The sequence below is a fragment of the Mus musculus genome, chromosome 13, assembly GCF_000001635.26.
Source record: "Mus musculus strain C57BL/6J chromosome 13, GRCm38.p6 C57BL/6J".
Taxonomy (NCBI): domain Eukaryota; kingdom Metazoa; phylum Chordata; class Mammalia; order Rodentia; family Muridae; genus Mus; species Mus musculus.
The window spans coordinates 65,849,324-65,993,502 of record NC_000079.6 but is presented as its reverse complement, the minus strand read 5'-3'; the positions used below and the strand labels follow the sequence as shown (position 1 = coordinate 65,993,502).

Below are 144,179 nucleotides of genomic sequence, written 5' to 3'. Positions count from 1 at the left end.
AAGAAAGATTTAGGCCCATATTATCATTTTATATTCACTGATTTAATTTATATTTGCCTTTTCATACTAATTTTTAAGTTCAATTTATTATGAGTAAAATAAATTTAGGTTACGCTAACTTTACTTGTAATGAATTTGCTATTACATACAAGGTATGAATGACAAACTATGATTGCATGTGTATATCTTATACATAATTGATAAAAGGCCAAATTTTCATAACCTATGAATTTGTGTTTATTGCTTGTCTGGGATTCCTTTTTTAGAATTTTCATTGTCAAGTGAGAACTTCACAGAGAGTTCTTTAGTAAGCATAGTTTTAGTTTTGGCAGAAAGTAAACCAGACAAGTCTAGAGTAGAAGAGTACTGAGGGCATTTTTTTTTCTCAGAGGAAAATTATCTAGAGAAATAACTGACAGTGAGACACAGCATAGGATGGCATAAATGTGCTTTGCTGGCAGCTGTCTCTCTGGCTCTTGGCAACTTATACTTTGATTATCTATTCGGTTCTGTGAATATCAAAGTCTTCCCTTCCTTTGTTAGTATGCTACTTTTGGAGGTATATAGGTGGAAAAACTTTTAGGTTCTTTTGGGAAGCCATTAAATATGTAAGCTAGAATCTATCAGAATAAGACCAAAACAAATCATTAAGATATAAAATGAACACCTTGTAGGCCTGATATTTCTTTTTAGTGTAATAGGGATACTATTGATTCAGTGGGTCCATCAAGAATAATGTTGGCCACCAGTTTATCTTGTACCATGTGGTTATAATAACAAAAGCTTTGGTGAAGACATATCATATTTATTTATGATATAATTACCAAAGAGGGGCACCAAGTCCCACGATTGCTTCCATCTTATGGGGATCCCCATGGTTAAACTTTAGAACAACCAAAGCAGTAGTGGTTTTCTGTTCTATGGGCCCCATGGTAAAATAAAAATATTTCCCATCAGGGAATTCCAGGTTCTTGGATAACCCACTTGCCACTTTCGTTGTGGCAGGAAAGAAGATGTTGATACTATGAAAAAGAGGACTAGGAAGGCAGATGAGAGAAAAGAGAGAAGCCAATTTTACATAGCACAGCAAATTCTTTGCCCTAACTCTGAGTCTAACCCTAACCCTGATATTTCTTCTTTATGTAATAGAGATACTAGAGATTCAATGGGATATAAGAATAATAGTGGCCACCTCAAGCCTACCCCTGAGCCTAACCCTGATTTATCCTAAACTGTTAACCCTATCTTAAACCTCACACCTTAATTTCCTAACCACCCTAACCCTAATCCTAACCACCCTTATCCTAATCCTAACCATAACCCTCTGATCGCCTAATCCTAACTCCAGTCCTGCTTACTGTGGGGGATATCTCTTAATATATAATATTTCTTAATTATACCTTTGAATTGAGAAACTCTTGCTTAATCTTGATCTTTTGAGATGTTCAGATCCACCTTTAATCTAGGCAATAGATTCTTTAGGCATCCTGCATATATGAAAGACATTGAACAGGGTAGTGCTTTCAGTTTTTTCTTACGTGCCATTCTTTTTCATAAAACAAAGGTGATTTGCTCGTGTGATTTTTATAACTGGCATTAAAAAGTACTTATTTCTTTAGAATTCTGGTACATCAGCTATAAAAACCCGCAGCAGGCAATCAACCAGTCCTTGATTTTTCTAATTTCGGTTGGCTGAGAGCCTTTATTGGGACATTCTATTAAATTTCCTTTCTATATACATACATTCATTGTATGATTTGAGATATGTTTATCTAGAGAACTTGTACTAATCCAACTGTGGTTTTTCTCTATTTCGCCACTGATGAAGATGTGCTGTCTAATAAGAGGGCACAACAGTGTTTCCCTTATGTTTCTGGCTTTTCTCCCAGGGTTGTTTGATTCCTATCATCTGGTGAAAGGGAGCTGTGGTTTCCCTGAGCCCAGCACGAAGCCACAAATCAAAACTCTTGTTTCCTAAAATACCTCTTTAATATTAATTGCCTAGGCACCCTTCCACTCAGTGGGTCAGATTGTTACCTACACTGCACAGGAGTAATGGGCTATGTGAGCTATTCACCTTGATTTCAGGAAGAGGAGGGCAAGTACTGTGAGGAAAGCTCAGGCAAGGTCTGAAGTCAGGCCCTGGTAAGTGCAGGATCATTGCTCACAGAGGGAGGAGCAGGCAGCTGAATAGCCTAAACTGGTCTGGTGAGTTTTCCCCCAGGTTAGGGTGGGTGAGTAATCCCTTGGAGGGCAAGGACAAATGCTAATGGAATGCAAAGCACTGCTCAAATCCGGAAAAGGTCAGGTCCTGGACCTGAAGCATACTTTAACCTTGAGGCAGGGTAAGATTCATTGGCCAATAAACGCCTCCAGGAAGACATGCCAGTTAGACAAGGAGGCGGGATCTTCCAGGTGCCTTTCTTCAAGTTCTCTATGGCTGTGCAGACTTGAATGGCTCTCTGTGTCCTGCTCTGAGCTCAGGTGTTGGGTGTTGTAAGGGGACCTCAGCGAAGCTCTGAAGTTGAGACACAGGGTCACTGCCCACAATTCAGAGGAGCAGGTAGCAATGGGAGCTGGGTGGTGGGTCCTCTCTGGGATGGCAAGTATAAGCCATATGTGAGGTCCCTTGTGTTGCTCCTCACTTGCTAGATCAGGCAGTGACCTCTGAATAGCTTCCCTATCATGGCTGATTCTGAATCTGCCCAAAACATTTGGACCATAGGCTTGTAGAAACAAGGCTGGTTTCTTTGAGTCTGCACCACATGTGTTCAAACCCTTTTGTCTTTTACAGTAGACATTGAGAAGACAGGTATAAACCTAATAGGTCTGCTCTCATGTGTTACTTGGTTTTGTTCTGTTTTGTTTTTATTAATTTTTTCTGTTGTAGTTTTTTTTATAATTCTTTATATATTTAGTGTTTTGATTAGTATGTGGCAAAGGTACTTTTTTATAATTCTCTTGCGCGCGCTCAACTGGCCAGGAAGAACCACGCTGCAACAGGATCCTTCTGCACACGTTTATTCAGTCCTATTTCTTCTTGTTTATATCTCCCTTGTTTATATCTCCCTTGTTTATATCTCCCAATAATAACAATCCTCTCTCGAATAATAATCCTCTCTCGAATAATAATCCTCTCTCGAATAATAATCCTCCCTCTAACCCGGGCCTCTCACTCTTATATACTCTCAGTTCCCATCCACACACAGCAGGCCACACCACTTCACCAGGCACGCAGCTTCAGCTAATCAGGGCAGCAGGGGCAAATCTCCACCAAATTGGATTCACCTGAATCCTGGTACACCTGCGCAGCACTCAAGATGTTTGTGTCTTATATGAGGAAGTCAGGTGCAAGTCATATGACTTAGCTACAGTCCCTGGCGCCTTTAGGACTGCCGCCACACCTGCTCCTAACAATTCCCCCTTTTTTCTTTTTTGGCAGAGAGAATGTCTGTAGATAGCCCCCCGCAGCCATGCCCCTTACCCGTCCTTGGGTGACAAACAGCATTGGTTTGATCCCTGTCTTAGGTTGGTGACATGCCCAGGGAGTCTTATCACTGACTACCTCTCTATCATGCCAAGCCACACCTGGGGAGATTGTGTTTTGCTTGCGGCAGGTGCATCAAAAGGCCAGGATGTTAATTAACTTATGGCCAGATCTTAATTGCTGCAAGCAAGCCTCATGGGTGAAGGTAGAGGTCTGATCCCCAGTGTGCAAGCATAGGGGCCCTACACAAAACCATCCCTTAGGCTCATCACCCAGAGAGGTCTTGGCCAGCTCCCGTGTCATTTTTCCTGGGGGAAGGGAACTAGGACACTGAACCTTCATGCAATCAGACATGCCTTCCACAGGATGCCAACAGCAAGCTATCCTCTGTGCAGTGCTTAGCCTCGCAACCCACGGCATAACACAGCATAATTTCTTTTAGAGCGGCAAACCGAATCTGAGGAGATTGTCCTGCCTCCACTGCAGCAAAAGCCTACGCTACCATGGCGAAAGTGCAGGACCCGCACACTCTGCACCTAACACATGTGCCAAACACACAACACACATACACTATAACAAGCATACATCCCAGGGCTCTCATCCCCACTCATCTTCTCTGAAGCAAGGGATAGATAGCCAGAGAGGCTATCTCTTTAAGGGGAATTCAGGGATCAAAAAGCGTGGAAAATTTTGAATGTCATGTCGAGCTGGTATCGGCTTCTGGAATACCGAAAGGATCTCCCATCTCGGCTCCATTGTTTGTGGTTGTGGGAATATCCACCACATCCACAGGGGCAACTGGATCAGGAGCCTCATTCTTGCAGCGTCTCACCAACCTCTCCAGCACCCAAAGAGGTTCCGTCTGGTCCTGTGGAAACACACAAACAGACCCTCTCGCCCACATCAACACCTGATCCGGTCGATCCCCAGTGGAGATGGACACAATACCTCGTGGTGATGAGACCATAACCTCAATCACCTGTGTGTTCATCTGGGAAGTCAATATGAAAGTCAAGTTTTCACTAGCTTCCCCTCTGTTGGGCAATGATTTCCGTGCCCTTATGGCAATCCGATTCACCTGCTTAAACACCTGCACTGGATATCCTGTCTGTTGTTGTGCAAATCGACCTTGATCAAGCAACATATCTCTATCCCATGCAAATTCAGCTTGATCAGTGAAAATAGGACATCCCAGCAAGGAGAATCTATCCTCTTTCCAGACCTCCGGACAGAAGGTCTGCCCATAGATGGCTGCCGAGGAGGCATAGGGAGGGGGAGCAGAAGCTAATTCACCTTCCTCCTCCGCCTCAGCTCTGTTGTCCTGTCCTTTCTGTCCACCTGATAACACTGTGTCTCCTTTCTTTTTCCTTTTTCTTTTTAAGCCCTTTTCCTCTTCCAACATACTTTCTTGTTGCTCTGTAAGGATTTTCTGACCTGTCTTGACTGCCTCTACACACAGTTTCAAACAGTAACAGAGTCCATATATCAGAACAAACAAGACCAAAACTATCAGACCTACCCACAAAGGGTCAATGGGAGAAAAAAGCATAACTACACAGCGAGGATCTATTGATCACTACACTGAGGTTATCATAGTTCCTTAACTTGTCCCCAAACCGGGAACCTTAACTTATCCCAAAACCTACTTCCTGGCAACTTTATATTCGCCTCTATTTTATCCGAGGTCCTTCCCAAACTCCTGGGTTACTTTGTGCCTACTTCCTGGCAACTTTATACTCACCTCTATTTTATCCGAGGTCCTTCCCAAACTCCTGGGGTCGCAAGTTTCACTCACCGTGAACTTACCCTGCTGGCAACCACTGACTGCTGAAAGTTCTGAACTCGGTGGGGGAGTCGGTTCCCCGTACGGGCCACCAATTGTCGCGTCCGCTCTCGACCAGCAAGAAAGACACTACCACCAGTCCTTCTAACAGCAGTTTACTCAGTCTTCCTCTTTCTTCTTTCTCTTCATCAGTACCGTTCCCCAGCTGAAGAGTTCTGAATCCACGCCGGATCCTTCTCAACAGTCTGTTTTACGGGAACTTTTATTAACCACTCCTTCCCCGTGATGCAGTTCTGAATCCTCCCTGTAGCAGGGGGTCTTCACTCGTGCCTGAAGATGTTTCTTGTCCCGGGTTTCGGCACCACTTCTCGCGCGCGCCCCCAACTCGTCAGCAAGAACGACGCTGCTACAGGATCCTTCTGCACACGTTTATTCAGTCCTATTTCTTCTTGTTTATATCTCCCTTGTTTATATCTCCCTTGTTTATATCTCCCAATAATAACAATCCTCTCTCGAATAATAATCCTCTCTCGAATAATAATCCTCTCTCGAATAATAATCCTCCCTCTAACCCGGGCCTCTCACTCTTATATACTCTCAGTTCCCATCCACACACAGCAGGCCACACCACTTCACCAGGCACGCAGCTTCAGCTAATCAGGGCAGCAGGGGCAAATCTCCACCAAATTGGATTCACCTGAATCCTGGTACACCTGCGCAGCACTCAAGATGTTTGTGTCTTATATGAGGAAGTCAGGTGCAAGTCATATGACTTAGCTACAGTCCCTGGCGCCTTTAGGACTGCCGCCACACCTGCTCCTAACAATAATTCTTTATATGTTTAGTGTTTTGATTATTATGTGGCAAAGGTACTTTTTTCCAATCTATTTGGTATTGTGGTTACTTCTTGTACCTTAATAGGTATCCCCTTCGTTACTTCAAAAATCTTTCCTTTATGATTTTTATTGAAGGAAGGACACTAGGGTACTCAACCTTCATTCAATCAGACATGCTTCTCAGAGACTGTCCAACAGCTTTCAGACTAATCTCTGTACAGTACTTAGTCTTTTTTTTTTCCATTTTTTATTAGGTATTTAGCTCATTTACATTTCCAATGCTATACCAAAAGTCCCCCATACCCACCCACCCCCACTCCCCATACTTAGTCTTACAACTCTCACGGGCGACGGCTTCAAGTTCCAACTTTTTGATGTGTCTAGCCTGGGATGACTGTTTAGTTTCCAATGTGGCGAGAATGTATATTACCATGTCGGAAGCACAGACTACGGCAATCTATAAATGATTTGTGGCATTAGACTGATGGCCGAATTTAGGGGGAGGGGAATGATCTTACTTAAGCATTTTATGGAAATTGAGTCTCTCTCCCCGAGAAGAGGGTGATGAATCAGCATCTGCGTCTGCCTCTTCTCCAGTAACCTGCTTGTTATCACTAACGTCCAGCCGATGGTAATGAACTGAAACAAATGCACTTGAAAGAGATGAATCAATTTGAGATTTAACAAATCGGGTCAATTTCTAAAATGCCCAAGGACCGAAGGAAATCAATAATAGGAGTCCCAATAGGGGCCCCAAAAGGGAGGGCAACAAGGTCGAAAGCCAGGGGGAGGTTGAAAACCAGTTTTGGTAGTTCACCTTTCCCCTAGGCCATTGTAAATTCTTGTGTATGGGTGTAACTCAGCTATCTACAGTTCTAAGTATCTACTCTGGTTCCTCTTTAGGTCTTAAACTTCCTTTTTCCTAGTTGATGGTAAATTCCTGTGTAAGGCAGTGAGTGACCTAGCTCTTATTCAAAGTGATAGTGTAATGCCAGAGGCAATTCTGAATGTCACTGAATAGGCAACTTTCTTCTTGAAATCTTTTTTTTTTTTTTTTTTTTTTTTTTTTTTTGGTGTTTTTGAGACAGGGTTTCTCTGTGTAGTCCTGGCTGTCCTGGAACTCACTTTGTAGACCAGGCTGGCCTCGAACTCAGAAATCCGCCTGCCTCTGCCTCCTGAGTGCTGGGATTAAAGGCGTGTGCCACCACGCCCGGCTTCTTCTTGAATTCTAAGTCCATGGTCAGCTCAAGGACTTTCTAGGATGCTATCTTTTGTCTCCATTATTTTTATCTATATAATATGTTGCTCTGACAAAGCTATGGAAATATTCCTATGCTTATCATTAATAAAATTCGCAGTATGTAGCTGCTGAACTAAGGCTGTGGTAGATACCTTTTTAAAGTTTGCATTCTCAGATTTTAAAACCAAGGATCATTTTCTAACTCTAATAGGCAGCAAAGCATAAGCAGGCCTCTTACAAAAACACAACAGTAGATTCCTTATCTAAATTAGGATCTACACAATTAGTTAACTGACAAGAATTACAATGAATATAACAAGACTTGCCAAGATTGGCGATCTTAACTTTTAAAATTATCTAACAATAAGCATATAAGGTAAGGTACACAAACTTTCATAGCTATAAGGAGCTGGGCTGAATGACCAAAAACAGTGTCTCTGACGAAAGCATCTTGTACATTCTCTGTACCAGTCTTTTTGCCTCACGAGTCGGCTTTTTTAGTTGTTTTTATTTTAAGTTGGCACCAGGTTGGTACTCCTTGCTGCAGCCCATAGTGGAGATAGGAAGATTTTTCATTTGTTTGTAAGTGGCTGCTCTCCGATTTCTCCTCTTTTGTGCACTTAACATAGCTTTCTGGTCACCACTGTCAGGGCACTCACAGGTCACAGGTCAGCCTGTCACATTGGAAGCTAGCATGCTCTTGTAGCATTCTGTGGAAAAAACAGAAACATTCCCCCTTTTCCCTATATTAAGTATCTGAACAGGATCATGGCAAGTGCCAATAAGTGGATCCTTTTTATCTGCCCTAGACACTATTATATCCAGTTTTTCCAAAAACAAAGATGTGATCCAAATAATGTGCACAGGGATATAATTTCTTCCCCTTCTTTGTTTTTTAAAGAAGGTATAGTTTTTAAAGTTTTACAATATCTTGTCTTTGAGAATTATAAAATATCTCAGTAAATATTACATGTGTAATATTAAATTCTTGACAAAACATCTTTTGGAGGTTTTGAAAATAAAAATTTTGGAGCAAATAAATTTTTTTTCTTAGATTTTCTGTAACTAAAATCCCAAATATTAAAAATATGTTGCCTCTGAATCTTATGGAGCAACAACTATTTCCTAGAACTTTAAACTTTCCTTTAGAGGCCTTAGCTAATAGAATACTTTTCACTTAGGAAACAATATATACTGAAAGATTTAAACTCTTTGTTTTTTGTATTGAAGCAGACAATAAAATTTTCTTACATATTGTAAAGCTATGTTAGCCATATCTACAGGCAAAATTATCTAGTGATCACCAGTTCATTAAAAGCAAAACTCTTTGAATTTAAGCATTATTTTAAACATCTGAATAGATTTGCAACAAAGCTAAAAAGAAATTTCCTTGAACACAGGGGAAACTTTGTCAGGCACTCTTTCTGAGATAAAAGAAGGTTACAAGCTTCTCTGGGGCTGCCTTGAGCCCTGCATTAACTCAAACGTAAAATATTTTTTAATCTGGGCATTTTGGCCCTCCTGTAATAAGGACCGATTTTAGAGAAACAATTTACCTGTCTATGTCTCTAATTTTTGATACTCTTTCTTAAAGATGATTACTCTTATAATTATCTTAATTACAATATACAGGTGAATTAAAGATCTTAAATTTGAAATCAAACTGCAAGCTGTAGTCAATGGAACACTGGCAATTTTAACCAATTTTAACCATTTTAAAGTTTCCGTTGTAATATTAGAATATATCTATAACTTTTGAAAAGTAAGACCCAATTTTAAACAATTTATTTTTCTTAAAATCAATATTAGAAACATCACTATCACATTACAAAGTTTGGCTGTCAATTTATGAATGCATGACAGTGTAAATTTTAATGTTTTATTAAAGAGACACTGTTTTAAAATCTTATCTCTATAAGTCTACTTTTTAGGATAAGAATTACATAAAATATTATCTCAATTTAGAAGTATCTTTAGGGGACTAGTTTTCTGGGCTGGTTTATGCCAGGTGCTTTTGTTTGAAAATGACTCTAGCCCTGAGTTACTACTTAAGCTAACTTTGTAACCATTGTTATACCATTTTAATCATACCCAAATAACTTAGAAGCCAATTCTCTATGACCAAGATATGTAGATCATATTTATACATTTAAAACCAATCAAAAACCAAATGAAGTGGCTACACGAATCTTATAAATTTAGATCAAAGAATTTTACTTTTTATAGCTATACTTATAAGATAAAAACACACTTTGTCATTTGCTAAACACAATCACAAAATTGCAGAGAATTTTTTAGAAAAAAAAACTATCAACTTATTTGCCTTAGAACTAAGAGGTTGTAGATTCCTTTTTTTATAAAAACAAGTTTTTCAGCAGGACCTCTCTTGCTGTGCTTGATTTTTGGCTAAAGGGTGGGGCCTCTGAGCCTCAGTTGTGCAAACTGAGAGTGATTCAGCAGGTAAAGGTTTAACCATTTTTTTTCTTTTCTTTTCAACATGAAACATAAAACAGCCAGTCATTCAAACAACGAAACAATCATTCAGACAACGAGACAAAAAACATACATGAATTGACCAAACATAGACAATAGAAAGAGGGTAGAGAGCTTCTCCTGTAGGGGCCAGAGAGAATAAAACAGGGCGTCTCCCGATTTCTCTCTGTCCCTGGGAGAGTTCTAAAATCCATTTTCCTTTATTCCTTCCTTTCCTTTCCTGCTTGTAAGAGGTAGCTTGTCAAACCAAGATTAAAATCTAAAATTTTCTAACAGCTTCTGGCAAGTATACAAAACTTCTAATTTATTTAATCTGAGGGCAAATTTTTGAGAAAACACACAATCTCTATACACTAAATGTCTCAAATAGCCTAAAAGTTTACCATGCTAAAGCTTTTTTGAAGCCATTATCAGTTCACACTTAGTCAAATTCTGAGGCATTATTTCTTTGTGTCTTATCCAACAAGGCTAAAGCAGAAGCATTTAATATAGACCACAATAAATCAGTGGAAGAGCCCCCCCCCACCCTCACCTTAGTCTAGGCCCACCAAGGCCTTGGTTCATCTAGGTCTGCGTGCTCGGCCACGGGTGGGCCTGCGATGGCAGAGTGTTCTTGCTCAGACCCGCCACCTTAGGCCACAGAAGCCCCGAAAGCCCAGCCTTGGCCTTCACGCCTAGCCGGTGGCTGCCTCAAGGGCGAGGGCTCTTGGCGTCCGCAGGGTAGGGACCGAGGCTGCTCCCAGGCCCCTCGGGCTCACCTGGCGCGGGCCGAGGCCATGAGGGGCTTGGGGCAAAGAAGGCCACACTCCGGAGCTCGCTGTGTTCTCTGCTGGAACCCTGCACAATCTCCCGTGGGGGCTAGAGGGTTGTCTGTAGTTATTAGGGGAGACGGGCCTCGCAGGGGGGCCCTCTGGCCATTTCCCTGGACCGCAGTTACTAGGGTGCTCTGTCTTTGTGTAGAGCATTCTCTAGCAAAATGTCCAGGTTGGTTGCATCTATAGCAAGTTTTTTCTCCTATATTTAGTTGTAGAGCAGCCCCAATGGCCAGGTTAATAGACTTAGAAACTTGTTGAGAAAACACATCTACCTTATTACAAAGCTTGATCATACCATTTATATCTAAACTCTTGGTTTTACCTTTCAGGGCAGCCCTAAACTCTGACTTCTAAGTTAAATATTGGCCTCTAGTGAGACTGACTGAACAACTTTATTCCATTCATTGGTTATCAAGTAGCCTTCTCCTGCTAAACCTTCTAATAGAGATACTGTGTGCCGGCAGCTTAGTTTCGCTTTTGTGAGAGTTTTCTAAAAAATCTTCAGTGAGGGCTAAGGGGCGAGCTCCTTCTCTGCCCGTTTTTGCCTAATTAAGGAGGTCTCTGGTGATTCCCCAATAGCTAAAAAGGACTTAGGGACATCTTCTCCTTGTTTTATTAAACTATTGATTTCTTTACCTACTTTATTCTAAGTTTCAGAACCATTTAATACCAGCCGTGGACATCTCTTGTCGACAAAACAAAAATATTTTATTAAATTCCCCTTTTTTAAAACTCTTATACCTCTCTCCTTAAGAGAACCCTTTATCTCTTGACTAAATTCCCCATGGTTAATGGGACAACAACTGAATGCCTAGGCTTAACACCCGACGTCCGTACTCGACACTGAGTGAAGTGTCGGTGGACTGTCCCACTGTTTCTCTGTCTGCGCAGTAACTCTTTAATCCGTTGTCCGAAGGACAGTTGTACCTCGTGCCCCACATTGGGTGCCACTTGACCCGTCCAGCAGGTCTAGTTATTCGAGGGTCTCGAGGATACCTCCTCCTAAGAACCAAATGGGGGGTAGAGAGGGACAACGGTCTTGTAGGAGTAACGACATGGAAACCATTCTTAAGTTGTATCAAGACCCCAATGTATTGAGAAAGGTCCAAGGCTTAAATGCACAAGCAAAAGGGGAAGTACAGACACTTATCAGCGGGAGGGGTGGGGCAATACAAGCAAAAGGAGAATTATTTATCAGTGGGAGGGGGGCAATAGAATTGCACGTTCTTAGGCAATTACATTGGGAAGCAGGAACTTGGCAGTATCAGGGTATCTTGAGGTCAGGACTGACTTAGGGCTGGAACAATCTGTGGTTGTTCTCGGAGCAGTGTGTCAGCGGCCTGCTTTTGACCCTCTTTTCTGCTCTGGGGGAGAGGCCCAATTCAGAGATCAGGACAATAGTGTTATCTTTATAGCTCCCAACAAGGGGGGGGGATTTATTCCTCAGTTACTGTTTGATATCTGGATTTGTAGAGAGTGTTGGCTGAGTGTTGCCTCTTTTACTAACCTGTTTGGAGGGTATGTTCAAGAGGGAATGCTTGCTAATGTTGAAAGCTGGGAGAAGAGGCAGGCAGGAAAAGATGATCTTAGCAATCCACAAGGAGACATAGTCAGGATAGAGGTTAAGCTGTCTCTGGTGTTTAGTACAGTGCTAGGGGCAACTGTGAAAATTGCATCTGGTTTTACAAATAGTGTGGTAGATCTATGGAAAGCCTACCTTGTCTCTTGTCAGGCATGGAATGAGATTGAACAGGTGGTGTCTGCCCAAGTGGGGGGTCCAGACACAGGGATGAAGCAGGAAAGGAAGGGCAGATACAGACTGTCTATGGCATCTATCTATAGATGGCATGTACAGGGGGGAGGAAACATCCACTGGTATTCTGTTCCAGTGGTAAGGGCAACTGATATTAGGATCTGCAGTAACAGATAGTGGGGTAGGTCCTTGGACAGAGTACTTAATCTACTGTCGGGCATGGCTTATGGTTGAACAGGAGTATTGTCTTCCCCCTTATCTCCTTTGTTTCTCCTTTCAGGGTGTGTGGACCACCTGGGGATCTCCATTCCCACACACAGCATCCTCTCCCACTGAGGCCAGACATGGCAGTCCATTAAGGGAACAGATTCCAAAGATAGGCAGCAGCTTTATGGCCAGTCAGTGCTACAGTTATTGGAGGACCCTCATGAAGACTGAGCTGCATATCTGCTACCTACATGTCAGGGGCCTTAGTCCAGCCTGTGTATCCTATTTGGTCAGTGGCTCAATTTCTGTGTGCCCAGAAGGGACACTCCTGTAACTTTGCCAGTGCATTTCTTTTAGACAGGACAAATTTTGTTCTGTGTGTCTACTGTGTCGTGGTGGAAACTGATCCTTCAGCATTCTTCTCATGTTCCCATACATTCACCATTTGGACTCTGTCACTAAATCACATAAGATACAGTAGCCACATTTGCTATTCAATCCTAAGCCATTTTGCATGCCTGCTGGTGTTATATTTTTAATTTTATTCAATTTTTGTTTTTTTTTTTGGTTTTTAAAACAAAATTTCTCTGTGAAGCTCTTCCTGTCCTGATAGTAGGTATAGAAACCACATAAGCCAGCTGACATAGTTTTGTGCAATAAGCATATAGTTTTGTGCAGCTTTTCATCCACATCTTTAATTTTGAAATTTGGCCAAATATATAGGTTACATTCTATTTCTAAGGATGGCATATGCTCATAACATCAATACTACCCAAGGCTTCAGAGTCATTGGATGGCATTGTGCCTAATTCTTTTGTTTGTTCTAAAATTTTTGAATAAATAGGAGTATTTGGCCAGTGTGCATGGAGATGATTATCATATGTTCCTCATCTTTAGTATTGTCAGAAGATGACCTCAGAACTCCTGATCTTCATGTAATGGGTAGTTGTTGATCCCAATCCATATGCTAGAAATTGACCACCATTATGAGGAAGACCAGCAAGAGTGTTCCACTGTTGAGCTATTTCTCCTGCCCTATGTTGCTTATTTATGATCAATATTTTTATTACTCATATTTTCACCTGTCCATTTGTAACTGTTTAAACAAGCATTCCCTTTTAGTAAAATGTTATTAATGTTGTAGTTTAAACTGGTATACTTCATGTTTCTGGAAGATGAATACAGGACTGCAGTGAATTTATAATTGTTTGTATTAGCTTCAGTAAAGAACTGTGAGTTCTATCACTTTGTTTCCTTGGTTGATATTTGCAGTGAAATGAGGATCTTAATATATAACTTTTCCTGTCCTGGAACTAGTTGCATAGACCACACTGGCATCCAGCTCAATGACATACACCTGTCTGTGACTCTAGGATTAAAGACATGATCAAATACACTCAGTTTGTCCATTAATTTTGTAGTTAGTAGTTGTTCATACAATTTCTTGTATGTGTGCTTGGTACTGTTGATCTGTTTCCCCCTGCATCTCCCTCTCATTTGGCTTTTTTTTTTTTTTTTTGCAACGCTATATCCTATTCAAAGGCTTCAGAAACAACACAGGTAAACCTTAAAATTTATCTTTCTTCTAAAATGACATGGTGATTGCAATATAACTTCTGTGTCAGGAAATGAGTGTAGGTAACACCTGAACTATGTGATTATGTTGCCTGGGAAGCATGCATCTACTTGACAGTGATGTCAGTATCATGTATGGGATATTGTAGGATGCAGTGACTTATGATGCTGTGCATGTGAACTTTACTGGGGAAGAGTAGAATTTGCTGGATCCTTCCTAGAAGAGTCTCTACAAAGATGTGATGCAGGAAACCTACTTGGACCTCACTGTTATAGGTATGACTGTGAATTTTCTTTTCCTTTTCAAAATAGTGGGAACAAATGTCTCTTGGCCAGGGATGATAATCTGATATTTCAATTGAGAAGAAGGAAGATTAAGCTGAATAAATCATGTCCAGTGCTATGAAAATTCACAGTACCTTGAATTTTGCCTAATTTCTAATACTGCATCATTCATTTTCTGGTACTGTCTTTTAGGCCACACTTGGGAAGACTATCATATTGAAGGACATTGTCAAAGTTCCAGAAGACATGAAAGGCAATCTTCATGTGCAAGCTGATACACATAGGCCTCTGAGGAAATTTTAATATGTTCTGGAAGCTCTAAAGAAAAGCAAGAGTGCCGGGCAGTGGTGGAGGACACCTTTAATCACAGCACTTGGGAGGAAGAAGCAGGCAGATTTCTGAGTTCAAGACCAGCCTGGTCTACAGAGTGAGTTCCAGGACAGCCAGTCTCAAAAAAAAAAAAAAAAAAAGAAAGAAAGAAAGAAAGAAAGAAAGAAAGAAAGAAAGAAAGAAAGAAAGAAAGAAAGAGAATATAAAATATCAGTCCTTTAAGTGTAACTATGATTGTAGTATTCTTACAAAATCTTGTACCTCAATGTCTCAATGTCAGTTATCTGATTTTCTATCAGAGCATTCCTCCTTTAAAAAGAAAAGACAACGAAACATTGCCTTAAGAGATAAACTTTATTTGATTTGTAGCTCCATTAGAGCTGTACTGTGGATCTACCAATGTGTATACACTCATAATACTTAGATATTGCACATTCAATAGTGATGAGTATATATCCAAAACCTTCTAATAAGCAAATAGTCCATGGTAAACTTGGTGATAACCATATTCTTGTAGTGATACCGATAAGTTTGTTTAGAGTGCAGTTTATGAGATTCAAGAGTGTTGTCATTGGAGAAACCTTAATTCATATACTACATGTCTGAGGAACTAAAAGTCAAACAGTGTGAATGCAATGTAGAAACTTTTCATTTCTTATTCTTCTTTTAATAGTTGTATCATGTGTCCCAATGGATAAAAGCCATGTGAACACAGGAATATTGAAAGAAGCAATGTACCTTTTTCCTATCACAGAATAATGAGATAATATGTAGTATTCAGCCTTTGGTAGACATTCTGAATATGATAGAAGTTTGCAATTAATTGATTTTCTAATTTTACTGGGAACATCCCCAAACTCACACTCTAGAAGATATTTATGGGTACTAGGGATTTGGATATTCTTCTGTTTGTCCTGGTTAACAGGCAACGGGCACATGTGATATAATTTACATTACAGGAAAAATGATGAATGTAATTAGTGTTATAAATCTCTGAGTTGTTCCATTTTTCTTCAAATTGGTAGAATACATCATATAAAAATCCCATATAAGAAAGGATGTTGAGCCGGGCAGTGGTGGCGCATGCCTGTAATCCCAGCACTTGGGAGGCAGAGGTAGGCAGATTTCTGAGTTCAAGGTCAGCCTGGTCTACAGAGTGAGTTCCAGGACAGCCAGGGCTCTACAGAGAAACCCTGTCTCAAAAAAAAAAGAAAGGAAAGAAAGGATGTTATGAATGTCAGTCATGTAATAACCATCACAGGTATCTTGAAAGATGCAAAACAACCCATTATGAGGGAGAAAACTATGACCCTATGAAGTGATACAACCCAATGATCTGATTCTTCTTTACCATTAGACCAAATTGTAAAGTTAATTCATACTGACAAAACGATTGAATAGAGTAATAAATGTAGTAAAGATTTCACATGTGCTGGCTATCATTGCAGACATGTAAGACATCGCAGAGGAGAGAAACCCTATGAATGTACTCAATGTGGTAAAGCCTTTTCATTTCCCAGTCATCTCCAATATCATAAAAGAAGACATTCTGGAGAGAAGCCTTATGAATGTAATCAATGTGCTAAAGCCTTTGCAGATCACACTGAGCTCCAAAGCCATCAAAGAACACATACTGGAGAGAAACCTTAAGAACACAATCAATGTGTAGAACCTATTCACAAGGGAGACGTCTCCAAAGACAAAAGAAGACATTCTGCAGAGAGACCTTATGAATATAACCAATGTGGTAAAAGCCTTTTCACAAAGTTCTTGTCTTTAAAAACATAAAAGAACCCATATAGGACAGAAACTTTATGAATGTAATCAATGTGCTAAAGCTTTTGCATATCTCAGTAGTCTTCAAAACATAAGCGATCCCATACTGGAAAGAAATGTCATGAATGTAATCAATGTGTAAAGACCTTTTACAACTTTGTAGTCTCCAGTAGTATAAAAAGAATTTTTAAAAAATCAGATACAGGAGAGAAACCGTGTGAATGTAATCACTGCTGTAAACCCCTTTCCTGTTGCAGTTATCTGCAACAACATAAGAGAATACATACAAGAGAGAAACCTCATGAATGTTATCAATGTGGTAACGTCATTTCATGTCATAGTTCTTTACACATATACAAGCACATACTGTAGAGAAACTGCATGAATATTATGAATGAGGTAAACCCTTTCCAGAACACAGTCATCTCTGAATACATAAAAGAAAATGTACAGGAGAGAAACCTTATGAAAAAAATAAATGTGATAAAGCCTTTGCCTATCACAGTCATCTCCAAATACATTAATAAGCACATAGTGGAAAGAAGCCCTATGATTGTAATAAATGTGTTAAAGTCTTTGCATGTCACTGTACTCACCACATACTTAAAGGGACACAAACTTTAGAGAAACCTTTAGTGTCCAAAGACAGAAAGGAGGCAGATCTGAGCATCTGTATCTCAGGGTCGGGATCTTTTACTGGGTGGGCAGCTTTGTCCCTGTGTCACCCAGAGCTGTCCACACCATCGGACATTGTTTTATTTTGCTCTTGAGGTGCATGGGGTGTGTGACAGTAAAACAGAAACTGTAGGAGTCCACCAAAAGACCCTCATTCACAAAGACCACAAACCACATTCGCTGCAAACCACAAGAGGTTTTTTTAATTGATCCAACACTTTGGGGAACACCCTTCAACACACAGGCAAGAGAAAAGGCCCCAAACAAACAAGGAACACACTTCTTATACCTTGGAAGGGGCAGGTTTAGGCAACAGGTCTAACTGGCTCATTCTAATTGCTATAGCAAGTAACCCTTTCAGGCTTTGGTTGGTTTGAATAGAGTGACTACCTTTGGCCTAGTCTCTCACTCCTCCTGCCCTTATTGTTTTTCTCAGCATTGTTTAGTCGTCCTGCTTCCTTATCTGGCTCTGCACTTAGCCTGCTAGTATCATTTGGAAAGTTCCTTCAGAGGGAAAAGGGCTAGGTGGCCTTGAATTTATTTTGGATTATACAAAACCAAACCCTCATCTCCACTGAAGTCCACAGGGAATCTAAAGAAACTACAGGTGGCATAAACCAGCTACATTTCCACCCCTCCAACTCCAGTGTACACTGGCTGACTCCTCTGTGCAGAGCCCATAGGTCCCAGATCAAACAGTGACTCTAGCAGGTCAGGGACGGGTGGTTCAATGATGACAGACTTGGGTGTCCTCTCTTTTGGAGAGCTTAGCTAAAGGCCAGACACCTGGGCTGTCCTCTACACGGCTCAGAGTAGTGTAACTAAACATGGCTTAGAGTAGCCTCACAGTCTGTGTAAAATAGCCAGAGCCTGTCTGAGCAGAGATGGATTCTCACTGGGGAGGGACAGAGATGAGGACGTGACTCAGACAGAGAGAGCTGAGAATTCTGAGACACGGAGAAGAGAGGTGACCTACAGGATGCTATGGGCACGGGTGTGTGTGTGGGGGGGCACGGTTGGGAGGGACAGCTCCCCAGAAAATGACCTGCTGGGGACAGCATGTCATGACAGAGACTGCCTGCAGAAGACCAGGATGGAAACATCTCAGGGGCCTGCAGAAGCTCCGTGTAAAAATCAGTTGTTCAGATGTCTCCCAACCTTAGCCCTGGACAGTGCCTGTATAGATTTCATTCGTGTGTGACTGTTTTTCAGTTGCCCCTGATGTGCATAATCATTTTATTATACCGACGTGAGTTCTGTGAAACTAGATGTTCCCTGATGTCACAATTCTTAAAAGATTAAAAACTGAGGCCTGGGGCCCAGTGCAGAGCAATTCTACTGGCCCAGGTGCTTGATTGCACTCTCATCTTGGAGACAATGCAATAACTGCACAATGGCAATTCCGGATTCATGCTTGATTTGCACAGAATGTTTGACAGAAATGATTAGAAAATGAACTACAGCCAACATCGAGACTCCAGGAAAGGAAATAACTCATGAAATGAGTTTTGTATAGCAGTTGAGAGTGTTTCCTGGATGAACAAGTATAGAATATTTAAAATCTTATACTCGCTGGGCATGGTGGCGCATGCCTTTAATCCCAGCACTTGGGAGGCAGAGGCAGGCAGATTTCTGAGTTCGAGGCCAGCCTGGTCTACAAAGTGAGTTCCAGGACAGCCAGGGACACACAGAGAAACCCTGTCTCGAAAAAAATTAATAAATAAATAAATAAATAAAAATCTTATACTCGTAAAACTAAGTCAGAGCACAGGGACTCTCAGGAAAGTCACTGTGTGCAGTGTGCTGAGGTGGAAAGCCAGTGGAACCACTGAGTTAAGGGTTGACTTGATTCCCTCTGGCTGATGCTTGGCAGATTTGCTGCGTCCTTTATCATTAGAGCTTAACAGGAAAATGCAAGCTGACCTCAGAGTTTTGAGCTCTTAAGTATAATAAGTTAAAATTTAAAGTTTCAACAATGATAACTTTGCAATTATTATTACTTTGCCCAGAAGCCTGGGAATTGGGAAGGTGGAAACTTTGGGGAACAATTGTAATTTTTGATTCTTTTTGGGATTCCCTTACTCTTTTGAATTTGATTTGCCAATGAATATACAGTGTCTTTTTCTATCTGCTTTTGGAGTGTCAATAAAAGACTGGGGTAAGAAAAAGGCGAGAGAGCTTGAGAAGAGCAGGTGGAGATTGAGTGAGTGAAAGAAGAATGCATGCAGAGTGTGTGTGTGTGTGGTGTGTATGAGGCATATGTTGAGGCATGTGTGAGGTGTGTGTTGAGGCATGTGTGAGGCGTGTGTTGAGGCATGTGGTGTGTGTGTGTGAGGCTAGTGTGAGGCCTGTGTGTGAGGCATGTGTGAGGCATGAGAGGTGTGTGTGTGTGTGTGTGTGTGTATGTGTGTGTGTGTGTGGCATGTGAGATATGTGTGAGGCGTGTGTGTGAGGCCTGTGAGGTATGTGTGTGAGGCGTGTGTGGTGTATGTGTGAACCTACTGTGAGACATTTGAGACATGTGTGAGAGGCATGTGGGAGGCGTGGGAGGTGTGTGTGTGTGTGTGAGGCTTGTGTGAGGCATGTGAGACATGCGTGAAGCATGTTTGTGAGGTATGTGTGTGGTGTTGTGAGGCTTGTGTGTGAAAAGCACACAGGAGAAAGCAGAGCTCGCAGCCTTGAGCTGTGAGCAAGCTAGCGTGGAGTGCAGAGTGAGAAAGAAACTCAATGCCTTGAAAAACCGCCTGTCACCTTGCACCCAAAAAAGCAGTCTGTGTCTGTTTATTACGTGCCTCCCAGATAGCCCCACTTCCAGGTGAGAACTCCAATCCTGAGCCGAGGCTAGACTCCTCCGCTGTTCAAGATCAAGAGTCTGGCTCCAGGTTAGAAATTCATTTCATGGCCTCTGAGAGGTCCTCGGTCTTTGTTTTCTCCCTGTGGCCACTGTAAGTCATTTACGAACCGAGGAAGAAACTTTATTTCCAGGTTTCAGCGAGACAGAGGTTGAACATTATTAATTATCAATAATAATAATCTTTTAAAAAGCTGTGACGCGGTTTCTGCTTCCTGCCCTCCACCACAGTTTGGCGCGAGGAACGGGGAGGAGTTCGGCGGGGGCCGCAGCGCACGCTCGTGGCTCCCCAGGAAAACGTGGGTTTTATTTCTCATCTCTTCTAAAGTTTAAGTAAAATCTTCATTTCTTCCAAAAAGAAAAATACTTGACACACGACTTAAACCCGCCTCCGGCGAGTGAGCATGCGCAGATTCCCTATCCTGTTCTTGTCCCCTCAGGGCACCATGATGCCCAAAGGTCAAATGTAAAAACTGAGAACAGGTAGCTTAGCGTCAAGGACACAAACTGTTCTCCCGAAGGTCATGAGTTGGAATTCCAGCAGGTGCTGTGATATTTTGTACCTTCTTTTGGTGGAGGGACAGATGTCTCCGTGTCATGGAATCTGGCTCCCTCTTGTGGCCTGCAGGTGTAAAAGCAGGCAGAACTCTGTATACTTAATAAATAAATATATTTTTAAAAAAGGAAGGAAAGGAAAGGAAAGGAAAGGAAAGGAAAGGAAAGGAAAGGAAAGGAAAGGAAAGGAAAGGAAAGGAAAGGAAAGGAAAGGAAAGGAAAGGAAAGGAAAGGAAAGGACAGGACAGGACAGGACAGGAGAGGACAGGACAGGACAGGGAAGGAAAGGGAAAAGGAAAGAGGAAAAAAAGAGGAAGGGAAGGGAAAGAGGAAGGAAGAGGAAAAAAGAGGAAAGAGGAAAGGAAAGAGGACAGGAAAGGAAAGGGAAAGGGAAAAAGGGGAAAAGGGAAAGGAGGGAAAAAGGGAAAGGAGGGAAAGGAGGGAAAGGGAAAGGAGGGAAAGGGAAAGGAGGGAAAGGGAAAGGAGGGAAAGGGAAAGGAGGGAAAGGGAAAGGAGGGAAAGGGAAAGGAGGGAAAGGGAAAGGAGGGAAAGGGAAAGGAGGGAAAGGGAAAGGAGCGAAAGGGAAAGGAGCGAAAGGGAAAGGGAAAGAATGGAAAGAATGGAAAGGGAAAGGAAAGGAAAGGGGGAAGGAGGGAGGGAGGGAGGGAGAGAGAGAGAGAGAGAGGGAGAGAGAGAGAGAGAGAGAGAGAGAGAGAGAGAGAGAGAGAGAGAGAGAGAGAGAGAGAGAGAGAGAGAGAGAAATTCCTTATGGAAGTTTCTTATAGATTTGGGAATAATGACTGGATGAGCGATACTTCTTCCATTTCTCCTTCCAGGCGTCTTCAAGAGCTGAGGATCTGCTATCAGGGCCACTCAGAAGGAGAGAGATGAAGCAAGGTCAGGCGCTGTAAAGGGACGAACTCATCACTAGTGGGCAACCTTCCCGGGATGGGAACTGGAAGTAGCAGCCTCACCCCAGCGCCGCCAGCGCCTGCCACAACTTAGGGTCCTGGGGGTCCGGGCGCAGGGACAGAGAGCTCCTGCACGTTAGCTCGTGTGGCAGGGCGGGAGTTCGTGGAACAGGCAGGGAGGCAGGGCGGGACGGCGAGGGCCGCGACCCCGAGCCCTCAGCATGATCCCAGCAGCAGGCAGTGCCATGTCAGAGACCTTAGGGGTCATGCATTGTCACACCCAAGGCTCTATCCTTCCTCTGGTCAGTGCTGCCAGTGCCCGGCCCCTCCTCTCAACCCCCTCCCACCTCTCTCTTCCCCCTCAGGCTTGGGTCAAGCTGCTGTCTCAGGGGCTGGACGAGGGGGCGGAGCTGGAGGGTGGCCAGAGTTCACCCAGGGTCTCCTGTAAGGCATAGTGATCCCAGTTCCTGGTGGCAGTGACCATCAACCACCTATGTGATCCCTGACCAATGACTTGGACCCTGACTTTACACCTGACTCCAACATCATATGTAAACCCAAACCTTGGACCCCATCATGACCTCTATATTGCCCTGTGACCAGGATGACACTGTTCTGTAACCCTGACATGACCCCTACACTGTTCACCTCACTCCAATTCAGCCTCTACACTGCCCACAAGCCACTCCAGGTTCTGACCCCTAGAAAACACCGCGTGCACCAGTGATTCTCTGGTGACATTAGGATTCCAGACCCCACCCTCCAATGTCACATGCCTCGGCCCAGGCATCCGGGGGGGGGAAGGGGGGCTGTCACTCATCACTCTGGGTCCCATCATCATCCAAAGGCCTCGTTCAGGTTGTGCGCTGGCTGGGGTGCCGAGGAGCAGAGCTTGGGCAGGGTCGGGGTGTCTTTGGGTCAGGAATCACACGGTGGGGTGTCAGTGTGTCACACGTGGCAGGGTCATGGGTGACGGGACCAGGGGTCAGGTGGTCAGAGGTCATTGGTGAAGGTTCAGCCTCAATTTTAATTGACAGCTCAGGAATGGAGAGGTCATGCAAAAGAGTTGAGGGTTGGCGTCATGAAGGGAGCCTATGAGAGGCTATTGGTGGGGCCTATTTGCAGCAAAGACCCCACTTTTTAGAGATGCCAGTACCATGGTATGATCTCCAAGAATAGCAGCATCAGTGAAGTGGATACACCTGAGCCTAGAGTGCTGCAGAGGGCAGAGCTGGAGACTTGATGCCAGCCTCTTGGAGGAGGCCAAAAGATACTGCCTTTGAACAACAGCCACTCCAAAATTTTAAAGCTCCTTGTATCAGAGACAAGGCTTGTAGTAAAACTCCTTCAGAGGGATCAGCTGATAAAATACCCATATAATAAACAATATACACTAAAAGATTCAATGTCCTGACTTCTTGTATCGAAGCTGCAACAATTTTTTTTTTACATAATGGAAAGCTATTAGCCATTCCTTGGGGCAAAAGTTTCAAATGAAGTTGCTTCATGGGTACCTAAAAGGGAGTGAGGAAGGGGACATAATAAAAGGGTGGGTAGGATCAGGTATGGGAAGAGACAAGAGAGAAGTACAGAGGATCAGGAAATATAAATACGTAGCACTAGAGGATGGGGAACTGGGGGTAGCCTCTCGAAAGTCCCAGACACCAGGGAAGTGAGAGGTTCCCAGGACACAAGGGGAATGACATTAGCCAAAATATCCAACAAAGGGGAGATAGAACCTGTAGACACCACTTCCAGTAGATAGGCACGGGCACCAGTTGAGGGATTGGGCCACCCATCCATATCAAAACTTTTAACCCAGAATCATTTCTGTCTAAACACAGGCAAGACCCCATCAGAAGAGTTAGGAAAGGACTCACAGAACTGAAGGGGATTGCAACCCCATAGGAAGAACAAATCAACCCACTGGACCACAAAGAGCATCCAGGGTCTAATTCACCTACCAAAGAGTATGCATGGAGAGATCCATGGCTCCAGCTCTATATGTAGCAGAGGATGGCTTCATCTGGCATCAGTGGGAGAGGAGGCCCTTGGTCCTGTGGAGGCTTGATGCCCCACTGTAGTCTGATACCAGAGCAGTGTGAATCTGGAGTGGGTGGAGGCAAAGAGGAGAGGGGGATGGGATGGTGAGTGTGTGGAGGGGAAAGAGGGAAGGGGATTATCATTTGAATAGTAAACAAATAAAATGATTAATAAAAAGAGGAAAAATGTGTCCATTATATCAAATTAATATCTTTCTGATGACTACAACAGAACAGGAAGGTCAGATAATGGTAATTGAGAGAAAATAGCAAAGAAAAAAAAAGGCAAAGGCAAGACAACTGTGGTAAGTGCAACAGTGGTGTATTGTAATTCCAACTAAAATGTTAAATAAGACCAAATAAGATGCATATAAAGAAAGCAGAAGATGGCATTTGACAGTAATCACTCCCTGTGATAGCATTTTAATAACACTGTGTTATGTGATGAGCTTTTAATCTCCTTAGTCACTGCTATTTTAATTTCAGACTGATTTCTAGCTACTTACAGGGAAGCTTCATGAATCTATTGGGGAGAAAAACCTCACACGTGTGTTTTGCTTGCTCGATTAAGCATGGCCACGTTCTCTGTGACAATTAGTTTTATTTTCAAAGGTGCTATTGGTAGTTCAATTATAAATGCAAATTTATAATCACAAAAGCCGTTCTTGTAAACCATACATGAAAGCAAGTCTGTTTAATGATGGATAATTTAGACATGAACATTAATGTCTGATTTCTTCATTCATCTGGTGGCCATTATGTTTTTAGAAAATGATTTCTACATATAGGTTGCCATCCTGGAGAACTTCATGAAGGTATGATCCTTAATGTCATAGAGCATTTTATTTGATTCATCTCAGGAATGGAGCTGTACAATGTACATTGATGGTCTTCTCTTTTTTCTATTATTAAACATAGGTTGCCTCTCTCTTTACCCATCTCCTTCCAGATTTTCCTGCCCTGTGCCACACATTCAAATCCATACCCTTTCTTTCTTTTTTTGTTATAGACTAAACCTCTGAATTCTTATTGTCGTTATCATCATCATTTTTTATTAATTATAAAAAACAAATAACTGGAATTTGACAAAATGAAAAATAAACAGATGAAAAGAAGATAAAGAAAAGTATAAGAAACCTATACACACAGACTCAATTAAAAAAAGAATTTACATATAAAATTTACATATAAAACACAATATACTTAAAAAGAATCTTTGAGATTAAAAACAAAAAAAAACACAACAAAACAAATGAACACAGAAACCAAACAAATCTAAAAGTTCTGGAAAAGCATTGTGAGAAAGAACCACCAACAATGTCTTTGAGTTTGTTTGGTGTTTCCCATCTGCTGCTGGGCATAAGGTTTGCCCTTAAGAGTAGTTTGAATACCCCGTGAATGTCCTAGTATTGAGTGCATCTCTTGAAAAAAGAGATTCTTGTAAATCATACCTGAAAGCAAGTCTGTTAGATCATTTTTAATGTAGACAGGAACTTTAATGTCTCCTGCTTCATTCATCTTGTGACCACTATGTTTCTATAAAATGATTTCTACATATAGGATGCCATCCTCAACAACTTCGTGGGATAGATGCCCATGTATAGTGTCATCCTTCATATCATAGAGCATTTTATATCATAAAAACAATTAATATTGGTTTTTTTTGTAAATGACTATCAACTGGATTGAAATGGCAATGTAGTTCCATTCCCCTCTCAGTATCGAGACCCCATTTTGAACAGAACCATGCAGGCCCTGTGCATGCTGCCACATTCTCTGTAACTTTATATGTGCATCTATCTTTCATGTTTTAGAAGTCCTGTTTTCCATGGTGGCTGTTCTCAATCCCCTCTGGCACTGATATACTTCTACCTATACTTCCACCATATTTCCTGAGTCCTGACCCAAGGGATTTTATGGAGACAGCCCATTTATGAATGTGTGTTCCAAAGTCTTTCACATTCTCAAAACTGATTGGTTAAGGGTATTTGTATTTCTTTGTATCTATTACAGAAGGAAAGATCTCTGATGGTGGCTGATCAAGACCCTGATATGTTTTTTTTTTTTTTTTTAGAATTAGAAAACTATCATTTATTGATAGATTTAAGGTGTGATACAGGTTTCCAAAAATGTGGCAGTGAGAATACCAGCATAATAAAGAGAAACTTGTGCTAAAAACAACCTGAATTCATCATTGGCAATATTACACATCAATCAAGGCTCTCACATACTCATGTCCACTTTGTCTATATTGCTGACTCCCATGGATCAAGACACAAAGTGATCAAATTTGGGAAGCAATTAGGTACTCCATTCATTTTAAGATATTAGGAAAAGTTTGGGAGATGTGCAAAATATAGCCTAATAATCCATGTGAACAATCTCATTTCTAGTCATTTCTGCAGTGATCATTAGTGAATAAAAAACAGATTTACACGATTATATAGCAGGGAATATGGTTTAACACAAAAACTGTTACAAATTTCAGGTAAATACATGTTTCATAAGTCACTGCTATCATTTAAAGATTTAAATAAAATTCCAAAACTTGGTAAGCAAAAATAGACAGGACAACTAAGAAGCATTTTCCACCATTTACTCTTGATATCAAAAATAATTCAACTCTCCTTGCAAAACAAAAACAAAATCGTACATGCTGAACACATACATCACATTTTTCTTCCTATGGCTTTAGCCCACCCTTGCCCCACTGAAAGAAATCAAAAAAAATTTTTGAAGACCCTGATTTTTATGTAAAGCAGAATGTCATTAAGAGTGATTTTACTGCTATGTGGCCTTTTCAAAACATAAATATATGCAATTTTACACAGTCTCTACAATTATGTTTCAAAATATAAGTTTATATGCAAATATGTGCACATTCAGTAGGAATTAATGAAATACGTGGCCATGTGCATTTTAGGAGTGCAGGGAGTGGGACAAAGGGCGTTTTGAAAACAGGAAATATTAAAAAAAAAGAGCAATTGAATGACAATGTCAAAAATAAACTACCAAATAATATTTAAAAAATAAAACAGCAAACAGTATTTTGAGAGAAAAATGACCCTGACCTTCAACACCTGACGTAAAGAACAATGTGTATGTGTTTTCTGTGCATGTTTGTGTGTGTAATACTAAACTGAAATAATCTTTAGTCTCATATTTTGATAAAATTTATGAAGAGACCCTTCGTCTAGAGTGATTTATATGTCCATAGAATTCACTGACCTCACTGTGGTGAAGGTCTTGTGGGAGACATTTCCATTAGTGATTTTTCTCACTTAATGAAACACAGTCATTTCATAAGGAAACTGTTTTTTCACATACAATTACAAAGCCTTATATTACAGGCACAATCTGAATCTCAATGTCCTTTTCATAGAATGTTCCCGTCTTTGTATGTTATCTGATATTCTTAGCATCTCCCTAGTACATTGGAAAGCTATCCCAAAGTTCAGCACTTCTGTGCTATCATATGCATTACTGTCATGGTGCTTCACACTCTGCTAACATTCATTCTTGTTTCTCTTTTCAAATCAGTGCCTTTTATTGCATCAGGAAGCTATGAGATTCCAAATCCCAACAGAGGCAATTTACCATTTAGGTGAGTTCTTAGATTCTGTTGCTGTAAAAACCACCATAGCCAAAGAAACATGTGAGAAAAGTGTTTATTTACTTATGTACCTTGGTCACAGTATATTGAGTGAAGCCAAGGCCTTTCTCTACACAAAGGATAAAGAGGATGAAAAAGAAATTAGGGAAACAGCACCCTTCACAATAGGCACAAATAATATGAAATGCCTTGGTGTGACTCTAACTAAGAAAGTGAAAGATCTGTATGGTAAGAACTTCAAGTCTCTGAAGAAAGAAATAAAGGAAGATCTCAGAAGATGGAAAGATCTCCCATGCTCATGGATTGGCAGGATCCATATAGTAAAAATGGCTATCTTACCAAAATCAATCTACAGATTCAATGCAATCTCCATCAAACTTCCAATTCAATTCTTCATCGAATTAGAAAGGGAAATCTGCAAATTCATCTGAAATAGCAAAAAACCTAGGATAGCAAAAGCTATTCTCAATGATAAAAGAACCTCTGATGGAATCACCATGCCTGACCTGAAGCTGTACTACAGAGCAATTGTGATAAAAACTGCATGGTACTGGTATAGTGACAGACAAGTAGATCAAATGGAATAGAATTGAAGACCCAGAGATGAACTCACACACCTATGGTCACTTGATCACTGACAAGGGAGCTAAAACCATCCAGTGGAAAAAAAGACAGCATTTTCAACAAATGGTGCAGGTACAACTGGCAGTTATCATGTAGAAGGAATGAAAATGATTCATTCTTGTCTCCTTGTACAAAGCTCAAGTCTACGTGGATCAAGGAATTCCACATAAAACCAGAGATACTGAAACTTATAGAGGAGAAAATAGGGAAAAGCCTCAACGATATGGGCACAGGGAAAAAATTGCTGAACAGAACAGAAATGGATTGGGCTGTACGATTGAGAATTGACAAATGGGACCTCATAAAATTGCAAAGTTTCTGTAAGGCAAACACTGTCAATAAGATAAAAAGGCCACCAACAAATTGGGAAAGGATCTTTACCAATCCTAAATCAGATAGGGGACTAATATCCAATATATACAAAGAACTCAAGAAGCTGGACTCCAGAAAATCAAATAAACCTACTTAAAAATGGTGTACAGAGCTCAACAAAGAATTCACAACTGAGGAATACCGAATGGCTGAGAAGCACCTAAAGAAATGTTCAACATCCTTAATCATTAGGGGAATGCAAATCAAAACAACCCTGAGATTCCACCTCACACCAGTCAGAATGGCTAAGATCAAAAACTCATGTGATAGCAGATGCTGGCGAGGATGTGGAGAAAGAGGAACACTCCTACATTGTTGGTGGGATTGCAAGCTTGTACAACCACTCTGGAAGTCAGTTTGGCAGTTCCTCAGAAAATTAAACATAGTATTACCGAATGATCCAGCAATAATTCTCCTGGGCATATACCCAGAAGATGTTCCAACTTGTAATAAGGACACCTGCTCCACTATGCTCATAGCAGCCTTACTTATAATAGCCAGAAGTGGAAAGAACCCAGATGTCCCTCAATAGAGGAATGGATACAGAAAATGTATACCAAAAAGTGCAAAACCTTAACCTATTGACTGTGTTTATGGGTTTTCTCTGCATTATGACTTTTTCTCATGGTTTCTCAGCTTACTGCTATGTCCAAAGGCTTGAACACATTGCTTATCCATAGGCTTTCTCTCCACGATGTGTTCTTTTATGTTCATAGATAACTGTGCTGTGAACAGCTTTTAATCACATTGATTACATTTAAAATTTTTCTCCAATATGTATTCTGTTATGTATTTGAAGAGAACTATGATATCTGTCAGGAACAAGCAAAAGAAACTTATCCTAAGGACTGCCTTTTTCTTATCACTCTCCATTTAACCTGAGGTTGAAACTAAGTTCAAGTCCCAAGTCCTAGTGACCTGTGTACTTAACAATATCCGGCCAGGTTTCATTATTCACGTTTTGTTCCCACCTAAATGATGACTGTTCCTAAGTATAAATTCTGTTACTTGTGTTTTATTCCTCAAAACATAGTGTCCGTTCCTAACCACAAAAGAACAAATGGCTATGATAAGCTAGACCATAAAACCTACATCTTTTATCATTTGAAATAAAGTAACAACATAGAAAAATCATGATTGGGGTAGGGCGGGAGGAATGTAGTTGTAAATTGGCACAGGATGTTGTGGTTTCAAACCTGAAGGTTCTGACTCAAGGTGGGGCTGGGGTATTGCAGCTAAGCTTCTGAATATATTTTTGGCCTTTTTGATGAGTAGTGACTTGATTATAATAAATTATTATCATTTGCATTGTCCTGTATTTGAGTTGTGTTGGACCTCAGTCACCCCATACCATAAAGGCTTTATCACATTGCAGGTACTCATAAAATTTCTCACCAATATTAATAGTTTCATAATGATGAAAATTATAGAGGTGTGCAAAAGTTTCATCATACTAATGCATTCAGAGTTTCTTGCCAGTACAAATTCTTATATGATGAAGAAGACTACAGAATTGTGCAATGGCTTCACTATATTAACTACACTCACAGGGTTTCTGTCTTAGAACTTCCATTGCTAGGAATAGATTTCATGACCAAGGCAACTCTTGTAAAAGCAAACATTTAACTGGGTCTGGCTTACAGTTTTAGAGGTTTAGTCCATTTTCATCATAGCAGGAAGCATGGGAGGCATGCAGGTAAACATAATGCTGAAGAAGGAGCTGAGAGTTCTGCACCTTGATCCACAGGCAGCCAGGAAGAGACTGTCTTCTAGGGATCACACAGGAGGGTCTCTTCAGCACTGGGTGGAACTTCAAAACCAACAGTGATGCACTTCCTACAACAAGGCCACACCTTCTGACAATGCTACTCCCTGAGTCAACCGTATTCAAGATACCACATTCCACTTGCTGGTCCACATATGATTGTTCAAACACATGGGTGTATTGGGACCACACTTAAACATAGTATAATACAAAATACATGAGATTCAACTTCAAAAGGACTCATCATCTATAGCAGTCTCACTAATAAAGTCCAAAGTTCATCATCTGAGATTCATCCAATCACCTAACTGTAATCCCCTATATTTTCAAAAACAAATAGCACATTATATCATTGTATACCTCAAAATTCACAGGATGTACATTGCCATTCTTTCTTTTTTTATTTTTTTATTTTGGTTTTCCAGACAGGGTTTCTCTGTGTAACCTTGGCTATCCTGGAACTAACTCTGTAAACCAGGCTGATCTGGAACTCAGAAATCCACCTGTCTTTGCCTCCCAAGTTCTGGGATTAAAGGCGTGTACCACCAATACCCGGCTAGTTTGTTATTCCTAAATAGCATTGTGAAGAAATACTGGACCAAAAGAAGGCCAATCTCCAAAATCTGCATATCCATGTCTGATTTCAACTGATGTTCAGTTCTTCAACACCTTTCTGCTTAGTTCACTCCAGCACAATTCTTTCTCTTTGGCTGGACTTATTTCAGGAAAGCAGTTTTCCTGAGCAGGTATCCCATAGCTCTATCATCTCAAAATCTTGGGGTCTCCAAGGTAACTACAATATTACATCTTCATGTTCCACTGGCTGGGATCTACACATGATCTTTTGCACTCCTCAAAAGAAAGTGGGTCACATCTCCAGCTCTTTTCTCTATAGCACCCTAGGTTCTGGCTGATTCCACTCTACTGCTGTTGCTGTTCTTTCTGCTCATCCCATGGGATTTAAACCTTCAATATGCTGGGTTTTCCTGCTGGAACAGGGGTGCACTGCTTTCCTCTCAAATACTCTCTTCATTGTGCCATGTCTTAGCTGCTCTACATGACACCTTCATGCCTTCGAAACTAACACCACCTGGGTACTTCTCACACATGACCAAGTCCAGAAGCATCACAAGGTACACAGCATCTTTGTCCATCCAGAAAACACTTACCAGAAGGTTCCACCTCAGTGATGCTGGTTTCTTCTTCATCACCCCTAATTTTTTATCTACAGCTATCCAACATCAATTGTCTAAGTAGTCCCTTCTACGCTTGCCTGTAAAGCCAGAGCCACAGAGACAAAGCTACTTGCTGGGGCTGGACCATGGCCTTTCTATTACATGATCACCAGCTTTCAAATTTTCAACAACTTCACTGCCTAAGCTTGGCTGTCCTGGAAATTGCTCAGTAGATTTACCTTGAATTCAGAGATCTGTGTATCCCTGTTTATTGAATGCTTGGATAAAAAGCATGGAAAACCATGCCTGGATCTAAGCTTTTCTTCACCTAAAATTCTGCACCAGGATGACTTGATCCAGATATCTATTTGACTCTCATCTCCTGGGATTAACAGCATGTACCACCATGCCTGGACCAAAGAATTTCCATCTAGATGTTAAATTGAAAACTCAGAACAGTAATCACACTTCATCCCTTGTTAATTTGAAAAATATTTATATCTCCTTATGCCCACATGAAAAGAATAACCAGGTAATAATCACTCCTAATGTGATACAGTTCTCCTTCCTAAAACTGAACATCCATGAGTTTAGCTGGATGGAATCTTGCCTTAACATCACCTTTCCCTTAATGCCATATAATATCTTTTATCACAAGATTTAGATTCATTCAACATCCTGGTGAGTCTTTCTTTCACTCTCTCTTTCTTTCCTTCCTTTCTTTCTTTCCTTATTTCTTTTTTGAGGCAGGGTTTATCTGTATAGCCCTGGCTGTCCTGGAACTCACTTTGTAGACCAGGCTGGCCTTGAACTAAGAAATCCCCCTGCCTCTACCTCCCAAGTGCTGGGATTAAAGGCGTGCACCACCATGCCCAGCGAGCCTTTTCTTATTGAACCTTACATTTTATATTTTTCCACTCTAAGATTATGCTTGATCAAAACAATCAGCATGAGAGTAAACAAAGGACAAAGGCTATGCGGGCTTTCCTGATAATTCTTTTGTCAATGCAACACTCTTCAGACAAGGTAAAAAAGCAACAACATTCTTAAGCAAAACATCATAAAAAACATATACAGGGCTGGTGAGATGGCTCAGTGGGTAAGAGCACCCGACTGCTCTTCCAAAGGTCCAGAGTTCAAATCCCAGCAACCACATGGTGGCTCACAACCATCCGTAACGAGATCTGACTCCCTCTTCTGGAGTGTCTGAAGACAGCTACAGTGTACTTACATATAATAAATAAATAAATCTTTAAAAAAAAAAAAACATATACAGAGTTCAAATCGCTCTCCAGTGCCTATGTGTTCCACATTCCTCCTAGGATGTCACATTAAATTCCACTTAATAAATGTACAAATCCAAAGTCTAAAATTCCACATTGCTCCAAACAAAAACATGGCCAGGCGTATCATAGCAATACTTAAGTCTGAGGTACTAACTTCTGTCTTAGAAAGAATTTCCATTGCTCAGAAGACAAACTGTGACCAAGGCAACTGTTTTGAAGGTAAATATTTAATTGGGTATGGCTTACAGTTTCAAATACTTAGTTTATTACCATTATAACAAAAAGCATGGCAGCATGAAGGCAGCCATGATGCTAAAGAAGGAGCTTAGAATTCTGCATCTTCAGGAGAAGGCAGGCAGGAGGAGACTATCTTCAGCCAAACAGTAGGTGGGGCTGTTTTATACTGGCCAAAGCTCCAAACAACACCACCCCAGTAATTCACTTCCTTCAAAAAAGTAACATCTATTCCTACAAGACACACCTACTAATAGTGCCACTGCTTAAGGCCAAGCATATTCAAATAAACACATTAATATATCTACTATACTTTCATACATTTAAATATGATTAGGACATGCACGGCTTTACCACATTGGTTATATTGATAACCAATGTGTTCTAGTATGTGTTCCTTTATGTATTCAGAGACTACTGTGGCATTTAAAGGATTTTCCAACTTGACTACATTCACAAGTGTTGGGAGCAGACCTGAGGCTCACAAGAAATGAGGTACACCTGGGAGGCAGACTGGAGCTGAAAGAGAGAGAACTAGATGGTCAAGAGAAATAATGGAGCTAAGTCAAGGTTCCTGATCCAAGCTCAAATGTTTAATAGCAAATGTGCTTATAAGGGGGGGTGGGGGTGAGGCCCATTCCCACCAAACCATTCTTGGTGCCTGGAACCAGCTGCAGGTGATGACCTGCAGGACAGGGTGTATTCTCAGGAATATCTCAGGGGCCTCTCAGCAGGTAGCAAAGTCTTGAAGGAGAACAGTGTCAGTGGCTGAACAATAGAGTGATCTAAGGAGGAAGGCTCCACCCCAGGTGGTCTAATTCTCAGTGGCAGCAGGGTCAAAGTCTGGATCAGCCTGCTTCAGGCTGGGAGAGCCTACACACAAGATTTCCGTCCATTATGTGTTCTTTTATGTCTTTGGGAACTATAGTAATATTCATAGTCTTTTCCACATTCATTGCATTTATAAGGTTTCTCTAAAATGTGTGTTCCTTTAAGTGTTTAGAGTGTACAACGACATGCGAAGGCTTTAACACATTCATTACAATCACAGGGCTTCTCTCAACTATGTGCTCATTAATGTACTTGGAGATGACTGTGATATGCAAAGGTTTTATCATATCACTTACATTCATAAGGTTTCTCTCCTGCACATTTTTTTCATGTGTTTGGAGATGACTGTGGCCTCGAAAGGGTTTACTTGTTCATTATATTAATGCAGGTTTTCTACTATATGTGTTCTTTTATGTATGGGGTGATGACTGTGACACACAAGGGATTAGTACTCTGGAAAAATGGAAAGAGTTACTTTTTTGAATGTGTTCTTTTAAGTAGTTGCAGATGACAATAAATTGCCAAGGTTTTTGCCACAGTGATTACAATAATGAGGGTTCTCCCCAATGTGCTTTATTTTGTGTACGTGGGGAGAATTATGACATGCAAAGGCTTTACTGCATTGATAATCTTCATGAGGTTTCTCTCTTGTATGTGATCTTTTATGTCATTGCAGATGACTGTGACTTGAAATGCTTTACAACGCTGATTACATTCATAAGGTTTCTCACCTGTATGTGTACTTTTAGAATAATGGAGATTACAAAGTTGTGAAGTCTTTACCAAATAGATTATATTCATGATGTTTCTTTCCAGTATAGGATCTTTCATTTTTTGGAGACTAGTGGAACATGCAAAGACTTCATTACCACATCGCTTACATTCATAAGGTTACTCTCCAAAATGGGTTGGTTCTTATATCTTTTTGAGATAATTACTTTGTGAAAAGGCTTTTACCACATGGATTACATTAAGATTTCTCTCCACTATGTGTTTTTTTAAATGTCCTTGGTGACTTCTCCCTTGTGAATAGTCTTTCCACATTGATAATTATCCTAAGATTACTCTCCAGTATGGGTTCTTTTATGACAATGGAGATAAGCAGGTCTTGCAAAGGCTTTACCACATTGATTACATTCATAAGGTTTCTCTCCAGTATGGGTTCTTTTATGATATCTGAGACCACTGTGACAGAAAAAGGCTTTACCACATTGATTACATTCATAAGGTTTCTCTCCAGTATGGGTTCTTTTATGATATCTGAGACTATTTTGATGGGAAAAGGCTTTCCTACATTGATTACATTCATAAGGTTTCTCTCCAGTATGGGTTCTTTTATGATACCTGAGTCTATTGTGACAGGAAAAGGCTTGACCACATTGATTACATTCATAAGGTTTCTCTCCAGTATGGGTTCTTTTATGATATCTGAGACTATTGTGACAGGAAAAGGCTTTCCCACATTGATTACATTCATAAGGTTTCTCTCCAGTATGGGTTCTTTTATGACGTTGGAGATTATCAGATCTTCCAAAGGCTTTACCACATTGATTACATTTATAAGGTTTCTCTCCAGTATGGGTTCTTTTATGTCTTTGAAGAGTAGTGGTTGCCACAAAGGCTTTACCACATTGATTACATTCATAAGGTTTCTCTCCAGTATGGCTTCTTTTATGACATTGGAGATCAGCGAGTCTTGCAAAGGCTTTACCACATTGATTACATTCATAAGGTTTCTCTCCAGTATGGGTTCTTTTATGACATTGGAGATGAGCGGGTCCTGCAAACACTTTCCCACATTGACTACATTCATGAGGTTTCTCTCCAGTATGGGTTCTTTTAAGTCTTTGGAGATGAGCAGGTCTTGCAAAGGCTTTACCACAATGATTACATTCATAAGGTTTCTCTCCAGTATGGGTTCTTTTATGATATCTGAGACTACTGTGAGAGGAAAAGGCTTTACCACATTGATTACATTCATAGAGTTTCTTCCAACTATGACTTCTTACATGCCTGGAATGATAATTGGCACATGTGAAAGCTTTAGCACACTCATTACCTTTATCGATCATTTTATCTATATTAATTAATTTTACAGGTTGGTCTAATAATAAAGAATTATCAGGGTTAGGGATGCTCACAGTCAGCTAATGAATGAATCACAGGGATCCCAATGGAGGAGCTAGAGAAAGTACCCAAGGAGCTACAGGGATGTGCAACCCTATAGGTGGAACAACATTATGAACTAAGCAGTACCCCGGAGCTCTTGACTCTAGCTGCATATGTATCAAAAGATGGCCTAGTCGGCCATCACTGGAAAAGGAGGCCCATTGGACACGCAAACTTTATATGCCCCAGTACAGGGGAATGCCAGGGCCCAAAAGGGGGAGTGGGTGGGTAGGGGAGTGGGGGTGGGTGGCTATGGGGGACTTTTGGTATAGCATTGGAAATATAAATGAGCTAAATACCTAATAAAAAATGGAAAAGAAAAAAAAAAGGAATTATCAGATCTTAAGTTTTTATCACTTTGCATGTTTATGGTGTTCGCCCTCTCTATGGGTTGTTTTGCCTCTTTAAAAACAGCTGTGATGGTAAGAGCAGTTATAACATGGCATATATATATATATATATATATATATATATATAACAAACTTTTTCTTTTTTTTTCTATATGAGATTTCTATATGACACATTTCCGGGACCTCAAGAACAATGAAACAATGCAGAGCTCTTTACAACTGATAGCATTCATAATTTCCCTGTAGTGTGAATCACAGCACATTAGCACTGTGAAGCAGGACAAATAGATGAATTTCCACATTTTTTCCTCGGTGTGACTTTGAAGATATTCCCAGTATAGTAAGAAAACCAATTAATCAAAAACTCCTATCACATTCAAAGAGTCTAACAAAGTCAGAAAACTACATATCTTCTCATTGTTCTGGAAAGAGGTGTGTTGCTATTTTCAATGTTCATAGACTCTCATGGTTTTGTCCATTTGACACTTGATATACCCATTAAAAGAAGAACAATTGAAAGTTTTCCACATTGCATTCACAACAGTTGACATTTTGTTCCTTGTAGACATGCTATATATGGATTAAGGTTTCTCCACTCAAGATTCTTGACTCTTATAAACTGACCTCTATAAAGTTAGGAATGAGTCTGCAAGAATATAAGTATCACCAACTTTACCTTGGAATATTTGCTTCCTAGAAGGTAATATGTGTATACACACACACACACACACACACACACACACACATCACTATTCAATGTGCAACATTTAAATATTATGAGACTATACAGAGTGTAGTTCCATAGCATAGGTTTAATGGAGCTACAAATCAAATAAAGGGATCTCTTAAGGCATTGTTTCCTTGTTTCCATTCTTAGAGGAATGCCTTAAAAACACAAATCACATAATAGAATCTGAGGTACACGCACTTTCGAGAATATCATAATCATAGCTACAGGTAATGGACTGATATTTGACACTCTTGCTTTCCTTTAGAACTCCAGAACTTATTACAATTTCCTCACAGACATATTGCTATCAGCTTGCACATGAAAATTACCTTGTATGTCTTCGAGAACTTTGACATGATTCTTCAATGTGATGGTCTTCCCATTTGTAGCCTAAAATACAGCAACAGAAAATGAATGATATGTTATTAGACATTAGGAATAATTGAAGTTACTGTAAATTTTCAGCTGTGAACCTGAATTTTTCACCTCAATCTTACTTGTTCTAAATTTAAATAACAGAAGATCATCAATAACCAAAAAACATTTGTTCGCTTAATTTGAAAAGAAAATTCACAGTCTTACCTATAGAAGTAAGGTTCCAGTAGGTCTCCAACATAACATCTTTGTAGAGATTCATCTGGGAAGGATCCAGCAAATTCCATTCTTCTTTAGTGAAGTTCACATGCACATCGTCAAAAGTCACTGCATCCTAAAATATCCCAGAAATGTGTACAACACGAAGCATGATACTAACATCAATACTTATTTCCTGACACAGATATTGTATTCTAATCACCATGTCTTTTTAGAAGGAAATTGAATTATAATGTTCACCTCTGTTGCTGTTGAACCTTTTGCCTAGGAGATAGCCTTGCAAGGGAAATGCCAATTGAGAGGGAGATTGCAAGGGGATACAGATCAACAGTACCAAGCCCACATCTGAGAAGCTGTACGAACAATTACTAACTACAAAAATATTGGACAAGATGGAGGTATTTGCTCATGACTTTAATCAGAGGCACAGGAAGGTGTATTTCCTCAAGCTGGAGGCCTGCATCATCTATGCAACCCATTCCAGGACAGCAAAAGTTACACATTAAGACTCTCACTCCCCCTGCAAATAGCACCCAAGGAAACAGAAATGATAGAAAGAACCCATAGTTCTGCACTGAAGTTCCTACAAAGAATTATACATTAACTGCAGTTCTGTATTCATCTTGCAGAAACATGAGGTACACCGGTTTAAACTGTAACATTAATAAAATTTTGCTAAAAATTTGAATTATGAAAATTATGAATCAGTTTAAACCACAACGCTGTAGACACAAAGAACAGCATTTGTCCTGTCAAAGAGAAATGCAGAGGCAAAGCTGGATCAGAGACTGAGGGAATGGCCAATGAAAACTTCCCCAAGTAGAGACATATCCCATTTTATTTGTAACAACTAGAAACTGCAAACAATCCAGATGTCCCTCACCCGAAAAACATATACAGAAAATGTGGTTTATTTACAAAATGGAATACTAATAAGCTATTAAAAACAAGGACATCATGAATTTTCCAGGCCAATGGATACAGGTAGAAACTATCATCCTGAGTGAGGTAACCCAGAAACAAAATGACATGAATGTATGTAGTCACTTACAAGTGAACATTAATCATAAAGTACAGGATATCCACACTATGTTCCATAGAACCAAAGAAGCTAAACAAGAAGAAAAGCCCTAATGAGCATTGTTTAATCTCATTCAAAAGGGGAATAAAACAGTCAGAGGAGGCAGATGGTAGAAAGAGAGAGAAATGAATGGGAGAGTGGATAAGTAAGGGGAAGGGCGAGTGGCCAGGAACAGGTGTTGTGAGAGACAAGAGATGGTCAGAGGGTCAGGAATATGAATGGAATTCTGCAGCTTGAGGGGGATGGGTATGGAAGGGTGGGGAATCTTTAGGTTGTGCCAGAGACCAGGAATGAGAGGTCACCAAGGATAATATGGGGGTGATCTTAGTTGAGATGCATGGCAGAGAGTTATGGAAGCTCAAGAGGCCCTATCTTGCTACCAGGAAGGACCTCTAGTGGAGAATTAAGCACAGTAAATGAACCAAATACATTTGCTCCGAAAACTGGTCCTGTCTACAAGAAATGCAGGCACAAAGATGGAGCAGAGACTGAGGGAATGAACAAATGATACACTGACCTACTTGAGACCCATCCCTAGGGCAAGCACCAATCCTGACATTAGTGAAGATCCTTTGTTATACTTGCAGACAGTAGCTTAGCATAACTGTCCTCTGAGAGTCTCCATCCAGCACCTGTCTAAAAGATGCAGAGACCCACAGCCTATCATTGGAGGGCTCAGGGAGTCTTTTGGAAGAGTTGGGGGAAAGGATTGAGTGCCTGTGAAGGAACAGGAAGTCTATTAGAAGATCCAGCGAGTCAACTAACCTGTACACTAGGAGATTCTCAGAGAGTGACTCACCAACCAAAGAGCAAACACAGGGTGGGCCAAGGCCCCACCATATATGTAGTAAATGTACTTTAGTCTTCACATGGGTCCTGGAACAAATAGAGTGGGGGGATGTCCCTTAAGGTGTTGTCTGTCTGTCCAACTTGTTCCTTAACTTGGCTGCCTGTTCTGACCTCAGTAGCAGAGACCTGACTTGTCATGTGTGGGGGATACTCAGGTGGTCCCCACTCTCCATGGGTAGATGAAAAGGAGTTAAGGATGAGGGACTGTATAATGTGGAAGGGGAGGGGGTTGCAGTAGGAATGTATATTGAATAAATATATCAATGGAAAAAGTGAAGAAATACATATAAATAGAATAAAAATATACAAATCAGGCAATTATTTTTAAACTTTTCCCCACTCAATATCTCATAGAAAAACCTGAGTAAGAAATATTTTTGGCCAAAATGTTACACAAATGACCTCTAGCTAAAGTTTTCACAGAGTCAATTTCCCACGTACATACTGTTACCTCCCCTTCCTCTGGTTGCATTACTGCCAACACTCGAATCTTTCAGGTTGTATGACTACAACCTTTAAGCTCCATCTACAGCTTTCTATGACTTTTGACATCTCAATTTTTTATATTTTCCACATTCCTCCAAAAGAGAACATAGATTCTGTCCAGCAGCAAAATCACCTTTATATACCAATTTTTGTTGTTGTTGTTCTAACTTGCTACTCTGCTGCTGAATAGACTCCTGCAAGCAAAAGCATCTCAGGCAGTAGATGGTTGTTGTACATGGTTCAGTCAGATCACTGTCCACCATTCTGGAAAGTTAGAATAGAAACTGGAGCTAGAATTTGAAGGAAAAATAATGAAGAACAAACACTATTTCTTGGCTTGTTCTCTTACTTGGTCACTGTCCTATGCTCAGCTAGCTCTCATACAGCCCAGGCCCACTTGCTTAAGAATATTGCCTTTCTCAGTAGAAAAGCCTTCCCAAAATACCATCAACACTATCTCTCACAGACATAGCAACCGGCCATTCTGATGAGGGCACACCTTCAATTGATGTCCCTTACTATGTAGCTCTGAAATGTTGAGAACCGATGACAATTATGACATGGCGACAATAATAACTGAGGAAATTGTAAAAGCCCAAAACCAATGTGCTAACCATATCAATTACAGGAGCCCCTGTCACCAAGAGAGAGGTGGAGTTGTGGCTGAGCCAGGAAAAAATGGGGAGGTCACCTGGCTTAAAGCAGGGCAAGATACAGTGGAATGAGGAGTTCAGAGGCTTTGCTGCTCTGGTGTGAGGTATCTTTAACCCCTCGTTCCCTGGCTAGTGCTACCAAAGAGGTGGCTAAAGCAGCTGGAAGGTGAACAGAGAAGCACATTGCACCACAAGCCTACAATTAATACTGCTGGTCTAATGAGATATGTTAACTTTGTTGCAGTGGAGGAAAAACAACTTTCCCTCTAATGACAGTTCCGAGTCCAAAACTACAGAGTCACATATGGACTGGGAACAGGGTTGATCAGGAGGGGAAAATGAGGTCTTTGTCCTTTCCACCCTGTAAAACAGGATAGGGAGAGCCTGATATTGCCCTGGATTGGGTCTCCAAGAGCTCTCTATAATGGGCAATCTAGTGGGTGTAGGTCCTCTTAGGAAGAAGGATTTGACCCCAGATGATGATTTAGTCACTAAATCAATAGGATGTTAAAAATCTTATTTCCTCTCTCTCAGTCACAGAATAATAAAGTACCACACATATGAGAGAAAGTCACAAGGTGTCAGTAAAGGCTACCCAGCAGATTCATACATGTGTACAGAGGAGAAGATGAAGACAGGATGGCAGCTGTGACTCATGAAGCAGGGTTTCAAGTCTGCTCTAACCCTCCAAGCACTTTAGACCAAGGGCGCACCATCCTCTATACCAGACTATGGAACATCTTCCAAGGCCCTGTGGCTACAACTCTCCAGTGCACCCTCTGTACCATGGTTCCAAGTTCACTTTAGTCATCTCCCTCCACGAATAATCAAGAAAAATAGGAAAACCAAGACACACCAACACAAATGTGACAGATAAGCCATTGATACATAGAACAACAATGACACATTCTAACAGCTGGCCTTTCAACACCTCTGTTCTGAGTCCTGGAGGTCTTGGAGTTTCAGTCAATGCACGAAGATATTATACCCAAGTCACAGGAACCTCAATGACAACCAAGGATCTTATTGCAATGCAAACACACAAGGTTTTTTATTATGGGCTCAGAATCAAGATCTGTCACCAGTCAACCTGGCATCAGGTCCAAAATGAGAGACCAAGTCTAGAGGTGCTGGATATATATTGTAGTTACAGCAAGGCTGGGGAATTTCCATACAGGTCAGCAACCTAATATTTTGAAAACTGTGTATCTGGCATAATCTACAGGAACCAAACATGAGGCAAAAACTATCTGACAACCATGATGGGTAAGCTAACATTTTTTTCCCTGCAAGGTGTATTAGTTATCTAGATGTAGCTTGACCCTGCTGCTGTACCTTCACTGGCTGCTCATAGGATGTTTGCTCAGGTGTTGTTTGTGCACTCTCAAAAACGCAATTGGTTGAGCTTTACAACTCACCCTTGTGCCTGAGCCCATTATTATTGGAAAATACTCCTGTTCAACCACAAGCCATGCCTGCCAGTAGACTAGGTAATATGTCCAAAGACCTACCTCACTATCTGTTACTGCAGACCCTAATATCAGTTGCCCTTACCACTGGACAAAATACCAGTACAAGTTTCCTCTCCCCCTGTGCATGCCTCCTGTAGCTACCACAGATAATCCCCACCTACCCTTCCTTTCCTGCCTCATCCTTCAGTCTCAGCCCCCACTTGGGCAGACACATACTGCTCAACCACATGCCATTCCTGAAAGGACACCAGGTAAGCTTCCGTAGATCTACCACACTATGTGCTATCCCAGATGTAATTTTCACAGTTGTCCCTAGCACTTTACCAAACAGCAAAGGCAGCTTAATCTCTCTCCTGACTATGTCTCCTTGTGGGTTGCTAAGATCATCTCTTTCTGCCTGTCTCTTTTTCCAGCTTCCAACATTAGTAAGCATTCCCTCCTGAACATACCCTCCAAATAGGTCCATCATAGAGGCAACCCTTAGTCAACACTGTGAAAATCCAGGTATCAGCTGGGCGTGGTGGCACACGCCTTTAATCCCAGCACTTGGGAGGCAAAGGCAGGAGGTATTCTGAGTTCAAGGCCTGGTCTAAAGAGTGAATTCCAGGACAGCCAGCGCTACACAGAGAAACCCTTTCTCAGAAAACGAAAAATAAATAAATAAATCCATATATCAACCAGTAACCCAGGTATAAAACTCCCACCCAAACAGCACAAACACAGAAACCAAATCACCTCAAACATAGAGTCCTAGACACCAGTAATAATGAAGTTATTTAGAGGTCACTGCCTGAGACCTCACAGGTGTTCCCATCTGGGTGATGCTTTCATGCAGCCCAGAAAGGACCCACCACCCCAGCTCTCACCGTTCAACCACCTGCCCCTAGCCATTGTGGGCAGTGATCCTGTGCTCACCATGTCTAAATCTCAGAGCTTCCTGAGGTCCCCTCAATGCACCCAACAGCAGATCTCAGAGCAGGACACAGAGAACCATTCAAGCCTGCACAGCCACAGCGAACTCCTAGAAAGGCATCCGGAAGATCCCGCCTCTTTGTCTGACTGGCATGTCTGCCTTGAGACCTTGATTGGCCAGTGAGTCTTACCCCTCCTCAATGTTAATGTGTGCTTCCTGTCGAAGGCTGGAGCTTTTCCAGATCTCCGGAGCCCTTTTCAGCTCATTAGCATTTGTGCTTGCCCTGGGGGAAGAATCCACCATTCCGGCTCAGGCAATCAGCTGCCAGCTCCTCCCCTCTGTGAGCAATGATCCTGCCTTCAGACCTTGCCTGAACATTCCTCATAGCACTTGCCTTCTTTTTCCTGAAATCAAGGTGAGTAGCTTCAATATCCCATTACTCTAGCTGCATTGTAGGTATCAATCTGACCCAGGAATGGAAGGGTGCCCAGGCTATTAACATTAAAAAGGAATTTTAGAAAACAGGAGGCTTTTTTAAATATATGTAGATTGCCAAGAGAAACTATAGCCTAGATTAAAGATGGATCTGAACATCTCAAAAGATCAAGAATAAGAAAGGGTTTCTCACCTCAAAAGGTATAATTAAGAAATAACCCCACAGTAAGCAGGGTTAGAATTAGGATTAGGCGATTACAGGGTTATGGTAAGGATTAGGATAAGGGTTGTTAGGATTAGGGTTAGGGTGGTTAGGAAATTAAGGGTTGAGGTTTAAGATAGGGTAAGAGACTGAGGGTAAGTCCCAGGGTTAGGCTCAGGGTTAGGGCTAAGGTGGCCACCATTATTCTTGATGGTTCTACTGAGTCAATAGTATCCCTGTTACACAAAGAAGAAATATCATGGTTAGGACTAGGCTCAGCGTTAAGGCAATGGATTTGCTGTGCTATGTGAAATCAGCTTCTATCTTTTCTCTCATCTGCCTCCCTAGTCCTCTTTTTCATAATATCATCATCTATTTTCCTGCCCCCAGGAAAGTGGAAAGTAGGTTATCCAAGATTCTGGAACTTCCTGATGGGAAATGTCTTTACTTTACCTGGGGCCCAATTCACATAGAACAGAAAACCACTACTGCATTGGTTGTTCTAAGTTTCACTTGGGGATCCTCCTAAGATGAAAGCAATCATGGAACTTGGTGCTCTTCTTTGATAATGATATCATAAATATAGCATAGGCCATGTGTTTAGTTAATATAACCATGTGGTTCAAGACAAAATGGTGGACAACATGATTCTTGATGGGACAACTGAAGCAGTAGTATCCCGATTATACAAAAAAGAAATAATAGGCCTACTATATCTTAATGTTTTGTTTTGTTCTTATTCTTATAGATTCTATCTTGCATACTTAATGGCTTCTCAAATGAACCTAAAAGTTTTTCCATCCATGTAATTCCAAAACTAGCATCCTAACATAGGAAGCAAAGACTTTGATATTCACAAAACCGAACAGATAATCAAAGAATAAGTTTTAAAAGCCATTCAGACTGATGCCAACATACAACATTTATGCTACCCTCTTCTGGGCCTCACTGTCAGTTATTTACACAGCTAATTTTCCTACGAAATAAAATGCCCTTCAGTATTCTTTTGCTCTAGACACGTCTGATTTACTTTCTACCCAAACAAAAAGTATGCTTACTAAAGATCTGTATGTGAAGTTTTCACATGACAATCAAAATTATGAAAAAGGAATCTCAGACAAGCAGTAAATGCAACTTTATGGTTTATTAATATTTGCTTTTTATAAATATACACATATACACATGGTTTAGAATATACACATGGTGTGTCATTCACATCATGTAATTAATACCAAAGAAATTTTAAGTAAAGTAAACTGGTTAAATAGGCCAAAGTTAATTTTATTCATAATAAACTAAACTTAAAAATTAATATAAAAAATATATTTAATCAATAAATCTCCAAAGGTAAAATAAATTTGAAATGATAATATTGGTCTAAATCTTTCTTTGAATAGTTAACGTGAGAATATATATTTAAATTTTAATGTCTACTTTTAAGGACATGATATATGTAAGCCTAGAGATCAGGTCAGGGAAATGCAACCTAAAGCCATCCCCAATGGATGTTCATAAGAAATGACACAGCTCTTTGGAGGCAGTGGGTTTTCTCTAAGTTGGTATATTTATCATGTGGACAGATCATACACTGTTCCATATCTGCTGGTGAACAACAATAAACCTGTATAAGATATCATAGTTATGCAGTTAATAATTGTGAATTTGTATTATTCAGAGGATATATCAATAAATATTTTGATGTTGAGCATCTATTCCATTCCTTATTGCTGTAGGAACCATGAACCTAAGATTGCTGTCAATTGAACTATGATTTATAGTGGAAGAAAAAAAACATCATAGAGAATGGACAAAAAATATTTAGTAAACAAAAAAGAAAATATTATGAAAATTAATATGCATACTCTCAGATTATTATCTCCTCAAACCATAAATTCACTATTCACAGAAAAGGGTAGTTTGCAGACATCATTGTTGGTGCCAGTTGTTGCAACGCATTGTGTACTTTGTTGCTTTGTGGATTGTGCCTATGTTTTTATTTACATGTAGGAGCTAGAACATTTAATTTCTCATGCAAATACAGTTTGCATAAAGGAATATTTTCATTCTTGAAACTGTATGCCTCATAGACATATGTATGTCCCTCTCATTGGGGTACAATCTCTTTCTTCCCAGCTATACATTCCAAGCTGTAGGTCACAAAGGCTATTGAAATTCACATTCATCCCTCTTTCCTTAGGTTGGCTGTGATTGATGATAAGCACTGTCCCATCTCTTGTTACATTCTGGAAATCTTCACTCTTGTTCTAAGTCTTTCACAGGAAATTCTTAATCCTTTAAACCATCTAAGCTCTTAAAATATATTTCATTAAACAACAACTGCTACCCTGAACATCTGGTCTTTGTCAGGTACTAAGCTGGGTACTGGAGAAAAAGATTATGGACTGATCATGTAGTCAAGTTGTTTTGTATAAAGGATCAAAGAAAAATAAATGTATGCATAGATTATACCTAAAATTTTTGTTTAAAAATTTGTTACATGTATATATCCCCCTAAACATTTTCTATGTAACATAAAATCAGTAACCATCATATTGTGAGAGAAATACATTGTTTGAAGAAGGTATTGCAGGCTATTTGCTGGGTCCAAAAGCAGTTGATATTATTTAACTGATTAAGTTCTGAAACATGAAGATTTTAGGTCTTCAATTTTCATCTAGACCATATATTTCTTGTTTGGAAAGAGAACACATTCAAATTTAGCAATTTTTCTTCTGCATGCAAGCATGTACCTGTTTCATTGGAAACCTCATTTTCTGGGCACTGAACACAATCAAAGCAGCAGTCTGCTGTTTCTTCCTGATGAATTTTCCTGAATCCAGCAGTACATGCCACACTACACATGGAGAAGGGAACCTGAGGAAATGCATAAATTGTATATGTTTGCGTGTGTGAATGTAGTTCATGTATACATCATATGCATAATGACCCTTAGATTGATATATGGGACATTAACAGATATGGCTATAAATATTCCTCTGATAATCAGTATTACTTAACAATTTCAGGCACATTATTATTTGTATTACCCTGCAGTGCACTGAATGTCACAATATTTAATACACCATGTAATATTAGATATGTAATATTTAGGTTGAAGCAATTTAAAATTTTTCCTTCCTAAACTGATTAATCCAAAGGAATGTTTATGTGGCATCAGTTCTCTAATGATTTACAAATAAAAAATAACAATACTGAGGTTTGTAGAGAAATAAGGTAGGATAGATCCAGAAAGATTTGTTTGATGAATATGAACAAAATATGCTATATAAGACTCTCATAAAATTAAGGAAGCTTTCCTAAGTTTAAAAGAAGACCTTGAACCCCCTATACCTTCCTCCGTTTCCCCTGGTTTTTATGAGGGAACTCCCCTATCTACTCACCCACTCATGCCTCACCACCCTAGCATTCCCCTATTCTGGGACATTGAGTCTCCACAGGATCATGGTCCTCCCCTCCCTCTGATGTCAGATAAGGCAATCCTCTAAAGAAGAGGGGAAACATGGAAGCAAGATAACATTTGAAATGTAAATAAATAAAGTAACCAATTAAAAAATACACAAATAAAGACAGGAAACCTTAAATCTGGAGATTTCTGTTAATGAATACATCCTATACTTAATTAGGCTATAAATATGTCACCCAGAATCAGAAAATTCCATGGTGTGTGTGTATACAAAATTTATATATATATAATATATGTAATAAACATATTCCTATAGTGTGGGATGAATAGGCATGTGGATACAATTGAACATGGAATCAAGAGACCTTTTTCCCTATGACCATTTTTACATAAAGTTGTGAGTTATGAAATGTTTGTGCTTGTAATTGAGGATAGTCTTTTGTAAGACTAGCAATTGGTCTCAACCACACAGCTATTACTTCACTGCCTCATATTTTAAAATTTAGGTATCATGAAAAATATATAATTGGAGAATACCCACTGATGTTCCTCCTGTGGCCCACTCCAGGTCTTCAGATATAAGAAGTTGTTGGGTCTGTGGGAAACAAGGAAAATGGCTTCCTATTTTCACTTTTAATCCAAGGCCTTGTCGAAAATTCCAAATGATACAAATGTCATACTCTACACAATGATATTCCTTATGATTCATGTTCACCAGTTCTCCATCAGGGTTAGTAAATACCTGGGCTTTCAGCAAGGAAACCGTCTAAAATAAATTCATGATTACATATGCATATTAATAAGGGGAAGACAAAATTGAGAATTTCCTCTAATTTTCTTAGTCTTTCAGAAAAGACAGCTCTATGAAGTAACCCTGTATAATAAAATACAATATACCTTTTTGATAATTGAAAATTTATATACTTCATATTAATGTTTGATGGTAAAATGTGCTAGAAAAAATGATTACCAGATAACAAGTAACATGGTGTGTGAGTGTGTGCACATGTTTGTCAAAAATACTTTTTAAAAAATGAAGCCATGTATGTGCAAATGAAGGAGAATTCTGAATGTGTGTGAAGATAAAGAAAGAATGGTTGTGGGTCTTTCATGAATAGACAGTAAACGTAAATGAGATAAACATAAACTTAATAAAATGTACAGTCTTAATCATTTATGGTTTTGTAAGTAATTGTTAAGTTCAACGAGTAACTATTTGTACTGCACATGTACTGAACCCTGAGAAACTTTTCTTTTTTGTTTTGTTTTTTGTTGTTGTTTGTTTGTTTTTTGTTTTTTTGAGACAGGGTTTCTCTGTGTAGCCCTCGCTGTCCTGGAACTCGCTTTGTAGACCAGGCTGGCCTCAATCTCAGAGATCCTCCTGCCTCTGCCTCCCAAGTGCTGTGATTAAAGGAATGTGCCACCACTATTTGGCTGAGAAATTATGCATTAAAAATATTCTAGTCTAGTCATCCTTTAAGGCTTTTATGATAAAACTCTTGGTTCCTATTTTAAATTTTGAACTTATTTATGGAAATCTTGAGACACGTTTTCACAAAACTCACTGCTATCATAAAAAATGTTTTGGCTCCTATTAAATGTTATTTTGTGCACGATATTCATTCATGTAAATGGTTAATTAGAGAGTTTTTCAGTGTAGAAATCTTTCCACTGACAGAATAACCTTTAACAAATGTACACTTGTTTCTCTGGGTCCATTTAAAAAGATCACACTGTTATATATATAAGCATAATGAAAAGTAAGAAACTTTACCTGCTGACAGTCAGTGAATAATCCTTTGGGTTCTGCTATTTTCTGAGACTCTACTTGTTGAAGCATGAGTTCATGGTAGGTGTGGACCACAACATACACAGCTTTATACAGACTGTAACCTTCTTCACTTAGGGCCATGTCACATTTGTGCAATGCTGTCCATTCCGATGTGCTGTTGAATGTAAAATGATCCATTTTATTGCTGTTCTTAGAGACTGAACAATTAAAATAATTCCACTCCAGTATAGACTCAGAAATGTTTACTGGTATTTGTTGGTTTTCATTGTTTGCAAAAAAATTCCTAAATTTAGCAATCTCACCTTTGTGGTGTGCAAAAGTGACAGTCCCATGAAGAAATCAAGGTTGAAATCTCTTTTAATTGTGATGACATCCCATTGTGAGGTTGTGATCCAAATTCTGTGTGCAAATAAATATTCCCATCTTCTAAAGCTGACTTCTAGAGTTGAGTTCATTTCACCATAAATGATAACAACTTTTGCTGATGATGTCATAATTTGCTTATCATATGTCTTAGCCCTTGTCACGTGTATGTGCATGTTTTCTGGGATCACATTCACAAAAGCTAAACAGATCCCATGTCTTTGCATTTCTTCTGTTGAGTCTGAGAGAAACTGAATACCCTGGTCATCATCTAAGATGACCAGTCCTATCCAAGTCCATCTAAAATGAAGCATCAAGGAGACCATGCCATGGGACAAACGTGTGTCCTTGGTGGCTACCTGATGGACATAGGGGGATAGGTCATGGTCACTTAGGTTAGGATTAAATGTTCCAAAGAAAACCTAAAGGATATAGAAGAGATGATAAAACATCTATTGAGGAATATGATTGTTAGGATGTTTGGACTTATATACAAGTAACATTACTCATCTTTCAGAACTCCTATCAAAGATAGTAAGATTATACTATAAATATTCCATTTTTTAAAATATTTTTTATTATGTATTTTCCTCAATTACATTTCCAATGCTATCCCAAAAGTCTCCCATACCCTCCCCCCCCCAACTCCCCTACCCACCCATTCCCACTTTTTGGCCCTGGCATTCCCCTGTACTGTGGCATATACAGTTTGCAAGTCCAATGGGCCTCTCTTTCCAGTGATGGCCGACTAGGCCATCTTTTGATACATATGCAGCTAGAGTCAAGAGCTCCGGGGTACTGGTTAGTTCATAATGTTATAAATATCATTCCTATTAGATTGTTGACTATCTCTGATACATCCCACTGTTCTCAAAAATAGTTTGCCTTGTACATCTATGATCTATTTACTTAATTCTTTATTTTATATTATATAAATAATATATATCTATTTAAAAATATGTGTGTGTGCACGTGAGAGTGTATGTATGTGTGTTTCTGAGTGTGTAGCAATATACTCATCACTCATAAATGCACGCTGTTCAAGTTTTCTTGTAGGCAAATATAAATGGAATTTAAATGTTGTTAACTCATCCAGTGTCACACATTCTTAAATATGGTGTCCTAGAATAAATTGACAGTTTTACAGCTGTTTTCCATGATGGTCCTGTAAGATATATGTTTCAATCATCCTCTAATTCACAGATATAATTAAAAACCAAATGATTTTTTTCTTCTAAATATATCTTACCCAGAATCCCAATTTATCCTCACACAGGCCATCCATGAAGGAGAATAGCAAAGACGTGTTGGGTAAATGATAAGAATTCTTGTTGATCTCATCAGTAGCAAAAAACATTACCAGAGAAAACTCGTATCTTCTCAATGATATTCTAAAACAAGGCATAATGATGATTAAGAACGATGTTTGAAACAAAATTCCAATTGCAGTAAAGTTTGTAATATGAGAAATGCTAAATTTCTGTCTAAATGTCTTGAAATAAACCTCATATGTTAGCAATCTTTAGATGTGAATACAATTTAAGAATTCATAGACATAGGGCACTATGATATGATAAATATTTTATTCATGAAAGTTAATAAGGATTGTTTTATCTCTGAATGCCATCCTTGAACTAGATTACAGTCCTATTGAGAAAGACTGCTATAAAATAACCTTGAATTTGTATTTCCACAGATACATAAAAAAGCATGACTTAAACCATATAAAATATATAACAGATTCTCCTTAAAATTTTTTATTATTTAAATGCATTTTATGTATCAAACATCTTAATAATACTGAATATTTTGAGAACCAAATAATACATCAAAATTTTGTTCAACTTTCATATTCCTGTCCTTTTATACTTTAAAAATAATCATTAATGCATATTTAATAATATCCATACCTGATGATCCTATGTCTACTTTTGAGTACTGCCTGCCTCTGCCTCCCGAGTGCTGGGATTAAAGGTGTGAGCCACCACGTCTGGCCTTAATGTCACTTTTTATTTTGAGATGATGATTATCTAAATTTTTCATTCCATGTTAAATTTGAGAAACTTTCAGATATTGTCCAATTGTTATGCTCATTTTTTTCATAATTTTTGTTGATGTAATTGAGATTTAAGCTGTACATTCAGATTATTTTATACTGGTATATTCCTTGTCCTTTCAGTGTATCATGGCTATCAATTATTTGTATTCATTTTTTTTCTAGCAGTTTGCTAAAGTTGCTGTCACTTGTAAGTATATATTTTTGGGGAAGATTGATTATTTTACAACGTTTAAATGCTGTAGATAACATACAATATGTAGTAGAGAAAGTAACAAATACAGCTCCTGGGCCCTCTGTGCCAACCAAAGCTGCCCTGAGCAGACTGCTATGTCATGTGGACCTCCACTCTCCCATCACCTCTCCTCAAACCTAGTCAGACTCCTGAACCATAAGGTACCGAAACATACAGCCTAATGATATCCATCAGAATCCTGTCACGCCAGGAAAATTGAAGTTCACCCTCTTCCCAATATCTGCTACAACAAGAACATCTAGGGATTAAAAGCATCCAGTTTGCTAAAGGCCCTCAAAAGAACAAAATCAACAAAAGCCTTGGCAATAAACAAATCTACCCCACTACAGCAAGCTCAGATAACCTAGCAAAACTGAAATACAAGAAAATTACCTTAACTACTATCTTACAATAATCATAGAGGCCTTATAATAGGAAATTATAAATTCCTTAAAGAAACACTGGAAATACAATCAAACAATAAAGGTCTTTAAAGAAGAAACAAATAATTACTTAAAGACATACAGGAAAATAGAATTAAACAGGTAAAGGAAACAAATAAAACTGGGCAAGACCTGGAAGTCAAAATAGAAGCAATAAAGAAGACACAAACTGAAGAAATTCTGGAGGCAGAAAACTAAGGGAAGACAACAAGATCAACAGATGCAACAAGCATGTACAGAATAATGGAGATGGAAGAGAGACAGTCAGGCATAAATATACAATACAAGTAATTAATACATCAGTCAAAAATGTTAAATATAAAAAACTCCTAGCATAAAACATCCAGGAAATCTGGGATTCCACCAAAGGCCATCAAAGAGCAACAGAAATAAAAGAATGTTAAGACTCTGTAATAGTTTGTATAGGCTGGGCCCAGGGTGTGGCAGTATTAGAAGGTGTCTCCCAGTTGGAGTAGGTGTGTCCCTGTGGGTGTGGGCTTTATGACCCTTATTCTGACTGTCTAGAAGCCAGTATTCTGCTAGCAGCCTTCAGAGGAAGATGTAAATCTCTCAGCTCCTTCTGCACCATGCCTGCCTGGATGCTGTCATGTTCCTTCCTTGAAAATACTGAACTGAACCTCTGAAACTAAGAATTGCCTTGGTCATGGTGTTTGATCACAGCAATGAACCCTAACTAAGACAAGACTCCAAGCTCCAAGGACCAGAACATATTCCCAAAATAATCATAGAAGAAAAGTACCCAACCTAAAGAAAGAGATTCCTAGAAATGTGTGAGAAGCCTCTAGAATACCAATTAGACTGGAACAGAAAAGAAACCCATCCTAATACATAATTATCAAAATACAAAACCTAAAAATCAAAGAAAGAATATTAAAAGTAGCATGGGTAAAATGCCAAGTAACATACATAGGCAGATATATCAGAATTACATCTGACTTGTCAGCATAGACTGTCAAAGTTAGAAGGGCCTGAGCAGATAGCCTGCAACCTCTAAAAAACATAGGTGCCTACATACACTACTATGCCCAGAAAAACTCACAATCAACTTACATGGCAGAAAGAAGACATTTCAATAAAAATCCAAAATCAAACAATATCTGTTCATAAATTCTACTCTACAGAAAATAGGAGAAGGAAAGCTCCAAACAAAGAAACATAACTACATCCAAGAAAACACAGGAAATAAGCAATCCCATACCAGCAAAAGCAAAGAAAGCACTGACAAATACATAAACACACACACACACACTAAACCACCAATGACAAAATAATGGAAAATTACAATCACTGGTCATTAATATCTCTCAACAACAGTGGACTCAATTCCCAATTAAAAAGACATAGGCTAAGAGAATGGATGGAAAAAGAGGATGCATTATCCTTTTGTATACAAGAAACATTCCTCAGGAAGACAATAGACATTTCCTCAGAGTAAAGTGCTAGAAAAAAAGTTATCTGAGCAAATGAATGCAATAAGAAAGGTGGGGGTAGTCATTCTTATACCAAACAAACAAAAAACAAAAATAAACACTTTCAAGCAAAATTAATCAAAAGAGACAGGGAAGGACACTTCATACTCATCAAAGGAAAAATCTACCAAGATGATATCTGAATTATGAACATCTGTACCCCGAAGACAAGGGCACTCAACAACTATAAAAGAAAGACTGCTAGAATGTAAACAGCACATCAAATCCCACACATTAATTGTAGGGTATTTCAAGACCTGACTAGCATCAAAAGACAGCACATCCAGACAAAACCATAATCACAGAAATAATGAAACTAAAAGGCTCTGTGAATCAAAAATACCTAATAGACATGTACAGAAAATTCACCAAAACCCAAGAGGATATACTTTCTTTTCAGCACCTGAGGGATGCTTCTCCAAACTGATCATATAATCAGTCACAAAGCAAATCTTGAAGGTACAAGAAAATTGAAATAATGCCTTGTATCTAATCAGACCACCATGGATTTAAGTTGGACGTCAACAACAGGAACACTGTAAAGCCTACACACTCATGGAAATTGAACAAGTCTCCATTCAGTGATCTCTGGGGCATGGAAGGGGGGGCAGAGAGAGAGAGAGAGAGAGAGAGAGAGAGAGAGAGAGAGAGAGAGGGAGAGAGGGAGAAAGGGAGGGAGGGAGGGAAGGAGGGAGGGAGGGAGGAAGGAAGGAAGGAAGGAAGGAAGGAAGGAAGGAAGGAAGGAAGGAAGGAAGGAAGGAAGGAAGGAAGGAAAAACACTTTATGGAATCCAATGAAAATGAAGGTACAATATATCCAGTTTTATGAGACACAATGAAAACAGTGCAAAGAGGAATGTTCATAGCACTAAATGCCCCCATAAAGAAATTTTAAATGCTGAAACCAGCAATTGAAAAGTACACCTGAAATCTCTAGAAAAAAAAGGTGCAAGAATATCAACAAGGAGTAGGAGGAAGAAAATAATGAAAATCAAGGCTGAAATAAATCAGCTCATAACAAAGAAAACAATATAACAAATCAAGAAAGCTAAGAGCTGATTCTTTGAGAAAACCAACAAGATAGACAAACCCTAGCCAAAATAAGCAAAGGACAGAGAAACAGAATCTAAATAAACAAAGTCAGTAATGATGAGAAAGACAAAACAAGTCACATTGAGGAAGTTCAAAGAATCATTAGGTCTTACTCCAAAAGCCTATACTCCACAAAATTGTAAAATCCTAATGAAATGGGTGATTTTCTATCCAAATACCAATTGGAAAGTTAAATCAGGGACAGGTAAACTATTTAAACATCTCTATAGCCCCTAAAGAAATAGAAGCATGTATTGAATGTCTCCTAACCAATAAATCCCAATAGAGAGATTGTTTTAATGGAGAATTCTACCAGACTTTCAAAGAAGAGCTAAAGCCAATACTCTTCAAACTATTCCATGAAATAGAAACAAAAGGAGCACTGCCAAACTCATGCTATGAGGCCACAGCCACTCTGATACCTAAACCACAGAAAGACTCAACAGAAAGAAAACTTTAGATTGATTTCCCTTATTAACATTGATTCAAAATACTCAATAAAACACCTGCAAACCGAATCCAGGAATACATCAAAGATGTCATCGCTCAAGATCAATTCGGCTTCCTCAAAGAGATGCTTAGAAATTTCATATATTGAAATCCACCAATGTAATCTACCATATAAACAAACTTAAAGAAAAAACTCACATGATTTTTCTCATTAGTTGCTGAAAAGGCCTGGGATTAAATCCATCGCCTCTTCATTTTAAAGGTACTAGAGAATTCATGGATACAGGGTACATACATAAACATAATCACAGTAACATACAGTAAGCCAATAGATAAAAATCAAACTAAATGGAGAATTTCAAACATTTCCTCTCCATTTAGGTATAAGGAACAAGACTAACCTTCCCACTCTATCCCTATCTATCTTTTGAAAATATCACTTAAAATTCTAGCCAGAAAAATAAGACAAGTAAAGAAGATCAAAGAACCAGCTCTTGGTTTGATTGATTCTTTGTTCAGTTCTTTTAGTTTCTACTTGATTGATTTCAGCCCTGAGTTTGATTATTTCCTGCTGTCTACTCTTTTTGAGTGAATTTGCTTCCTTTTGTTCTAGAGCTTTCAGGTGTGCTGGCAAGCTGCTAGTGTATGCTCTCTCCCCTTTCTTTTTGGAGGCACTCAGAGCTATGAGTTTTCCTTTTAGGACTGCGTTTATTGTGTCCCATAAATTTGGGTGTACCCATTTTCATTAAACTCTAAAAAGTGATTAATTCATTTCATTATTTCAGTCATAATGGTGTACAAAGTTCATGCCAGCGTTTGAAAAGCAGAGGCAGGCTCTTACAGGATTGAGGCCTACAAAGTGTCTTCAAGACAGCCAGGGCTGTTTACACTAAGTAACCATGTATGAAAAGAATAAAAATAAATTTAAGAAAGAAAAATACTATTATGAATTAGGTTCAGGAATGGGAATAAATTCATAAATTTTTATGTTGTAAGAAAGCATTTGGTAGGTATTTTACTTAGACAGTCAGTACCCCTTAAATATTTAATACTATTTTAAGTTGTTTACCTTCTGTTTCATAGAACTCTGAACAGTAGAATTGTGATTGTTGTTTGCCTTACATGTCCAATGCCCTGAGTTTGATACCTTGCACAGCAAAAGAAAGAGAGATTGTGATTATTGAAATTGTCAGAGAAAATGGCAAGGGTTTGATCTAGATCATGCAGCCTCAATCTGAATCCTTGCTCTGCCACTTTCTGCAACAGGAACATGCATGGGCATTTGCCGTTCTTGCCTCTTTCCTTTCTGCAAGAGGAATGGCAAGAATCAGTGACTTTCAGCTTATGTCTACTTAAGGACAACACGGAAAAAGGTTCAGAGCCTTGCACCTAGTGAGACTAGACAATTGTCTAACAGTTAATTCATGAAGTGGCTCAATTGTTCCTGAGTAAGGTTTTTGTTTTTGTTTTGTTACACCCAAGAATATTCTCTGAAATCAGAACTTTTTACCAGCTTAAAATGTTCTTATATTTTAGATTCTTAGATTTAGGATCTGTATTTTTATATTTTGGAACATCAGGAGGAGTGTTAGTAATAATATTATTATAAAATAATATTAGCCTAATAATCCTTATAAACACTCTCTGGTTATTCTAAGTCATTAATTATCCTTATGAAATAATATTTATTTTCATCTCCATAAATGTAATAAACATGCTACAGAACTTGTTAGTAACAGCTAAAGGTGAAAGAAAAATTCCCTTTGTATATAGATTTTTGGTTTTTTTGTGGACTACTTTTTGAAGTATGTCTAATTATTACAGTAGTATGACAGTTTAAGAGCTTAGAAATCAGCCAGGCATGGTGTCGAACACCTTTAATCCCAGTATTCAGGATGCAGAGTCAGGTGGATTTCTGAGTTCGAGGCCAGCCTGGTCTACAAAGTGAGTTCCCAGACAGCCAGGGCTATACAGAGAAACCCTGTCTCAAAAAACAAAAACAAAAACAAAACAAAACAAAAACAAAAAACAAAAAGACCTTGGAAATCAAACTGACCGGAGTTAAATTCCAATTTGGGCATTCACCAGCTGTGGGACTTAAATTACTAATCTGTAAAAGGTGGGGCTGATAGTAATTTTTCCCCACAGTACCGTGAGAATTAATCTAACCCTTTGTAAACCGTTTGTGTTTTATTATTTATCAGGAACATTGGGTAGTAGTAGCTATTGTAATTATTTCATTTATAAAGTTTGTAGAGTTGTGCAGAATGGAGTTTATCAAACCTAAGTATGTGAAAGTATACATCTTGAAATTGTTAAAATCAGATTTATCTTATAAAATTATAGTTTTAAAAGAATGCAGCTAGAAATTAGAATAGGAAATAATTCCATGGTATTGTTCAAGTGATTTAAAATTCTATCTGATAACTAAAGAAACTGAAATTCATCTATTAAGGTAGCATACAGTCCATAAAATATTCTATATTATGCTAAGATACCATTCTCCTTAAATGTGATTTCTAAAGTTAACTAAATCTGTTTTTAATGAGAAAATTTATCTGGGTTTGAATATTCTTTTTTTTTCCTTTTAGGCAATATGTCAGTATTGAGTGAATCCAGACATCATAGCTCGGTAAGGCATAGTGATATTGATTGCTTCTTTGTCTCAGGAGGTATAAGAACTGGCAGATCTCAAAGGTCTGTATTCTTGTTTAAGAAAATTGACACACATATAAATGTGTGTGTGTGTGTATCTGAATTGATAACAATGTATTCTTTAGAAAATATTTTGATATTTCTCAGTCAAATCTATCCCTTTGTTCAAATTGCCTGGAGTCCATTATCACAGGTGTTGGGAAATTAGAAACTTGCTATTTGGTGTAAGTTGCAATATACCGGGAAGAGTATCTTAAATTGAGTAATCTGTTATCTCATATAGATGAGGGATTCTGAATATTTTCCATATCTTTTTGTTGTTTGTTAAGGGGAAATTTCTGGTATCCTGTGTCTTCAGACTTTGTTCTTCTGTTCAAGTAACTCTCTTCCCTTCATGTAGGTAAACATAGTAACTTTTGGGTTGTGATAATTTTGTATCATTGAGTTGAATCATCTGGGCAGTCTTTTTTTTAATGAAATTTCAGGCTTATGTATGTACTACTTACTAGTATTAGAAGCATTTGTTTAGAATTTTTCTTTAGTTTTTTCTTGTCAGATTGAAAGAACCTAGAGGGGAAACCCCCCACTCAATTACCGAATCAGAGTGCACCCAAGGAACACGAGAGACCGTCTTGATGCAAACACACAAAGTAGTTTAATGACTGAGCTCTGAGCCAACCTGTATCTCACAGAGGAGACAGAGGTTGTTGACCACGAGGCTCGAAAGCTAGGGGGTTTTATAGAAACGGGTCTGGCGCTGGGGGAGGAATTGGCACCGTTTCACACGATTGGTTCATTTAAACACCAGCAGAATGATTACACACCAGAAAAAGATTACGTGCAGGTCGGTGAGTCAGGAATTCTGAGGGCCAGGTGCTTATCTAAGTCAGCAGAACATCTGGTTAACTTTTAACCAAGGTAGACAGGGTGGGAGATAGGGAGGCGCCTGGCCAATCCCCACATTCTTGTATATCTTCTCTATCTTTATGGCTAGCCAGTTCCTAGGATGACTTTACAGCCTTTGTTCTTTGCTCTAGGCCCAAAAAGCCTTCCTAACTAGCAAGCTGCTTGAGTCATGGATCTTGAATATTAATTTTCTTTCACCTAGAAGTAGAGATAAGGATTTGTTTGATTCCCTAACAAAAGCTCCTTCCTCTTTCTACACAGGTAACCTAGCAACTTTTTACATGACAAAGCCTTGCCTGCCTACCTGCTCTCAGATCAGCCTGGAAATCAAGCCCCGAGGAGCCTTTGTCAGATTTAAACACACAAATACCACTCCTGGTGTCCTGTCTTTTGGAATGTCAGCCTTGATTCCCATGGGCAGGCTTCATGCTCACTGTGATTTATGCCTAGCCCTGACCTGGGAGAACTTTCACAGATGGGATGCTGTGTTTCTCTCATGAGTTTAGAACACCCAGGGCTTGAAATCAGACAATGCCCTGGCTTCGATTTAAAAAGCCTTTTAAAAAAATGGAGTCTGACTCTCAGTTCCCCCTGTTCCACCGAAATGCCCTGTCATTCACACAGACAGCTGTGGTGGACTGTGCTTCTCAGACCCTTGGTGGGTGAAAAACAGTCGATGTTGCCTGCTGCTGTAAGACCCCAACTCATTGTGTTTCTTAGACCCCTAGAAACAAAGCCCAGGATGGAGTTCTTTGTTCTTTTGCCATCAGCCCTAAAGAAAGGTGACCCATTGTGTAAGGGACCAAGAACATTTACACAACTTCCCCAGTCTTTGTGATCTATCCTTCCCCTCACTTTCGGGGAGAGATGAGCTGTAATTCACCATCCCCATATTTATGATGCTTATCCTATCCTTCCCTCACTTTATGGTTCATTCTTTAAAAACCTCCACTGCAACTGCTGGGAGTCTATCTCCTCTGCCCCTTGTGGGTTACGAGCTCAGTCTCAGCATGCTGATACTATTTGAATAAACGTCATGCAATATTGCATCAAGAACTGTTTTTCTCGAGGTATTGGAGAGTCGGCTCATCCTGGGTCTTGAGCGAGGGTCTCCCCTGAAATGGCTGTCTTTCACTACCATCAGCACAGGTGGATATTGGGTGCCATATCAGTGCCCAGGTGAGGCCAGGAGCTGTCATTTCTAGTTTTTATGGCCAGCTTCCCTCAGCAGAGGGGCACGGTAAGTGGCTTCAGGGCCTAACTGTTCTGTTGGAACCCACCATTGGCATCCGTCTTAGGTCAGGAGCCATCAGCTCTGGGGTGTGTGCACTTAGTTGGCCTCTCTCAGGATGGCACACAGTGAGTCTGCAGACAGAGTTCCTCACAAACATTATGGAGCAGACTCTTAAAGAGACAGGCACTGAGGTGGGCACTGGCACCTAACTGTCTTCTGTCAGAATGTTAGATGTGAGATATTAAAATCCAGTTCACAGGGAATGGAGACCCAGACCTGCCCCTCACAGTGTCTGCTGTGGGGAACCTGCTGAGGAAGGCACAGGCAGGGGACAGAAAAGCCACAGCTGCCCAGGACTGAGGGGACTCCCATGAGCTGCCAGGACCTCTCTCAGTGTTGAGAAACATGTTTATTCCTCCACAGAAAAGCCTGAAAAGTGGCTCAGGACAGGACCCTGGCGATTGAAGAGGAGAAACCAGCCTCAGAGGAGGAATCTGACTCAGAAAATAAATTCACAAAACATTGTGAACATAAAGGGCCTACTGTGGGCATTTAAACAGGAGCCAGTCCACAGGACCCCCTGAAAAACGTGAAAAGACAGCACAGAGGCCTGCTTGCTCTGTTGTTGGTGTCCCCCGAGCTCAGCCATGGGGTGAATTGTCAGGCTGTGTCCCTGTGAGTGTGAACAATGACTCAGAAGATGAAGATGACTTGTGGGAACCTCTGTCCTCTACACGGCTCAGAGTAGGTAACTACTCACAGCTTAGAGTAGCCTCACAGTCTGTGTAAAATAGCCAGAGCCTGCCTGAGCAGAGATGCATTCTCACTGGGGAGGGACAGAGATGAGGATGTGACTCAGACAGAGAGAGCTGAGAATTCTGAGACACGGAGGAGAGAGGTCACCTACAGGATGCTATGGGCACAGGGGCTTGAGGGGGGGCACAGTTGAGAGGAATGGCTCCCCAGAAAATGACCTGCTGGGGACAGCATCCCATGACAGAGACTGCCTGCAACAGGCCAGGATGGAAACATCTCAGGAGCCTGTGGCAGCTCCATGTAAAAATCCGTTGTTCCCTTAGACCAGATTTCATTCACACATTCGTGTGTGACTGCTTTTCAGTTGCCCCTGATGTGGATAATAATTCTTTTATACCCGACTTTCTTTCTTTTTCTCCATGTACTAGTGAGTTCTGTGAAACGAGATGTTCCCTGATATCACAATTCTTAAAAGATTAAAAACTGAGGCCTGGGTGCATGCTTGTGCTCTCATTTTGGAAACAATGCAATAACTGCACAATGGCAATTCCAGATTCATGCTTGACATGCAGAGAACGTTTGAGAGGAATGATTAGAAAATGAACTAGAGCCAACTTCGGGAATCCGGGAAAGGAAATAACTTATGAAATGAGTTTTACACAGCATTTGAGAGTGGTTCCTGGATGAACAAGTATAGAATACTTAAAATCTTATACTTGTAAAAGTAAGTCAGAGCACGGGGACTCTCGGGAGAGTCACTGTGTGCAGTGTGCTGAGGTGGAAAGCCAGTGGAACCACTGAGTTAAGGGTTGACTTGATTTTTTCTGGCTGATGCCTGGCAGATTTGCCTACCTTTTTATCATAAGAGCTTAACAGGAAAATGCAAGCTGACCTCAGAGCTTTGAGCTCTTAAGTAGAATAAGTTAAAGTTTCAACAATGATAAGTTTGCAATTATTATTACTTTGGCCAGAAGCCTGGGAATAGGGAAAGGTGGAAACTTTGGGGAACAATTGTAATTGTTGATTCTTGTGGGATTCCGTTATTGATTTGAATTTGATTTGCCAAGGAACATACAGTGTCTTATTTTCTACCTGCTTTTGGAGTGTCAATAAAAGACTAGGGCAGGAGGAAGGCCAGAGAGGCTTAGAAGAGGAGGTGGAGAGTGAGTGAAAGGAGAATGCATGTGGAGTATGTGTGTGTATGGCATGTATGAGGCATGTGTGTGAGGCATGTGTGAGGCCTGTGTGAGGCATGTGTGAAGGGTGTGTGTGAGGCATTTGTGAGGCATGTGTGAGGCATGTGAGCTGTGTATGTGTAGGGCTAGTGTGAGGCATGTGAGACATGTGTGAAGCATGTGTGAGGCATGTGTGTGGTGTTGTGAGGCACCTGTGTGTAAAGCACACAGAAGAAAGCAGAGGGCGCAGCCTTGAGCTCTGAGCAAGCAAGGGAGGAGTGCAGAGAGTGAGAGAGAAACTCTAAGCCTTGAAAAACCGCCTGTCAGCTTGCACCCAAATAAGCAGTCTGTGTCTGTTTATTACGTGCCTCCCAGATAGCCCCACTTCTAGGTGAAAACTCTGATCCCGAGCCGAGGCTAGACTCCTGTGCTGTTCAGGATCACGAGTCTGGCTCCAGGTTAGAAATTCATTTCATGGCCTCTGAAAGGTCCTTGGTCTTTGTTTTCTCCCTGTGGCCACCGGAAGTCATTTATAAACCGAGGAAGAAACTTTATTTCCAGGTTTCATCGAGACAGAGGTTGAACTTTATTAATTATCAATAATAATGATTAAAATAAAAGCTGTGATGCGGTTTTTGCTTCCAGCCTACCACCACAGTTTGGCATGGTGAATGGGGAGGAGTTCGTTGGGGTTGCAGCACTCGCTCGCAGCTCCCCAGGAAAACGTGAGTTTTATTTTTCATCTCTTCTAAAGTTTAAGTAAAATCTTCATTTCTTCCAAAAAGAAAAATACTTGAGACAAGACTTTAAACCCGCCTCCGGCGAGTGAGCATGTGCAGATTCCCAATCCTGTTCTTATCGACTCAGGGGATCACGTCGGCAAAAATTCAAATGTAAAAACTGAGAACAGGTACCTTAGTGGTTAAGGGCACAAACTGTTCTCCCAAAGGTCATGAGTTTGAATTACAGCAGGTGCTGTGATATTTTGTACCTTCTTTTGGTGGCTGAATAGATGACCACGAATTCTGGCTCACTCTTCTGGCCCCCGGGTTTAAAAGCAGGCAGAATTCTAAACATAATAAAAAAATAAATCTTAGGGAAAAGAAAGAAAGAAAGAAAGAAAGAAAGAAAGAAAGAAAGAAAGAAAGAAAGAAAGAAAGAAAGAAAGAAAGAAAGAAAGAAAGAAAGAAAGAAAGAAAGAAAGGAAGGAAGGAAGAAAGAAGAAAATTCCTTATGGAAGTTTCTTATAGATTTGGGAATTTTGACTGGATGAGCGATCCTGCTTCCATTTCTCCTTCCAGGCGTCTTTAAGAGCTGAGGGTCTGCTCTCAGGGCCACTCAGAGGGAGACAGAGATGAAGTGAGGTCAGGAGCTGTAATGAGACGAGCTCATCACTAGTGGGCAACCTTCCCGGGATGGGAACTGGAAGTAGCAGCCCCACCCCAGTGCCTCCAGCGCCTGCAGCAACTTAGGGTCATGGGGGTCCAGGCTCAAGGACAGAGAGCTCCTGCACGTTCATATGTGTGTGGCGGGGCGGGGTCCATGGGACAGGCTGGGAGGCAGGGCCTGAAGGCGAGGGCAATGACCCCGAGCTCTCAGCAGGATCCCAGCAGCAGGCATGGCCATGTTGGAGAGCTTAGGGGTCACGCGTTGTCACACCCTGCTCTGTCCTCCTTCTGGTCGGTCCAGCCAATGCTCAGGCCCTCCCCTTAACCCCCTCCCTCCTCTCTCTTCCCCCTCAGGCTTGGGTCAGGCAGCTGTCATGCGGGCTGGGCAAGAGGGCGAGGCTGGAGGGTGGCCAGAGTTCACCCCGGGTCTCCTGGATGGCTTGGTGATCCCAGTCCCTGATGGCAGTGACCAACAACCACCTATGTGATCCCTGACCTATGACTTGGACACCGACTTTACACCTAACCTGGATATCATATGTAAACCCCAACCTTTGATCCCATCATGACCTCTATATTGCCCTGTGCCCTGGATGACACTGTCCTGTAACCCTGACATGACCTCGACCTTGTCCACCTCACTCCAACCCAGCCTCAGCCCTGCCCACTAGGCACTCCAGGTTCTGACCCCTAGCCCCCTACCATATGCACCAGTGATTCATGGTGACATCAGGATCCGCCCCCCTCCCCCAGCCCAATGTCACATGCCTTGGCCCAGACTTCCCAGGAGTTGGGGGGTGGGGGTCACTCACCACTCTGTGTCCCATCATCATCAAAAGGCCTCGCTCAGGTTGTGAGCTGAATGGGGCGCCGAGGAGCAGAGCTTGGGCAGGGTTGGGGTGTCTTTGGGTCAGGAGTCACACGGTGGGGTGTAACTGTGTCACAATGGCAGTTATGGGTGACAGGATCAGGCATCGGGGGCTATTGGTGAAGGTTCAGCCTCAGTTTTAATAGACAGCTCAGTAATGGAGAGGTCATGCAAAAGAGTTGAGGGTTGGCGTCATGAAGCGAGCCTATGAGAGGCTATTGGTGGGGCCTATTTTCAGCAGAAGACCCCACTTGTGAGAGATGCCAGTACCATGGTATGATCTCCAAGAATAGCAGCATCAGTGAAGTGGATACACCTGAGCCTAGAGTGCTGCAGAGGGCAGAGCTGGAGACTTGAAGCCAGCCCCTTGGAGGAGGCCAGAAGATAGTGCTTTTGAACAACCACCACTCCAAAATTTTAAAGCTCCTTGTATCAGAGCCAACGCTTGTAGTAAAAACTCCTTCAGAGGGATCAGCTGATAAAATATCCATATAAGGAACAATAGACACTGAAAGATTCAACGTCCTAACTTCTTGTTTCCAAGCAGCAACAAAATTTTTTACATAATGGAAAGCTATTAGCCATTCCTTGGGGCAAAAGTTTCCAATGAAGTTGCTTTGTGTATACCTAAAAGGGAGTGAGGAAGGGGACATAATAAAAGGGTGGGTAGGATCAGGTATGGGAAGAGACAAGAGAGAAGTACAGAGGATCAGGAAATATAAATACGTAGCACTAGAGGATGGGGAACTGGGGGTAGCCTCTAGAAAGTCCCAGATACCAGGGAAGTGAGAGGTTCCCAGGACCCAAGGGGAATGACATTAGCCAAAATATCAAACAAAGGGGAGATATAACCTGTAGAGACCACTTCCAGTAGATAGGCATGGGCACCTGTTGAGGGATTGGGCCACCCATCCATATCAAAACTTTTAACCCAGAATCATTTCTGTCTAAACACATGCAAGACCCCGTCAGAAGAGTTAGGAAAGGACTCACAGAACTGAAGGGGATTGCAACCCCATAGGAAGAACAAATCAACCCACTGGACCACAAAGAGCATCCAGGGACTAAACCACCTACCAAAGAGTATGCATGGAGAGATGCATGGCTCCAGCTCTATATGTAGCAGACGATGGATTCATCTGGCATCATTGGGAGAGGAGGCCCTTGGTCCTGTGGAGGCTTGATGCCCCAGTGTAGGGCGATGCTAGAGCAGTGTGAATCTGGAGTGGGTGGAGGCAAAGAGGAGAGGGGGATGGGATGGTGAGTGTGTGGAGGGGGAAGAGAGAAGGGGGTTATCATTTGAATTGTAAACAAATAAAATCATTAATAAAAAGAGGAAAAATGTCTCCATAATATCAAATTAATATATTTTTGATGACTACAACAGAACAGGAAGGTCAGATAATGGTAATTTAGAGAAAATAGCAAAAAAAAAAAAAAAAAAGGCAAAAGCAAGGCAATTGTGGAAAATGCAACAATGGTGTATTGTTATTCCAAATAAAATGTTTAATAAGACCAAATACGATGCATATGTAAAGAAAGCAGAAGATGACATTTCACAAGCTTTTAATGTCCTTATTCACTGCTATTTTAATGTCAGACTGATTTCTAGCTACTTAGCAGGAAACTTCAGGAATCTGTTGGGGAGAAAACCTCACACGTGTGTTTTCCTTGCTCAATTAAGCATGGCCACGCTCTCTGTGACAATTATTTTTCTTTTCAAAGGTGCTATTGGTAGTTCAATCATAAATGCAAGTTTATAATCACAAAAGAGGTTCTTGTAAACCATACATGAAAGTAAGTCTGTTTAATCATTGATAATTTAGACATAAACATTAATGTCTCATTTTTTCATTCATCTGGTGGCCATTATGTTTTTAGAAAATGATTTCTACATATAGGATGCCATCCTGGAGAACTTCATGAAGGTATGATGTCATCCTTAATGTCATAGAGCATTTTATGTGATTCATCTCAGAAATGGAGTGGTACAATGTACACTGATGGTCTTCTCTTTTTTCTCTCTCTTTTTCTATTATTGAACATAGGTTGCCTCTCCTTCCATATTTTCCTGCCCTGTGCCACACATTCAAATCCATACCCTTTCTTTCTTTTTGCTGTTATAGACTAAACATCTGAATTACTATTATTGTTATCATCATCATTTTTATTAATTATAAAAAACAAATAACTGGAATATGACAAAATGAAAAATAAACAGATGAAAAGAAGATAAAGAAAAAGTATATGAAATCTATACACACAGACTCAAATTCACAAAAAGAATTTACATAAAAACTTAAAATTATAAAACACAATATATTTAAAAAGAACTTTGGGATTAAAAACAAAAAACAACACACAACAAAACAAATGAACACAGAAACCAAACAAATCTAAAAGTCCTGGAAAAGCATTGTGAGACAAAGAACCACCAACAAAGTCTTTGAGTTTGTTTGGTGTTTCCCATCTAGTGCTGGGCATAAGGTTTGCCCTTAAGAGTAGTTTGAATACCCCGTGAATGTCCTACTATTGAGTACATCCCTTGAAAAAAGAAATTCTTGTAAATCATACCTGAAAGCAAGTCTGTTAAATCATTTTTAATATAGACAGGAACTTTAATGTCTCCTGCTTCATTCATCTTGTGACCACTACGTTTCTATAAAATGATTTCTACATATAGGATGCCATCCTCAAGAACTTCATGGGATAGATGCCCAGGTATGGTGTCCTCTTTCATTTCATACAGCATTTTATATCATAAAAACAATTAATATTGGTTTTTTGTAAATGACTATCAACTGAATTGAAATGGTGATATAGTTCCATTCCCCTCTCAGTATTGAGACCCCATTTTGAACAGAACCATGCAGGCCCTGTGCATGCTGCCACATTCTCTGTAACTTCATATGTGCATCTATCTTTCATGTTTTAGAAGTCCTGTTTTCCATGGTGGGATTTCTCAATCCCCTCTGGCACTGATATACTTCTACCTATACGTCCACCATATTTCCTAAGTCCTGACAAAAGGGATTTTATGAAGACAGCCCATTTATGAATGTGTGTTCCAAAGTCTTTCACATTCTCAAAACTGACTGGCTAAGGGTATTTGTATTTGTTTCTATCTATTACAGAAGGAAAGATCTCTGATGGTGGCTGATCAAGACCCTGATATATATATAATTTAGAATTAGAAAACTATTATTTATAGATAGATTTAAGGTGTGATACAGGTTTCCAAAAATGTGGCAGTGAGAATACCAGCATAAAAAAGAGAAACTTGTGCTAAAAACAACCTGAGTTCATCATTGGCAATATTACACATCAATCAAGGCTCTCACATACTCATATCCATTTTGACTATATTGCCGACCTCCCATGCACCAAGAAACAAAGTGATCAAATTTGGGAAGCATTTAGGTACTCCATTAATTTTAAGATATTAGGAAAAGTTTGGGAGATTTGCAAAATATAGCCTAATTATCCATGTGAACAATCTCATTTCTAGTCATTTCTGCAGGGATCATTATTTACACGATTATATAGCAGGGAATATGGTTCAACACAAAAACTGTTACAAAGTTCAGGTAAATACATGTTTCATAAGTCACTGCTATCATTTAAAGATTTAAATAAAATTCCAAAACTTGGTAAGCAAATAATGACAAGACAACTAAGAAGAATTTTCCACCATTTACTCTTGTTATCAAAAATAGTTCAACTCTTCTTGCAAAAGAAAAACAAAATCGTACATACCGGACACATACATCACATTTTTCTTCCTATGGCTTTAGCCCACCCTTGCCCCACCAAAAGAAACCAAAAAAAATTTTTTTGAAGACCCTTATTTTTAAGTATAGCAGCATGTCACTAAGGGCGATTTTATTGCTATGTGGCCTTATCAAAACATAAATATATGCAATTTTACACAGTCTCTACATTTTGTGTTTCAAAATATAAGTGTATATACAAATATGTACACATTCAGTAAGAATTAATGAAATACGTGGCCATGTGCATTTTAGGAGTGCAGGGAGTGGGACAAAGGGTGTTTTGGAGACAGGAAGTATAAAAAAAAAGAGCAATTCAATGACAATGTCAAAAATAAACTACCAAATAATATTTAAAAAATAAATCAGCAAACAGTATTTTGAGAGAAAAATGACCCTGACCTTCAACACCTGATGTAAAGAACAATGTGTATGTGTTTTATGTGCATGTTTGTGTGTGATATTGAACTGAAATAATCTTTAGTCTCATATTTTGATAAAATTTATGAAGAGACCCTTCATCTAGAGTGATTTATATGTCCATAGAAATCACTGACCTCACTGTGGTGAAGTTCTTGTGGGAGATATTTCCATTAGTGATTTTTCTCACTTAATGAAACACAGTCATTTCCTAAGGAAACTGTCTTTTCCAATTCATTTACAAAGCCTTATTTTGCAGGCACAATCTGAATCTCAATGTCCTTTTCATAGAATGTTCCCGTCGTTGTATGTTATCTGGTATTCTTAACATCGCTCTAGTACATTGGAAAGCTATCCCAAAGTGCAGCGCTTCTGTGCTATCACATGCATTACTGTCACGGTGCTTCTCACTCTGCTAACATTCATTCTTGTTTCTCTTTTCAAATCAGTGCCTTTTATTACATCAGAAATCTATGATATTCAAAATCCCAACAGTGGCAATTTACCATTTAGGTGATGTCTTAGATTCTGTTGCAGTAAAATCCACCATAGCCAAAGAAACATGTGAGAAAACTGTTTATTTACTTATGTACCTTGGTCACAGTATATTGTGTGAAGCCAAGGCCTTATACTCTACACAAAGGATAAACCGGATGAGAAAGAAATTAGGGAAACAACAACCTTCACAATAGGTAAAAATAATATGAAATACCTTGGTGAGATTCTATCTAAGAAAGTGAAAGATATGTATGATAAGAACTTGAATTATCTGAAAAAAGAAATCAAAGAAGATCTCAGAAGATGGAAAGATCTCCCATGCTCATAGAATGGAAGGATCTATATAGTAAAAATGGCTATCTTGCCAAAAGCAATCTACAGATTCAATGCAATCCCCATCAAAATCCCAACTAAATTCTTCATCGAATTGGAAAGGGCAATTTGCAAATTCATCTCGAATCACAAAAAGACCTAGGATAGCAAAAGCTATTCTCAATGATAAAAGAACCTCTGGTGGAATCACCATGCCTGACTTCAAACTGTACTACAGAGCAATTGTGATAAAAACTGCATGGTACTAGTACAGTGACAAACACCTAGAACAATGGAATAGAATTGAAGACCCAGAAATGAACTCACACACCTAAGGTCACTAGATCTTTGACAAGGGAGCTAAAACCATCCAGTGGAAAAAAAGACAGCATTTTCAACAAATGGTGCAGGCACAACTGGCAGTTATCATGTAGAAGGGTGCAAATTGATTCATTCTTGTCTCCTTGTACAAAGCTCAAGTCTAAATGGATCAACGAATTCCAGTTAAAACCAGAGACACTGAAACTTATAGTTGAGAAAATAGGGAAAAGCCTCAAAGATAAGGACACAGGGGAAAATTTCCTGAATAGAACAGCAATGGCTTGTGCTGTAAGATTGAGAATCGACAAATGGGACCTCATAAAATTGCAAAGCTTCTGTAATGCAAAGGACACTGTCAATAAGACAAAAAAGCCACCAACAGATTGGGAAAGGATCTTTACCAATTCTAAATCAGACAGGGGACTAATATCCAATATATACAAAGAACTCAATTAGCTGGACTCCAGAAAATCAAATAATCCAACTTAAGAATGGAGTACACAGCTCAACAAAGAATTCACAACTGAGAGATTCTGAATGGCTGAGAAGCACCTAAAGAAATGTTCAACATCCTTAATCATCAGGGGAATGCAAATCAAAACAACCCTGAGATTCCACCTCACACCAGTCAGAATGGCTAAGATCAAAAACTCATGTGATAGCAGATGCTGGCGAGGATGTGGAGAAAGAGGAACACTCCTACATTGGTGGTGGGATTGCAAGCTTGTACAACCACTCTGGAAGTCAGTTTGGCAGTTCCTCAGAAAATTAGACATAGTATTACCAAATGATCCAGCAATAACTCTCCTGGGCATATACCCAGAAGATGTTCCAACTTGTAATAAGGAAACATGCTCCACTATGTTCATTGCAGCCTTACTTATAATAGCCAGAAGTGGAAAGAACCCAGAAAATGGATACAGAAAATGTGGTACTTTTACACAATTGAGTACTACTACTCAGCTATTAAAAACAATGAGAGCAGCAGCGGTGGCCATCTTGGTTCCGGGACTCAGCAGAACTTAGGAAATTAGTCTGAACAGGTTAGAGGGTCCAGAGAACCGGACAGCTTCTGGGACGGGCGGAAGCACAGAGCCGCTGAGGCAGTACCCTTTGCAGGCTGCAGACAGCCGGCCACCGTCCAGACCAGAGGACAGGTGTCCGCCTGGCTCAGAAGGCCTCAGCCTCAGGAGCAGCAGTCGCCATCTTGGTTCCAGGACTCCCTGGAACTTAGGAATTTAGTCTGCACAGGTGAGAGTCTGCACCACAGAAGCTGACAGCTTCTGGGAACTGCCAAAGCAACACAGCTTCTGAGAGAGGCCCTGTTTTGGGCCTTCTTCTTCGACCAGGAGGAGGTCCAAAAACAAGATATCTGCGCACCTTCCCTGTAAGAGAGCTTGCCAGCAGAGAGTGCTCTGAGCACTGAAACTCAAAGGAGAGAATCTGTCTCCCAGGTCTGCTGAGAGACGGTAACAGAATCACCAGAAGAACAATCTCTAAACAGAGTCAACTATAACTACTAACTCCAGAGATTACCAGATGGCGAAAGGTAAACGTAGGAATCCTACTAACAAAAACCAAGACCACTCACCATCATCAGAACCCAGCACTCCCACTTCGCCCAGTCCAGGGCACCCCAACACACCCGAAAACCTAGACCTAGATTTAAAAGCATATCTCATGATGATGGTAGAGGACATCAAGAAGGACTTTAATAAATCACTTAAAGAAATACAGGAGAACACTGCTAAAGAGTTACAAGTCCTTAAAGAAAAACAGGAAAACACAATCAAACAGGTAGAAGTCCTTACAGAAAAAGAGGAAAAAACATACAAACAGGTGATGGAAATGAACAAAACCATACTAGACCTAAAAAGGGAAGTAGAAACAATAAAGAAAACTCAAAGTGAGGCAACACTGGAGATAGAAACCCTAGGAAAGAAATCTGGAACCATAGATTTGAGCATCAGCAACAGAATACAAGAGATGGAAGAGAGAATCTCAATGCAGAAGATTCCATAGAGAACATCGGCACAACAATCAAAGAAAATGGAAAATGCAAAAAGATCCTAACTCAAAATATCCAGGAAATCCAGGACACAATGAGAAGACCAAACCTACGGATAATAGGAGTGGATGAGAATGAAGATTTTCAACTCAAAGGACCAGCAAACATCTTCAACAAACTTATTGAAGAAAACTTCCAAAATATAAAGAAAGAGATACCTATGAACATACAAGAAGCCTACAGAACTCCAAATAGACTGGACCAGAAAAGAAATTCCTCCCGACACATAATAATCAGAACAACAAATGCACTAAATAAAGATAGAATACTAAAAGCGGTAAGGGAAAACGGTCAAGTAACATACAAAGGCAAGCCTATCAGAATTACACCAGATTTTTCACCAGAGACTATGAAAGCCAGAAGAGCCTGGACAGATGTTATACAGACACTAAGAGAACACAAATGCCAGCCCAGGCTACTATACCCAGCCAAACTCTCAATTACCATAGATGGAGAAACCAAAGTATTCCACGACAAAACCAAATTCACACATTATCTCTCCACGAATCCAGCCCTTCAAAGGTTAATAACAGAAAAAAATCAATACAAGAACGGGAACAATGCCCTAGAAAAAACAAGAAGGTAATCCCTCAACAAACCTAAAAGAAGACAGCCACAAGAAAAGAATGCCAACTTTAACAACAAAAATAACAGGAAGCAACAATTACTTTTCCTTAATATCTCTTAACATCAATGGTCTCAACTCCCCAATAAAAAGACATAGACTAACAAACTGGCTACACAAACAAGACCCAACATTTTGCTGTTTACAGGAGACACATCTCAGAGAAAAAGATAGACACTACCTCAGAATAAAAGGCTGGAAAACAATTTTCCAAGCAAATGGTATGAAGAAACAAGCTGGAGTAGCCATCCTAATATCTGATAAGATTGACTTCCAACCCAAAGTCATCAAAAAAGACAAGGAGGGGCACTTCGTTCTCATCAAAGGTAAAATCCTCCAAGAGGAACTCTCAATTCTGAATATCTATGCTCCAAATACAAGGGCAGCCACATTCATTAAAGAAACTTTAGTAAACCTCAAAGCACACATTGCACCTCACGCAATAATAGTGGGAGACTTCAACACACCACTTTCACCAATGGACAGATCATGGAAACAGAAACTAAACAGGGACACACTGAAACTAACAGAAGTGATGAAACAAATGGATCTGACAGATATCTACAGAACATTTTATCCTAAAACAAAAGGATATACCTTCTTCTCAGCACCTCATGGTACCTTCTCCAAAATTGACCACATAATAGGTCACAAAACAGGCCTCAACAGATTCAAAAATATTGAAATTGTCCCATGTATCCTATCAGATCACCATGCACTAAGGCTGATCTTCAATAACAAAAAAAATAACAGAAAGCCAACACTCACGTGGAAACTGAACAACACTCTTCTCAATGATACCTTGGTCAAGGAAGGAATAAAGAAAGAAATTAAAGACTTTTTAGAGTTTAATGAAAATGAAGCCACAATGTATCCAAACCTTTGGGACACAATGAAAGCATTTCTAAGAGGGAAACTCATAGCTCTGAGTGCCTCCATGAAGAAATGGGAGAGAGCACATACTAGCAGCTTGACAACACATCTAAAAGCTCTAGAAAAAAAGGAAGCAAATTCACCCAAGAGGAGTAGACGGCAGGAAATAATCAAACTCAGGGGTGAAATCAACCAAGTGGAAACAAGAAGAACTATTCAAAGAATTAACCAAACGAGGAGTTGGTTCTTTGAGAAAATCAACAAGATAGATAAACCCTTAGCTAGACTCACTAGAGGGCACAGAGACAAAATCCTAATTAACAAAATCAGAACTGAAAAGGGAGACATAACAACAGATCCTGAAGAAATCCAAAACACCATCAGATCCTTCTACAAAAGGCTATACTCAACAAAACTGGAAAACCTGGATGAAATGGACAAATTTCTGGACAGATACCAGGTACCAAAGTTGAATCAGGATCAAGTTGACCTTCTAAACAGTCCCATATCCCCTAAAGAAATAGAAGCAGTTATAAATAGTCTCCCAGCCAAAAAAAGCCCAGGACCAGATGGGTTTAGTGCAGAGTTCTATCAGACCTTCAAAGAAGATCTAATTCCAGTTCTGCACAAACTTTTTCACAAGATAGAAGTAGAAAGTACTCTACCCAACTCATTTTATGAAGCCACTATTACTCTGATACCTAAACCACAGAAAGATCCAGCAAAGATAGAGAACTTCAGACCAATTTCTCTTATGAATATCGATGCAAAAATCCTCAATAAAATTCTCGCTAACCGAATCCAAGAACACATTAAAGCAATCATCCATCCTGACCAAGTAGGTTTTATTCCAGGGATGCAGGGATGGTTTAATATACGAAAATCCATCAATGTAATCCACTATATAAACAAACTCAAAGACAAAAACCACATGATCATCTCGTTAGATGCAGAAAAAGCATTTGACAAGATCCAACACCCATTCATGATAAAAGTTCTGGAAAGATCAGGAATTCAAGGCCCATAACTAAACATGATAAAAGCAATCTACAGCAAACCAGGAGCCAACATCAAAGTAAATGGAGAGAAGCTGGAAGCAATCCCACTAAAATCAGGGACTAGACAAGGCTGCCCACTTTCTCCCTACCTTTTCAACATAGTACTTGAAGTATTAGCCAGAGCAATTCGACAACAAAAGGAGATCAAGGGGATACAAATTGGAAAGGAGGAAGTCAAAATATCACTTTGTGCAGATGATATGATAGTATATATAAGTGACCCTAAAAATTCCACCAGAGAACTCCTAAACCTGATAAACAGCTTCGGTGAAGTAGCTGGATATAAAATTAACTCAAACAAGTCAATGGCCTTTCTCTACACAAAGAATAAACAGGCTGAGAAAGAAATTAGGGAAACAACACCCTTCTCAATAGTCACAAATAATATAAAATATCTCGGCGTGACTCTAACTAAGGAAGTGAAAGATCTGTATGATAAAAACTTCAAGTCTCTGAAGAAAGAAATTAAAGAAGATCTCAGAAGATGGAAAGATCTCCCATGCTCATGGATTGGCAGGATCAACATTGTAAAAATGGCAATCCTGCCAAAAGCAATCTACAGATTCAATGCAATCCCCATCAAAATTCCAACTCAATTCTTCAACGAATTAGAAGGAGCAATTTGCAAATTCATCTGGAATAACAAAAAACCTAGGATAGCAAAAACTCTTCTCAAGGATAAAAGAACCTCTGGTGGAATCACCATGCCTGACCTAAAGCTTTACTACAGAGCAATTGTGGTAAAAACTGCATGGTACTGGTATAGAGACAGACAAGTAGACCAATGGAATAGAATTGAAGACCCAGAAATGAACCCACACACCTATGGTCACTTGATCTTCGACAAGGGAGCTAAAACCATCCAGTGGAAGAAAGACAGCATTTTCAACAATTGGTGCTGGCACAACTGGTTGTTATCATGTAGAAGAATGCGAATCGATCCATACTTATCTCCTTGTACTAAGGTCAAATCTAAATGGATCAAAGAACTTCACATAAAACCAGAGACACTGAAACTTATAGAGGAGAAAGTGGGGAAAAGCCTTGAAGATATGGGCACAGGGGAAAAATTCCTGAACAGAACAGCAATGGATTGTGCTGTAAGATCGAGAATTGCCAAATGGGACCTAATGAAACTCCAAAGTTTCTGCAAGGCAAAAGACACCATCAATAAGACAAAGAGACCACCAACAGATTGGGAAAGGATCTTTACCTATCCTAAATCAGATAGGGGACTAATATCCAACATATATAAAGAACTCAAGAAGGTGGACTTCAGAAAATCAAATAACCCCATTAAAAAATGGGGCTCAGAACTGAACAAAGAATTCTCACCTGAGGAATACCGAATGGCAGAGAAGCACCTGAAAAAATGTTCAACATCCTTAATCATCAGGGAAATGCAAATCAAAACAACCCTGAGATTCCACCTCACACCAGTCAGAATGTGTACGATCAAAAATTCAGATGACAGCAGATGCTGGCGAGGATGTGGAGAAAGAGGAACACTCCTCCATTGTTGGTGGGATTGCAGGCTTGTACAACCACTCTGGAAATCCGTCTGGCGGTTCCTCAGAGAATTGGACATAGTACTACCGGAGGATCCAGCAATACCTCTCCTGGGCATATATCCAGAAGATGTCCCAACTGGTAAGAAAGACACATGCTCCACTATGTTCATAGCAGCCTTATTTATAATAGCCAGAAGCTGGAAAGAACCCAGATGCCCCTCAACAGAGGAATGGATACAGAAAATGTGGTACATCTACACAATGGAGTACTACTCAGCTATTAAAAAGAATGAATTTATGAAATTCCTAGCCAAATGGATGGACCTGGAGGGCATCATCCTGAGTGAGGTAACACATTCACAAAGGAACTCACACAATATGTACTCACTGATAAGTGGATATTAGCCCAAAACCTAGGATACCCAAGATATAAGATACAATTTCCTAAACACATGAAACTCAAGAAAAATGAAGACTGAAGTGTGGACACTATACCCCTCCTTAGAAGTGGGAACAAAACACCCTTGGAAGGAGTTACAGAGACAAAGTTTGGAGCTGAGATGAAAGGATGGACCATGTAGAGACTGCCTTATCCAGGGATCCACCCCATAATCAGCATCCAAACGCTGACACCATTGCATACACTAGCAAGATTTTATCGAAAGGACCCAGATGTAGCTGTCTCTTGTGAGACTATGTCGGGGCCTAGCAAACACAGAAGTGGATGCCCACAGTCAGCTAATGGATGGATCACAGGGCTCCCAATGGAGGAGCTAGAGAAAGTACCCAAGGAGCTAAAGGGATCTGCAACCCTATAGGTGGATCAACATTATGAACTAACCAGTACCCCGGAGCTCTTGACTCTAGCTGCATATGTATCAAAGGATGGCCTAGTCGGCCATCACTGGAAAGAGAGGCCCATTGGACACACAAACTTTATATGCCCCAGAACAGGGGAACGCCAGGGCCAAAAATGGGGAGTGGGCGGGTAGAGGAGTGGGGGTGGGTGGGTATGGGGGACTTTTGATATAGCATTGGAAATGTAAATGAGCTAAATACCTAATAAAAAATGGAAAGAAAAAAAACACAATGAATTTATGAAATTCTTAGGCAAATGGATGTATATGGAGGATATCATCCTGAGTGAGGTAACCCAATCACAAAAGAGCACACATGATATGCACTCACTGATAAGTGGATATTAGCCCAGAAACTTAGACTACCCAAGATAAAATTTGCAAAACACATGAAACTCCAGAAGAAGGAAGACCAAAGTATAGATACTTCATTCCTTCTTAGAAGGGCGAACAAGCTAGGCAGTAGTGGCACACGCCTTTAATCCCAGCACTTGGGAGGCAGAAGCAGGGGGATTTCTGAGTTTCGAGGCCAGCCTGCTCTACATTGTAAGTTCCAGGACAGCCAGGGCTATACAGAGAAACTCTATCAAAAAAAAGTGGGGGGGACAAAATACCTATGGAAGGAGTTATAGAAACAAAGTTTGGAGCTGAGACTGAAGGATGGACCATCCAAAGACTGCCCCACCAGGAAATCCATCCCATAAACAAACACCAAAACCAGACACTACTGCATATGCCAGCAAGATTTTGCTGAGAGGACCTGGCTATAGCTCTCTCTTGTGAGGCTATGCCAGTGCCTGGCAAGCATAGAAGTGGATGCCCACAGTCATCTATTGAATGAAACACACACCCCATGGAAGGAGCTACAGAAACTACCCAAGGAGCTAAAGGTGTCTGCAACCCTATAGGAGGAACAACAATATCAACTAACCAGTACCCCCAGAGATTGTGTATCTAGCTGCATATGTAGCAGAAGATGGCCTAGTTGGCCATCAATGGGAGGAGAGGCCCTTTGTCTTGCAATGATTATATGTACAGGGGAATGACAAGGCCAGGAAGCATGAGTGGGTGGTTTGGGGAGGAAGGCTGATGAGGGTATAGGGGACTTTCTCAGAGGAAACTAGGAAAGGGGATAGCATTTGAAATGTAAAGGAAGAAAATATCTAATTAAAAAAAAAACTTTTAAAAAGAAAAAAAAGAGAAGGAAGAATCCAACCCAAGGAGGTTAATGATACATATGAAAACAGAGATAGTAAATAATAAGTAATAATAAATAGTAAATAATGTTGTATTAGCTGCAAAAAAGGGAAAGCACACACACACACACACACACACACACACACACACAAACCTCAACATGACCACCAGCAGCAAGAACAATATCAACATGCCAGGAGTTAGCCATCACTGCTCTTTGATATTAATATCAATGACCTCAGTTTGCCAATAAAACGACACAGGTGAACAGAATGGGTGCTAAACGTAATCTCTCCTTCTATTGTATTCAAATAATATAGCTCAACATCAAGAATAGGCATTACTTCAAGGTAAAGGGTAGTAAAAAGACATTCCAAGAAAATGGACCAAAGAAGCAAACTGGTACAGCCATTTACAAATACAGCAAAACAGATTTTAACCAAAAAGTAATCAGAAGAATTGGAGAAAGACACTATAGATTCCTCAAAGGGAGAAAAAAAAAACACCAAAGATGACATTTAAATTTTTAACATCTATGCCTTAAACATATGGTCACCAACCTTTGTAAAAGAAACAGTTTTAAAGCTAAAATCACATAATGAGTGTCATACATTTATACTCAGATATTTTAATACCCCACTCCCACCAATTGACAAATTCTTCAGACCAAAACTAAACAAAGAATTAGTCCAGTTAACTGACAACATGAACATGAATCCAGCTGGTATTTAGAGAACGTTCAACTGAAATATAAGAGAATACACCTTCTGCTCAGCACCTCATGAAACTTACTTATAAACTGACCACATATTCAGACACATTGCAATTCTCTATACATACAATAAAAATGAAAGAACAACTGTATCGTATCAGACCACCATGGATAACAACTGGATATCAAAAAAACAAAGAGAACACAAAGCTTACAAACTCATGGAGGCTACACACCTCACTAATGAATGAAAGAAATGTTAAGACAGAAATAAAGGAAGAAAGTAGAGACTTTTTAGAATTCAATGAAAAGCACAACAATTGAGCAACATGCACAATCTTATGGAACACAAAGAAAATGAAAGTGGTGCTAAGAAAAACATTCATAGAACAGAATGCCTTCATGAAAAAATTGGAGAGCTCTCATACTGGCAATTTAGCAGCACGCTTTAAAGTCTAGAACAGAAAGAAGCGAGGGAGCAATGAAAAAAGGGAGTAGACTTCCGGAAATTATCAAATTGGGGGCTGAAATCAATAAAATAGAAAGAGAAGACTACAAAGAATTAATGAAACATGGAGATGGCCTTTGAGCCTTTTATTAGTCAAGATAGACAACAACTTATTAAAAGATAGAGGATATCCAAATTAATGAAATCTACAATGAAAATGGGGACAAAATAAAAGACAATGAAGAATTCCAGAGAAAGGTAAAGACATAGTTTTAAAAAGCATGTACTCCACTGCATTGGAAATTCTAAGAGATGGATAATTTACTCAATAGGTTCCACTTATCAAATTAAATCAAACTAAGATAAGCAACTTAAACAGACCTAAAAACCTAGAAAAAGAGAAGTCATTACAAATCTGCCACCAAAAAGACCTCAAGGCCATGAGTTTTGGGGTAGAATCCTAGCAGACTTTCAAGGAGTGGATAACAAGGATACTTCTCAAAGTATTCAACAATATTGAAAGAGAAGAAACATTGGCCGATTTATTTTGTGAACCCATGGTTACTCAAATATCCAGTCAATAAAGACTCAGCAACAAAAGAGAATTTCAGATCAACTTTACTTAAAGTGACTAACACAAAAACACTTTATAAAGCAAAACAAATAAAAAAAGAAAGAAAATAGAAAAAAATATCAAAAGCTCATCCCCCATGATCATTGAGGTATGCTTCATTAAATAGATGCAGGAATGGTTCAGCAGAAAGTGCTTAAAGTGTAAGGAAAAAAAAAGAAGTGATCATCTCACCAGATGGTGAAAAATTCTCTGACATGTCCAGCATCACTTTATGATAAAATTGTTGGAGTGATTATGGATACAAGGGACATACCTAAACATAATATTGTTACTTTACAGCAAGCTTAGAGAAAACATTAAATTAAATGGAGAGACAATCAAATTAATTCCACTAATTCCCAAACAAGTTAAGGTGGTCCATTCTCTCCATATCTATTCAAAATATTATCTAAAAGTTTAACTGGATCAATAAAACTGAAGGAGATGAGGGTAATATGAATTATAAAGAAGGAAGTAAAATTATCTTTATTTGCAGATGAAGTTATAGTATACATAAGTGAACCAAAACTTCCCAAAGGCAATTCCTAGAGCTGACAAACACTTTTAGCAAACTTGTGGGGTACAGGATTAACTAAAAAAGAAAAAGCAGTAGCCTTCGAATGTGCAAATGAGCTTGCAAGTGCAAACAAAATAGATATCATAATGTATGAATTGATTGTTGATGCTTGTCACTTTTTTCCCATAATAATCTTGAAGAACTCAATATAAGTGTGTAGGCTAAAATCTTACCACATTCTTTGTAGTCACAGATTACTTTTGGTATTATTAAAGGTCACCAAAGACTACTATGATATGTAATAGCTTTGATATATTGAGTCCATACTAAAGAGTTTACTCTTGTTTAAAGATACCAATAAGTGCAAAACCTTAACCTATTGACTGTGTTTATGGGTTTTCTCTGCATTATGACTTTTTCTCATGGATTCTCAGCTTACTGCTATGTCCAAAGGCTTGAACACATTGCTTATCCATAGGCTTTCTCTCCATGATGTGTTCTTTTATGTTCATAGATAACTGTGCTGTGAACAGCTTTTAATCACATTGATTACATTTAAGATTTTTCTCCAATATGTATTCTGTTATGTATTTGAAGAGAACTATGATATCTAACTGTCAGGAACAAGCAAAAGAAAATTGTCCTAAGAACTGCCTTATTCTTATCACTCTCCATTTAACCTGAGGTTGAAACTAAGTTCAAGTCCCAAGTCCTAGTGACCTGTGTACTTAACAATATCCGGCCAGGTTTCACTATTCATGTTTTGTTCCCACCAAAATGATGACTGTTCCTAAGTATAATTTCTGTTACTTGTGTTTTATTCCTCAAAACATAGTGCCCGTTCCTAATCACAAAAGAACAAATGGCTATGATATGCTAGACCATAAAACCTACATCTTGTATCATTTGACATAAAGTAACAACAGAGAAAAATCATGATGTGGGGAGATGTAGCTGTAACTTGGCACAGGATGTTGTGGTTTCAATCCTGCAGCTTATATACTTTTATATAACCTGAAGGTTTGGAATATGTATAACTTTCTGATTCAAGGAGGGGCTGGGGTATTGCAGCTAAGCTTCTGAGTATATTTTTGGCCCTTATTGATGAGTAGTGACTTGATTATAATAAATTATTATCATTTGCATTATCCTGTGTTTGAGATGTGTTGGACCTCAGTCACCCCATACCAGAAAGGCTTTATCACATTGCTGGTATTCATAGAATTTCTCTCCAGTATTAATAGTTTCATAATGATTAAAACTATAGAGGTGTGCAAAAGTTTCACCATACTAACTGCATTCACAAAATTTCTTCCCAGTACAAATTCTTATATGATGAAGAAAAATACAGAATTGTGCAGTGGCTTCACTATATTAACTGCACTCACAGGGTTTCTGTCTTAGAATTTCCATTGCTAGGAATAGATTTCATGACCAAGGCAACTCTTATAAAAGCAAACATTTAACTGGCGCTGGCTTACAGTTTTAGAGGTTTAGTCCATTTTCAACATAGCAGGAAGCATGGTAGGCATGCAGGTAAACATAATGCTGAAGAAGGAGCTGAAAGTTCTGTACCTTGATTCACAGGCAACCAGGAAGAGACTGTCTTCTAGGGATCACACAGGAGGGTCTCTTCAGCACTTGGTGGAACTTCAAAGACCACCCTAACATTGATGCACTTCCTACAACAAGGCCACACCTTCTAACATTGCTACTCGTTGAGTCAACTGATTTCAAGATACGACATTCCACTTGCTGGCCCACATTTCATTGTTCAAACACATGGGTGTAGGGGGACCACACTTAAACATAGCATAAAACAAAATACATCAAACTACATGAGATTCAACTTCAAAAGGACTCATCATATATAGCAGTCTCACAAATAAATAAAGTCCAAATTTCATCATCTGAGATTCATCCAATCACCTAACTATAATCCCCTATATTTACAAAAACAAATAGCACATTACATACTTCCAAATTGACAGGATATACTTCCCTTTTCCCTGTGTAGCCGTGGCTGTCGTGGAACTAACTCTGTAAACCAGGCTGGTCTCAAACTCAGAAATCCACCTGTCTTTGCCTCCCATGTGCTGGGATTAAATCGCATACCACCACTGCCCAGCTACTTTTCTATTCCTGAATAGCATTGTGAGGAAATACTGGACCAAAGAAGGTCAGTCTCCAAACTCTGCATATCCATGTCTGATTTCAAGTGTTCTTCAAACCCTTTCTGCTTATTTCACTCCAGCACAATTCTTTCTCTTTGGCTGGACTTATTTCAGGAAAGCAGTTTTCCTGAGCAGGTATCCCATAGCTCTAGCATCTCAAAATCATGGGGTCTCCAAGGTAACTACAATATTACATCTTCATGTTCCACTGGCTGGGATCTACACATGATCTTTTGCACTCCTCAAAAGAAAGTGGGTGACTTCTCCAGCTTTTTTCTCTATAGCACCCTAGGTTCTGGTTGACTTCACTCTACAGCTGTTGCTGTTCTTTCTACTCATCTCATGGGACTTACACCTTCAATATGCTGGGTTTTCCTGCTGTAACAGGGGTGCACTGCTTTCCTCTCAAATACTCTTCATTGTGCCATGTCTTAGCTGGTCTACATGACCCCTTCATGCCTTGAAACTAAGACTACCTGGGTAGTTCTCACACATGACCAAGTCCAGAAGCATCACAAGGTACAACTTTGGGCATCTCTGGAACACAGCATCTTTGTCCTTCCAGAAAACACTTACCAGAAGGTTCCACTTCAGTGATGCTGGTTTCTTCTTCATCACCCCTAATTTTTTATCTACAGCTATCCAACATAAATTGTCTAAGTAGTCCCTTCTACGCTTGCCTCTAAAGCCATGGCCACAGGGAAAAAGCTACTTGCTGGGGCTGGACCATGGCCTTTCTATTACATGATCACCAGCTTTCAAATTTTCAACATCTTCACTGCCTAAGCTTGCCTGTCCTGGAACTTGCTCAGTAGATTTACCTTGAATTCAGAGATCTGTGTATCCCTGTTTATTGAATGCTGGGATAAAAAGCATGGAAAACCATGCCCGGACTTAAGCTTTCCTTCACCTAAAATTCTTCAGCAGGATAACTTGATCCAGATTATCTGCTTGACTCTTATCTCCTGGGATTAACAGCATGTACCACCATGCCTGAACCTAAGAATTTCCATCTAGATGTTAAATTATAAACTCAGAACAGTAATCACACTCCATCCCTTGTTAATTTGAAAAATATTTATATCTCCTTATGTGCACATGAAAAGAATAACCAGATAACAATCATTCCTAATGTGATACAGTTCTCCTTCCTAAAACTGCAAATCCACAAGTTTACCTGGACGGAATCTTGCCTTAACATCACCTTTCCCTTAATGTCATATAATATCTTTGATCACAAGATTTAGGTTCATTAAACATCCTGGTGAGTCTGTCTCTCTCTCTCTCTCTCTCTCTCTCTCTCTCTCTCTCTCTCTCTCTCTCTCTCTCTCTCCTTCCTTCCTTCCTTCCTTCCTTCCATCCTTTCTATCTTTCTTTCTTTTTTTTTTTGAGGCAGGGTTTCTCTGTGTAGCCCTGTCTATCCTGGAACTCACTTTGTAGACCAGGCTGGCCTTGAACTAAGAAATCTGCCTGCCTCTGCCTCCCAAGTGCTGGGATTAAAGGCACTTGCACCACCACACCCAGCGAGCCTTTTCTTATTGAACCTTACATTTTACATTTTTCCATTCTAAGATTATGCTTGATCAAAACAATCATCATGAGAGTAAACAAAAGACAAAGGCTATGCTGGCTTTCCTGATAATTCTTTTGTCAATGCAACACTCATCAGACAAGGTCAAAAAGCAACAACATTCTTAAGCAAAACATCATTAAAAACATATACAGAGTTCAAATCGCTCTGCAGTGCCTATGTGTTCCACATTCCTCCTAGGATGTCACATTAAGTTCCACTTAATGCATGTACAAATCCAAAGTCTAAAATTCCACATTGCTCCAAACAAAAACATGGCCAGGCCTATCATAGCAATACTTAAGTCTGAGGTACTAACTTCTGTCTTAGAAAGAATTTCCATTGCTCAGAAGACAAACTGTGACCAAGGCAACTGTTTTAAAGGTAAATATTTAATTGGGCCTGGCTTACAGTTTCAAATACTTAGTTTATTACCATTATAACAGGAAGCATGGCAGCATGAAGGCAGCTATGATGCTAAAGAAGGAGCTGAGAGTTCTCCATCTTCATGAGAAGGCTGGCAGGAAGAGACTATCTTCCAGCCAAACAGTAGGTGGGGCTGTTTTATACTGGCCAAAGCTCCAAACTCCACCACCCCAGTAATTCACTTCCTTCAAAAAAGTAACATCTATTCCTACAAGACACACCTACTAATAGTGCCACTGCTTAGGGCCAAGCATATTCAAATTAACATAGCTTATATCTACTATAAATACTTTCATACATTTAAGTATGATTAGGACATGCAAAGGCTTTACCACATTGGTTATATTGACAAGGTTTCTCTCTAGTATGTGTTCTTTTATGTATTCAGAGACTACTGTGGCATGTAAAGGATTTTCCAACTTGACAACATTCACAAATGTTGGGAGCCAACCTGCAGCTCACAAGAAAAGTGGTACACCTGGGAGGCAAACTGGAGCTGAAAGAAAACTAGACGGTCAAGAGAAATAATGGAGCTAAGTCAAGGTTCCTGATCAAAGCTCAAATGTTTAATAGCAAATGTGCTTATAAAGTGGAGGAGACCATTCCTGCCAATCCATTCTTGGTGACTGGAACCAGCTGCAGGTGAGGACAGTGCAGGACAGGGTACTGTAGTCTCTGGAATATCTCAGGGGCCTCTCAGCAGGCAGGAAACTCTTGAAGGAGAACAGCAGCAGTGGCTTAACAACAGAGCCATCTAGGCAGGAAGGCTCCACCCAAGGTGGTCTAATTCTCAGTGGCAGCAAGGTCAAAGTCTGGATCAGCCTGCTTCAGGCTGGGAGATCCAGCTCAAAATATTTCTCTCCATTATGTGTTCTTTTATGTCTTTGGGGACTATAGTGATATGCATAGACTTTTCCACATTCATTGCATTTGTAAGGTTTCTCTAAAACGTGTGTTCCTTTAAGTATTTGGAGAGTACAGTGACACGCAAAGGCTTTAACACTTTTATTACGATCACAGGGCTTCTCTCAACTATGTGCTCATTTATGTACTTGGAAATGACTGTGATATGTAAATGTTTTCTCATATCAATTACATTCATAAGGTTTCTCTCCTGCACAGTTTTTCCGTGTATTTGGAGATGACTATGGCCTCAAAAGGGATTACCTTATTCATTATATTCATGCAGTTTTTCTGCCATATGTGTTCTTTTATGTATGGGGTGATGACTGTGTCACACAAGGGATTAGTACTCTGGAAAAATGGAAAGAGTTACTTTTTTGATGTGTTCTTTTAAGTAGTTGCAGATGACAGTAAATTGCCAAGGTTTTTACCACAGTGATTACAATAATGAGGGTTCTCCCCAGTGTGCTGTATTTTGTGTACGTGGGAAGAATATGACATGCAAAGGCTTTACTGCATTGACAACATTCATAAGGCTTCTCTCCTGTATGTGTACTTTTAGAATAATGGAGATTACAAAGTTGCGAAGTCTTTACCACATTGATTATGTTCATGAGGTTTCTTTCCAGTATGGGATCTTTTATTTTTGGAGACAAGTGGAACATGCAAAGACTTCATTACCACATTGCTTTCATTCATAATGGGTTGGTTCTTTTATATATTTGAGATAATTACTTTGTGAAAAGGCTTTTACCACATTGGTTACATTAAGATTTCTCTCCACTGTGTGGTTTTTTTTTGTCTTTGTTGACTTCTCCCTTGAAGAGTCTTTCCACATTGATAATTATCCTAAGATTACTCTCCAGTATGGGTTCTTTTATGATATTGGAGATGACTGGATGTAGCAAAGGCTTTACCACATTGATTACATTCATAAGGTTTCTCTCCAGTATGGGTTCTTTTATGATATATGAGACCACTGTGACAGGAAAAGGCTTTACCACATTGATTACATTCATAAGGTTTCTCTCCAGTATGGGTTCTTTTATGATATCTGAGACTATTTTGACGGGAAAAGGCTTTCCCACAATGATTACATTCATAAGGTTTCTCTCCAGTATGGCTTCTTTTATGAAATTCAAGAGTAGTAGGTCTTGCAAAGGCTTTACCACAATGATTACATTCATAAGGTTTCTCTCCAGTATGGGTTCTTTCATGATATCTGAGACTACTGTGACAGGAAAAGGCTTTACCACATTGATTACATTCATAAGGTTTCTCTCCAGTATGTGTTCTTTTATGATATATGAGACTACTGTGACAGGAAAAGGCTTTACCACATTGATTACATTCATAAGGTTTCTCTCCAGTATGGGTTCTTTTATGTCTTCGGAGAGTAGTAGTTGCTACAAAGGCTTTACCACATTGATTACATTCATAAGGTTTCTCTCCAGTATGGCTTCTTTTATGACATTGGAGATCAGCGGGTCTTACAAAGGCTTTACCACAATGATTACATTCATAAAGTTTCTCTCCAGTATGGGTTCTTTTATGTCTTTGGAGATGACTGGGTGTTGCAAAGGCTTTACCACAATGATTACATTCATAAGGTTTCTCTCCAGTATGGGTTCTTTTATGATATCTGAGACTACTGTGAGAGGAAAAGGCTTTACCACATTGATTACATTCATAAAGTTTCTCTCCAGTATGTGTTCTTTTATGATATCTGAGACTACTGTGAGAGGAAAAGGCTTTACCACATTGATTACATTCATAAGGTTTCTCTCCAGTATGGCTTCTTTTATGACATTGGAGATCAGCGGGTCTTACAAAGGCTTTACCACATTGATTACATTCATAAGGTTTCTCTCCAGTATGGGTTCTTTTATGTCTTTGGAGATGACTGGGTGTTGCAAAGGCTTTACCACGATGATTACATTCATAAGGTTTCTCTCCAGTATGGGTTCTTTTATGATATCTGAGACTACTGTGAGAGGAAAAGGCTTTACCACATTGATTACATTCATAAGGTTTCTCTCCAGTATGTGTTCTTTTATGATATCTGAGACTACTGTGAGAGGAAAAGGCTTTACCACATTGATTACATTCATAAGGTTTCTCTCCAGTATGTGTTCTTTTATGATATATGAGACTACTGTGACAGGAAAAGGCTTTCCCACATTGATTACATTCATAAGGTTTCTCTCCAGTATGGCTTCTTTTATGACATTGGAGATCAGAGGGTCTTACAAAGGCTTTACCACATTGATTACATTCATAAGGTTTCTCTCCAGTATGGGTTCTTTTATGTCTTTGGAGATGACTGGGTGTTGCAAAGGCTTTACCACAATGATTACATTCATAAGGTTTCTCTCCAGTATGGGTTCTTTTATGATATCTGAGACTACTGTGAGAGGAAAAGGCTTTACCACATTGATTACATTCATAGAGTTTCTTCCAACTATGACTTCTTACATGCCTGGAATGATAATTGGCACATGTGAAAGCTTTAACACACTCATTACCTTTATCGATCATTTTATCTATATTAATTAATTTTACAGGTTGGTCTACTAATAAAGAATTATCAGGGTTAGGGATGCTCACAGTCAGCTAATGGATGAATCACAGGGCTCCCAATGGAGGAGCTAGAGAAAGTACCCAAGGAGCTAAAGGGATCTGCAACCCCATAGGTGGAACAACATTATGAACTAACCAGTACCCCGGAGCTCTTGACTCTAGCTGCATATGTATCAAAAGATGGCCTAGTCGGCCATCACTGGAAAGAGAAGCCCATTGGACATGCAAACTTTATATGCCCCAGTACAGGGGAACGCCAGGGCCAAAAAGGGAGAGTGGGTGGGTAGGGGAGTGGGGGTGGGTGGCTATGGGGGACTTTTGGTATAGCATTGGAAATATAAATGAGCTAAATACCTAATAAAAAATGGAAAAGAAAAAAAAGAATTATCAGATCTTAAGTTTTTATCACTTTGCATGTTCATGGTGTTCGCCCTCTCTATGGGTTGTTTTGCCTCTTTGAAAACAGCTGTGATGGTAAGAGCATTTATAACATGGCATATATATATATAAAACAACCTTTTTCTATATGAGATTTCTATATGACGTATTTCCCGTACCTAAAGAACAATGAAGCAATGCAGAGCTTTTTACAACTGATAGCATTCATAATTTCCCTGTAGTGTGAATCACAGCATATTAGCACTGTGAAGCAGGACAAACAGATGAATTTCCACATTTTTTCCTCGGTGTGACTTTGAAGATATTCTCAGTATAGTAAGAAAACCAATTAATCAAAAACTCCTATCACATTCAAAAAGTCTAACAAAGTCAGAAAACTACATATCTTCTCATTGTTCTGGAAAGAGGTGTGTTGCTATTTTCAATGTTCATAGACTCTCATGGTTTTGTCCATTTGACACTTGATATACCCATTAAAAGAAGAACAAATGAAAGTTTTCCACATTGCATTCACAACAGTTGACATTTTGTTCCTTGTAGACATGCTATATATGGATTAAGGTTTCTCCACTCAAGATTCTTGACTCTCATAAACTGACCTCTATAAAGTTAGGAATGAGTCTGCAAGAATATAAGTATCACCAACTTTACCTTGAAATATTTGCTTCCTAGAAGGTTTTATATATATATATATATATATATATATATATATATATATATATATATAGACACACACGCACATCACTATTCAATGTGCAACATTTAAATATTATGAGACTATACAGAGTGGTAGTTCCATAGCATAGGTTTAATGGAGCTACAAATCAAATAAAGGGATCTCTTAAGGCATTGTTTCCTTGTTTCCATTCTTAGAGGAATGCCTTGGAACCACAAATCAGATAATAGACTCTGAGGTACACGCACTTTGGAGAATATCATAATCATAGCTACAGGTAATGGACTGATATTTGACACTCTTGCTTTCCTTTAGAACTTCCAGAACTTATTACAATTTCCTCACAGACATATTGCTATCAGCTTGCACATGAAAATTACCTTGTATGTCTTCGAGAACTTTGACATGGTTCTTCAATGTGATGGTCTTCCCATTTGTAACCTAATATACAGCAGCAGAAAATGAATGATATGTTATTAGAAATTAGGAATAATTGAAGTTACTGTAAATTTTCACAGCTGTGAACCTGATTTTTTCACCTCAATCTTACTTGTTCTAAATTTAAATAACAGAAGATCATCAATAACCAAAAAACATTTGTTCGCTTAATTTGAAAAGCAAAAGAAAATTCACAGTTTACCTATAGAAGTAAGGTTCCAGTAGGTCTCCAACATAACATCTTTGTAGAGATTCATCTGGGAAGGATCCAGCAAATTCCATTCTTCTTTAGTGAAGTTCACATGCACATCGTCAAAAGTCACTGCATCCTAAAATATCCCAGAAACATGTGCAATACAAAGCATGATACTAACATCACTACTTATTACCTGACACAGAAGTTGTATTCTAATCACCATGTCTTTTTAGAAAGAAATTGAATTATAATGTTCACCTCTGTTGCTGTTGAACCTTTTGCCTAGGATATAGCCTTGCAAGGGAAATGCCAATTGAGAGGGAGATTGCAAGGGGATACAGATCAACAGTACCAAGCCCACATCTGAGAAACTGTATGAACAATTACTAACTACAAAAATATTGGACAAGATGGAGGTATTTGCTCATGACTTTAATCAGAGGCACAGGAAGGTGTATTTCCTCAAGCTGGAGGCCTGCATCATCTATGCAACCAATTCCAGGACAGCAAAAGTTACACATTAAGACTCTCACTCCCCCTGCATATAGCACCCAAGGAAACAGAAATGATAGAAAGAACCCATAGTTCTGCACTGAAGTTCCTACAAAGAATTATACATTAACTGCAGTTCTGTATCCATCTTGAAGAAACATGAAGTACATCAGTTTAAATTGCAACATTAATAAAATTTTGCTAAAAAAGAATGAATTTTTAAAGAGTTACAAATGGACCAATTAAAATACTAGTAGTATAAATATTGATAACAAATATGCAACATAGGGCAGGAAAGTTAGTTCAGCTGTGGAAAGCTCTTGCTGGTCTTCCACATAATTGTGGTCAATATTTAGCATTTATGGGGACCAACAACAACCCATTACTTCAAGATCAGGAGTTTTGATACCACGTACTGACAACAGTAAAAATGAGGCACGCATGATATTCATATTCATGCACACAGAAAAATAATTACATTTACTCAAAAAACAAAGAACAAACAGAAGAGTTAGGCAGATCATCATATACCCAGAATTCAATGACTCTGAAGCCTCAGGTAGTATTGATGTCATAAGCATATGTCATCCTGGAAAATAGAATATACCTATATATTTAGTCAAATTTCAAAATTGAAGATGTGGATAAAGAACTGCACAGAAGCACATGCTTATTGTACAGAAACATGATGGGTGGCTGATGTGGTGTCTATACCTACTAACAGGACAAAAAGGGTTTCACAGAGAAATTTTATCTCGAACAACAAAATCCAAAATAATAAAATTAAAAACATAAAACCACCAGGCTTGCAAAATAGCTTAACATTGAATAGCAAATGTGTCTACTGTATCTTATGTGCTTTAGGGACAGAGACCAAATGGTGAATGTATGGGTGCATGAGAAGAAAGACCCTCACTCCCCTGCAAATGTCACCCAAGGAAACAAAAATGATAGAAAGAACCCATAGTTCTGCACTGAAGTTCCTACCAAGAATTATACATTAACTGCAGTTCTGTATTCATCTTGCAGAAACATGAGGTACACCAGTTTAAACTATAACATTACTAAAATTTTGCTAAAAATTTGAATTACGAAAATTATGAATCAGTTTAAACCACAACGCTGTAGACACAAAGAACATCTTTGTCCTGTCAAAGAGAAATGCAGAGGCAAAGCTGGATCAGAGACTGAGGGAATGGCCATGAAAACTTGCCCAAATAGAGACATATCATATTTTATTTGTAACAACTAGAAACTGCAAACTATCCAGATGTCCCTCACCCGAAATACGTATACAGAAAATGTGGTTTATTTACAAAATGGAATAATAATAAGCTATTAAAAACAAGGACATCATGAATTTTCCAGGACAATTGATACAGGTAGAAACTATCATCCTGAGTGAGGTAACCCAGAAACAAAATGACATGAATATATGTACTCACAAGTGAACATTAATCATAAAGTACAGGATATCCACACTATATTCCATAGAACCAAAGAAGCTAAACAAGAAGAAAAGCCCTAATGAGCATTGTTGAATCTCATTCAAAAGGGGAATAAAACAGTCAGAGGAGGCAGATGGTAGAAAGAGAGAGAACTGGATGGGAGAGTGGATAAGTAAGGGGAAGGGCGAGTGGCCAGGAACAGGTGTTGTGAAAGACAAGAGTTGGTCAGAGAGTCAGGAATATGAATGAAATTCTGCAGCTTGAGGGGGAGGGGTATGGAAGGGTGGGGAATCTTTAGGTTGTGCCAGAGACCAGGAATGAGAGGTCACCAAGGATAATATGGGGTTGATCTTAGTTGAGATGCATGGCAGAAAGGTATGGACCCTCAAGAGGCCACATCTTGCTACCAGGAAGTACCTCTAGTGGAAAATTAAGCACAGTATATGGACCAAATACATTTGCTCCCAAAATTGGTCCTGTATACAAGAAATGCAGGCACAAAGATGGAGCAGAGGCTGAGGGAATGGACAAATCATACCCTACAAACTTGAGACCCATCCCATGGGCAAGCACCAATCCTGACATTAGTGACGGTCCTTTGTTATACTTGCAGACAGTAGCTTAGCATAACTGTCCTCTGAGAGTCTCCATCCAGCACCTGATTGAAAGATGCAGAGACCCACAGCCTATCATCGAACAGGGCTCAGGGAGTCTTTTGGAAGAGTTGGGGGAAAGGATTGAGGGCCTGCGAAGAAACAGGAAGTCTATTAGAAGATCCAGCGAGTCAACTAATCTGTACACTAGGAGATTCTCAGAGAGTGACTCACCAGCCAAAGAGCAAACACAGGGTGGGCCAAGGCCCCACCATATATGCAGTAAATGTGCTTCAGTCTTCACATGGGTCCTGGAACAAATAGAGTGTGGGGATGTCCCTTAAGATGTTGTCTGTCTGTCCAACCTGTTCCCTAACTTGGCTGCCTTGTCTGACCTCAGTAGCAGAGACTTGACTTGTCATGTTGGGGGGATACTCAGGTGGTCCCCACTCTCCCTGGGTAGATGAAAAGGAGTTAAGGATGAGGGACTGTGTAATGTGGAAAGGGGAGGGGGTTGCAATTGGAATATATATTGAATAAATATATAAATGGGAAAAGAGAACAAATACATATAAATAGAATAAAAATATACAAATCAGGCAATTATTTTTAAACTTTTCCCTACTCAATATCTCATAGAAAAACCTGAATAAGAAATCTTTTTGGACAAAATGTTACACAAATGACCTCTAGCTAAAGTTTTCACAGAGTCGATTTTCCACTGACATGCTGTGACCTCCACTTCCTCTGGTTGCATTACTGCCAACACCCGAATCTTTCAGGTTCTATGACTACAACCGTTAAGCTCCATCTACAGCTTTCTATGACTTTTGACATCTCAATTTTTGATATTTTCCACATTCCTCCAAAAGAGAACGTAGATTCTGTCCAGCAGCAAAATCACCATTTTATACCAATTTTTTGTTGTTGTTGTTCTAACTTGCTACTCTGCTGCTGAATAGACTCCTGCAAGCAAAAGCACCTCAGACACTAGATGGTTGCTGTACATGGTTCGGTCAGATCACTGTCCACCATTCTGGAAAGTTAGAATAGAAACTGGAGCTAGAATATGAAGGAAAATAATGAAGGACAAACACTGTTTCTTGGATTATTCTCCAAGATGTGCTAACCATATCAATTACAGGAGCCCCTGTCACCACAAGAGAGAGGTGGAGTTGTGGCTTAGCCAGGAAAAAATCGGGAGGTCACCTGGCTTAGAGCAGGGCAGGATACAGTGGAATGAGGAGTTCAGAGGCTTTGCTGCTCTGGTGTGAGGTATCTTCAACCCCTCGTTCCCTGGCTAGTGCTACCAAAGAGGTGGCTAAAGCAGCTGGAAGGTGAACAGAGAAGAACTTTGCACCACAAGCCTACAATTAATACTGCTGGTCTAATAAGATATGTTAACTTTGTTGCAGTGGATGAAGAACAACTTTCCCTCTAATGACAGTTCCGAGTCCAAAACTACAGAGTCACATATGGACTGGGAACAGGGTTGATCAGGAGGGGAAAATGAGGTCTTTGTCCTTTCCACCCTGTAAAACAGGATAGGGAGAGCCTGATTTTGCCCTGGATTGGGTCTCCAAGAGCTCTCTATAATGGGCAATCTAGTGGGTGTAGGTCCTCTTAGGAAGAAGGATTTGACCCCAGATGATGATTTAGTCACTAAATCAATAGGATGGAAAAAAATCTTATTTCCTCTCTCTCAGTCACAGAATAATAAAGTACCACACATATGAGAGAAAGTCACAAGGTGTCAGTAAAGGTTACCCAGCAGATTCATACATGTGTACAGAGGAGAAGATGAAGACAGGATGGCAGCTATGACTCATGAAGCAGGGTTTCAAGTCTGCTCTAACCTTCCAAGCATTTTAGACCAAGGGCGCACCATCCTCTATACCAGACTATGGAACATCTTCCAAGGCCCTGTGGCTACAACTCTCCAGTGCACCCACTGTACCATGGTTCCAAGTTCACTTTAGTCATCTCCCTCCACCAATAATCAAGAAAAATACGAAAACCAAGACACACGGATACAAATGTGACAGACAAGCCATTGATACAAAGAACAACAATGACACATTCTAACAGCTGGCCTTTCAACACCTCTGTTCTGAGTCCTGGAGGTCTTGGAGTTTCAGTCAACGCACCAAGATATTATACCCAAGTCACAGGAACCTCAATGACAACCAAGGATCTTATTACAATGCAAACACACAAGGTTTTTTATTATGGGCTCAGTAACAGGGTCTGACACCAGTCAACCTGGCATCGGGTCCAAAATGAGAGACCAAGTATAGAGGTGCTGGATATATATTGTAGTTACAGCAAGGCTGGGGAATTTCCATACAGGTCAGCAACCTAATATTTTGAAAACTGTATATCTGGCATAATCTGCAGGAACCAAACATGAGGCAAAAACTATCTGACAACCATGATGGCTAAGCTAACATTTTTTTCCCTGCAAGGTGTATGAGTTATCTATATGTAGCTTGACCCTGCTGCTGTACCTTCACTGGCTGCTCATAGGATGTTTGCTCAAGTGTTCTTTGTGCACTCTCAAAAACGCAATTGGTTGAGCTTTACAACTCACCCTTGTGCCTGAGCCCATTATTATTGGAAAATACTCCTGTTCAACCACAAGCCATGCCTGCCAGTAGACTAGGTAATTTGTCCAAAGACCTACCTCACTATCTGTTATTGCAGACCCTAATATCAGTTGCCCTTATCACTGGAACAAAATACCAGTAGAAGTTTCCTCTCCCCCTGTGCATGCCTCCTGTAGCTTCCACAGATAATCCCCACCTACCCTTCCTTTCCTACCTCATCCTTCTGCTCAGCCCCCACTTGGGCAGACACATAGTGCTCAACCTCATGCCATGCCTGAAGGACACAAAGTAAGCTTCCATAGATCTACCACACTATGTGCTATCCCAGATGTAATTTTCACAGTTGTCCCTACTAAACAGCAAAGGCAGCTTAATCTCTCTCCTGACTATGTCTCCTTGTGGGTTGCTAAGATCCTCTCTTTCTGCCTGCCTCTTTTTCCACCTTCCAACATTAGTAAGCATTCCCTCCTGAACATACCCTTCAAACAGGTCCATCACAGAGGCAACCCTCAGTCAACACAGTGAAAATCCAGGTATCAGCTGGGCGTGGTGGTCCACGCCTTTAATCCCAGCACTTGGGAGGCAAAGGCAGGCAGTATTCTGAGTTCAAGGCCTGGTCTACAGAGTGAATTACAGTACAGCCAGGGCTACACAGAGAAACCCTGTCTCAGAAAACCAAAAATAAATAAATAAATCCATATATCAACCAGTAATCCGGGTTAAAACACCCACCCAAACAGTACGAACCCAGAAACCAAATCACCTCAAACATAGAGGCCTAGACACCAGCAAATGAATATAATGAATAATAGCCAGGAAAATATATCACCAAGAAATCTAAGCTATCCTATCACAGCAGGTCCTGAGAAATTAAAACATGCAATAGATACAGTGGAAAAATGGTTGTTTGGGCAATGGGAAAGGAGCGAAAACATAGTGGAAGGTATAGCTGTGCACAAAAGAGCTTTAGACAGGCACACAGACAGAGAGCAGAGAGAGACAGCCACAAGGATAGGGAAATAGAATGGGGGTTGGGAGGGGGGAGCATGTGCAGAGAACAGAGACAGGGAACAAAGCACAGAGCTGCTGTAGCTGGTGGTTCATGTATATAAAGCACACCTGACAACAGCAGCAGGTGATGGAGACAGGTAACAACTTAAGCATTTGCTAAGTCCCTAAGAGAAGGCTATTGAATTTGCTGTACACTGACAAATACAGAGGCAAGGTTCACCCATGGGCCAGGAAGGGAAGCGAGACTATCAGGCATTAAAGATGAATAGAAAAAAATGAAAAATTGGTCAAAAAATATGGATTCCAAATGTTTCCTGGCACTAAATAATCAGGAATTCTGCAACATATGAGAAGGTGAAAAGTAGAAATTATTGGAATAGCAGAAGAATATCAGCTCAAAGGTCCAGAAAATATTTTCAGTGAAATCATAAATGAAAAATTTTCTAAACTAAAGAAGAAAATACCGGGCTGGCGAGATGGCTCAGTGGTCAAGAGCGCCGACTGCTCTTCTGATGGTCCCGAGTTCAAATCCCAGCAACCACATGGTGGCTCCCAACCATCCATAACAAAATCTGATGCCCTCTTCTGGAGTATCTGAGGACAGCTAAAGTGTACTTACATATAATAAATAAATAAATCTTTTTGAAAAAAAGAAGAAGAAAATACCTATTAAAGTACAAGAAACATCCAAAATAGCAAACATATTGGTCCAAAAAAGTCTTTGTGCCACAAACTATCAAAACTCTAAACATATAAAGCAAAGAAATATGAAAAACTGCAACAGAAAGAAACTAAAAGCTAAATAAAACAAAAACAAGTAACGTATGGAAGCAGACCTATTAGCTTCATATATGCCTTCTCAATGTCTACTAGAAATGAAAAAAGTGTTTGGACCATTTTGTGCTGCAGAGTCAAAGAAACCACCCATGTTTCTACAAGAAAGCAACTGGTCCAAATGTTTTGGACAGATTCAGAATCAGCTATGATAATGAAGTTATTCAGAGGTCACTGCCTGAGACCTCACAGGTGGTCACATTTGGATGATGCTTCCCATGCAGCCCCAGAAAGGACCCACCACCCCTGCTCTCACTGCTCAACCACCTGCCCCTAGCCATTGTGGGCAGTGATCCTGTGCTCACCATGTCTAAATCTCAGAGCTTCCTGAGGTCCCCTCAATGCACCCAACAGCAGATCTCAGAGCAGGACACAGAGAACCATTCAAGCCTGCACAGCCACAGCGATCTTCTAGAAAGGCACCCGGAAGATCCGGCCTCTTTGTCTGACTGGCATGTCTGCCTGGAGACCTTGATTGGCCACTGAGTCTTACCCCACCTCAATGTTAAAGTGTGCTTCCTGTCGAAGGGTGGAGCTTTTCCAGACCTCAGGAGCCCTTTTCAGCTCATTAGCATTTGTGTTTGCCCGGGGTGGGGGGGGGGGAGAAAATCCACCATTCCAGCTCAGGCAATCAGCTGCCAGCTCCTCCCCTCTGTGAGCAATGATCCTGACTTCAGACCTTGCCTGAACATTCTTCATAGCACTTGCCTTCTTTTTCCTGAAATCAAGGTGAGTAGCTTGAATAGCGCATTACTCTAGCTGCATTGTAGGTATCAATCTGACCCAGGAATGGAAGGGTGGCCAGGCTATTAACATTAAAAAGGAATTTTAGAAAACAGGAGGCTTTTTAAAATATATGTAGATTGCCAAGAGAAACTATAGCCTAGATTAAAGATGGATCTGAACATCTCAAAAGATCAAGAATAAGAAAGGGTTTCTCAGCTCAAAAGGTATAATTAAGAAATATCCCCCACAGTAAGCAGGGTTAGAATCAGGATTAGGCGATTAGAGGGTTATGGTAAGGATTAGGATAAGGGTTTTTAGGATTAGGGTTAGGGTAGTTAGGAAAATAAGGGTTGAGGTTTAAGATAGGGTAAGAGACTGAGGGTAAGTCCCAGGGTTAGGCTCAGGGTTAGGGCTAAGGTGGCCACCATTATTCTTGATGGTTCTACTGAGTCAATAGTATCCTGTTACACAAAGAAGAAATATCATGGTTAGGGCTAGGCTCAGGTTTAGGGCAATGGATTTGCTGTGCTATGTGAAATCAGCTTCTATCTCTTCTCTCATCTGCCTCCCTAGTCCTCTTTTTCATAATATCATTATCTATTTTCCTGCCCCCAGGAAAGTGGAAAGGAGGTTATCCAAGAATCTGGAACTTCCTGATGGGAAATTTCTTTACTTTACCAAGGGGCCCAATTCACATAGAACAGAAAACCACTACTGCATTGGTTGTTCTAAGTTTCACTTGAGGATCCTCATAAGATGGAAGCAATCATGGAACTTGGTGCTCTTCTTTGATAATGATATCATAAATATAGCATAGGCCATGTGTCTTCACCACAGACTTAGTTAATATAACCATATGGTTCAAGACAAAATGGTGGACAACATGATTTTTTTTTTTTTTAGATTTATTTATTTATTTATTTATTTATTTATTTATTATATGTAAGTACACTGTAGCTGTCTTCAGACGCACCAGAAGAGAGCATCAGATCTCATTACGGGTGGTTGTGAGCCACCATGTGGTTGCTGGGATTTGAACTTCGGACCTTCAGAAGAGCAGTCGGGTGCTCTTACCCACTGAGCCATCTCACCAGCCCGACAACATGATTCTTGATGGTACAACTGAATCAGTAGTATCCCCATTATACAAAAAAGAAATATCAGGCCTACTATATCTTAATGTTTTGTTTTGTTCTTATTCTATATACTTATACTTGTTCTTATACTTAATGGCTTCTCAAATGAACCTAAAAGTTTTTTCATCCATGTAATTCCAAAAGTAGCATCCTAACAAAGGAAGCAAAGACTTTGATATTCACAAAACTGAACAGATAATCAAAGAATAAGTTTCAAAAGCCCGTCAGACTGCTGCCAGCAAAGACTATTTATGCTACCCTCTTCTGGGCCTCACTGTCAGTTATTTACACAGCTAATTTTCCTATGAAATAAAATGCCCTTCAGTATTCTTTTGCTCTAGACACGTCTGATTTACTTTCTACCCAAACAAAAAGTATGCTTACTAAAGATCTGTATGTGAAGTTTTCACATGACAATCAAAATTATGAAAAAGGAATCTCAGACAAGCAGTAAATACATCTTTATGGTTTTAATATTTGCTTTTCATTAATATACACATATGCACATGGTTTAGAATATACACATGGTGTGTCATTCACATCATGTAATTAATAGCAAAGAAATTTTAAGTAAACTGGTTAACTTCGCCAAAGTTAATTTTATTCATAATAAACTAAACTTAAAAATTAATATGAAAAAAACAAAATATATTTAATCAATAAATCTCCAAAGGTAAAATAAATTTGAAATGATAATATTGGTCTGAATCTTTCTTTGGAATAGTTAACATGAGAATATATATTTAAATTTTAATGTGTACTTTTAAGGACATGATATATGTAAGCCTACAGATCTGGTCACAGTGATATCTTTTTGAACCCTATCCCAATTCTAGTATACCTGTAGATTCTAAATTAGTTTTAAAGAGTTTAGTTCTGGGGCAGGCGGGAGACTCTGCAGGATCTGCGGCCCTGAGCATCGGAGCGGTGAACTCTTCAAGTCTCCGATTAAATTTAGAAAATGGTCTTCAATAAAACTACATTGAAAAAATGGGAAAGAAACAAAATGGAAAGAGTAAAAAAGTTGAAGAGGCAGAGCCTGAAGAATTTGTGGTAGAAAAAGTACTGGACCATCGTGTAGTGAACGGGAAGGTGGAGTATTTCCTGAAGTGGAAGGGGTTCACAGACGCTGATAATCCTTGGGAACCAGAAGAAAATTTAGATTGTCCAGAATTAACTGAAGCATTTCTTAATTCTCAAAAAGCTGGTAAAGAAAAAGATGGCACAAAAAGGAAATCTTTATCTGACAGTGAATCTGATGATAGCAAATCGAAGAAGAAGAGAGATGCTGCTGACAAACCAAGGGGCTTTGCCAGAGGTCTTGACCCTGAAGGAATAATCGGTGCCACGGACAGCAGCGGAGAATTAGTGTTTCTCATGAAGTGGAAGGACTCGGACGGGGCCGGCTTGGTGCTGCCAAAGGAGGCGAATATGAAGCGTCCTCAGGTTGTCATTGACTTCTACGAGGAGCGGCTGACTTGGCATTCTTGTCCTGAAGATGAAGCACAATAATTGTTTGCATTTATATATATAAAATCTGGATCTTGGGTTTTGAATTACTAGTGTGAAAAAATAGCATTCTAGTGAAAATCAAGATTGATATGCTGGTTTTGAAAGTATTGACAGTAGTTGGGATATTTTTGGTTTTTGTTCTGCATCAAAAGACACTGATTCCTTTGAGCAAGTAAGAACTTTCTGTAGTTGCTTCCCTTAACAATAGCCTTAACCATAGAATATTTGATACCATGTTGTATTTCCTCAGCTTTGAAGAACAGCTTTTCTTAAACGCTCGGGAGATTTTACAGTTATTACTCAAGTCAGAACTGATTTTTAACTGGGACACAATAGGACCATTCTGGGTTTTTTGTTTGTTTGTTTGTTTGTTTCTATGCGGTGTATACATAAAACACATAACTTGTTTCTTTTGTTTTGTTTTTAACTGAAGATGAAAATACAAGTTGATGAGATTCCCTCCTTGTGAACATTTTCCTGAAACCATAACCTTTCAGATTAAGCAGATTCTGCGATTTATTGGATAATTTAAAGGCAACAACATCAGAATTGATGTATTATCACATAAATACAGTGGTATATTTACAGAGTGTTGTACATGCCCCCTTTGGAAAACGGAATTAGACTAAGTAATAGTGTGCTTTAATAACAAGACTTGGGCTAGAGGCAGATAGAGCTCTGACCTAAGAAGCCAGCTTAGAGGCAGAGGCAGGTCCAGGTCAGCCAGTCTGTGTAAAGGTTCCTCTGGTGAACCATCCCTTTGTAGAAAGTTAAAGTCTGTACTAAAAAGTTATGATTCATGGAATCTGTTTGATGTGGAAATAGAATCGTGGTTGGAGCTGATGTTGGCAATTTAAGACCTGCTGACTAAAAGAGTGAACAAAATTTGCTAATATCATTTAATGACCTGCATGCTTTTTCTTTACCCTGACTCATTCCTTACTGGTAGGATCAATCTTTTCAGTATTTGGGTTATGGTTCAATGAGCCAGAAAAGTAACTTTGTAGTTTCAGAATGTCATCCAACTGTATATTTACTTTATTGTAAATAATGGTGAACAGTGGTCAATAAATAGTTTTATATTCCTTTAAAAAAAGAGTTTAGTTCTGCTAGACCAGGAGATGATATTCATACTGAACACTATCTTCACTCATAGAAGAATAACATATCTGTGCTTTTGAAGATGAAATATAGACATATGAGTGATTATTCAGACATTAAACACTTTAATAATTTAAATAATATTTATGTCCAGTAAGGCCTCATTGAAAACAAATGAATATGCAAAGATTGGAAGATCATCAAAAGGCTTGTGTTTTATCATCTAAATTAAACAACAACCATTTTCATACTTTCAGCTCTGTTGAATTAAAATAATCACAGCAGGCCTTTTTAAATGTCACTAAAACTCTACAAAATAAGAGGACCTGGATGGCCAATATTTGTACAATTTGGAAGGGGAGTAACTACTTAGGTAATGTAATTTTTCTTCAGATATACTGAATAAAGTATTTGTAATGTACCAATTGCAGGATATCTATAGTCTCATAAGAAAAACTTTCTCAATTTGCTGTAATTTCACTTTTATTCTAGGGTGTTCTTTGACAATTTTAAAATGTGGTACCACTGATAACTTAGAAAGAGGGAATATGTATTACTTATTCCCAACCCCTGAATAAATATTCTCACAGTACTTTGTGAATTTTTTTGTTAAATCTATTGTATCTATGGTATTATCCTGCTCCCATTAGTTGGGGTATTCCACTGTGACAGGGGGAATTGCCTTGTCTAGCATTCATGTCTCAACTTGCCAACCGGGAAGTCAGTTGCCCACATGCACATCTCTACATGCACATGCCCACATGCCAAGTAGGATCTCAGTTCCTGGGAAGGTCTTGGGAACTTACACTTTACTAGAACCCATCAAATTGGTGCAGGTGTCTCTCTTATGTTGGGGATCCATTCCCAGGGCAGCTTATAAGAGCAAAAGCCATAAAAGTGCATATATGGGTGGGTGCAGGAAATGCTGCTGGGTGGTCTGTTCCAGTCCGAAGCTTATTCTGGGTAACTATAGAACAAAGGAAGCAGTTTGACCAGCTTCTATTGTGATTGGTCTTCTGAGGACGCAGAACCAAACAGAATAGGTAATCAACTCTGGGAGTAACTGCAGAAGCAACATATGACAACGTGTCCTTGCAATATTAGTAACAGCACAAAATGGCAGGCTAGCCAGGTAAGAGTTACCTAGTCCTTAACTAATCTGACCTAGGCCTTCACATTCCATCTAGGTCTTACTATTTGACCTAGACCTTAACTGCCAGCAGCTTTGCCCTCTGAGCCACCGCATGCACATGCATGTATAGATGGATGAATATATTTTCTGTATTTATTTATTCATTTATGAGAGGCAAAGTCTCTCTACATGGTGCCAAAACATATTAGATGGTCCAGGCAGGCCTTTCAAGTGAGTCCTGCCTCTGCCTCTACCTCCCCAGTGCTGAGATCAAAGAACACCTTCCTTTTATTTTCCCTTTCTTTCATTCTAGGGAGGTAGTGTGTGTGTGTGTGTGTGTTTGTGTGTGTGTGTGTTTGATTTCTTGTTCTGTCAGTGTATTGGCAGCAGAATGTTGACCCCAGAAACCTTTTTGTTTTTGATTTTATAGTTATTATCTATTTAATTTAATTTCAAAATATATCCCTGTGTGTGTGTGTTCGTGTGTGTTGCATGTGGTGGGTGGGTGTGTGGTGACTGTGTGCATTGGTGTGATAGTAGGAACCTGTATGTGTGTATGTTGTGTACGCATGTTGTGTATGTATGATAGTGCAGGCATATGATGAAGGTCGGGGGTGGATGGCATCCAAACTCTGTATAGCACCATGCATTTAATTCCATTTATTGTGTGTATGTATCTATGTATGTATGCATGCATGTTTATTTGTATGTGTGTTATTACTTAGTTTTTATTTATTTGATCCCACGGCGCCCTGCCCCCTGCCATCACTCTACCCACAGCCCCGCCCTGTGCAGGTGCGGCCCCGCCCCAAGCCCCTACACTCACGCCCCCCCACCCCTCCCCTGCACTGGACCCCGCGCAAGATTAACCTGCGCATTTTTAGACTCTGATGGCAACAGCAGGAGCGGGGAAGCGTGACCCTCTGACACCCTGCGTCACTCCACAGTCCTCTTCCCGGTTACTCTCAGGGGTGCGGGAGCACCCACTGCTGTCGGGAAGCACCCTCGCCTTCCTCCCCCTCCCCTCGTGGCCCCGTGACGTCACACACAGCCTCCTTAGACCTGCTCCCTCAACCTTCACCACTCAGGTGCGGATCCGGGATCACAGAGTCCTCGCGTGGCGTCCCGCCCCTCCCGTGATCCCCGAGACTACGCCCGGCCCCCCTGCAACTGCCAGAAGTCCCGCAGCTGCTTCCAGAACCGCGACAGGAATTGGAAGTCCCAGCCACCCGCCAGCGATGCCCGCTTGGGGTCGCCCGGGTCGTGGCGCAGGGATGGGGCGCGCGGGGAGGCCGCGGGGGTCCGGACTGCGGGGTAAGGGCGTGGGCTTAGTGCTCAGCGGTATCCATGCGGTGCAGCAGGCAGCGCGGCCATAGCGGAGAGGTCAGGGGTTACTGATATCACGCTCCCTGTCTGTGGCTCGGTTCTGCCTGTGGTCCACCCTAGGGTGCCCTCTTGCTCGAGATGTCTCTCATTCCCCTACTGCCCAGGTCACGTGACTCTGACCAGGCTGTGCGACTTTCGCGGGGAAGAGGCGAGGGGTGGCGCCAAAGCGCAGTTGGGGATCACACTGTGTCTCCCAGATGGTTTTGTGACCCCTGACACCAAGGGTGACCCCTGGCCTATCACAAGAAACCCGACCTCACACCTGACCCCGACATCACATGTGAACTCCGAATTCAGACCCCAACATGACCTCTATAGTGTTTTCTGATTCAGACTCTCTGCCATGACCCTGACATTGCCCTGTGACACCAATGGTACACCATGAAGTTTGACCAATATGACCTCCAAAACATAATGAGAAAAGGGGTCACTACAGTGTGCATCCCAGCATGGAAGTAAGAAAGCTGACAAAGTATAGCCTACACAACCATTTATAGGAAACTATAAACCTTGGAATGGAAGAGGTTGTCAACTTCAGGGACAACCAGAGTCTAAAGATTGGCCATATAGTACCAAATAATGAGCCTTCAGAGCATAAATATATGCAATGTAACATGGTCTCTACAATTTATATTTCAAAATATATATGCATATGCAAATATATATACACATTCAGTAAGAATTAATGAAATATAAAGCCATATGCAGTTTAGGAGTGCAGGGAGTGGTACAAAGGTTGTTTTGGAGACAGGAAATATAAATGAAAAACAATTTAACGACAATGACAGACACTTTTGTCAAGAGAAAGAAAAAGATATGTTGAGTATCATCTAACCTTTTCATACTATGAAAGTTGCAATAAAGCAATTTACCTTTGTAGTTCTGTATAAAATTTGTATCTGGTGTAATTAAAATAACATAACACTTTGGGACAAAGATAACATTAGCAACCCTGCACTAGAAGCCAAGATGGAAAAGACCTCCACAACCACCATGACCTTCCCCCTGGTGCTATGGTACACAGGGAGGAAGGTGATCCAGACACTGCAGAACACCAGCATGCTGAAAGTTAGGAACTTGGCTTCATTGAATCTGTCAGGAAGGTTCCTAGCCAGGAAAGCCACAGTGAAGCTCCCCAGAGTCAAGAAACCCAAGTATCCTAGGACGAAGTGGAAGGCAATGACAGCCTTTGATGCAAGTAATGACAGTCTTCCTATGTTCAGATTGTACATCTGTGTCAATGAAGAGAGGAGATGCTACCAACCAGATTCCACAGAGAACAAGTTGGATTAGGGTACAAATGGGAAGGACCAACTTAGGTGCCCCTGTCATCATCATCCCTCTCATCCTTCTTCCTGGAGTAGTGAGATTGAAAGCCATGACCACAGTTATTGTTTTGGCCAACACTGTAGAAATAGCCACTGTGAAAAATACTCCAAATGTGGTCTGCTGCAGGATGCAGGTGGCCTGATTGGGATGTCCAATGAAGAGCAATGAGCATAGAAAGCAGAAGACTAGAGCGATAAGCAGGATGTAGTTGAGAATGCGGTTATTGGCCTTCACAATAGGAGTACCCTTGTACTTCACAAAAGTGACTAGTACTAGCATTGTGATGGCTGAAAAGGACAGGGAAGTGCAACCTAAAGCCATCCCCAATGGATCTTCATAAGTAAGAAATGACACAGCTCTTTGGAGGCAGTGGGTTTTCTCTAAGTTGGTATATTTATCATGTGGACACATCATACACTGTTCCATATCGCTGGTGAACAACAATAAACCTGTATAAGATATCATAGTTATGTAGTTAATAATTGTGAATTTGTATTATTCAGAGGATATATAAATAAATAATTTGGTGTTGAGCATCTTTATCTTTCCATTCCTTATGGCTGTAGGAACCATGAACCTAAGATTGCTGTCTATTGAACTATGATTTATAGTGGAAGAAAAAAACATCATAGAGAATGGAAAAAATATTTATTAAACAAAAAAGAAAATATTATGAAAATTAATATGCATACTCTCAGATTATTTAACTCCTCAAACCATAAACTCACTATTCACAGAAAAGGGTAGTTTGCAGACATCATTGTTGGTGCCAGTTGTTGCAACGCATTATGTACTTTGTTGCTTTGTGGATTGTGCCTATGTCTTTATTTACATGTAGGAGCTAGAACATTTAATTTCTCATGCAAATACAGTTTGCATAAAGGAATATTTTCATTCTTGAAACTGTATGCCTCATAGACATATGCATGTCCCTCTCATTGTGGTACAATCTCTTTCTTCCCAGCTATACATTCCAAGCTGTAGGTCATGAAGGCTATTGAAATTCACATTCATCCCTCTTTACTTAGGTGGGCTGTGATTGATGATAAGCACTGTCCCATCTCTTGTTACATTCTGGAAATCTTCACTCTTGTTCTAAGTCTTTCACAGGAAATTCTTAATCCTTTAAACCATCTAAGCTCTTAAAATATATTTCATTAAACAACAACTGCTACCCTGAACATCTGGTCTTTGTCAGGTACTAAGCTGGGTACTGGAGAAAAAGATTATGGACTGATTATGTAGTCAAGTTGCTTTGTATAAAAAATCAAAGAAAAATAAATGTATGCATAGATTATGCCTAAAATTTTTGTTTAAAAATTTGTTACATGCATATATCCCCCTAAACATTTTCTATGTAACATAAAATCAGTAACCATCATATTGTGAGAGAAATACACATTGTTTGAAGAAGATATTGCAGGTTATTTGCTGGGTCCAAAAGCAGTTGATATTATTTAACTGATTAAGTTCTGAAACATGAAGATTTTAGGTCTTCAATTTTCATCTAGACCATATCATATTTCTTGTTTGGAAAGAGAAGGTATTCAAATTTAGCAATTTTTCTTCTGCATGCAAGCATGTACCTGTTTCATTGGAAACTTCATTTTCTGGGCACTGAACACAATCAAAGCAGCAGTCTGCTATTTCTTCCTGATGAATTTTCCTGAATCCAGCAGTACATGCCACACTACACGTGGAGGAGGGAACCTGAGGCAATGACTAAATTGTATATGTTTGTGTGTGTGAGTGTAGTTCATGTGTACATCATATGCATAATGACCCTTAGATTGATATATGGGACATTAACAGATATGGCTATAAATATTCCTCTGATAACCAGTATTACTTAACAATTTCAGGCACATTATTATTTGTATTACCCTGCAGTGCACTGAATGTCACAATATTTAATATACCATATAATATTAGATATGTAATATTTATGTTGAAACAATTTAAAATTTTCCTTCCTAAACTGATTAATCTAAAAGGAATGTTTATGTGGCATCAGTTCTCTAATGATTTACAAATAAAAAAATAACAATACTGAGGTGTATGGAGAAATAAGGTAGGATAAGTCAAGAAAGATTTGTTTGATGAACATGAACAAAATATGCTATATAAGACTCTCATAAAATTAATGAAGCTTTCCTAAGTTTAAAAGAAAACCTTGAAACCCCTATACCTTCCTCCCTTTCCCCTGGTTTTTATGAGAGAGCTCCCCTATCTACTCACCCACTCCTGCCTCACCACCCTAGCATTCCCCTATTCTGGGGCATCAAGCATGCACGGGATCATGGTCCTCCCCTCCCTCTGATGACAGATAAGGCAATCCTCTAAAGAAGAGGGGAAACATGGAAGCAAGATAACATTTGAAATGTAAATAAATAAAATAATCCATAAAAATTACACAAATAAAAAAGGAAACCTTAAATCTGGAGAAGATTTCTGTTAATGAATACATGCTATACTTAATTAGGCTATGAATATGTTCACACAGAATCAGAAAATTCCATTGTGTATGTGTGTATACAAAATTTTAATATATATTTAATAAATATATGTAATAAATATATTCCTATACTGTAAGATTAATAGGCATGTGGGTACAATTGAACATGGAATCAAGAGACCTTTTTTCCCTATGACCATTTTTACTCAAAGTAGTGAGTTATGAAATGTTTGTGCTTGTAATTGAGGATACTCTTTTGTAAGATTAGCAATTGGTCTCAACCACACAGCTATTACTTCACTGCCTCATATTTTAAAATGTAGGTATCATGAAAAATATAAAATTGTGGTATACACACCGATGTCCCTCCTGTGACCCACTCCAGGTCTTCAGATATAAGAAGTTGTTGGCTCTGTGGGAAACAAGGAAAATATCTTCCTATTTTTACTTTTAATCCAAGGCCTTGTGGAAAATTCCAAATGGTACAAATGTCATACTCTACACACTGATATTCCCTATGATTCACGTTCACCAGTTCTCCAACAGGGTTAGTAAATACCTGGGCTTTCAGCAAGGAAACCATCTAAAAGAGTAAAAGAGATTCATGATTACATATGCATATTAATAAAGGGAAGACAAAATTGAGAATTTGCTCTAATTTCTTAATGTCTTTCAGAAAAGACAGCTCTATGAAGTAATCCTGTATAGTAAAATATAATATAGCTCTTTGATAATTTGAAATTTATATACTTCATATTAATGTTTGATGGTAAAATGTGCTAGAAAAAAATGATTACCAGATAACCAGTAACATGGTGTGTGAGTGTGTGCATATGTTTGTAAAAAATACTTTTTTTCTTAACTTTGGGGAAGACCCCTCTGTGTTGTTGTTGTTGTTGCTGTTGTTGTTTTTAAGATTTATTTATTATATCTAAGTACACTGGAGCTGTCTTCAGATGCACCAGAAGAGGGCATCAGATCTCATTACAGATGGTTATGAGCCACCATGTGGTTGCTGGGATTTGAACTCAGGACCTTCAAAAGAACAGTCAGTGCTCTTAACCACTGAGCCATCTCTCCAGCCCCCAAAATACTTTTTAAAAAATAAAGCCAGAAAAGAAATTCCTCCCAACACATAATAACCAGAACAACAAATGCACTAAATAAAGATAGAATATTAAAAGCAGTAAGGGAAAAGGATCAAGTAACATATAAAGGCAGGCCTATCAGAATTACACCAGACTTCTCACCAGAGACTATGAAAGCCAGAAGATTCTGGACAGATGTTATACAGACACTAAGAGAACACAAATGCCAGACCAGGCTACTATACTCAGCCAAACTTTCAATTACCATAGATGGAGAAACCAAAGTATTCCACGACAAAACCAAATTCACACATTATCTTTCCATGAATCCAGCCCTTCAAAGGATAATAACAGAAAAAAACCAATAAAAGGACAGAAACCACGCCCTAGAAAAAACAAGAAAGTAATCCTTCAACAAACCTAAAAGAAGACAGCCACAAGAACAGAATGACAACTCGAACAACAAAAATAATAGGAAGCAACAATTACGTTTCCTTAGTATGTCGTAATATCAATGGACTCTATTCCCCAATAAAAAGACATAGACTAACAGACTGGCTACACAAACACTTGCTGCTTACAGGAAACCCATCTCAGGGAAAAAGACAGACACTACCTCAGAATGAAAGGCTGGAAAACAATTTTGCAAGCAAATGGTCTGAAGAAACAAGCTGGAGTAGCCATTCTAATATCGAATAAAATCGACTTCCAACCCAAAGTTATCAAAAAAGACAAGGAGGGACACTTCATACTCACCAAAGGTAAAATCCTCCAAGAGGAACTCTCAATTCTGAATATCTATGCTCCAAATGCAAGGGCAGCCACATTCATTAAAGAAACTTTAGTAAAGCTCAAAGCACACATTACACCTCACACAATAATAGTGGGAGAATTCAACACACCACTTTCATCAATGGACAGATCGTGGAAACAGAAACTAAACAGGGACACAGTGAAACTAACAGAAGTTATGAAACAAATGGACTTAACAGATATCTACAGAACATTTTATCCTAAAACAAAAGGATATACCTTCTTCTCAACACCTCATGGCACCTTCTCCAAAATTGACCATATAATTGGTCACAAAACAGGCCTCAACAGATAGAAAAATATTGAAATTGTCCCATGCATCCTATCAGACCACCATGGCCTAAGGCTGATCTTCAATAACAACATAAATAATAGAAAGCCAACATTCACGTGGAAACTGAAGTACACTCTTTTCAATGATACTTTGGTCAAGGAAGGAATAAAGAAAGAAATTAAAGAGTTTTTTAGAGTTTAATGAAAATGAAGCCACATCATACCCAAACTTAAGGGACACAATGAAAGCATTTCTAAGATGAAAACTCATAGTTCTGAGTGGCTCCAAAAAGAAACTGGAGAGAGCACACACAAGCAGCTTGAGAACACACCTAAAAGCTCTAGAACAAAAGGAAGCAAATTCACCCAGGAGGAGTAGACGGCAGGAAATAATCAAATTCAGGAGAGAAATCAACCAAGTGGAAACAAGAAGAACTATTCAAAGAATCAACCAAATCGGAGCTGGTTCCTTGTGAAAATCAACAAGATCAATAAACCCTTAGTCAGACTCACTAGAGGGCACAGGGACAGCATCCTAATTAACAAAATCAGAAATGAAAATGGAGACATAACAACAGATCCTGAAGAAATACAAAACACCATCAGATCCTTCTACAAAAGACTATATTCAAGAAAACTGGAAAACCTGGATGAAATGGACATATTTCTAGACAGATACCAGGTACTAAAGTTAAATCAGGATCAGGTTAATGGTCTAAACAGTCTTCTATCCCCTAAAGAAATAGAAGCAGTCATTAATAGTCTCCCAACCAAAAAAATCCCAGGACCAGATGGGTTTAGTGCAGAGTTCTATCAGATCTTCAAAGAAGATCTAATTCCAGTTCTTCCCAAACTATTCCACAAAATAGAAGCAGAAGGTACTCTGCCCAATTCATTCTATAAAGCCAAAATTACTCTGATACCTAAACCACAGAAAGACCTAACAAAGATAGAGAACTTCAGAACAATTTCCCTTATGAATATCGATGCAAAAATCCTCAATAAAATTCTCGCTAACCGAATCCAAGAACACATCAAAACAATCATCCAGCCTGACCAAGTAGGTTTCATTTCAGGGATGCAGGGATGGTTTAATATACGGCAATCCATCAACATAATCCACTATATAAAGAAACTCAAAGACAAAAACCACATGATCAACTCATTAGATGCTGAGAAAGCATTTGACAAAATCCAACACCCATTCATGATAAAAGTCTTGGAAAGATCAGGAATTCAAGGCCCATACCTAAATATGATAAAATCAATCTACAGCAGGCCAGTAACCAACAGCAAATAAATGGCGAAAAACAGGAAGCATTCCCACTAAAATCAGGGACTAGACAAGGCTGCCGACTTTCTCTCTACCTATTCAACATTGTACTTGAATACCTAGCCAGAACAATTCCACAACAAAAGGAGGTCAAGGGAATACAAATTGGAAAGGAAGAAGTCAAAATATCACTTTTGGCAGATGATATGATAGTATATATAAGTGACCCTAAAAATTCTACCAGAGAACTCCTAAAACTGATAAACAGCTTCAGTGAAGTAGCTGGATATAAAATTAACTCAAACAAGTCAATGGCCTTTCTCTACACAAAGGATAAACAGGCTGAGAAAGAAATTAGGGAAACAACACCCTTCTCAATAGTCACAAATAATATAAAATACCTTGGCGTGACTCTAACTAAGGAAGTGAAAGATCTGTATGATAAGAACTTCAAGTCTTTGAAGAAAGAAATTAAGGAAGATCTCAGAAGGTGAAATGATCTCCCATGGTCATGGATTGGCAGGATCAATATAGTAAAAATGGCTATCTTGCCAAAAGCAATCTACAGATTCATGCAATCCCCATCAAAATTCCAACTCAATTCTTCAATGAATTAGAAAGGGCAATCTGCAAATTCATCTGGAATAACAAAAAACCTAGGATAGCAAAAACTCTTCTCAAGGATAAAAGAACCTCTGTTGGAATCACCATGCCTGACCTAAAGCTGTACTACAGAGCAAGTGTTACAAAAACTGCATGGTACTGGTATAGCGGCAGATAAGTAGACCAATGGAATAGACTTGAAGACAGAAATGATCCCACACACCTAAGGTCACTTGATCTTTGACAAGGGAGCTAAAACCATCCAGTGGAAAAAAGACAGCATTTTCAACAAATGGTGCTGGCACAACTGGCACTTAACCTTTAGAAGAATGAGAATTGATCCATTCCTATCTCCTTGTACTAAGGTCAAATCTAAGTGGATCACGGAACTCCACATAAAACCAGAGACAGTGAAACTTATAGAGGAGAAATTGGGGAAAAGCCTCAAAGATATGGGCACAGGGGAAAAATTCTGAATAGAACAGCAATGGCTTGTGTTCTAAGATCGAGAATCAACAAATGGGATCTCATAGAATTGCAAAGCTTCTGTAAGGCAAAAGACACCGTCAATAAGACAAAAAGGCCACCAACAGATTGGGAAAGGATCTTTACCTATCCAAAATCAGATACGGGACTAATATCCAATATATATAAAGAACTCAAGTAGGTGGACTCCAAAAATTCAAATAACCCCATTAAAAATGGGGTGCAGAGCTTAACCAAGAATTCGCACCTGAGGAATACCGAATGGCTGAGAAGCACCTGAAAAAATGTTCAGCATCCTTAATCACCAGGGAAATGCAAATCAAAACAACCCTGAGATTCCACCTCACACCAGTCAGAATGGCTAAGATCAAAAATTCAGGCAACAGCAGATGCTGGCAAGGATGTGGAGAAAGAGAAACACTCCTCCATTGTTGGTGGGATTGCAAGCTTGTACAATCACTCTGGAAATCAGTCTTGTGTTTCTCAGAAAATTGAATGTAGTACTACCAGAGGATCCCACAATACCTCTCTTGGGTATATATCCAGAACATGTTCTAACTGGTAAGAAGGACACATGCTCCACTATGTTCATAGCAGCCTTATTGATAATAGCCAGAAGCTGGAAAGAACCCAGATGCCCCTCAAAGAGGAATGGATACAGAAAATGTGGTACATTTACACAATGGAGTACTACTCAGCTATTAAAAACAATGAATTTATGAAATTCCTAGGCAAATGGATGGACCTGGAGGCCATCATCCTGAGTGAGGTAACCTAATCACAAAACAACTCACATGATATGTACTCACTGATAAGTGGATATTAGCCCAGATACTTAGAATACCCAAGATATAAGATACAATTTGTGAAACTCATGAAACTCATGAAGAATGAAGAGGAAAGTGTGGACACTTTGCCCTTTCTTAGAATTGGGAACAAAACACCCATGGAAGGAGTTACAGAGTCAAAGTTTGGAGCTGAGATGAAAGGACAGGCCATTTAGAGACGGCCATATCCAGGGATCCATCCCATAATCAGTCTCCAAACGCTGACTCCATTGCATACACTAGCAAGTTTTTGCTGAAAGGACCCTGATATAGCTGTCTCTTGTGAGACTATGCAGGGGCCTAGCAAATACAAAAGTGGATGCTCACAGTTAGCTATTGGATGGATCACAGGGCCCCCAATAGAGGAGCTAGAGAAATTCCCCAAGGAGCTAAAGGGATCTGCAACCCTATACGTGGAACAACAATATGAATTAACTAGTTACACCCCCATCCCCCCCCCCCGAGCTCGTGTCTCTAGCTGCATATGTATCAGAAGATGGCCTAGTTGGCCATCAGTGGAAAGAGAGGCCCATTGGTTGTGAAAACTTTATATGCCTCAGTATAGGGGAACACCAGGGCCAAGAAGTGGGAGTGGGTGGTTAGGGGAGTGGGGGGTGTATGGGGGAGTTTTGGGATAGCACTGGAAATGTAAATGAAGAAAATACCTAATTTAAAAAAAAAGAAGGAAAAAATGAAGCCCTGTATGTGCAAATGAAGGTGAATTGTGAATGTGTGTGAAGATAAAGAATAGTTGTGGGTCTTTCATGAATAGACAGTAAACGTATATGAGATAAACATAAACTTAATAAAATGTACAGTCTTAATCATTTATGGTTTTGTAAGTAATTGTAAAGTTCAATGAGTAACTATTTGTACTGCACATGTACTGATCCCTGAGAAACTTTTCTTTTTTGTTTTGTTTTTTTGTTTTTTGTTTTTTGTTTTTCGAGACAGGGTTTCTCTGTGTAGCCCTGGCTGTCCTGGAACTCACTCTGTAGATCAGGCTGGCCTCAATCTCAGAGATCCTCCTGCCTCTGCCTCCCAAGTGCTGGGATTAAAGGCGTGTGCCACCACTGTTTGGCTGAGAAATTATGCATTAAAAATATTCTAGTCTAGTCATCATTTAAGGATTTTATGATAAAACTCTTGGTTCCTATTTTAAATTTTGAACTTATTTATGGAAATCTTTAGACACGTTTTCACAAAACTCACTGCTATCATTAAAACTGTTTTGTCTCCTATTAAACGTTATTTTGTACACGATATTCATTCATGTAAATGATTATTTAGAGAGTTTTGCAATGTAGACCTCTTTCCACTGACAGAATAACCTTTGACAAATGTCCAGTTGTTTCACTGGGTCCATTTAAAAGATCACATTGATATATATAAGCATAATGAAAAGTAAGAAACTTTACCTGCTGACCGTCAGTGAATAATCCTTTGGGTTCTGCTATTTTCTGAGACTCTACTTGTTGAAGTCATGGTAGGTGTGGACCACAACATGGACAACATTATACAGACTGTAACCTTCTTCACTTAGGGCCATGTCACATTTGTGCAATGCTGTCCATTCCGATGTGTTGTTGAATGTAAAATGATCAATTTTATTGCTGTTCTTAGAGACTGAACAATTAAAATAATTCCACTCCAGTATAGACTCAGAAATGTTTACTGGTATTTGTTGGTTTTCATTGTTTGCAAAAAATTCCTAAATTTAGCAATCTCACCTTTGTGGTGTGCAAAAGTGACAGTCCCATGAAGAAATCAAGGCGAAATCTCTTTTAATTGTGATGACATCCCATTGTGAGGTTGTGATTCAAATTCTCCGTGCACTTAAATATTCCCATCTTCTAAAGCTGACTTCTAGAGTTGAGTTCATTTCACCATAAAGGATAATAACTTTTGCTGATGATGTCATAATTTGCTTATCATATGTCTTAGCCCTTGTCACATATATGTGCATGTTTTCTGGGATCACATTCACAAAGCTAAACAGATCCCATGTCTTTGCATTTCTTCTGTTGAGTCTGAGAGAAACTGAATACCCTGGTCATCATCTGAGATGACCTGTCCTATCCAAGTTCATCTAAAACGAAGCATCACGGAGACCATGCCATGGGACAAACGTGTGTCCTTGGTGGCTACCTGATGGACATAGGGGAACAGGTCATGGTCACTTAGGTTAGAATTAAATGGTCCAAAGAAAACCTAAAGGATATAGAAGAGATGATAAAACATCTACTGAGGAATATGATTGTCAGGATGTTTGGACTTATGTACAAGTAACATTGCTCACCTTTCAGAACTCCTATTAAAGATAGTAAGATTATACTATAAATATCATTCCTATTAGATTGTTGACTATCTCTGATACATCCCACTGTTCTCAAAAACAGTTTGCCTGTTTGCCTACTACATCTATGATCTATTTACTTAATTCTTTATTTCATATAATATAAATAATATATATCTATTTTAAAATATGGTGTGTGTGCATGAGAGTGTTTGTGTGTATGTGTGTTTGTTGTGAGTATGTAGCAACATACTCATCACTCATAAATGCATGCTGTTCAAGTTTTCTTGTAGGCAAATGTAAATGGAATTTAAATGTTGTTAACTCATCCAGTGTTACACATTCTTACATATGGTGTCCTAGAATAAATTGACAGTTTTACAGCTGTTTTCCATGATGGTCCTATAAGATATATGTTTCAATCATCCTCCAATTCACAGATATAATTAAAAACCAAATGATTTTTTTCTTCTAAATATATTTTACCCAGAGTCCCAATTTATCTTCACACAGGCCATCCATGAAGGAGAATAGCAAAGACGTGTTGGGTAAAAGATAAGGATTCTTGTTGATCTCGTCAGTAGCAAAAAACATTACCAGAGAAAACTCGTATCTTCTCGATGCTATTCTAAAACAAGGCATAATGATGATTAAGAACGATGTTTGAAACAAAATTCCAATTGCAGTAAAGTTTGTAATATGAGAAATGCTAAATTTCTGTCTAAATGTCTTGAAATAAACCTCATATATTAGCAATCTTTAGAGGTGAATACAATTCAAGAATTCATAGATATAGGACACTATGATATGATAAATATTTTGTTCATAAAAGTTAATAAGGATTGTTTTATCTCTGAATGCCATCCTTGAACTAGATTACAGTCCTATTGAGAAAGACTGCTATAAAATAACCTTGAAATTGTATTTCCACAGTTACATAAAAAAGCATGACTTAAACCATATAAAATATATAAGAGAATCTCCTTAAAATTTTTTATTATTTAAATGCATTTCATGCATCAGGCATCTTAATAATACTGAATATTTTGAGAACCAAATAATACATCAAAATTTTGTTCAACTTTCATATTCCTGTCCTTTTATACCTTAAAAATATCATTAATGCATATTTAATAATATCCATACCTGTGGATCCTATGTCTACTGTTGAGTACTAAATTGTTTGAAACCATACAAAATATTCTTTGGGATTTAAGCATAGTAAAAGAACATGATTTTGATATTTTCAACTATTAATATTTAACCAAGAGAATAATTACAATGAGATATATTTCACTTAAATTTATTTATCCATTTCAAAATATAAAAAGTGATACAATGTACCATATAACCAGAACATTATCCTGTAGGCTCTTTTACACATCAATTTAATGTTACCTTTTAGTTTGTTGTTACTATGTCAATTTCATAAAAATAGTATCAGATTTCTCTTAACTCCCCAGTCTTCTTAATTCTTTGAGATCCTTTAAGTGATGTCTGAGCATAGAGAACTTCTCTCCACCTGAAATGTGTACATCTGTCCCAGAATAGTTGGCAGTTCATTTGTTACTATTAACAATGACCTCTAATCAGGAGTAAAAATACCAAACATGCTCATTTGCTGAAATTTGCACTTTTAAATTGAGAGTTTGGAGTTAAGTGTTTTACTTTCTAAACCAGCAAAGTGTGTTGAAACAGTCATATATTTGTAATTTTAAACCTTATTATGACTTATAAACGGGTCACCAATGAGAATTTCCACAATTTTTCCAATGAGATGTGTGACAATACATAATGCATCAGAAATGAAATTCCTATTAACCTAACAGAGAAGTATAAGAATGTGAAGCCACAGCTGGGCATGGTGGCGCACGCCTTTAATCCCAGCACTAGGGAGGCAGGGGCAGGCAGATTTCTGAGTTCGAGGCCAGCCTAGTCTACAAAGTGAGTTCCAGGACAGCCAGGGCTACACAGAGAAACTCTTGTCTCAAAAACAAAATCAAAAACAAAACAAAAACAGAAACAAAAAACAAACAAACAAACAAACTAACAAAAAGAATGTGAAGAATGTGAACTGTAGCTAACAATTGGAAAATGTATTTTTTAAATCCCGAAGATATGAAAATTGAATATGAGATGGGATAAGAATCAGAGGCAGAAAAGCACAGGAAACCTCGGTTCATGAAAGAAAAAAGTCCCAAGTCACATTGTTTAGCTAAAAGCTGAGTGATTTCAACAATCCTTCCCTCATGATCTGCAGCCACAAATGGTAACATCTCACACTTGGGATCTCAGAACTCTGTAGCCACATTGAGAACAACTTCTTATCCACAAGAAGTACATTTATTCCTCTAGATTTTCTCTAATGCTATATTTATTCAATAATTAATAGAAATGTTGACCCTCTATCTGATACTGATAATAAGCCTAAATGTGACTGGGCATTTGCAAAACTGGACCAAAACATTATTCTGGGATCAGCCTATGAAGCCTGGCAGTCTTTTTCCATATTTCATGTCAACTCCAGAATGGCAGGAGGGGCTCATTTACAAACTATTTTACAAAGCAAGTATATGCATATTCACAAGTATACATGTAATGTTATACATGTAATCAGATATAATAGACCTGCACATGCACAATTATTTCAGTGTATGAATGTATCCCCAACTGTTGGAGACCAAAATTAGATAACCTTTTTATGAAGGCATTTTGATGCATGCTCATACAAGAATCATTGGCAGACAATTGAATATAGGTAGTGATGCTGTCTCTTCATATTCATCTCTTTCCAAAGGTGAGAATTGTGAATTCAAAGGAGGTGAATAGATAACTTTCTACATATGATATCCTCAAAGACTCAATAGATAGAATCCAGCCTCTCGCGTTGTCCATCATTATGAACTGGAGCTCAATATGCTAAAGCTAAACTAACCTATGACACACTTGAAAGTATTAAAATAGAGATTAATGTTATACTTAATGTTCAGTGGTTCCTAAAGTTACAGGGGAAAAACAGGACAGAACCCCACTGTTTGTGTACACAGCTAAAAATTTCTAATTCATGGCATTGAAGCAGGAAGTAAAGTTAATGACTTACCTAAGACTAAAACTGCAATCATATAAAATGTCAGTAAAATTGTCCTCCACTGTAAATAGGTAAAAACCACAGTCACTTCTCAAATCTCCATGATTGTCCTCACTATTCATCATCCTTCAAAAGCAAATGGGTTCAGTCAAACAGCACAAGATGAGAGAAACCTTCAGGAGAAAAAAGGAAATAGTGAAAGCACACAGCTTCTTCATGTCCCCTAGGTTCTATGATGGAGCACATGTGAAATCCTTTTATTCTGCACAGAGAAATCACACACAATTTATACCTATGTGTCTGTTTTAAGGCTTGCTGTTTGCAGATCCACTTAATTATATTCTGCAGCTCCTTCCCACTCATCCTGTGTTAGGTCCCTGGATACATCTGGAAAATTTTGTCCTTAAGCGCTCTTTCTGAGGTCTGAAAATTTTGATCAAGACATTTCTGAAAACATGCTGTGAAGATCATTTTCTCCATCTTCAGGTGCCATGATTTCATGCATATCCACTGCATATACTCCAGGGACAATCTTCTGAGAAGCTTGGGCCAGACTACGTGTCAACAGCCATATTTATGAACACAATTGGCAATCATGATAATCGATTTCATCAGAACTTCCATAGTAATACAAAAGTTGAGAAGGTCATAAATGTCCCGTGTCATTTGGACTTTGAGTTGAATCATAGGAAATTATGTCTTCCATTTTCTTTTTTTTTAATTGTATTTACATAGAAGCATTCAGAATGTCAACAAAACAGCTGCAATTTTTTATTTTGCAATTACAGAGTGGTATTCACTTAACAGAACAACAATTATCTTCTTATAAGCTGCATCAGAGGCAACTGAAGATGAAAAAAGAAAAACAAAAAGAAAACTGAAAGAAAAATAACAAAAACAAAAACCAACCTACTGTCCCCATATATAACTAATTTGTGCTGTGCTTTAAATTTTCGTGCCAATTTACAACCCCCAGACTGTGCCAGGCAAGGTTAGTGGCTATTGAAAATACCACCAGGACAGGGCTATCTAAAGACACATTCAGTAGTGTGTTAACTATACAAAAAAAGACACTGTACAATTTAAAAACAAATCTTACACAGCCTTACATTTCTATTTTTTTCTTTAAAATGAGTGAGTTGTGTACAGGGGGTTAAATGCTTTATAGGCAAGAAAAAAAACTGTGCTAGAGCCAACTTATTCATCATCTTCTTCAACTTTGACTTCCTCTTCTTCCTCCTCTCCCTCATCCTCCTTCTCATCTTCTTCTTCATTCTTTTTCTTGCTCTTTTCAGCCTTGACCACCCCCTTATTCTCAGCATCAGGTTTTCCTTTAGCTCTGTAGGCAGGAATATCCTTCTTGTACTTCTCCTTCAGCTTGGCAGCCTTCTTCTCATAGGGCTGCTTGTCATCCACCGCAGTGTTGTTCCACATCTCTCCTAGTTTCTTTGCAACATCACCAATGGATAAGCCAGGATGCTCACCTTTGATTTTGGGGCGCTACTCAGAACAGAATAAGAAGAAGGAGGACTTTTGGGTGCATTGGGGTCCTTGAACTTCTTTTTGGTCTCCCCATTTGGGGGGGATGTAGGTTTTCATTTTCTTTCATAACGAGACTTGTCAGCCTTTCCCATATCTTCAAATTTCCCCTTTTCTTAAGCAGAAATGGTCTTCCACCTCTCTGAGCACTTCTTGGAGAACTCTGAGAAGTTGACAGAAGCATCCGGGTGCTTCTTCTTGAGCTCCTCTGGGCAGGTTTGCACAAAAAATGCATATGAGGCCATTTTGCCTCTCGGCTTCTTAGGATCTCCTTTGCCTATGTTTACTTGATTTTGCTCAGCAAGGCACAGAGTTGCCCAGTGCCTGTCTGGCTCTCGCTTGCCCGGTCGCTGTCTCTATGGAGCTCAATTACTGCAATGGCTGTGAGAGCAGGCTTCCATTTTCTAGTGTAGACAAAAACAGTCTCACATGCAACATTGAGCTAGGAGTTGAGCTTTCTCTCTGTTGTTCATATACTATTGTGTGCTAGTCACATTTGCAAAATCTCCTCAAACTTTCTGTGTGTAGGACACAAGTTATGTTACTTGAACTTTCTCTTTTTGCCTTAAGCTTCTGTCACTGACTTGACATGTTGAAAAGAATACAGAGCACATACCACCGTGTCCTTCCTGATTAATAAGGAAAAGCTTTGGGCTTTTTCCCCCTGCAGAATATTCTGTGAGCCTGCAATCTGAAGATAGTCACCACAATACTGGATGAGTATTTAAAAGAAAATTGTGCTTTCATGTTTAACAAATATTATTTTATACTTCCTTCTGGTTTTCTCTCTCTCTCTCTCTCTCTCTCTACCCCACTACAGCATGCTTGGATAACCTAGCAAAACTGAAATACAAGAAAATCACCTTAACTACTATCTTACAATAATCATAGAGGCCTTATAATAGGAAATTATAAATTCCTTAAAGAAACACTGGAAATACAATCAAACAATAAAGGTCTTTAAAGAAGAAACAAATAAATTACTTAAAGACATACAGGAAAATAAAATTAAGCAGGTAAAGAAAGCAAATAAAACTGGGCAAGACCTGGAAGTCAAAATAGAAGCAATAAAGAAGAAGCAAACTGAAGAAATTCTGGAGGCAGAAAACTAAGGGAAGACAACAAGATCAACAGATGCAACAAGCATGTACAGAATAATGGAGATGGAAGGGAAACATTCAGGCATAAATATACAATACAAGAAATTAATACATCAGTCAAAAATGTTAAATCTAAAAAACTCCTAGCATAAAACATACAGGAAATCTGGGACTCCATCAAAGGCCATCAAAGAGCAACAGGAATAAAAGAATGTGAAGACTCTGTGATAGTTTGTATATGCTGGGCCCAGAGTGTGGCAGTATTAGAAGGTGTGTCCCAGTTGGAGTAGGTGTGTCCCTGTGGGTGTGGGCTTTATGACCCTTATTCTGACTGTCTAGGAGCCAGTATTCTGCTAGCAGCCTTCAGAGGAAGATGTAGATCTCTCAGCTCCTTCTGCACCATGCCTGCCTGGAAGCTGCCATGTTCCTGCCTTGAAAATACTTGACTGAACCTCTGAAACTAAGAATTGCCTTGGTCATGGTATTTGATCACAGCAATTGAACCCTAACTAAGACAAGACTCCAAGCTCCAAGGACCAGAACATATTCCCAAAATAATCATAGAAGAAAAGTACCCAAGAAAGAGATGCCTAGAAATGTGTGAGAAGCTTATAGAATACCAATTAGACTGGAACAGAAAAGAAAACCCTCCTAATACATAATTATCAAAATACAAAACCTAAAAGAGAAAGAAAGAATATTAAAGGTAGCATGGGTAAAATGCCAAGTAACATACATAGACAGATATATCAGAATTACATCTGACTTGTCAGCATAGACTGTCAAAGTTAGAAGGGCCTGAGCAGATAGCCTGCAACCTCTAAAAAATATAAGTGCCTACATACACTAGTATGCCCAGAAAAACTCACAATCAACTTACATGGCAGAAAGAAGACATTTCAATAAAATTCCAAAATCAAATAATATCACTTCATAAATTCTACTCTACAGAAAGTACTAGAACGAAAACTCCAAACCAAGAAACATAACTACATCCAAGAAAACACAGGAAATAAGCAATCCCATACCAGCAAAAGCAAAGAAAGCACTGACAAAGACATAAACACACACACACACACTAAATCATCAATATCAAAATAATGAAAAATTACAGTCACTGGTCATTAATATTTCTCAACAACAATGGACTCAATTCCCAAATAAAAAGACATAGGCTAAGAGAATGGATGGAAAAAGAGGATGCATTATTCTGTTGTATATAAGAAACATTCCTCAGGAAGACAATAGACATTTCCTCAGAGTAAAGTGCTAGAAAAAAAGTTGTCTGAGCAAATGAATCCAAAAAGAAAGCTGGGGGTAGTCATTCTTATGCCAAAAAAACAAAAAACAAAAATAAACACTTTCAAGCAAAATTAATCAAAAGAGACAGGGAAGGACATTTCATACTCATTAAAGGAAAAATCTACCAAGATGATATCTGAATTATGAACATCTGTACCCCGAACACAAGGGCACTTGACAACTGTAAAAGAAAGACTGTTAGAATGTAAATAGCACATCAAACCCCACACATTAATAGTAGGGTATATTTCAAGACCCGACCAGCACCAAATGACAGCACATCCAGACTAAAAGTAAACACAGAAATAATGAAACTATCAGGCACTGTGAATCAAAAGTACCTAATAGACATGTACAGAAAATTCACCCAAACCCAAGAGGATATACCTTCTTCTCACAAAGCAAATCTTGAAGGTACAAGAAAATTGAAATAATGCCTTGTATCTAATCAGACCACCATGGATTTAAGCTGGACTTCAACAACAGCAACACTGTATGTAAAGCCTACACACTCATGGAAATTGAACAAGTCTCCATTCAATGATCTCTGGGGCAGGGAAGGGAGAGAGAGAGAGAGAGAGAGAGAGAGAGAGAGAGAGAGAGAGAGAGAGAGGGAGGGAGGGAGGGAGGGAGGGAGGGAGGGAGGGAGGGAGGGGGGGGAGGGAGGGAGGGAGGGAGGGAGGGAGGGAGGGAGGGAGGAAGGAAGGAAGGAAGGAAGGAAGGAAGGAAGGAAGGAAGGAAGGAAGGAAGGAAGGAAGGAAGGAAGGAAGGAAGGAAAAACACTTTATGGAATCCAATGAAAATGAAGGTACAATATATCCAGTTTTAAGTGACACAATGAAAACAGTGCAAAGAGGAATGTTCATAGCACTAAATGCCCCCATAAAGAAATTATAAATGCTGAAACCAGCAATTGAAAAGTACACCTGAAATCTCTAGAAAAAAAGGCGCAAGAATATCAACAAGGAGTAGAAGGAAGAAAATAGTGAAAATCAAGGCTGAAATAAATCAGTTCATAACAAAGAAAACAATACAACAAATCAAGGAAACTAAGAGCTGATTCTTTGAGAAAACCAAAAAGATAGACAAACCCTAGCCAAATAAGCAAAGGACAGCGAAACAGAATCCAAATAAACAAAGTCAATAATGATGAGAGAGACAAAACAAGTGACATTGAGGAAGTTCAAAGAATCATTAGGTCTTACTCCAAAAGCCTATACTCCACAAAATTGTAAAATCTTAATGAAATGGGTGATTTTCTAGGCAAATACCAATTGGAAAGTTAAATCAGGGACAGGTAAACTATGTAAACATCTCTATAGCCCCTAAAGAAATAGAAGCAGGTATTGAATGTCTCCTAACCAATAAATCCCAATAGAGAGATGGTTTTAATGGAGAATTCTACCAGACTTTCAAAGAAGAGCTAAAGCCAATACTCTTCAAACTATTCCATAAAATAGAAACAAAAGGAGCACTGCCAAACTCAAGCTATGAGGCCACAGCCACTCTGATACCTAAACCACAGAAAGACTCAACAGAAAGAAAACTTTAGATTGATTTCCCTTATTAACATTGATTCAAAATACTCAATAAAACACCTGCAAAACGAATCCAGGAACACATCAAAGATGTCATCCCTCAAGATCAATTAGGCTTCATCAAAGAGATGCTTAGATATTTAATATATGGAAATCCATCGATGTAATCTATCATATAAACAAACTGAAAGGAAAAACTCACATGATTTTTCTCATTAGTTGCTGAAAAGGCCTGAGATTAAATCCATCGCCTCTTCATTTTAAAGGTACTAGAGAGGGGCTGGAGAGATGGCTCAGTGGTTAAGAACACCGACTGCTCTTCCAAAGGTCCTGAGTTCAAATCCCAGCAACCACATGGTGGCTCACAACCACCCATAATGAGAACTGACGCCCTCTTCTGGTGCATCTGAAGACAGCTACAGTGTACTTAGATACAATAATAAATAAGAATCTTAAAAAATATATATTTTAAAGGTACTAGAGAATTCACGGATACAGGGTACATACATACACATAATCACAGCAACATACAATAAGCCAATAGCTAAAAATCAAAGTAAATGGAGAGGAACTTCAAACATTTCCACTAAAATAAGGAACAAGACTGACCTTCCCACTCTATCCCTATCTATCTTTTGAAAATATCACTTAAAATTCTAGCCAGAGAAATAAGACAAGTAAAGAAGATCAAAGAACCAGCTCCTGGTTTGATTGATTCTTTGTTCAGTTCTTTTAGTTTCTACTTGATTGATTTCAGTCCTGAATTTGATTATTTCCTGCTGTCTACTCCTCATGGGTGAATTTGCTTCCTTTTGTTCTAGAGCTTTCAGGTGTGTTGTCAAGCTGCTAGTGTATGCTCTTTCCAGTTTCTTTTTGGCAGCACTCAGAGCTATGTGTTTTCCTCTTAGGACTGCTTTCATTGTGTCCCATAAATTTGGGTATACCCATTTTCATTAAACTCTAAAAAGTCTTTAATTCCTTTCTTTATTTCAGTCATAGTGGTGTACAACGTTCATGCCAGCGTTTGAAAAGCAGAGGCAGGCTATTACAGGATTGAGGCCTACAAAGTGTCTTCAAGACAGCCAGGGCTGTTTAAGAACCATGTATGAAAAGAATAAAAATAAATTTAAGAATGAAAGAAAGAGAGAGAGAAGAAGAAAAAAGAAAGAAAAGAAGAAAGAAAGAAAGAAGCAGCAGAAGAAAGAAAGAAGGAAAGAGAGAGAGAGGGAAGGAAGGAAGGAAGGAAGGAAGGAAGGAAGAAAGAAAGAAAGAAAGAAAGAAAGAAAGAAAGAAAGAAAGAAAAAAAGGAAGGAAGGAAGAAGAGAAAGAAAGAAAGAAAGAAGAGAAAGAAAGAAAGAAGAGAAAGAGAGAAAAGAAAAAAGAAAGAAAAACAAGCAGACTTAGGAGATAGTATTAGTTGATTGGAGATATAGTTTCTCTATGTATACAGGCAGGCACTGATATTGTTGTTCCTCCTATAGGGTTGCAGACCCCTTTAGCTCCTTGGGTAGTTTCTCTAGATCCTTCACTGGAGGAGGGGGCGTGTGTTTCATTCAATAGATGACTGTGGGCATCCACTTGTGTGCTTGCCAGGCACTGGCATAGCCTCACAAGAGACAGCTATAGCCAGGTTCTGTCAGCAAAATCTTGCTGGCATATGCAGTAGTGTCTGGGTTTGGTGGTTGTTTATGGGATGGATCCCCCGGTGGGGCAGTCTTTGTATGGTCCATCCTTCAGTCTCAGCTCCAAACTTTGTCTCTGTAACTCCTTCCATGGGTATTTTGTCCCCGCCCTTTTCTTTTTGGACAGGGTTCCTCTGTATAGCCCTGGCTGTTCTGGAACTCACAATGTAGAACAGGCTGGCCTCAAAACTCAGAAATCCACATGCCTCTGCCTCCCAAGTGCTGGGATTAAAGGCGTGCGCCACTACTGCCCTGCTTGATTCCCCTTCTAAGAAGGAACAAACTATCTACACTTTGGTCTACTTTCTTCTTGAGTTTCATGTGTTTTGCAAACTGTATCTTGGGTATTCTATGCTTCTGGGCTAATATCCACTTATCAGTGAGTGCATATTATGTGTGTTCTTTTTGTGATTGGGTTACCTCACTCAGGATGATATCATCCAGATACCCAATTGCCTAAGAATTTCATAAATTCATTCTTTTAATAGCTGAGTAGTACTCCATTGTGTAAAAGTACCACATTTTTTGTATCCATTCCTGTATTGAGGGACATCTGGGTTCTTTCCACTTCTGGCTATTATAAATGAGGCTACAATGAAGATAGTGGAGCATGTGTCCTTATTACAAGTTGGAACATCTTCTGGGTATATGCCCAGGAGAGGTGTTGCTGGATCTTCAGGTAGTACTATGTCCAATTTTCTGAGGAACCACCAGACTGACTTCCAGAGTGGTTATACAAGCTTGCAATCCTCTTATTCTTTTGAATTTGATTTGCCAATGAATGTACAGTGCCCTTTTTTCTACCTGCTTTTGGAGTGTCAATAAAAGACTGGTGCAAGAAGGCGAGAGAGCCTGAGAAGAGCAGGTGGAGAGCGAGTGAGTGAAGGAAGAATGCATGCAGAGTGTGTGTGTGTGTGTGTGTGTGTGTGTGTGTGTGTGTGTGTGATGCGTATGAGGCATGTGTTGAGGCATGTGTGAGGCGTGTGGTGTGTGCGTGTGTGTGTGTGTGTGAGGCTAGTGTGAGGCATGTAAGACATGTGTGAGGCGTGTGTGTGAGGCCTGTGAGGTATGTGTGTGAGGCGTGTGTGGTGTGTCTGTGAAGCTAGTGTGAGGCATGTGAGAGATGTGTGAGAGGCATGTGTGAGGCGTTGGAGGTATGTGTGTGTGTGTGAGGCTAGTGTGAGGCATGTGAAACATGTGTGAGACGTGTTTGTGAGGAGCATGTGTGAGGAGCATGTGAGGCGTGTGTGTGAAAAGCACACAGGAGAAAGCAGAGAGCGCAGCCTTGAGCTGTGAGCAAGGCAGTGAGGAGTGCAGAGAGTGAGAGAGAAACTCTAAGCCTTGAAAAGCCGCCTGTCAGCTTGCATACAAAAAAAGCAGTCTGTGTCTGTTTATTACGTGCCTCCCAGATAGCCCCACTTCCAGGTGAGAACTCCGATCCCGAGCCGAGGCTAGACTCCTCCACTGTTCAGGATCACGAGTCTGGCTCCAGGTTAGAAATTCATTTCACATCCTCTTAGAGATCCTCGGTCTTTGTTTTCTCTCTGTGGACACCGGAAGTCATTTATAAACCGAGGAAGAAACTTTATTTCCAGGTTTCCGCGAGACAGAGGTTGAACTTTATTAATTATCAACAACAATAATTAAAATAAAAGCTGTGATGCGGTTTCTGCTTCCGGCCCTCCACCACAGTTTGGCGCGGTGAATGGGGAGGAGTTTGGTGGGGGCTACGGCGCTCACTCGCGGCTTCCCAGGAAAACGTGAGTTTTATTTCCCATCTCTTCTAAAGTTTAAGTAAAATCTTCATTTCTTCCAAAAAAGAAAAATACTTGAGACAGGACTTTAAACCCGCCTCCGGCGAGTGAACATGCGCAGATTCCCTAATCTGTTCCTGTCCCCTCAGGCGGCCATGACGCCAAAAGGTCAAATGTAAGAACTGAGAACAGGTAGCTTAGCGGTTAAGGGCACAAACGGTTCTCCCAAAGGTCATGAGTTTGAATTCCAGCAGGTGCTGTCATATTTTGTACCTTCTTTTGGTGGCTGGACAGATGACTCCGTGTCATAGAATCTGGCTCCCTCTTGTGGCCTTCAGGTGTAAAAGCAGGCAGTACTCTGTATACTTAATAAATAAATAAATCTTTAAAAGAAAGAAGAAAAGAAAATTCCTTATGGAAGTTTCTTATAGATTTGGGAGTGATGACTGGATGAGCGATCCTGCTTCCATTTCTCCTTCCAGGCGTCTTCAAGAGCTGAGGGTCTGCTCTCAGGGCCACTCAGAGGGAGACAGAGACGCTGCATTTATAGGATTGGAAGGGAAGCAAGGTCAGGAGCTGTAATGGGAAGAGCTCATCACTGGTGGGCAACCTTCCCGAGATGGGAACTGGAAGTAGCAGCGCCACACCAGCGCTGCCAGCGCCTGCCGCAACTAGGATCATGGGGGTCCAGGTGCAGGGACAGAGCACTCATGTACGTTCGCGCGTGTGGCGGGGCGGGGGTCTGTGGGACAGGCAGGGAGGCGGGGCAGAACGGTGAGGGCGGCGACCCTGAGCACTCAGCAGGATCCCAGCAAAAGGCATGGCCATTTGGAGAGCATAGGGGTCATGCGGGGTCACACCCATGTCTCTGTTTTCCCTCAGGTCTGTCCTGCCAGTGCCAGGGCTCTCCCCTCAACACCCTCCCACCTCTCTCTTCCCCCTGGGTCTTGGGTCACACAGCTGTCTTGGGGGCAGGGCGAGGGGGCAGGGCGAGGGGGCAGGGCTGGAGGGTGGCCAGAGTTCACCCAAGGTCTCCTGAATGGCATGGTGATCCCAATCCCTGGCAGCTGTAACCAATAGCCACCTATGTGATCCCTTACCTATACTTGGACCCCAACTTTAGACCTGACCCTGACATCATATGTAAACCCCAACCTTTGACCCCATCATGACCTCTATATTGCTCTGTGACCAGGATGACACTCTCCTATAACCCTGACAAGACCCTGACACTATCCACCACACTCCAAACCAGCCTCTGCCCTGCCCACTAGGCACTCCAGGTTCTGACCCCTAGCCCCCACCACATGCATCAGTGATTCCCTGGTGACATTGGAATTCTGCCCCCCCCCATGTCACATGGCTAGGCCCAGTCTTCCCGGGGAAGGAGGGGTGTCACTCACCACTCTGTGTCCCATCATCATCCCAAGGCCTTGCTAAGGTTGGGCGCTGCCTGGGGCGCAGAGGAGCAGCGCAGGGTTGGGGTGTCTTTGGGTCAGGAGTCACACGGTGGGGTGTCACTGTGGCACGTGGTAGTCATGGGTGACGGGATCAGGGCATGGGGGCTATTGGTGAAGGTTCAGCCTCAGTTTTAATTGACAGCTCAAGAATGGAGAGGTCATGAAAAAGAGTTGAGGCTTGGCGTGATGAGAGCCTATGAGAGGCTATTGGTGGGGCCTATTAGAAGCAGAAGACCCCACTTGTGAGAGATGCCAGTACCATGGTATGATCTCCAAGAATAGCAGCATCAGTGAAGTGGATCCACCTGAGCCTAGAGTGCTGCAGAAGACAGAGCTGGAGACTTGAAGCCAGCCCCTTGGAGGAGGCCAGAAGATACTGCCTTTGAACAACCACCACTCCAAAATTTTAAAGCTCCTTGTATCAGAGTCAAGGCTTGTAGTAAAACTCCTTCAGAGGGATCACCTGATAAAGTATCCATATAATGAACAATAGACACTGAAAGATTCAATGTCCTGACTTCTTGTATCGAAGCAGCAACAAAATTTTTTACATAATGGAAAGCTATTAGCCATTCCTTGGGGCGAAAGTTTCCAATGAAGTTGCTTCATGGGTACCTAAAAGGGAGTGAGGAAGGGGACATAATAAAAGGGTGGGTAGAATCAGTTATGGGAAGAGACAAGAGAGAAGTACAGAGGATCAGGAAATATAAATACTTAGCACTAGAGGATGGGGAACTGGGGGTAGCCTCTAGAAAGTCCCAGATACCAGGGAAGTGAGAGGTTCCCAGGACCCAAGGGGAATGACATTAGCCAAAATATCCAACAAAGGGGAAATAGAACCTGTAGAGACCACTTCCAGTAGATAGGCACGGGCACCAGTTGAGGGATTGGGCCACCCATCCATATCAAAACTTTTTTTTTTCCATTTTTTATTAGGTATTTAACTCATTTACATTTCCAATGCTATACCAAAAGTCCCCCATATCCACCCACCCCCACTCCCCTGCCCACCCACTCCCCCTTTTTGGCCCTGGTGTTCCCCTGTACTGGGGCATATAAAGTTTGCAAGTCCAATGGGCCTCTCTTTCCAGTGATGGCCGACTAGGCCATCTTTTGATATATATGCAGCTAGAGTCAAGAGCTCCGGGGTACTGGTTAGCTCATAATGTTGTTCCACCTATAGGGTTGCAGATCCCTTTAGCTCCTTGGCTACTTTCTCTAGCTCCTCCATTGGGAGCCCTATGATCCATCCATTAGCTGACTGTGAGCATCCACTTCTGTGTTTGCTGGGCCCCATATCAAAACTTTTAACCCAGAATCATTTCTGTCTAAAGACAGACAAGACCCTGTCAGAAGAGTTAGGGAAGGACTCAGAACTGAAGGGGATTGCAACCCCATAGGAAGAACAAATCAACCCACTGGACCACAAAGAGCATCCAGGGACTAAACCACCTACCAAAGAGTATACATGGAGAGATCCATGGCTCCAGCTCTATATGTAGCAGAGGATGGCTTCATCTGGCACCAGTGGGATGGGAGGCCCTTGGTCCTGTAGAGGCTTGATGCCCCAGTGTAGGGCGATTTTAGAGCAGTGTGAATCTGGAGTGGGTGGAGGCAAAGAGGAGAGGGGGATGGAATGGTGAGTGTGTGGAGGGGGAAGAGGGAAGGGGATTATCATTTGAATAGTAAACAAATAAAATGATTAATAAAAAGAGGAAAGATGTCTCCATTATATCAAATTAATATCTTTCTGATGACTACAACAGAACGGGAAGGTCAGATAATGGTAATTGAGAGAAAATAGAAAAAAAAATGCAAAGCAAGGCAACTTTGGTAAGCGCAACAGTGGTGAATGTAATTCCAACTAAAATGTTAAATAAGACCAACTAAGGTGCATATGTAAAGAAAGCAGAAGATGGCATTTGACAGTAATCACTCCCTGGGACAGCGTTTTAATAATACTGTGTTATGTGATGAGCTTTTAATCTCCTTAGTCACTGCTATTTTAATTTCAGACTGATTTCTAGCTACTTAGCAGGAAACTTCAGGAATCTGTTAGGGAGAAAACCTCACACGTGTGTTTTCCTTGCTCGATTAAGCATGGCCACGTTCTCTGTGACAATTATTTTTCTTTTCAAAGTTGCTATTGGTAGTTCAATCATAAATGTAAGTTTATAATCACAAAAGAGTTTCTTGTAAAACATACATGAAGGCAAGTCTGTTTAATCATTGATAATTTAGACGTGAACATTAATGTCTCATTTCTTCATCTGGTGGCCATTATGTTTTTAGAAAATGACTTCTACATACTGGGCGCCATCCTGCAGAACTTCATGAAGGTATGATGTCATCCTTAATGTCATAGAGCATTTTATTTGATTCATCACAGGAATGGAGCTGTACAATGTACATTGATGGTCTTCTCTCGTTTTCTATTATTGAACATAGGTTGCCTCTCTCCTTACCCATCTCCTTCCAGATTTTCCTGCCCTGTGCCACACATTTGAATCCATACCCTTTTTTTCTTTTTGTTGTTATAGACTAAACATCAGAATTATTATTATTGTTATCATCATTTTTATTAATTATAAAAAACAAATAACTGGAATAAGACAAAATGAAAAATAAACAGATGAAAAGAAGATAAGGAAGAGTATAAGAAACCTATACACACAGACTCAAATTCACAAAAAGAATTTACATAAAAACGTAAACTATAAAACACAGTACACTTAAAAAGAAACTTTGGGATTAAAAACAAGAAACAAAACACAACAAAACAAATGAACACAGAAACCAAACAAATATAAAAGTCCTGGAAAAGCATTATGAGACAAAGAACCACCAACAATGTCTTTGAGTTTGTTTGGTGTTTCCCATCTGCTGCTGGGCATAAGGTTTGCCCTTAAGAGTAGTTTCAATACCCCGTGAATGTCCTACTATTGAGTACATCTCTTGAAAAAAGAGATTCTTGTAAATCATACCTGAAAGCAAGTCGTTTAGATCACTTTTAATATAAACAGGAACTTTAATGTCTCCTGCTTCATTCATCTTGTGACCACTATGTTTCTATAAAATGAATTCTACATATAGGATGCTATCTTCAGCAACTTCATGGGATAGATGCCCAGGTATAGTGTCATCCTCCATTTCATAGAGCATTTTATATCATAAAAAACAATTAATATTGCTTTTTTGTAAATGACTATCAACTGGATTGGAATGGTGATGTACTTCATTCCCCTCTGACTATTGAGAACCCATTTTCAACAGAACCATGCAGTCCCTGTGCATGCTGCCACATTCTCTGTAACTTCATATGTGCATCTATCTTTCATGTTTTAGAAGTCCTGTTTTCCATGGTGGGTGTTCTCAATCCCCTCTGGCACTGATATACTTCTACCTATACTTTCACCATATTTCCTGAGTCCTGATACAAGGGATTTTATGTAGACAGCCTATTTATGAATGTGTGTTCCAAAGTCTTTGACATTCTCAAAACTGACTGGCTAAGGGTGTTTGTATTTGTTTCTATCTATTACAGAAGGAAAGATCTCAGATGGTGGCTGATCAAGACCCTGATTTTTATCAATAGCAGAATGTCATTAAGAGTGATTTTACTGCTATGTGGCCTTTTAAAACATAAATATATGCAATTTTACACAGTCTTTACAATTTTTGTTTAAAAATATAAATGTATATGCAAATATGTGCACATTCAGTAAGAATTAATGAAATAAGAGGCCATGTGCATTTTAGGAGTGCAGGGAGTGGGACAAAGGGTGTTTTGGAGACAGCAAATATAAAAAAAGGAGCAATTGAATGACAATGTCAAAAATAAACTACCAAATAATATTTTAAAAATAACGCAGCAAACAGTATTTTGAGAGAAAAATGACACTGACCTTCAACGCCTGATGTAAAGAACAATGTGTATGTGTTTTCTGTGCATGTTTGTGTGTGTGATATTGAACTGAAATAATCTTTACTCATATTTTGATAAAATTTATGGTGAGACCCTTCATCTAGAGTGATTTATATGTCCATAGAATTCACTGACCTCACTGTGGTGAAGGTCTTGTGGGAGACATTTCCATTAGTGATTTTTCTCACTTAATGAAACACAGTCATTTCATAATGAAACTGTCTTTTCACATACATTTACAAAGCCTTATATTGCAGGCACAATCTGAATCTCAATGTCCTTTTCATAGAATGTTCCCTTCTTTGTATGTTATCTGGTTTTCTTAACATCTCCCTAGTACACTGGAAAGCTATCCCAAAGTGCAGCGCTTCCGTGCTATCATATGCATTACTGTCACGGTGCTTCTCACTCTGCTAACATTCATTCTTGTTTCTCTTTTCAAATCAGTGCCTTTTATTACATCAGGAATCTATGAGATTCCAAATCTCAACACAGGTAATTTACCATTTAGGTGATGTCTTAGATTCTGTTGCAGTAAAATCCACCATAGCCAAAGAAACATGTGAGAAAAGTGTTTATTTACTTATGTACCTTGGGCACAGTATATTGAGTGAAGCCAAGGCTTTATACTCTACACAAAGGATAAACCGGATGAGAAAGAAATTAGGGAAACAACACCCTTCACAATAGGCACAAATAATATGAAATACCTTGGTGTGACTCTAACTAAGGAAGTGAAAGATCTGTATGATAAGAACTTCAAGTCTCTGAAGAAAGAAATCAAAGAAGATCTCAGAAGATGGAAAGATCTCCCATGCTCATGGATTGGCAGGATCCATATAGTAAAAATGGCTATCTTGCCAAAAGCAATCTACAGATTCAATGCAATCCCATCAAAATTCCAACTCAATTCTTCACCAAATTAGAAAGGGCAATTTACAAAATCATCTGGAATAACAAAAAAAATCTAGGATAGCAAAAGCTATTCCCAAAGAAAAAAGAAAGAACCTCTGGTGGAATCACCATGCCTGACCTCAAGCTGTACTACAGAGCAATTGTGATAAAACCTGCATGGTACTGGTACAACGACAGACAGGTAGACCAATGCAATATAATTGAAGACCCAGAAAGGAACCCAGGCACCTATGGTCACTTCATCTTTGACAAGGGAGCTAAAACCATGACAGCATATGCTGACGAGGATGTGGAGAAAGAGGAGAACTCCTCCTTTACTGGTAGGATTGCAAGCTTGTATAACCACTCTGGAAGTCAGTCTGGTGGTTCCTCAGAAAATTGGACATAGTACTACCTGAAGATCCAGCAACACCTCTCCTGGGCATATACCCAGAAGATGTTCCAACTTGTAATAAGGACACATGCTCCACTATTTTCATAGCAGCCTTACTTATAATAGCCAGAAGTGGAAAGAACCCAGATGTCCCTCAATACAGGAATGGATACAAAAAATGTGGTACTTTTACACAATGGAGTACTACTCAGCTATTAAAAGAATGAATTTATGAAATTCTTAGGCAATTGGGTATCTGGATGATATCATCCTGAGTGAGGTAACCCAATCACAAAACGAACACACATGATATGCACTCACTGATAAGTGGATATTAGCTCAGAAGCGTAGAATACCCAAGATACAGTTTGCAAAACACATGAAACTCAAGAAGAAAGTAGACCAAAGTGTAGATTCTTTGTTCCTTCTTAGAAGGGGAAACAAGCAGGGCAGTGGTGGCGCACACCTTTAATCCCAGCACTTGAGAGGCAGAGGCAGGTGGATTTCTGAGTTTCGAGGCCATCTGGTCTACATTGTGAGTTCCAGGACAGCCAGGGCTATACAGAGGAACCCTGTCCAAAAAGAAAAGGGTGGGGACGGGGGCTGGTGAGATGGCTCAACAGGTAAGAGCACCCGACTGCTCTTCCAAAGGTCCGGAGTTCAAATCCCAGCAACCACATGATGGCTCACAACCATCTGTAACGAGATCTGACGCCCTCTTCTGGAGTGTCTGAAGACAGCTACAGTGTACTTATGTATAATAAATAAATAAATAAATAAATAAATAAATAAATAAATAAATAAATAAATAAAGGGCGGGGACAAAATACCCATGGAAGGAGTTACAGAGACAAAGTTTGGAGCTGAGACTGAAGGATGGACCTAACAAAGACTGCCCCACTGGGGGATCCATCCCATAAACAACCACCAAACCCAGACACTACTGCATATGCCAGCAAGATTTTGCTGACAGGACCTGGCTATAGCTGTCTCTTGTGAGGCTATGCCAGTGCCTGGCAAGCACACAAGTGGATGCCCACAGTCATCTATTGAATGAAACACACGCCCCCTCCTCCAATGAAGGATCTAGAGAAACTACCCAAGGAGCTAAAGGGGTCTGCAACCCTATAGGTGGAACAACAATATCAACTAACCAATAACCCCAGAGCTCATGTCTCTAGCTTCATATGTAGCAGAAGATGGCCTAGTTGACCATCAATGGGAGGAGAGGCCCTTTGTCTTGCAAAGATTATATGCCCTAGTACAGGGGAATGACAAGGCCAGGAAGCAGCAGTGGGTGGTTTGGGGAGCAGGGCTGAGGAGGGTATAGGGGACTTTCTCAGAGGAAACTAGGAAAGGGGATAGCATTTGAAATGTAAAGGAAGAAAATATCTAATAAATTTTTTTTAAAAAGAAAAAAAGAAGAAAGAATCCAACCCAAAGTTAATGATACACATGAAAACAGAGATAGTAAATAATAAGTAATAATAAATAGTAAATAATGTTGTATTAGCTGCAAAAAAGGGAAAGCACACACACACACACACAGACACACCTCAACACGACCACCAGCAGCAAAAACAATAACAACATACAAGGAGTTAGCCATCACTCCTCATTGATATTGATATCAATGACCTCAGTTCACCAATAAAACGACACAGGCGAACAGAATGGATGCTAACACATAATCTATCCTTCTATTGTATACAAATAATATAGCACAACATCAAGAACAGGCATTACTTCAAGGTAAAGGGTGGGAAAAAAGACATTCCAAGAAAATGGACCAAAGAAGCAAGCTGGTACAGCCATTTACAAATACAGCAAAATAGATTTTAACCAAAAAGTAACCAAAAGAATTGGAGAAAGACGCTATATATTCCTCAAAGGGAAAAAAAAAAAAACCACTTTAGGTACCCAGAACTCACATCAGGATATGGTGGGCATGGTGGTCTTCCTGTAATTGCAGCCTAGGAAAGTAAAGTGAGGTAATCCCCAAAGGAAGCCGATCAGTAAAACAGGCGACTCTGGCCAGTTCTGGCTTTGACTAAGAGACCCTGACTCACTGAAGAAAGTACAAATGGGAGCAAGGATAATTCTTAACATCAACCTTAGGCCTCCACGTGCACATGAATCCATACCTATGTGTGCCCCCAAGTGCTCATATCTATGCAAACATGCACACCCATACACACATCTCACACACAATCACACAATCACACACACACACACACACACACACACACACACACACACACACACACAGGAGAAAGCTCTACTGTACCTTATGAATGACACCTGAGGTTATCCTCTGGCCTTCACATGTACATAACCTCAGCTGGGATACAGATAGTTAACATTCTTGAGGAAATAAGCAAGTATTGGACAGAGTAAGGAAGAAAGCACTGTTTTTCGTATGTTCCCTGGTGGTATACTTAATATTTAGCTGTTTCTAACAAATTATTTCAAATGCTATTTTCTGGTTAGCTCATTACTGTGAGCAAATACAAGAGAAAAATAACTTAGTGGAAGCAAGCATTGGTCTTGGAGGATTTCACCTGTGGTTAGTTGTCTTCATTGGTCATGAGGCAGAATAGCCTTGCAGGATCACGTTGGTGGCGCAAAACAGCTCACCTCAAGATTATCAGAGAGAGAAGTGATCAGGGTCCCAATGTCTACTCTGAGGGCGTGTTTCCAGTGACTTCTCTTTCTCTTTCTACATCCTAAAGATTCCACCACCACCCACTAGTACCACTGTCTGGCAACCAAGCATTTTGCAAATGGCCTTTGGGAGGCATTTGCTATGATGCTAACAAATATCTAAAAATGTGAGAAACAAGAGTATATGTTTGAGATACTCTAGAGAGCTTGAGAGTGCTGCTCGTGTCCACTGCATACATAAGAAGCTTGTCCCAATCGATGAGCCCAGAGCAAAAGTCACACTTTGCCTATCACATACCAAGGCCATACATCCCATCATCCCAGGTGAGAAAATGCCTGTCTATCAATCTGAACTCAAGGATTCTGACTCTGGCAGTTCTATGCTTTTTTTTTCCCATCACCCTGCTCAAGCTTGTCTTTTCAGTGGGAACCTTCTATGAGCACCCACCTATGCTGAGATCCCTGGGCAGAAGGGATCTAAAACATCTCACCCCCGACACAGGATAGAATACTCACTCTTTACCTATCATGCAGAAAAACGCTAGTCACAGGTAGAAGAACTGAGCAAGGTGATTCTACCCTGCTAAACAAGAGAGAAGAAAGAAAAAAATGGGGAGGGAGACAAGGACTAACTGATAAAGGCTAACTAGATCACGTTTTTAATATATTTGAAAATCACATTTATTTGTCTGTGTGTGTGTGTCTGCGTGTGTAGAGTGAGAGAGAGTTTCTGTACTTTATTTTTCCTAAACCTAATGTATCCTGCAAGCAATGTTTTTCAACCTATACTGAATTTGTCACCTGATGATGTGTACCCACCCCTTTGCCTTGCTAAACTCCTGAACCCTGTGGTGACCCCCATTCCATATGAAGTATTCCTGCACTTATCTAAGACTTAGGCAGCCTTGAGGCCTGAGTCCCCTATTCTTCTGTTCAGGTGCTAACAGCCAACTATCTCAACAGCTGTTTTCTATCAACCCTAACCCACCCCCATAAAGGGGACCTCAAAAGCCAGTAAGGGGCTGTTCTTTGAAACTCCAACTTAGCAGGAGGCAATCAGTTGTCTGGTCAGTTCCTTGGGCACAGCTTGCATTTAAGCAGAAAGTTATGAGAATGTTTTTTTCCTCAGGTCTGACAGTACTCTACTCCCAGAGCTATCTCATTGGCCACATATCCTGTATGGTTGGTTGGTTGGTTGGCTGGTTTGGTTGGAGACAGGGCCTCCATATGCAGCTGTGGAACATACTATGTAACCAAGCTGGGCTTCAAACTCACAGAGATCTGCTTGCCCCTATCTCCCAAGCAATGGAATTAGAGGTTTGTGCCACCATGCCTGGCTTTCACTGGATCCTAATTTTCTTTTATTTTAAGTAAATTATTTATTTATTTACATTCCAAATGTTGCCCCCCTTTCTGGTTCCCTCCCCAAGTTCTTCACCCCATCCCTCCTGGGTCCTTTTTTTTTTTTTAAGATTTATTTATTGCTATATGTAAGTTCACTGTAGCTGTCTTCAGACACACCAGATGAGGTCGTCAGATCTCACTATGTATGGTTTTGAGCCACCATGTGGTTGCTGGGACTTGAACTCAGAATCTTCGGGAGAGCAGTCGGGTCTCTTAACCACTGAGCCATCTCTCCAGCCCTGGGTCCTATTTTTTAAAGGTGAATTCTATGATATATGAATTCTACATCAATGAAATAGTTTAAAATTATAAAGGCTTTACATGCTGTCTTAGTCAGGGTTTCTATTCCTGCACAAACATCATGACCAAGAAGCAAGTTGGGGAGGAAAGGGTTTATTTGGCTTACACTTCCATACTGCTGTTCATCACCAAGGAAGTCAGGACTGGAACTCAAGCAGGTCAGGAAGCAGGAGCTGATGCAGAGGCCATGGAGGGATGTTCTTTACTGGCTTGCCTCACCTGGCTTGCTCAGCCTGCTTTCTTATAGAACCAAGACTACCAGCCCAGAGTTGACACCACCCACAAGGGGCCTTTCCCCCTTGATCACTAATTGAGAAAATGCCTTACAGTTGGATCTCATGGAGGCATTTCCTCAACTGAAGCTCCTTTCTCTGTGATAACTCCAGCTGTGTCAAGTTGACACAAAACTAGCCAGTACACATGCCAATATGGAAATGCCTTGAGGATGTTATTATTTAACTAAAAATAAATATGCGACTCAACATTTGTATCTAATCTTAATATAAAAGGATCAAGTACTGGGTTCTATTAGAAAGCAGACTGAAAAAGCCAAAGAAATTGCTGCAGTGAACCAGGCTCCTCCACCACCTCTGCATCAGCTGCTGCCTCCAGCTTCCTGCCCTACTTGAGTCCTGCCCTCACTGCTTTTGATGGTGAACTCTTTTAAGGAACTTTAATGAAATAAACCCTTTTTTCTCCAAGGTGCTTTTGGTCATGGTGTTTCTTCACAGCAATAGTAACTCTAAGACACATATATTTTCCATCTTTTTTTTTTTTTAGACAGTATTTTTCTGTGTAACAGAGCCCTGGCTGTCCTGGAAGCTCTGTAGACCAGGCTAGCCTTAAACTCATAGAAATCTCCCTGCCCCTACCTTATGAGTGCTGGGATTAAAGGCATGTGCACTACTACCCTGATATATTTTACATCTTAAATTACATATTGGGCATATGGAGGTTATAGAACAACTCTCTTCTGCTAACTTGTATGATCTACAGAACAAACTCGGGATATCAGGCTTGCTTTTAGCTCCTTTATCCACTAACCATCTTGCCAGATCAGTCTATATTTCATAAAAACAGTGATAAAGGCCTAAACTAAAGTAATTATGATGGAGAAAAAACTCTAGGGGGTCAAGATTCTCAGGATCTAGGCATAGTGGCATACACCCTTAATCCCAACACTCAGGAGGCAGAGGCAAGTGGATCTTTGTTAGTTCAAAATCAGCCAGGGCTACATAGAGAGATCGCTTATCAACACTTTTAAGAGGTAAAGTTCTACAAATCAGTTCCATTTTCTGATGTTTCCAAAATTTATGAGGGCTGAAGAGAATGCTTAGCCAGTAACAATACTTGTTACTATTTTAGATCAGATTCAGTTCCTAGGACCCATGTAGTGACTCACCACCACCTACAACCACAGTTCTAAGAGATCTGACGTCTTCTTTGACCTCTGCAGGCACCAGACATGCACATATTACATATATATGCAGGCAAAACACATACAGACAATAAAACTAAAAAAAAAGAAGTATTTTATGATATCTATAATTTCTTACCCTTCTGTTGATGGAGTTGGGAGTATCAATTGCATGTTTGTTTATTTGGTTGGTTGGTTAATTGATTGATTGGTTGGTTGTTTTATAATACAAGGTTTCTCTGTGTAGCTCTGGCTGTCCTGGAACTCACTCTGTAGTCCAGGCTGACTTCAAACTCAGAGATCCCACTTGCCTCTGCCTCCTCTACTGGAATTAAAGGCATACACCACCATTGTCCAGCTACTAAATGATTCTGTTCTGTACTTCTTTACTGGTTGGTGCTTATTGAGAGCATCTGGGGACATTTTGGATAGAAGCAGTAAAAGAAAAATGGACCCCCAGTGAGGATTCTGTGTCCAAAATAATGTACTCCAAGACTGACAGTTGATGCCAGCTGGGAGCTCAGTCATACTGTATGTCTCTAAAGAATTTTAGCCCTGTTTGGCTTGGTGGGTGGGCTCCAAAAGGAAGGATGACCCAATAATGAACATTTTAAAAAACTCCTGTAAAATATACAAAGTGCATTACAACATAGCCTCAGAAGTCAAAAATCAGTACTTCTGCTACATTTTGTTAATGGAATGGTCAGGGAAATCCCAGCATCAGGGGTTGGGTAATAAATTCTACCTCAGCAAGAGATGACAATTTGGAGCAATACTTAGATTTTTCACAGAGCTTCAACAACTGGAACAGAAGTGATAGAATTAGGACTTTAAGGTCACCCTCAATCTGCAATATAAAAACTCAATGGGCTGAAGAGACAGGAGAGTCCTGGTCTGAGGGACAAAAGCAATATGTGTGCTTTTCTGATAAGTTTAGACTCAGGACCACAGAGGTGAAGCTTCAGAGTTAAAAATACTTGTCAGGATCAGGGGAAATATCACACTAAAGGTATGTTATTAGACCATTTACTAGCTCACCATTCACTGTCATTTCTGCCTAGGGCAATTTCCTCACAAACAATATCATGGTTTTCTGCCTGATTTCCTGCAAGCACCCTCTCATGTATTATTTTCTCAGATAGCAAAGATGGCCTAAATGGATTTTAAATATAAGATAGTAGCCAGGCATGGTAGGCCACATCTGTATCCGCAGTGATTGGAAGACAGGATGAGCCGCATAGCAAGTTGTAGGCCAGTGTATTAGTCAGGGTTCTCTGGAGAAACAGAACTGATAGAGTGACTTGATAAATAAATGGAATCTATTAGAGTGCCTTACAGATTATAATGTCCAGCTAATCCAACAATGGTTGTCTCCCAATGAAAAGATAAAGAATCCAGTAATTGTTCAGTCCATGAGGCTGATGTCTCAGCTGGTATTCATTAGAAGCCAGAATTCCAAAGAAGCAGGCCATAATGTCAGTGAAAGAATGAACTTGCCAAGAAGAGTGAGGGCAAGCAGGCAAAGATCAAGTTTCCTTCTTCCACGTTCTTTATAGGCTGCCACCAGAAGATGTGGCCCAGGTTTAAAGGTGGATCTTCTCAAAAAGACCTGAATTTAGGGTGAGTCTTCACACTTCAACTGATTAATCAAGAAAAGTCTTTCACAGGTGTACTCAGTCACTTGGATTTTAGTTAATTCTAGATGTAGTCAACTTGACAATCAAAAATACCAGCCTGAGCTACATGACACTCTATCTCAAAATAAAGAATATAAACTAGAGACAGAGGTATCTCTCAATGGGTAGAGGTGTTTGCTGTCGAGCATGACAACCTGAACTTGACACCCAGGACCCAGGTGATAGAAGGAAAAAAAATCAACTAATATGAATTGTTCTCTGACCTCCATACATATGGACACATTCATTAATTAAAATGCACTAACATATTTAAAAAATTAAAAAGTAGAAATTACTCAGCACACAACTACCATATTTTAACAGAAAAAAATTATAAATTAGTAATTAGAGGAAAGCTCCACATTAATATTTTGTACCATCATTCTAGACAACTGTTTAGTCAAAACAGAGATCTAAAAGAAAAATCCTTGGGACTGGGTAGGTAAGATAGCTCAGTGATAAACAGTGAGTATTGCTCTTCCAGAGGACCCAAGTTCAGTTCCCAGCTTCCATATGAGGCAGTTCACAATCACCTGTAACTCCAGCCCTAGGGGCTCTGACACCTTTAGCCTCCATCAGCACCTGCCTGCATAGATGTGCACATAATTATACACACTATTAATAAGTATGTAAATTAAATATTTTAATAACAATACTCATCTGCGTGTAGTAACACACCTCTTTAATCCCAGCCCTCAAGAGGCAGAGGTGGGCCAACCTGGTCTACATAGCACGTTCCCATCCAGAATTCCATAGAAAGATTCTATCTCCAAAAAGAAAAGGAACGAGAAGAAGAGAAAGGATGGGGGGAAGGGGGAAGGGGGAAAAGAAGGGAAAGGGAGAAGGGGGCAAAGAAGGGGAAAAGGAAGGGGGAGCTCCCAGGATGACTTACAGCAAATGCCAAACAACAGGTGTTGAGGTTTCGTCGGTTGCTGTGTTTTATAATAGTAAATACTGTCCCCCAAGGTCTGGTTTTTCACAGGGACAAGGAAGTCTTAACATACACCAAGTGATGCTATGTAACCTTGCTCTTTAATTTAAACCTATTGGATGAATAAAGATGCCTACAGCCTATAGTTGGGCAAAAAAGAGAGGTAGCTGGAGTTTTAATTCCTGGGCTATGGGTCTGAGGAGGACCACAAGGAGAGAGAAGATGGATTGAGAAGATGCCATGGAGTAGGTGAATCATAGAAATGTGGCTGTAAGAGCCCAGATGTAACATGGCAAGTCAAATCTTGAGGGCATTGATAGGGAAGTAGATTATAGCTTAGAAGGTAGATGTCTGCCCAGCTCTAGTGCTGTCTAAGGCTTATTATGAATACAAAGGTTTTGTATCTTAATCGGGGGACTGAATCGCTTAAGGTAGGGTAGAAACCCCTGATGGGATTAAGTAATAAGCCCAATAAATGGGCATAAATAATAAACTATCACCAAGGCCCCTGAGGCCTCTGGTCTGCTTACTATATCACTCTCCCAACACCCAATAGAAAATTGAACTATATTTTGAGAATGTGAGAGTGAAAGAAAAAGCAAACTGAAACTTAGAGGAAGCTCTAAAGACCCCCAAATCATCATAGCAGTTCTCAGCCTTCCTAATGCCACAACCCTTTAATACAGTTCCTGGTGCTGTGGTGACTCCCAACCAGAAGATTACTTCATTGCTACTCCAAAACTGTAGTTTTGCTAGTTATGATTCATCATGTAAATATCTGATAAGCAGGACATCTGAGATGCACCCATAAAAGGGTCCCAATCCACAGCTTGAGAACCACTGCACTAGAGGAGCCAGGAATCTTAAACGCACAGGGTTTGTTCCTTCAAACGATGGGATGCATAGCCCCAGCCTGATGTTAAAGAGCATCTGGATCTTTCCACGGATGAGTTTAGGATTTAACATATCCTTGAGGCTATGTTTCCTTTAGGGAAAATGCTTTTGAGCAACAGAAGCAGCACTATCCTTATAAAGTAAAGAAAATCAGGGCTGGAAAGATGGCTCAGCAGTTAAGGACACTGACTGCTCTTCCAGAGGAGCTAGGCTCAAATCCCAGTGCCTCCAGGGCAACTCACAACTGTCTGTAACTCCAAGATCTTACATCCTCACACAAACATACATGAGGCAAAACACCAATGCACATAAAATGAAAGTTAATTAACTAGTTAATGTGAAAAATTAAAGTTAGCATAGTTAAATGTAGCATGGTATGTGGGAATTTAGGTGGCTGTACAAACCCCCATTTTTACTTTTAAATTTTGTGATTTAAGTATTTGTAATGTGTCATTCTGAAATAACTTTACCCCGTGGATTGTAAAGAATTCTAGTAATACGATCACTATTCCACAATTTGCAATATTCCTTTAAACTTTTGCTAGAATAAGCAGGACCCACTATCAGTTTTCAGTTGTAAGAAGAGTTCTAGAAAGAAAATAGAGTATAATAAATGACTAATGAGACCCAAGATTGTTTTAGCCCTGAATCCAAGAAGCAACAATCATATTAGAAAAAGTATTAACCATTACATGAACATATTTGAAATGTCCAATTTCTGACTGTTCTAATTTAACCCTTGAGAATTAATTCCACAAGAAGAGGGCAGTGGTGTGAAAGAACAAGAAGTGAAGAAGTTCATGAGATTTTTGAGTGGCCTGGAAAGTATTGGTGGTGAGGAGGCAAGCACATCAACTGGAGCATTAGTGGATGTTAAGGTACCTGCCAGATAAGAATGAACATACTGAGTTAGGAAAACTTGAGGTCATTGTCTTACAGACACCTGAAGCTAGAGAAACCATTATGGAATAACATTAGTAGTGGGGTTGGGTTTAAGTCCTACAGTTTCTAAAACAACAGCTTGAGTACAATATGCAGAACCAGCTAAAATATTCAGTGGCTGAGAAACAGATAATAAAACCGGATTGTTTAGCTGGGCAGTGGTGGTGCATGTTGGTAATCCTAGCACTCAGGAGGCAGAGGAAGGGGGATCTCTGAGTTCCAGGCCAGCCTAGTCTACAGAATGAGACGCAGGACTGCCATAGCTACACAGAGAAACCTGTCTCAAAAAATTTTTTTTGACTGAATGGGCTGGAGAGATGGTTCAGTGGTTAAGAGTACTGACTGCTCTTCCAGAGATCCTGAGTTCAATTCCCAGCAACCACATGGTGGTTCACAACCATCTGTAATGGCATCTGATGCTCTCTTCTGCTATGTCTGAAGACAGTGACAGTGTACTCACACTATATGAAATAAATATGGCTGGAGCGAGTGGGGCTGAAAAAAAATTTTTTTTAAATCTGGCTGACTACAGTTGGAACTGTTGAGCTATACACCAGGGGTAAATAGAATCTTTTTGGTGGAGGATATGAAATTTATATATAAAACATAAGCTTCTTGCCCTTTTTGAAGACACATCTGTAAAAACATAGAAAGCAGTCTCTATAGAATTTTTAGATATAATTTTAGGCAATTCACATGGGCTATTTTAAGGTATCTTCAAAATACCTAAAAATGAGATTTTTTAGGATAATGATTATCTATAGATCCCAAGTAACGTGCTAAAGCTACCTGCCAATGATTATCATCATGGAGCAAATAACCAACCTGCATTTTTTTTTTAATAGCACAACCATTTCCTTAGGTTCTTTCCCTGTAAGTGGCTTAAGATATGCTCTGCCCATCATTATCAAATCTATAA

General features: G+C 39.7%; 2 protein-coding genes, 3 long non-coding RNA genes and 3 pseudogenes across 6 annotated transcripts; 3 read left to right on the top strand and 5 right to left on the bottom strand.

Moving 5' to 3' along the window:
• Positions 1-2,506: 2,506 nt before the first annotated feature.
• On the top strand, positions 2,507-14,901 carry Gm40987. Its single transcript, XR_873607.2, has 3 exons — positions 2,507-2,563; positions 14,339-14,465; positions 14,667-14,901. It is a non-coding gene; the product is annotated as a predicted gene, 40987 (long non-coding RNA).
• Positions 14,902-34,575: 19,674 nt separating this feature from the next.
• Positions 34,576-42,914, bottom strand: Gm46425 (predicted gene, 46425). The gene is made up of 4 exons (XM_017315682.1): positions 42,814-42,914; positions 37,346-37,472; positions 37,093-37,153; positions 34,576-35,209 (listed from the first exon to the last, which is right to left on the bottom strand). The coding sequence occupies exons 1-4, from the start codon at positions 42,814-42,816 to the stop codon at positions 34,576-34,578; spliced, it is 825 nt and encodes a 274-aa protein (XP_017171171.1). The 5' UTR covers positions 42,817-42,914.
• Positions 42,915-42,984: 70 nt separating this feature from the next.
• Positions 42,985-57,843, top strand: Gm32476. Of its 2 annotated transcripts, none has more exons than XR_003950554.1 (3): positions 42,985-43,226; positions 57,384-57,424; positions 57,777-57,843. It is a non-coding gene; the product is annotated as a predicted gene, 32476 (long non-coding RNA). The 2 variants fall into 2 exon arrangements; XR_873608.2 differs by having other exon boundaries at positions 43,125-43,226; positions 57,384-57,489; positions 57,777-57,833.
• Positions 44,962-49,449, bottom strand: Vmn2r-ps100 (vomeronasal 2, receptor, pseudogene 100; annotated as a pseudogene).
• A 27,406-nt stretch (positions 57,844-85,249) lies between the features above and the next one.
• Positions 85,250-96,320, bottom strand: Gm17353 (predicted gene, 17353; the record flags this gene model as incomplete). Its single annotated transcript, XM_017315662.2, has 5 exons — positions 96,226-96,320; positions 88,943-89,069; positions 88,683-88,743; positions 85,507-87,117; positions 85,250-85,268 (listed from the first exon to the last, which is right to left on the bottom strand). Coding segments are annotated over exons 1-5 (1,821 nt in total), but the record flags the coding sequence as incomplete, so codon positions are not given.
• Positions 103,770-117,662, bottom strand: Vmn2r-ps99 (vomeronasal 2, receptor, pseudogene 99; annotated as a pseudogene).
• Gm7822 (predicted gene 7822) lies at positions 118,669-119,264 on the bottom strand (annotated as a pseudogene).
• Gm40986 lies at positions 130,110-143,217 on the top strand. The gene is made up of 3 exons (XR_003950553.1): positions 130,110-130,158; positions 136,826-137,013; positions 143,063-143,217. It is a non-coding gene; the product is annotated as a predicted gene, 40986 (long non-coding RNA).
• The last annotated feature ends 962 nt before the right edge of the window (positions 143,218-144,179 follow it).

Bases quoted from the DNA above. Each gene is read 5' to 3' on its own strand.
- Gm46425 (XM_017315682.1), bottom strand. The intron at 37,154-37,345 runs GTAAGACTGTGA...GCTGTATTTTAG, and splicing joins CTGGAACCTTACTTCTATAG to GCTACAAATGGGAAGACCAT. The intron at 35,210-37,092 runs GTAATTTTCATG...AGCCTTTGCAAG, and splicing joins AGTTCTCGAAGACATACAAG to ACTCGCTGATCTCCAATGTC.